The 144179-nt window shown below is 39.7% G+C and overlaps 1 protein-coding gene across 2 annotated transcripts; it reads right to left on the bottom strand.

Moving 5' to 3' along the window:
* Positions 1 to 49139: 49139 nt before the first annotated feature.
* foxo1a (forkhead box O1 a) lies at positions 49140 to 124009 on the bottom strand. Of its 2 annotated transcripts, XM_059964025.1 has the most exons (5): positions 122669 to 124009; positions 114964 to 115026; positions 109611 to 109640; positions 56408 to 57762; positions 49140 to 53923 (listed from the first exon to the last, which is right to left on the bottom strand). In XM_059964025.1, the coding sequence occupies exons 1-4, from the start codon at positions 123224 to 123226 to the stop codon at positions 56422 to 56424; spliced, it is 1992 nt and encodes a 663-aa protein (XP_059820008.1). In that variant the 5' UTR covers positions 123227 to 124009; the 3' UTR covers positions 49140 to 53923; positions 56408 to 56421. The 2 variants fall into 2 exon arrangements, with proteins under 2 accessions (XP_059820008.1, XP_059820010.1); XM_059964027.1 differs by lacking the exons at positions 109611 to 109640; positions 114964 to 115026 and having other exon boundaries at positions 122669 to 124001.
* Between the last annotated feature and the right edge of the window lie 20170 nt (positions 124010 to 144179).

The following is a 144179-nucleotide window of genomic DNA, read 5'->3' as shown; positions in this document are numbered from 1 at the left end:
CAGACCCTTTATTATATCTTCACAACATGGCTCACCTTTCGAGATCCTTACCTCATCATGTCCTCTACCAAGCCCTGAGAGAAGAGGGTTGTTGTAACAGTCAAGTACTACTGCTAGAAGACCAACAGAGACTAGGAACTGAACCTTGGGCCATCCTGCTTTGTGCATGAGGGAACTGATGTTACTAAATAAATCACTACATTTTACGAAGAAAAGGTAACTTCCCCTATTTAAGACACATCATCAATTATAATCAGTGAGAGTCTTTGTTAGTTGCCCTGCCCACTTAGCAAGCTACCTGCTTTGGGTCAGCCCCAAGTGAGCCACCCAGCCTTTAGATTCAGAGAAAATCAGAACACAATTTGAAGTGAACGATGCAATCTTTACCATAAAATTTCTCACAGTCAGCTTATCTGCCACCTTGCAGTTGGGAGCTCAGCTTAACCAGAATGTAATTGTGTATGAAGTCGGTAGCATCTGTGAGGCTGTTAATTAGCCACAGAGAGCCAGAACTTGATGGAATGGCCCAGCTGTCATCACTTTGTTCTAAGGACACTTGCACACCTGGGGCAAGTTAGCATAAAGCTATCTGAATAAATCGCTCAGAAAAGTGAAAATGGAAAGTTAGAATTACACTGGTTTGATTTTTGTCAATTTATCATCATTGTGTCAAGTCATACAAAGAATCTATTCAAAATTAAGCCTTTTTCAAGGATTTTGCAATGCACAGAACCCTATGCAATTTTAAGATGATAAACTATCAAATATTTCACTGAAATGAAGACAGAAAATGTGAAAACACTCAGCCGGTCAATCAGCATCTGTGGGATGCGGACCAGAATTCAGCATTCAACGGTAAAGACTGGTTGTCAGATGTGGACCTTTGACCTGAAATGTTAACTCTTTTTCTCTTTCCATAGATGCTGCTGAAGGTTACAAACACCTTTTACTGCAGATTTCTACATCTGTAGTTTTTTCTCATTTACATGATTAACTGGAGCTAATTTTACTTTCTTATTTTTTACAATAATATGCATTTTATGCAAAAGCAAAACAATTATCAGACAAAAAGAAATAAAGACACTTCAAAGCCTAGTTAATCTCTGTTTCATAGAGTCGTTGATACAACAAATACCTAAATGTTGTAAAGCCATGTGCTCTTTATTAAAATCATGAACAAAACTTACAGACGATATCCAAGGAAACGTTTCTTTATGCAGAGAAGAAGTATGACCTGGAATTTTCAGCCAGTGTAAATGATGGCAAGAGAATAAGCCGGGGATTTCAAAATGAAACAGTAAACTCTGAGGGAATGGGAATAACTGGATTGTTTTCCAGTCAGCAAGCACAGACTCAATGGGCCAAATTGCCTCTTTTTGTGCTGCAGCAAGTCTATGATCTGATTCTAAGTTAGAGAAAAATCTGGCTTGTGAGCGATGTTCTCACTGAGACCATGCTGAGGGAACTCTCCACTGTCTTGTGAATAATGTTCTATGGTATTGGGAATCAAATTAAATTGTCCTTTTAAAGTATGTGTAACATTTCTTTAAATAAAGCCCAATTGCCTTCAATCACTCAGCGATGACTTTATGAATTATTCAATAACCCTCTAACAATAATATATATAGTTGTATTACAAAAATATATATATATATTGCTGTATTAAATTTCTGCTTTGTATTTAATTAATGATGTGACTTTTTCACTTTTTATCTAATTCTATTTGTGGGACCCTTCTGTACACTCATTGGCTGATACATTTGTGCCGGTAACAAGTGGACAGACTACAAAGGTAATTCTTGGGTCTTGGGCTATGATGTGCCTGGGGACAGCTTTCTCACTCACTGGAAACATAATCATTGAAATCATTTCCTTCTGCTTTAACCAATAATTCCTAAATCACCACTTCCTGAGAAGCACTGGCTTCAAAATATTTCAGGAACAGTTTCTATTTATATCAGCAGTTATAGCAGATGCACTAAAAGCTGTTTAATTGTATTTCCAAGCCTGGAACATAAATAAAAGGTAATTTATTAAATAATGTCTTTTTTATTCATCATATTTGTGCAATAGAACAGATTATTAAGGTCTGGTATCCAAAATTAATTTTCATGTTTAGAAATTATTGAAAAAAAACTTTCTGAAATATTTGAACATGTTACCTTTAAACACATTCACCTGTTTTATGTTGTTATGTACAGTATATGGTAACATGGAAATTAAGTTTATTTCAATTTTGAGAAATAATTTTTATCTCACATCAGAATATTCCAGATGTGAGTGGAAAATAAACCAGTTTAGTCTTGTAATCCGCAAAAAGACTCAAATTTATGTAGCACCTTATTGTTTCTTTCATAAACACTTCAAATCCCATCGTGAGTAACCTTGAAGGATATTGGTTTCACAGTGCAGGTAACTACAGTAGACGGTTTGTCACTGCAGCTTCCTGCAAGGAGAAAGCAGCTTGGTGACATGTTTCCTTGGTGGCATGGTGTGAAGGACAAATATTTGCTGGTAGATTGTCAGAACATTCAACTCTACTTCAGATAGTCTCACATGGCCTTCTACATCTCCAAGAGTTGCCAGGTTCCCAGGCTTGGTCCAAGTGTTGGTTTCTCCAATACTTCAGTGTCACTTTAGATTTAGAGATCCACAGCATGGTGATGGGCTCTTCTGGCCTAATTATGCTCATGTGAACCATTACATTACTAACCCTTATGTCTTCAGAATGTGGGAGGAAACTGGAGCATCCAGAGAAACCCATACAGTCACGGGGGAGAACATACAAGCTCCTTACAGGCAGTGGCCAGAATTGAACCCGCGTTGCTGACATTGTAATAGCTTTACGCTAATTACCATGCTACCGTGCCACCCCACTTTACGTAGTCATAGACAGATATGCAAAATAAGGTGGCAATTACAAATCTGAAGATTCATTGCATGAATCTGTCGCAGATTTCTCCCCAGCAAGTGCCCTTCAATAGTTCAACAGACCAATTCATTTTGTAGGAATACTTCACCTTTTCCAGCTGTGTTTTATCATGGTTCAAGTAAATGTAAGTTAAATGCAATTTTCAATAAACATTAGCTATAATAAAGTAAACACAGCTATCAGTACTATAAACCAAATGGCCATATTTTACTTTAGGATATTAGTATCATGCATCTAATTCAGTGGAGTTCCTGCTCTTGGGAAGAATTAAGATCGAGGCAGCCTCAAATATGTTTGGATTATGTGAGTTATCCTGTTTTGCTAGTTTTACTGAGACCACAGATTGTTTTCTGAAGCCAAAAGATTCAGACAGTGAAAAATTCAATAAACAGTTTGAATCCCTTCTATGAAGTCACGTAAATCATAGCCCAGTAGTGCACACTTCTAGGTTTAATCTGAATTAACATAATGAACAAAAAACATCCTTGAGCCTCCCATATGAAAAAAAAATCATGGGAACGTGAAGCTGAAAGTCTCAGTTCAGCTTGAAAATTAAGTTCATTTCTAGTCTGAGTAAACCCAATTCAATAATGTTCTGCATTGAACCTGCTGGTGTCTCTCAGATCCAGCTGCCTCTGCACGTCAATCCCATGAGTCTGTACATTGTCCGGATTCAAATTCATTCTTTACATTTTCTAACTGAAGTTCCTAGGCGAAATCTTTATTCCTTTTGTCAGAGTTATCACATCCGTTGAGACGATGACACTTTTCAGATTTCTGCCAGCAGTACAGAATTAAACATACATAAAAGAATTTTATCCCATCCCCTTGATATAGCTGGACAGAATTGTAAATATGCTTACCTAGTGAATCACATCAACCTGTCATCTTAATCCTTTTGCTTTCATTTCTTATTTCTAATATCTAGTAATTAAGAATTAAGATTATTGCAGATATTGTATGTAAATATTGTTTATATAAATGCCTGCTTCCAAATGCTATTCTTTCACTTAAAAGAGGATTGATCAGGAATTAAGGAGGAACTTTATTCACCATATATGTTTACATGTATTAGGAAGTTGCTGAGGTGTGTTGGTGAGGTTGCAACATACAACAAAAAAAGCATAAGAATAAGGAATTACATTAGAATAAAGTTAGAGGCTAAAGCACAGATATGGAGTAAAATGTGCATAAATACATAAATACCAGCAGGTATTTACAATGTAAACAGTATTAAAAATAGCGGTTTAATGAGTTTACAATGAAGGGCAGTGATGGGGGTAATAGGTGAAGGGTGGGCTGGGGTTCAACTAGAATGGTTGATCAGATTAACTGCCTGGGGTTGGAAACTTTCAAGATGGTGTAAAGGTTTTGTTTTAATAGCCCCGTAGCACTTTCCTGAAGGGGGCTTTTGAAAAAGGTAGTTTGCAGGACGGGTAGTGTCCGCAGTGATTTTTCCTGCCTACTTCATTGTCCTAGACATATACAAATAATGGAGCGAAGGTAAACTGCAGCCAATGACGTTTTCCGCTGACCTGACAGTTTGCTGTAGTTTTAGTACATTGTGAGAGGATACTGCACTAAATCCGGCAGTAATGGCTGATGTGAGGATGCTCTCTGTGACGGAAGAGTAGAATTACACCAGTATGTTCTGGGGAAGATGGAATTTTACCAACTGCCACAAGACGCACATCCTCTGCTGAGCTTTTTTGTTAATGAAGGAGGTGTGGTTCTCCCTCATGAGGTCCTTCAAAATAATGGTGTCCAAGAGCCTGAATTGGTGCTGACTGTAGAATTGTTGATGATGAGTGGGTGGATTAACATTGCTATAGCAGTACACCTTGTAACAGTAACCATTTAGTTTTAATTGTCCCACTGCTACCTTGACATCTGACTTCATTCTATATCCTTCTAAAAATTTAGCCTCCCCAAATTGCTAGTCATTCTGATAGCGGGAACCCTAAGCGCCGAGTGAGTGAGAAATGCAGGTGTAGTTAACATGTTCTTTAGAGGAAATCAGCATGTGTTGTAGAAAGGATATTTCATCTAAATCTCCTGTAATTGCTGGTGCTGGGACCTGCTTTGAGTCTTCTTATCATGATAAAATGGTCAGTGTTTTTGTAGCAGCAGGTAATGTGCTTTTTGAGCTTTAAAATTTTTGAACAATGTGTGTATGTACACTCAGTGGTCACATTATCCGGTACCTTCTGTATCTAATAAACTGGCGGCTGAGTGTACGTTCGTGGACTTCAGCTGCTGTGGCCCCACTCATTTCAAAGTTTGACAGGTTGTGCATTCCGAGATGCTTCTCTGCACACTACTGTTGTAACACACGGTAATTTGAGTTACTGTCACCTTCTGTCAGCTCCTCCTTCCAGTCTGGCCATTCTCAGCTGACCTCTCTCATTTCCAAGGTGTTTTCACTCATAGAACTGCTGCTCACCAGCTTCTTTTTTTCTTTTGCACCATTCTCTGTGAACTCCAGTGGCTGTTGTGTATGAAAATCACAGTTGCTGAGATACTCAAACCACCCTGTCTGGCACCAACAATCACTTAGATCACATTTCTTCCCCCATTCTGATGTTAGGCTTGAACAACAGCTGAACCTCTTGACTGTGCCTGCATGCTTTTATGCACTGAGTTGCTGCCACATGATTGGTCAATTAGATATTTGCATTAACGAGCAGGTGTGCAGGAAGTATCTAATAAAGTGGCCACTGATTATACAAGTGAAGAAGGCCCAATGCATTCTGCAACCTTGATCAAAGCTGCACTAAAATCTGGAAGGACCCGAGCCGAGGAATTTACAGTCCATTCTAAAATACTCATTATTTTCTAATTTGAATTACTATACTTCTGTGCCTAGTTCCAGATCAAAATTGGAGTCTGGATTTGATTACTAATTTCTGCTATTTCTGACAGATGTTGTTTTCTACAAACAAGAGAAATAGCTATGCAAGGATTTGTCAAAAACAATGTTCACATACTTGTTTGTTGTTGAGTTAGGAAGACGGGGTCTGCTGCTCGTTGAGGATGGTTCACTGAAGTTCCAATCAGCAGGGATCTCTGCGGTGTTTTGAAGGAATTTTTGCCACATACAACTGAGTCCATAAAACCTCAAAGGTAACGATAACAATCAACTGGCGAACACTACACTTGATGCATGCTTCTTTTATTCAGTGTTTATGCTGTTTCATGGTCTTGCTGCAGAGCGGACTAGAGAAGGAGAGAGAGAGAGAAATGGATAAGAAATAAAGCAGAAAATGTTGGGAATATCCAGCAATCCAAGCAGCATCTGCAAAGCAGGAAACTGAATTTCCATTACAGTCCCAGTCTGCAATGAGCAACAGTTGAAACAATTGTTATAATTTTGTCTTCTGCTTGCTCTGTCCTGCTCAACAAGGCAAACCATTAAGAATTATTGGTGGCTACCCCCTTACATGATATATTGGATGAATAAACACATGCCATAGTTGCACCTTCATATTCAGCCAGATATTTTCCCTTGCTTGCTATGCAAATTTTGGTAAGCACATTGGCTATAGAATAGCTGAACTAATCACAGGAAGCGCCGAATTATCGAGAAGAGGACCAAGGGTGATTGATGCATTTAGTGATCCAAAAGGAAAAAGAAAAGTACTTTATTTGAACAAATAGTTCTGTTTAAGATATATCTGATCATTTGCATTTATGAAAAGCAGCCATATTTGTGAAACTTCATCAATGAAATTCTTTCCCGTGACTGGCTGTTGAAGTAAAAGGCAAACCGCATACATTAAAGGGACCCGACTGAATCAGAAAATCATCTTCCAGGTGCAATGTTGTTCCAAAGCAAAGTGCCAGATGGCTCAGAGCTGGGGCTCCCAGCCCTCCGAGACTGCCCTGGGTTCCTCAGAGATCAAAAGGTATTCTCCAGGATGTGGCCCCAAGCAACCCAGCAGAACTATCAGGGGAACGTTGAAAGTGGACCGGTATTCTGTGTAAGATTTCCTTTGAACGCTATAGTTGTTCATAATAAAATCATCAACAGAAGGGGGAGAAAATGACTGACCTAGAAGAGAAACCAAGCATTTACCAACTGGCACAACAAGGCAGTGTATTGGAAGCACTGGAAATGTTGGACAACCAGAAACAAGAATGGAGAGATGGGGTTGTGATTTGGAAGCCAGGAGGGGGACCTCATGTGACTACACTTCAAGGAATACATCCGACTACATTTAGCAATGCTTTTCAAAGCACTTACCACACAATATTGTTTGAGATTATAATTCTGGCAGTTAAAATAATAGAAAAGTTGTTTCCTTTGAGAATCATGACTTAATGATTTGACTGACGGTCATTGCTACATCAAGCCCTCAGAATTACAGAAGCCTAGGGTCAGGCTTAGGTTAACTGAAACATAGAACAGTATAGTGTTGTACAGGCACTTCAGCCCATGATGTGGTACCAACATATAAAAATTTACTCTACAATCAATCTATCCATTCCCTTTTACACCTCCATTAACCCTCTTATTTTCTTACATCTCTGTGTCTATCTAAGTGACTCTTAATTGTCACTAATGTATCTGCCTCTATCACAAACCCTGTGTTCCAAGCACCCGCCACTCTTTGTGTACAAACCTATCTCTGACATCTGCCCTATACATTCCTCTAATCGCCTTAATGGTTACCTTTTAGTTTTGGCCATTGCCATCCTGGGAAAAAGACTCTTGCTACCAACTCTGTCTGTGTCTCTCATAATATTATATCCTTCTGTCAAGCCACCCCTCATTCTCTTGCACTCCAAACAGGAAAGCTTTAGCTTGATCAAACTTCCCTCATAATACCTCATAAACAATCAGATATATCTTTCCTCATAATACATAGGAGCACAATTAGAACAACCTTGTTCCAACATTGTTTGCTCTGCCATTTTCATCATGCCTGGTTTATTATCCCCCTCATTCCAATTCTCTTGCCATCTTCCCATAGCTGTTGATGTCCTGACTAATCAAGGACCTATCATGCTCCGCTTTAGACATACACAAAGACATGCCCTCTTCAGCCATCCATGGCAATGAATTCCACAGATTCCCCACACTGACTAAAGAAATTCCTCCACATCTCTGTTCTAAAGGGATGTACTGAGGCTTTGCCTTTTGATTCCAGACTCCCTCACTGCAAGAAACATCCTTTCCACACCCACTCTATCTGGGCCTTTCAATATTCAATAGGTTTCAACGTGATTTCCCCCCTCCCCATTCTTCTAAACTTCTTTGAGTACAGGCTCAGAGTCATCAAATGCTCCTCATATGTTAAATTTTTCATTCCTGGAATGAAAAAGTTCATGCATCTGTTTTGGACCCTCTCCAATCTTTTCTTAAATAAGGGGCCAATAGCTGCTCACAATACTCCAAAAGCAGTCTGATGAATGCCGTATAAAGCCTTGCTCTTGTATTCTAGTCCTCTCAAAACGAATGCCAGCATTGCATTTGCCTTCCTTACCGTTGGCTCAGCCTGCAAGTTAACCTTTAGGGAATCCTGCACAAGGACTCCCAAGTCCCTATGCACCTCTGATTTTTGAACTTTCTCCCTGCTTAGAAAATAGTCTATGGGTTTATTCCTTCTACCAAAGTTCATGACCATAAACCTCTCTACACTATATTCCCTCTGCCACTTCATTGCCTATTCTCCCAATCTGTCTATGTCCTTTATGCAAACTCCCTGCTTCCTCAACACTACCTGCCCCTCCATGTACCTTCATATAATCCACAAATTTAACCATAAAGCAATCAATTCCTTCATCCAAATCATTAGCATTTACTGTGAAAAGAATCGGTCCCAACTCAGACCCTTGGGAACATCAGAAAAGGCTCCCTTTATTCTTACTCTTTGCCTCCTTCCAGTCTGCCAATTCTCTATTCATACCAATATGTCTCCTATAATACCATGGGTTCTTATCTTGTTAAGCAGCTTCATGTGTAGCACCTTGCCAAAGGCCTTCTGCAAATCCAAGTAAACAACATCCAGTCACTCTCTTTTGTCTATCCTGTCTGTCATTTCCTCAAAGAATTCCAACAGATCTGTCAGGCAAGGATTCCCCTTAAGCAAACCATGCTGACTTCTGCCTATTTTATCACGTGCCTCCAAGTACCCAAAACCTCATCCATAATAATAGACTCCAGCATCTTAACAACCACTGAAGTCAGCCTAACTGGCCTATAATTTCCTTTCTTCTTAAAGAGTGGAGTAACATTTGCAATTTTCCAGTCCTCTGGAACCATTCCAGAATCCGCTGATTCTTGAAGGAGCATTACTAATGCCTCCAAAATCTCTTCAGCTACCACTTTCAGAACTCTGGGGTGCTTTCCATCTGGTCCAGGTGACTTACCAACCTTCAGCCCTTTCAGTTGCCCAAGCACCTTCTTCTTAGTAATAGCAACTACACTCACGTCTGCCCCCGACACTCTTGAATTTCTAGCATACTGCTAGTGTCTTCCACAGTAAAAACTGATACAAAATAATTTTTTCTGCCATTTCTTTGTCCCCTATTACTATCTCTCCAGCATCTTTTTTCCAGTAGTGTGATATCGACTCTTGCCTCGGTTTTACCCTTTATCTATCTGAAAATTTTGGTCTCCTCTTTTATATCATTGGGTAGTTTGCCATGGCAACTTTGAGGGATCTATTGACTTCGACCACAAGATCCCTCTGTTGCACCGCATAGCCAAGGATCATGCCATTAACTTTGAAACCTGCCTTCAAGTTTGATCTTCTAAAGCAATTGTCCAGATTTAACTCCATCTGCATTGTATTGGCCCAGTTCTGCATCCTATCCATATCCCTTTGTCAACCTCAAACAATAGTCCACACTATCTGCAACAACACCAATTTTTGTGTCATTTGCCAACTTATTTACCCACCTTTCCACTTCCTTATCCAAGTTATTTCTTTAACAAAAAAATCACAAAGAGTTATGTGGGAGCTATGCATCTATTTTCTATCCATTTGTATTGTATCTAGCGTTGGTTTGATTTTCCAGAAACCATCTCAAGCAGAGCTCCAAGAAAAGATCCCCGCTGAATCCCACTAGTCACCAACCTCCAGGCAGAATCTGTTCAATGTACTACTACCCCCTGCCTTCTGTGGGCAAGCCAATTTCGATTCCACACAGCCCAGTTTCCCTGGATTGCATGTCACACGTCTTTCTGGATGAATTGCAGAAGGAGTCCGCTCAGTCTGCACCAGCTCTGAATACATAATCTCACTGCCTTGCTGTGCCCATATAGTGCAGAAAATATTTTCCTTTCTGTTTCTTAGACTGCTTCCTTTTGAATGCTCCAGTAGCGTCTACCCATACAATAACAGTTAGCAGAGCAATTCGGAGTAGAATCACTCTATTTGTATATTAAAAAAATCCAAATGTCGCTTTTCAAAAATGTAACAGGTGCTGCAGATGCTGGAAATCCAAAGCAACAGACACAAAATGCTGGAGGAATTCAGTAAGTCAGTCTGCATTTTATGCAGAAGAATAATGAAGGTTTCAGCTCGAAAAGTTGACTGTTTACTCCTCTCCACAGAGGCTACCTTACTGCAGAGTTCCTTTATCATTTTGTGTGTTGCTTCAAAAGTAACTTTGGATTTTTTTGCCAGTTTTTTTCATTCTATATCTTCAAGTTCTTGATTCCTCCCAAGTGGGAATGATTTCTTCCTAACAATTCCCTCCATGATGTTAAATACTTCTGTCATTTCTTCTTCCAGTGTTCTCTATTCCAGCGAGAACTGCTCCAGCTTCTCTAATCTTTCGGCAGCCCTGGAACCATTTTGTTAACTCTCTTCCACATTCCTTCCAAAGCCTTCATATCTTTCTTAAAGTGGGGCATCCACAAATGCACCCAGTGCTCTAGCTGTGGCTGAACCAGTGTCAAGTAACTTCCTTAATCTTGTAATCTACAGACAGGATCTTAATCTTCATACCTGTCTGTTAAACAAAATAAACACAACATCAACAGAAATATACAGATGTATTCACAGTTGTCTCTGTTCCTAGAACAGTGCCCTCAGTTTCATGCTGCTTCTTCGTGTTCTTCCTATGAAGGGGTAACACTCCTCAATCCTCAGCAGTGCATTTTACCTGCCACCTCTCCACACAATCCACCAAGCTGCCCCTACCATGCCACTCTCTTCAGCAATGACGTTGTTAAAGGCAGATTGTCTCCAACTATCTGGATTGAGTTCATTGATGAAGTAACAGTGAGGGTTGGTGAGAGAAATCCAGATAATGTGGCATATATGGGTTCTCAAAATATCTGTGATAAGGCGTCACTTGATAGAGTGAAGTTGTAGCTTTCTGAAACCTCTGGGATCGCAAATTCCAAACATTCACTACCCTCTATATTAAGGAATTCCCACTTATCTCAGTACTAAACGGCTCTGACCCCATCTTCTAGACCAGGGAAAAATCATTGCTGCATTCAATCTTTCAAGCCCTATAAAATTGAGAGATCTACCTTCGTTTACTTGAGAATACAGGCTTACTATCTGCTCAGTCAATCTCCATACAGCGAATTTGCCACCCCTGGAAATCAGCCTAGTGAACCTTTGCTCACACCCTCTCTGACAAGCATCTTCATATTTAGGTAAGGAGACCAAAACTGTACTCAATATTTCAAGTGCAAACTTGTCAAGGTCTTCTATAATTAGACATTGTTACTCTTGTATCTGAATTCTCCTAGAATAAAAGGCAACATGCCATTTGCTTTTCTAATCACGTACAGTATTTGCAAGATGCCTTTTGGTGATTTATTTACAAGGCTATCTAGATCCTTTTTTGAATATCATCATTATCCAGTCTCTCACTTAAAAATTACTCTGCTTTCTATTTTGCCCATTAAACGGGATAATTTCATGTATCGTATCTGTTCTTGTCACTCACTTAGTTTGTCTATATTCTTTAAGGCCTCTTTACATCCCCCTCCCTATTCACAATCCCATCTAGATTTGTATTATCAGCAAACATTTGATGATCTCCAACAAATCCTGTTTTTGTTCACTGCAGTATCAAACTAGTCACAGCTTTCCAGCCTGAGAAATGTCTGTTTATTCCCACTCTGCTTTCTGAACGAAAACCATTTCAGAGCATTAGCCCTAGTTGTGTGTGTTTTTCATTTTGTTTATCGGTATTCTGTGTGGGACATCACTGTAAGTGAAATAAAAATTCAAATACATCACATTCACTGGTTTCCCCTTATTGATCTTGCTGGGAGCGTTGTCAAAGAGCTCCAATAGATTAGACAAATATGATATTCCTCTCGTAAATGTGTGGTAAATTACAAGTAATTAAGGCTAGGCTTGGAATTTGAAACATGCCCTGACACCGCTCGTAAAATTGCAAACAATTTTAGGGAACTATTTCTCTTTTTTAATGCAGGCAACATTACAATCCAATCTGATGGTGCTTTTTTTCTCTCTATTTTAGGATTCAAAAACTGTTATGAATACCATGCTGCTGTATAGTGTTGAAATACAGCTTGTAATATTACGCCTGAGGGATGCTATTGCCGAGGGATCGCGTGCCCAGGATTCTCCAGAGAATGCTCCCTGCTTCAGCTGGGGTTCCTTACAGTGATGAAGCACACAGGTGAGGCATCTTTCCCCAAGAGAGAAAGGGAATGAATACTAAAGGCTGACTCAACTGAGCTTCTCTCACGCATCTCTTGACAGCTACGTAGATGGCATTGGCAGAGGCCTCCACGCAGGCTGCAACCTGCCTTACTGATGTAACACTGTAGCAGCCATGCATCAGCACTTTTTAAAATTATCAATTAATAACTCAGCTCCCAAAAGAGATAGAAAAATTACTTCATTTACGGTGAATATAGCCACAGAGGCAACAGATGCTAAGCACATGGATCATTTGCGTCTTCCAAATGGAATCAAATCTGTTGACCTTGCAAAAGATTCTTTTCACTCTAAGTAAGTGTTGCTACATCCATTACTAAGCTAATAGCTCAGCCACACGCACCAAGTATGATTTCAGCACAGCTTTCAATGGACACAGCAGTGCTGTCCATTACCTGTCACGTTCCAGTTATAAATAGTTCTGGAAACCTCTAAACACTACCAATTGTTAGGATAAGATGGATTAGACAATTTGCACATCAGATAACTTTATGTGTCAACATGGACTCTTTTACTGTAGGTCACAGATGTGTCTCGTCATTGATAAGAGGCCTGACTATTTTTACCTGGCTTCATCCTTACCCGTTTGATTGCCATCTGACAACTGCCATTCTCCTGCCCTCATCAATACTCTAGCATCTCCCGGGGAACTGCTGGCCCTTTCTGTTCCTCCTCAATATGCTATTCCTCAGGAAGTTTGAAAACATGGTTGGAGTTTCCACACTAACGTGACAACATCCAGTTTTAACGTAGGACCATTTCTCCCAACACTTTTCTAACTTGTCAGACTGTCTCACTTCCAGTACCTAACAAACAGAATTTTCCCCTTATTAAACATCAAGAAAAGTGAAACCATTGCTTTTATTCTCCATCACAAATTCCATCCTCTTGCTGCCAACTCTTACTCTTTATCTGGCATTAAAATGTGGGTTCATATCAGAAGCAGAATCAGAATCAGGTTTATTATCACTGATGTGTTGATTTCTGGCAGCAGTAGAGGGCAATGCATAAAATATACTATTAATTTCAATACAAAATATGTATTTAACCTCTAGCTTTTTTATATAATTCGTTTTTCTTTACAATTGTTGAACGCTATTGTTTTTTGCTGTATGCTGCAGCCTAACCAACACACCACAGCAAATTACTAATACATGTAAACAGATTTGGAGACTAAATTTGATCCTTGACCCTTAATTTAAAAAAATAAATACTGCAAAAAGTGAGCAAAAATGGTAAGGTAGCGTTTATGGGTTCATGGACAGTTCAGAAATCTGATGGCAGAGGGGAAGAAGCTGTTCTGAAAATGTTAACTGCGTGTCTTCAGGCTCCAGTATCTCCACTGATGGCAGCACATCCTCAGAACAGAAGCACGTACCTTTAGAACAGAGATGAGGAGGCATTTCTTTAGCCAGAGGGTGGTGAATCTGTGGACTTCATTTCCACAGCCAGCGTGGAGGTCAAGTTATTGGGTATATTTAAAGCAGAGGTTGATAGGTTCTTCATTAGTAAGGGAGGCAAAAGTTATGGGAGGAAGGCAGGAGAACAGAGAAGAAAGGGATAATGGGTCAGCCATGATGGAATGGTGGAGCAGATTCAATGTGCCAAATTCTGCTCCTAAGACTTATGGTCAAATGGTCTTATTGAGAAGAGGGCATGCCCTGGGTTCTGGGTGATCTTAATGATGGATGCCACCTTTTTGAGGCACCACCTTTTGAGGATGCTTTGATTCTAGGGAGGCTAGTTTTCATGATGGAGATGGTTGAGTTTACAAACCTCTGTAGCTTTGGTGCCTGCATAACGACAGTGCTGCGACCAGTTAGAATGCCGTACACAGGATATCTGCAGAAATTTGCTCGAGTCTTTGGTAGCATTCCAAATCTCTTCAAACCCATAATGAAAAATAGCCGTTGGTGTGCCTTCTATATAATTGAATCAACATGTTGGGCCCAGGATAGCTCTTCAGAGATGTTGACACCCAGGAACTCCATTTAACAGAATTTTAGATTTGTGCCAGCCTTTTGCTTGCATGTTTCTATCACTCTGTCATTGCCTTCAAACAGAAAGAGAAATGCTGAAGGAATACAGCCGGTCAAGTGGCTCTTGTAGAATGAGAACCAGTCAATCTGTCAAAGCAAGGGCCCTTCCTCAGAACAGAAACAGAAATGGAGGGGAGTCAGTCATCGAAGCAGAGCTAAGGGTGGGCAGCGGGGTGGGGTTGAAGTGTAAAACAAGAAAACAGATCAGGTGATAAGGAATATGAGTGGTGACTTGGTGAAGCATTTTAAAGAAACAGGGTGAAAATGGGGCATAAGTATGATTCAAGATTCAAGATTTAGTTGTGGGAAACCATGAGAGAGCAGTTGGAAAATTTATTCCAAATGCTTGCACAGTGCCTCAAAGGAAGATAATATGTTGTACTTTTAGCAGATGTTGAGCCACACTATGGCAGTGGAGGTGGTCGCTGATAGACAAGCCAGAAGAGGAGTCAGCCTTAGGCAAGCTACACAAAGCTCAAGGACGCCCTGGCTGACAGAATTCAGAGGATCTACAAAGTGAATGCCCAATCTGATTTGGTTTCACCAGCGTAGAGCAAGACAACATTGAAAGCCTGGAATGCAGTACACTCAACTGGAAGCAGTGTAATTGAGTTATTGTTTTATTTAGAATGGTTGGGTGGTTCCAACGTCTGCAGTTGCATTTGCTTTACTAGTTTATCTCACCTCACCCACTGCTGAAATTGGGAAACCTTCATATAATGTTTTTGTAGCTTCTGAAGTTGATTATTCCATCTTAATGCTTGGTCTCCGTTGTTTTACACTCTATGAGACATACAGAACATATCCCTTGATCCATTCATCCTGTCATTACAGCCCAAATTTCTAATTTTCAACAGTTCAGTTTCAAAATTTTCAACTTCCTGGTTAATTCACTCCATGATCTCACTTCTCCATACTTCTGTTATCTCTTCCATCGTATAGCTCCCTGAGACATCTACACTCAGTCACTTCTGACCTCTTGATCTTATTTCATTGTTCAGCCATTTTTGTCCCTCCCTTCAGTCACAAATGCCTCGAGTTCTGGTACTCACTTCATAAATGATTCAAACTCTTTACCTCTATTTTCTTTGCAGGAGATGTTGATTGAATTCTAGCTCTGACCAATTTTTTGAATCTATCCTAACATCTCATTATAATGTTTGCCATCATTCCTTGTTTGTGCTCCAGGAAAGCACAGAACACCCAGTGAAGGGTCTCAAAACCTCGGCTGCTTATTCTTCTTCATTGATTCTGCCTGACCTGCTGAGATCCACCAGTATTTTGTGGGAGCTATCCTGGATTTCCAGCACCTGAAGAATCTCATTTGTGTAGGACACATTTTCTATGTTCAAGGAAACAGTTTTAATTGTAATGTAACCTGCACTGAAACTAGAATTGCAATTTAAAAGAAGGCATTTTTCATGTTGTTTGAAATGCATGTATGAATAGCTTTTGTTATGTCATTGGTTATAAGTCACGGAGGATTATAGTGCGTTGGCATACAATGGACCTCATTGGATATAAATAAATCAAGCACTTACAGACAGATGACATTTGGCCTCACTCGTACCTTCTGTTGAATCTGCAGGTTCTGAGCAGGTTATTGTGCAATGCATCAGCAAGATAAGTGAGATTTACCAACTGGTCGGACATTACATGGATTAATTGATTAGTTCAGTATCCTGTTGTCAATGGAATAGCATACCAAGGGTGTGTTTTAACAACCATTACACTATGTGTGTGATTGGTTCTGGCAATAATTTATGAAGAATCCTGTTTCTATCAGATTATTGGTAAATAAGTCACGGAATTTTGATGGGCTGATAGGTAACGATGAAGTATCCAGCCCTAAGTAAAGTAAACACAGCCTTTTACAGATCTGAAATCTTATTATGCTCCCTGAGAGAAAAAGAATGCACAACAACTGAGAACAGTTGAGCCACAGATAAAAAAAGAGCATTAAATTCCAGAGGCTTGAAGTCAGAAATAAAATCAAATGCTGGAGGTGCAGTGGGATAAAGGTAAATGGATAATGCAGCAGAAGACATACCATTTACCCATTGCCCGCGCAGCATTTATGTTCTATGTCAGCCTCTTCTTGCTTGATTTCATCTCACCCTCTCAGCACCACCTTCCATTTCACTCACACTCACATGCCAGTTTCCTCTTTAGCCTCACAACTTTTACCAGCACAATTTATCCTGCATTCCTTTGGGTTTTTTAGTGACTATCTTTTATAACTAATTCCTATCTTTTAACTTTCTCACAGACAGAAATTCCTCCGCTATAACTCTTTCAATCAAGATCAACCAAGTATCTTTATTATATAATAGAAACATCAATAGTTATTTAGTATGTTTGCAGTCTGAGGTCAGTACACATTTTTTGGCTTATTTTAAGAAATCAGCACTGGGCAAAGGCCCAGTCTTTTTATGCTTGTTTGTGGTACCTGTGGCTTCTACACTCAGTTCCCATTACTGAATTTATGTTGCCTCAGTTTATACTGTATCAAGCATAATAGAAAAATTACTTTAATGAGGTTAGAGACAAAAACATAAACAGTTAAAGATATTCTTTGCTTTCAATTTTTCCCTTTGTTTCTGTTATTTCTACTGGATGCAGTCAAAATACTATTAACTGTTACGGGCCTACTGGTCTATAGCTACGCCAAGTAAATATTTGCATCCCATTTCCAGTAAGAACTCAATTTCATTTCCTAGTTTGGAGCTGAACTGAGCAAAACATTGAAAGCACTTATCATATTAGTAATTGCTGAATCCCCAGAAATGACTTTGTCCATTGTCAGAATTAAGAACACAAGAGCATAACCTTATTCAAAGTAAACCACACTGAAGGAAAACTAAACACACCTTTTAAAATGGGGACATTAAGAATCTGGACTTTGTCAAAAACTGTGGGTGTTAGGATAAGCAGGACTGGGAATCAACATTGTTTGTTAGGTAAGGGACAACTTGGATAGACACACAAATGTACAGAGAATGGAGGGATAATGACATTGTGTGAAAAGGAGGGATTAGTTTAGTTAGTCATTTAATTATTATCTTAATCAATATGGCACAACCTCATGGGCCAAAGAGCCTGTTCTTTGGCTGTACTGCTCTAGGTTCTAGGTAAGAGTGCTGATGAATCTTCAGGCAGGAGAATGGAGGAATGGAATTGTGATGGGAAATGGCCTACTACCATCAATTGTGCCTTATATTATTAATTGTTATTTTACATCTATTAACCTTGTTCTTTGAACATTGTATTTTGATAGTTTTATTTTGAGGGTTGGGCCTGCTGAGAAGTATTTACTACTGATGCACCATCGATAACTCTCCAAGACGTGAGACGAGATATCGGCTTTTATTGACTGGAAGAAAGAACAAGTAGCAATTGACCACCATGCTACATCTGGGAGACTGAGGGCTGGGCTCAGGCCTCAATCGCCTTTATACTGGGGTCTGTGGGAGGAGCCATGGTCAGTGGGAGGGGCCACAGGAGCAGTCCGCCGGTGGGGAGGGGGGGGGCAGGCGTGTCCAGACAGGTATATGCAGTTCACCACAACTACCAAAATCCAAATGTCTTTAAATTAAGATATTACATCACTCTGGGTCAGGAGTCAAATACAGGCCACGTTGACCATCCATTTTGATCTGAGACTTTTCATGACAACCTGATGAAAGGTCTTGGCTGGAAATGCCAACTGCTTATTCCCCTCCATAGATGCTGCCTGACCTGCTGAGTTCCTCCAACACTTTGTGTGTGTTGTTTTGGATTTCTTGCATCTGCAGAATCTCTTGTGTTTCGGAAATGTTGTGTGTGCTGTCAAATCACTCAGAGAGAATGTGCAGAGTATTGAAGGTAGAGGTGGGGACGGGACTGCGAATAAGAAGCAGAAAGTTGTTGGAAGTGCCTGTAATGTGTATCAGTTTCAATCCGTTGATCAAATAAAACTTGACTCTAGAAACAGTAATTTTCAACATAAAGGCAAAGTTGCACACATCCTATAGGACCTGAAAACTCTTACTTTAAATGTCAGCTGTATCCTGCACCACAAACCATCAGCTCAAGACCTGAAGGTAGCTGAAAAAAAAACACTTAATGTGCAAAAAACTAAAACCAGCAAGACTGCCTGTATCCAAAAGGTCATCAAAGGTACATTTGGCATTTTATATGAGTCTGCGTAAAACTGACATTTAAAGTACAAGTTAAAGCAAATGGATTCTCTATATAATGTAATTCAGTTGGATTGTTTCAAGTCAAACTTTTAAGGGTTTTTTTTTAGGAATTTCTAACTGCAAGACAAGTAGAATAGGTGTTCTCAAATTCAGTTTTAGAGTTTGATATTTTCAAATCTTGTCATAAAATGATGGAAAAAAAAGAATGAAAAAGCTTGAGAGAGGACATTCATCATCATTCCACTTCCAACCATCTCACCTGAGTGTTCAGATAGTGTTGGACCTGCCTTGTGCTTTTTTAGTTGAATTATAGGATCTGGGGTTTCTGCTTTTGATCTGGAAATTAATGTTGTGGTCTGTGTTAGGTGTTTAACAGAAATGAATGGTATTCCTGTCTTTACCATTTCAACTTTTTATAAAGTTTATAAATGTTCATGTAACTGTTCAAAATGTATGGATTGCCTGAAGACTAAATTAAAAATATCAGATCCCACAACTTACACTAATTACACCATTGCCAACATGAACCAGATCATTTCAGCATGATATCAACCCAGTGAATTGATTTAGGAGATTAATAGATTTAATACCTCTGCTGCAGTATAAAAAGGTCTGAGCATTATAGAATTCCATATTCAATAAGCATGTTTTGTAAAATAATGGATTTATTATTAAAGGTGAGAATTAAACAGGAGGATTAAGGAAGTGATAATTGTACAACAAGACTGGCTGGGTTTCTGAAAGTGAGGGAAGTGTGCCAGGACATTAGAATAGGATTCCAGTCTCTAGACTGTGATAACTAAATATCTTGCAAAAAAAGAGGAGCAGAGAGAAGGAGATTGAGAAAGGAGCATGAAAAGGCCTGATCGATAAACTGTTGGCAAAGGTAACTGGTCTGATATGCCATTGTTGAATTAGAGGAAGTACAAGTTAATTTATAACTTTAAGCACAATGGAGCTGATGGAGAAAATTACAGTTGGAGAAATGATGGTGTTTCTGTATCAAAAGTACATTTGGAAAATGCCCTCTATTATTAGACAATGGAGACACAAGAAACTTGTAACATAAGAGATTCTGCAGATGCTGAAAATCCAGAGTAATATATACAAAATGCTTGAGGAAATCAGCAAGTCAGGCAGCATCTATGGAAAGGAATAAACAGTTGATGTTTCAGGTTGAGTCCGTTCATCAGGACTAGGACATTTTAGATTGTGGAATCTGGAGCAACAAACATTTTGCTGGAGGAACTAACAAGTCAAGTAGAATCCATGGGAGGAAAGTAATTATTGACATTTCTAGTCAAGACCCTACTTTAGGTCAATTGGGTAATTACTGAGCAATTATGTTGACAGGTAGTATGTAAGCCTAGATCAAGCATCAAAACTGCAATTGTCAGACGTGGGGAAAGAAGTCACTACAAAAAAAATGCACCAGCTTCATTATCTCAGATAAAAATTAAACCATATTTGGAAAACTGGAGGTCAGAAAATACCTGGAGGTCTAGTCCACAACTTCTAGGGAGGAAATGATGAGCGGTTTAGGGGGAGGATGGGGAATGCTGAGTGAGTTAATGATTAAGGAACTTTAAAAGTATTGGCCACATTGAACAACTTACTTCTGAGCATGAAAAGAAAAGAGAGCAGTAGCAGTTCTTTGATGGAGTGCTGTTAAATGTGAGCTGGAAGCTAAGTTCATCCGTAGCACATTGGAGGAGATGTACCATAGGTTTGACTATGCCACTTAATTCTGTAGTTTTATACAGAAATTGCAGAATTAGGTTATTCACATCCTTGAACCTGCTACAGCATTTAACAAGATTGTGTCTTATCTAATCATGGACTCAACATCATTTCCTTTCTGTCCCCCCATATGTCAAGATTTCCTTTACTATTAAACTCTATCTTGAATACATTGAATGACTGCTCTTCCACAGACCTCTGCAGCAGACAATTCCAAAGGTCCATGAACCCACTGAAAGAAGAAATCCCCTCTACTCTCCATCCAAAATGCTTTATTTTGAAACTTCCAGCTTTGTTCTAGATACTCTTTTCAGGGGAAGTATCCTCTTTGTCAATCTTCATTACAATCATTATTTAAGACTAGAGAACCAAGTTTCTCACCCTCAAACTGAATTCAAGATTCTACCAATGCTCTGATCTCTCTTTCCCAGGGGATCCTTTACTGTGACAACGTTAATTAATCCTGTCTTGTTGCACAATGTGAGGTATAAAATAGCCAGCTCCATTTTGATTCCTCAGCATTCTGTTCTAAAAAACCAGCTTTTACTAACCGTGCAGAGGTGATGAAGTGGTTTAACTACCAGACTAGTGATCCAGAGGCCTGGGTTCAAATCCCACCATAGTTAATGACTCTGGCCTGTACTCCCAGGAGTTTAGAAGAACGAGGAGGATCTCATTGATACCTGTTAAATATTGAAAGGACTAGATAGAGTGGATGTGGAGAGGATGTTTCCTGTAATGGGAGAGTCTGAGGCCAGAAGACCCAGCCTCAGAACACAAGGATATCCCTTTAGAACAGAGATAATTAGGAAATTCTTGAGCCAGATGGTGATGAATCTGTGGAATTCATCACTGCAGACAGCTGTGGAGACCAGGTCATTGGGTATATTTAAAGTGGAGGTTGATAGGCTCCTGATTAGTCAGGGTGTCAATGGTTATAGGAAGAAGGCAGAAGAAAGGGAATAAGGGGGATAACAAATCAGCCATGATAAAATGACAGAGCAAACTGAATGGGCCAAATGGCCTAATTCTGTTCCAATGTCTTATGCTCTTGTGGACTAATGTGGAAATTAAACTCAGTTAATAATCTGGAATTCGGTGGGTAAAGATGGGAGAGGGACCCATCTCGACCTAACTGTTCATTTCCCACCATAGATGCCACCTGACCCACTGAGTCCCTTAGATTCTTTTTGTGATTTGCTCCAAATTTGCAAAATCTGCAGTTCCTTGTGACTCCAATGTGTAACAAACACAAAACAAAGAGTCATGTTATGATGAAGAGTCCTGTTGAAGGGTCTCAGCCTGAAATGCTGACTGTTTATTCCTTTCCATAGATGCCACCTGACTTACTGAGATCCTCCAGCATCTTCTGTGTGTTATTCTAGATTTCCATCAACTGCAGAATCTCTTCTGTTCACTTCAAAGTTTAATAATGATTATCGTAAAAGCTTTATAAAACTATCCAGTTCATTTAGGATGAAATCTAGCATCTATATCAGATCTCTCCTTTATGTAATTCTGGGCTCTCAAGTCATTCCTTTCTACAATTATGCCTATGCTCAGGCAGAGAAGGAATAAAACTGGCTGGATCTAGCAAAGTTGCTCCCAGCCCAGTCAACTTTACTCAGTACTTCTCACAAAACCCTGGAAGTACCCGTCCAATAGCACGGCAGGAGCATCATCGCCTCATGGGTTTCAGCGCTTCATGAAGGCAGCTGATCCTCCTCAACTTTGGCAATTCAGGAGGGAAATACTGGTCTAACTGTTGAACATCCTCTCACTTCTGTTCTCACACTCATCTTCCTCCCCCTGCTCTGCCCCTGAGCTACTTACTCATGCCTGTGTTCCTAGCTCTGTTTCACTCCCAGAGGAACCATTATCCTCACCCATATCCAGAAGGGAAAATTTGTTTGTGAGGGAGAAAGACTCATGGGATCTGTGCACTACCTGCCTGATCCTCCTGGTCTGCCTGGCTGTCACCCACGCTTTCTGCACCTGAATACGCTTAAACTAAGATGTAACCACCACACTGGACACGCACTCCATAAAACCCACAGCCTTATGGATGCACCACAGCGACTCCAGCTCCACAATCTGGAGACTGAGCTGCTGCAGCTGGAAACAATTCCTGCACATGTGGTGGCCTAGCTGACTAACAGCATCCGCAGCTTCCACATGGCACTTCCCTACCAGACTTTGTCTGCCCATTCTCCACTGTGGCCTTGTGGACCTCCAAGCTGTCAGCCATCTTAGCTCTTTTCCCATTCTCACACCGACATGTCCGTCCTTGGCCTCTTCTGCCACCAAGGGGAGGCTAAACGCCAATTAGAGGAACAGCACCGTATGTACCATGCGGATTCTCTTCCATTATTCTCCTTCATCTGGTTCCATTTATAATCTACCTGCCTCACCCCTCACTCTCACTTCCTTATCCTGGCTGTTACACCTCAGCACTCTCAGGGTCCTTACCAAAAGCATCCCTTTGCCTTTACAGATGTTGCTTGACTTGGTGAGTTCTGGGCCCAGCTAACCAAGGAACCTCCCGAACACTTTCATTACCAGTCACCTCTTTCCCCACTAGACCTCATCATGGGGTAAGCAGAGAGATTTTTATCTGCGGAAAAGGACCTTACAGAATGGATGAGCCTAAGAAGTCCCAGCAGAGAGGCTTTGCTAAACTGGCCAAAGTGGTAAACAAAAACCAACTGAAAGAAGCAACGGAACACGAGACCAATGATGAATCATCACTATGTGGGACACCTCTCGATGGACGAAGAGCACTTTATGTGGCATCTTTCATGTTGCAAAGTGCTTTAGAAATGCAACTATTATTGAATTGTAAGGTAACCCAGCAATCAATTTGTGCAAGTTAAGGTCCCACAAGCAGCAGAGGTAAAAGATTGGAAGATCCATTTTAGTTATCAAAATTCAAAGTAAGTTTCTTATCAAACTACCCAAATGTCATAACATAATATCCTGAGATTCATTTTCTTGCAGGCATTCTTAGTAGATTCTATAAAATCAATGAATAACTATATGCAAAGATAGACAAAAATCAACGTGCAAAAAAGACCAACTGTGCAAATACAATGTAAAAATAATTATTATGAATAAATAAGTAATAAATAATATTGAGAGCATAAGTTGTAGAGTCCTTGAAAGGGAGTCCATAAGTTGAGGTGAGTGAAGTTATCCACCCAGTTTAGGAGTCTAATGTTTGAAGGTTCATGAACCTGGTGGTGTGGCTCCTGAGACTTTTGTACCTCCTTCCCGATGGCAGTAGTGAGAAGAAAGCTTGGCCTGGCTGTTGAGGGACCTGATGATGAATGCTGCTTTCTTGCAGCAACATTCCTTGTAGATGTGCTCAGTGGTGGGGAAGGCTTTTCTTGTAATGGACTAATTATAGAGCTTAAATGTTGGCCAGAAGAATGTTTTACATTCAGCTGAGTAATCGGCCTCGGATCTTGGATTAAAATCGAAAATTGTGGCACCTCCAGTTACAGTATATCATCTGTAGCCAACAACAGCAGGAAACTTTCTACAGTGAGTCAGCATGATGTCAGGCTGGTATGATCACCACTTCCTTCTTGGGTATACATTGTCATCTTTTATCATCACTCATTAAGAATCCTGGAATGCACTACCGAGCAGACAACAGGAGTAACTTCATCAAACAAACTGCTCTGGTTCAGGAGGACAACTCACTCTAACATTCTCAATGGAAATTGGAAATGAGCATGAGATGCTGGCCTTGTGAACAGCCCCAGTATCCCACAAATCAATGCAGTAAAACCATTCCTAATTAAATTCATAGTATAAACAGTTCACATTGCATATTAAATGAGGAAATGTGGTAACTTGCTTAGTGCATATGGTCAAAACTTTTATTTCCTTTATCAGTGAATACCAGACATTGCGTATGCATTGCCAACAAATGCATTTCCCGAAGCTGAACCAGACACATCAATCCCTCCTATGGGTTCAGCCTGAGTACAACAAAGGGTTCCAATTGTACACTATATCTTGGTGTAACTGAGGTGGAGTCATGTTATGCAGTGAAATTGTTGTTAGGTTGTTTGGAGTCTAGCCAGCACTAGATATTATACATGAAGTGGTTCTATGAAAAACTTGGACAGGTATATGGATGAGAGGGGTTTGGAGGGATATGCCCCAGGTGCAGGTCAGTGGGACTAGGCAGAAAAATGGTTCGGCACAGCCAAGAAGGGCCAAAAGGCCTGTTTCTGTGCTGTAATGTTCTATGGTTCTATGAGTTGATATACTGAGCTTTTTGATATCTAATATCTAAATTTTATATTTTGTTTGCCTCATCTTTCTAGGTTCTGCTAAACCCACAGGCGATATTCAACCTGGTTGCCAATTCCTAATGACTTGCAGTCACCCGAACAGACAAGCCCCCAGCTCATCCAGCGAATTACCACACAAAAAGCTGGAGGAACTCAACAGGGAAGCATGCATCTATGGGCAGAAACATTTAGAACGAAACCATTCACCTAGACTGAAAGAAAGATGGGAGATAGTAGTAGAAAATGTTGGAGGGAAGGAGAGGAACCTGAACCAGCAGGTGAAAGGCTGGTCCATGAGAAACATAAGGTGCTGGTCCTCTAGTCTCTAGTCACCTTGGCAGCAGAGGCACATATCAGTGTGAGAATGAAAGGAGGTACAGACAGCTGACCACCAGGAGATACAGATCTCCATAGACAACAGAAAGAAGGTGCTTAATGAAGTAGTCTCCCAGTTTACATCCAGTCTCACTGAGGTAGAGGAACCACAACAGGAGCCCTGGATGGAATAAACAATGGTGGAGGATATGCATTTGAATGATTGCATTGCCTAACGGGGCTGTTTAGGGCCCTGGACAGTGGTGAGGGAGGAAAATGCCTTGTTAATGTGAGAGGTCAGACTGGTTCAAGCTGTCAGGAAGGTGACAGTAACTCAAAAAACCATGCATTACAACAGTGGTGTGCAGAAGAGCATCTCTGAATGCAGAACCCATCAAACCTTGAAATGGATGGGCTACAAACATACAGAAATACGCTCAGTGACCACTTTAGTAGTTAGCTTCTGTACCTAATAAAATGGCCACTGAGTGGAAGCTGCAATAAAAAATAAAATTGGTGTTGGGTAATGAGCCTGGCCAAGTGACCAACCCTTCAGTGGGTGAGCAGTTAGGGAACAATAACCACAACTCCTTAAGTTTTAAGATATCTATAGATAAGGATAAGTATGAACCTAGCAGGAGAGTATTAAATTGGAGCAGTGCAAATTACAAGAGCATTAAGCAGGAACTAGGGAGAGTTAATTGGGAACGGCTGTTTTTTGGGCCAGTCTACATCCGACATGTGGAGGGTATTTAATAGCCAACTGCATAGTGTACAGGACAGGGATGGCAAAGTAAGAGAACCTTAGATGTCGAGAAAGGTGATGAATTTAGTCAAGAAGAAAAAGGAAAAATATGTGAAGCTTAGCAAGCTAGACTCAAACACTGCCCTTAAGGATTATAAAGAAGCCAGAAAAGAACTCAATAAGGGAATCCGGAAAGCCAGGAGGGGCCACGAAAAAACATTGGCAAGGAGGGTTAAAGAGAATTCTCTAGACATTCTATGCATACATCAAGAGCAAGAGCATGGGACCACTCAAGGATAAAGGGGAGAACATTTGTTTGTATGCAAAGGATGTAGGTGAGTTCCTTAGTGAGAACTTTACACCAGTTATTACCAAGGAGAAGGACATGGAGGATAGGGAGATCAATGCTGGGAGTATTAATATGCCACAGCATTTTGAGGTAGAAGGAGAAATTTGTGTTTGAGTCTCTTAAAGAGCATAAAATTGGATAACTCCCTAAGGCCTGATGGAATATAACTCAGGTTATTGAGAGAGGCAAGTGAAGAGATTGCTGCAGCCTTGAACAAGATCTTCGTGTCCTCTTTAGCCAAAGACGAGGCCCTGAGACCAGTGAGTCTCACATCAGTGGTAGGTAAGTTACTGGAGAGAATTCTTAGGGATAGGACCTATGTAAATTTGGAAAACCATTGCATAATTAGTGGGAGCCAGCAAGGCTTTGTACTGGGCAAGTCATGTCTTGCTAACTTGTTGGAGTTTTTTGACAAGGTGAAGAAGGCGATTGATGAAGGTAGAGCTGTTATTCACGTGGATTAGTAAGGCATTTGACAAGGTCCCTCAAGTGAGGCTCAACCAGAAGATTAAGATGCACGGGGTCCATGGTGAATTGTCTGTTTGGATTCATAACTGACTTGCTCATAGAGGACTAAGTGATTTATTCTAGCCGGAGATCTGTGATTAGTAGTGTTCCACAGGGATCCCGATTGGGACCTCTGCTATTTGTGATGTATATAAATGAACTGAATGAAACTGTAGTAAGTTTGCAGAAGATACAAAGGTTGGTGGTGTTGTGGATAGTGTAGAAGACTGACAAAGAATAGAGTGGGATATAGATCAGTTGTAGATATGGATAGAGAAATGGCAGATGGAGTTTAACCCAAACAAATGTGAAATATTGCACTTTGGTATGTCAATTGTTAAAAGACAGTACACTGTTAGGGGCAAAACCCTTAACAGTGTTGATGAAAAGAGGGTTCTTGGAGTCCAAGATCATAGCTCCCTGAAAATAGCTACATAGATTGATAGGGTGGTTAAGAAGGCCTACAGTTCTGGGTGCCCCAATATAGGAAGGATGTCGGGGCTTTGGAGAGGAAGCAGATGAGGTTTAAGAGGATGCTGCCTGGACTAGAGGGCAAGAGGTTGGATAAGCTTGGGTTGTTTTCTCTGGAGCAGCGGAGGCTGAGGGGAGATCTGTTGGAGGTTTATAAGATTATGAGAGGCATAGCTAAAGAAGACAAACAATATCTTCTTCCCAGGGTTAAAATATCTCATAACAGAGGGCTTGCATTTAAGTTGAGAGGGGTAATTTCAAAGGAGATGTAAGGGGCATGATTTCTTTACACAGGGAGTAGTGGGTGCTGGAATGCATTGCCCAGAGTGATGGTCGAGGCAGATGCATTAGGGACTCTTAAGAGATGATTAGATAGGCACATGAATGTGAGGAAAATTAAAGGATATGGACATTGCGTAGGCAGAGGGCATTAGTGAGATAACCCATTTGATTACTAATTTAATTGGCTCGTTACATTTAATTGGAGTTGTGGAATCAGCCCTCAGTAATTTACAATAATTTTACATTGCCCATAGCAAAATAATTTACTGCAGTTTGAGACCTAAACGGGAATTATTTTTTAATCACTTTTTTCTGTGGTAGATTTTCTAGACTAATTATAGTAATTTTTTTTCTGGAAATTGCAAGATGATAAATTTGTGTAAAATATGCAAAATCACTTCTGTATAAAAAAGTTCATTATCATTTCTTCTGGCTAAAGAGGAATTTCCTTAGCCAGAGGGAGAGGAATCTGTGGAATTCATTGCCACAGATAGCTGTGGAGGCTAAACCATTGGGTATTTTTAAAGTGAAGGTTAATAGATTCTCAATTAGTGCGCACGTCGAAGTTACAGGGAGAAAGCTGGAAAATGGGATTGAGATAGAAATAGTCAGCTATGACTGAACGCAGAGCAGACTTGAAGGGCCAAATGGCCTAATACTGCTCCTATATCTTATGGTCATACTGCTTTATCATGTTTCCTTCCAAAGAGTTGATCTTTCGACTGGTGCCCTAAACTTTCTGGGAATGTAAATGTGAACCTCTGCCAAATATTTTCCTTCCATCTACAAACGAACAGTCATTAAATGAGACTTATATTATATTATGACATGCAGGTGAATGAACAAGGTATTGCAATAATCACAATTTGCACAAATTAGCAGCTATGAACATCTAAAATTAAATGTCACCCCCTTCTTCTGAAACTAGAGCAGTTTGTGATGTGAAGTTTTAAACATTTGAAATCAATGACTATATTTCAGAAACAGGGAACTACAAACCTTTCTTGTCATATAGCTAAGTCAATCTTCAACTCCAAGATTTCTCAGTAAAATTCTTTCCAAGATCATATAACAATCTTTAATTGGCCATTTTGCAGTAGGTCAAAATTTTAAAATCTTGCAACATCTCTTTCTAGACCTTCGGATCTAAATTACAAAGAAAAAAATAAAACCATTAATATATGGTTGTTATGAAAATACAAGGACTGTCATGATTTCTAACAGTTTTGTGCATCAGAAAAGTTAAGATTTTGGGAGGAAGAGGGAGGCTATGAAGATCTCTTTGGAGTTGAAATTGCTCAACGGTTGAAAACGGAAATCCAAAACTAAGTCAGACCTCACTGGCATGATATTTTAATGGCTGAACCAGACAGATCTGTAGTATACCAGTGATGACTGACTGGACAATCACGAAGAAGGTGGAGCTGATGGGTATGTAAGAGAATAGATTACAGATAAAGATGTAGAAATGGGATAGATGGAATTGTTCTGAGAACCAGTGCTTTACAGATACAGCACACAAACAGGCCATTCCGACGCCTCAAGCCCACACCACTCAGTTACACCCATGTGACAAATTAACTTACGAACCTATGTGCCTTTGGAATGTGGGAGGAAACCAGAGCAGCTGAAGGAAACCTACATGGTCACAGGGAGTACGTACAAACTCCTAACTGACACCAGCAGGAACTGAACCCAGGTCACTGGTGCTGCTAATCACTAACTATGCCACCCCCAAAAAAAAGATTCTAGAATGGTCTGCTTGGCTTCAAACCAGGGACCTTCCCTATCTGAGGTGAACATGATGACCACCACACAATAGAAACTTTGTCCAAATGCTGGTTCTCAGACCAGTTCCATCGATCCCTTTTCCTATGGGCTTAAAAACATCCCTTTAGGGAGTAGGACAATGTGACAGAACTCAAATTAGATCTACAATAAGTCATCCTAATAAAGAATATCTAGCCCTTATCTATCGTGTACTCAGCCTGATTGTGAAAGCTATTTTACAATTGGACAAAGAGTATAGGAGCATCAGATATTCTGAGGTTTATAGGAGTGAAGAGCTCCACTGTGTGAGCAACGCCTCTGATAAGTTTGATATTGAGTGATAAAGATGTAGACGTACCACATAGGATCTGCCCCAAGAATCCAGGCCTTGAAGAGAAATGATTCCAAGGTCACTCTTCACAGACTAAAGAGTCAAGACAAAGAGTCAAGAGCTGAGACAAGATCAAAGAAAGAATTCCCCCTACAGAACCAGGAGGTCCCAAGGTTGGTGGCCATAGATATATCTGGAAGCCTCTGAGGCCAGCCACTCTTTTAGAACCTACTCTGCAAGACCCTATGGTGGAACATGCCTTTAGAGGTCTACTATTCACCCCACTCCAGGGCCACATTAAAGAAATAGCTGTGCTCCTGAGCTTGGATCAGTGACTTCATGTGGGTTGTAAATAGGGTGTGTGGGTGAGCTTTGTCGATTGAAACATGTTACGTTTTCTCAGTTAAAAAAAAGCAAAGTACCGCAGGTATTGGACATTAGAGATCGAAAGAGATCTCTCATGAAAAGAGCATTGGTTCAAAATTCTCTTTCTCACTGCACAGATGTGAGAAGATTTGGCACTTTTCTGAATTTATTTCCTATTATGAATTTGTTTTCATATTAGAATGCTTTCAATAAGATTCCGATTAAGAATTAGTCAACATGATACAAGCTAAATCAAGTTACAATTATGCAGTATATCATAAGATATGTGGAAAAGACCATTCGGCCCATTGAGTCTTCTCTGTCATTTGATCATGGCTGATCAAATTTGTGTGGCTTGGCCTCACAGCTGTCTGCGGCAATGAACTCCACAGATTCACCACCCTTAGGCTAAAGAAATTCCTCCCCATTTCAGTCTAAAGGGATATCCTGTTATCCTGAGGCTCTGTTCTTTGGTCCTACAGTCTCCCAATTGCCGAAAACATCCCCTGTACATTCACTCTATTCAGAAACTTTCAATATTCATTAAAAAGTAATATCTTTGCATTTGTTTATAATTCCAACACATATTTTGAAACTACAAATGTTAGATTTAAAATTAGGAACTAAAGCAAAAGTGCAGTGTTGCTTTTAACATAAATGCAAATAGTTACAATAGCTTTAAAACCTGAAAAATTATGACGTCCAACGTTTATTAAGAGCTGATGTATTAAAGAAATCTTTCACTAAAATTTTGATTGAGTTTGTTAATATACTTCAAACTATATCAAGTTACAATTATCCAGCATGCATTAAAAAGTAATAGCATGGCATTTTTTGCCTTTTCAGCTCCCACACAAATTTTTCCATGTATGTTGTTTTCCCGGTTTCCTTGCTAATATTTATTCCATAAAAAATGTGAGGAATGTGGGAAGAATAAAATTAGATTAATGTCAATGAATAAAAACAAGTGCTTGATAGTTGGTGCACACCTGGCAGGCCAAAGAGCCCATTTCTGTGCTGTATGAATCTAAACATTGTTAAAAAGATATTTCCTGTCTTTTAGCTCACAGCTGCTTGTAGGGTCTGCCTGTTTAAAATTGGCTGCCAAATTTCCTTATATTGGAACAGCGTAATGGCACTGTTATAAGTTCATGAAGTTTTCAATAATTTCAAAACTTCATAAACTTTTTCATTTTTAGGATGCCCTGACATCACCATATAAATTCTCCTTTTTAACAATGAAACTTTCAGTACTGGATTTCTTTAAAAATTTGAATAAATTGCTTTAAGTGGGACCTTTGAACAACCTTGAAATCTCCTTGTGTAAAGATTTTTTGGCCACCATTTGCTCCAATCTGAGGAAGAACTTGAACGGTACATCTGGGTTTTAAACGGGATCAGCTTACGGCATCTCAAAAGTGCTTTGAAAACTAAAATTGTGCTCAACCAGCAGTTTGCCCTTTCGCAAGCCTGGTAAACATTGCGTTGATACATTACAGAGAGCCTTCCTAATGTTCCCAAGTACTTCAGAACACATCTGCTGAAAACGCGAACAGTGACCTTTCACCATCATCTTCATAGAAATGCCCTTGGATACTGGCAGTGTACTTTTGTTCTCGATTAATATGCGTGAAGCACTGTATTAGCTGAGACAGCTCCATGCTGCACAGCTCAATTCAAAGGAGAGTGATAAAGCAAACAGCATTGCACAAGGGAGCTCTATAAATGGAACAGAATTAAGCAGGACAAGTAAACTACCATTAGGCCCACAGTCCCTGCAGAGTATGATGACCTACTAACTTCCATCAATGTCAGTGTCATTGCTGACACCTGGACCGTATGGATTACAGCCAGCAACCAAGTTAACACAGTGACCAAGTTAACAATATATTGCAAGAAGCTATTGATTTTCAGTGCCAAGTACTGGAGGAGGTCCAGTGGGAGTTTTCCGGACAGAAAACCCGCCTTGCCAGTATATTGCACATAACAATGAGTTTTCCAGTTACTGCTAACGAAAATCTACATCGGCAGATGAGAAACACTAAAGTTTCTGCAGATGCTGGAAATCCTGAGCAACATGCACAGAAAGCTGAAGGAACTCAGCAAGTCAGGCAGCGTCTGTGGAGCTCAACCCCCACTTCTCCCTCACCCTTCCAGCATGTACCCCTTCTTATTCTGTCTTCTGAGCCCTTCCTTTTCAGTCCTGATGAAGGGCCTTGGTCTTATACATCGACTATTTATTCCTCTCCATAGATGTTGCCTGATCTGCTGAGCTCTTCAAGCACCTTCAGGAAAAATTTGCAAAAGGGTATCCATTTCTTAGTTAATTATTTCCCACGTTATCTACCACCACTAGTTCTGCAGACAAGATTTCTATTAGCCTTCAGTTTTGTCCCTTTGCCCTAGCAATCTTGCAGTTTCCATCACTCCACCACTGGCACTTACGACCATGGCAATCTCAATAACGTCTGGCTCTCCTTCTCTAAACCATTCCTTTTCTTTAAACCCCAACTTTTCCCAAATATTCAGAAAAAGGAACACCTCCTTTTTCCTTATTAGGGGGGAGAGAGAGAAAGAGAGAGCCTGTGGAATGTCAAGTTACCGGGTGAGCAAGTAGCTTTTGGGGTACTGCAAGTCTGTGTCTTTGCTGCATGCTTGGGTGCTCAGTGGAGGGTGCTGACGCTTTTTTGCTGGGGGTGGGGCTGCAGTCATTGCCTTACTGCTGCCAGTGCGTGGCAGGGGGGATTTAGGGGGTTTGGGGGTTCTAACAATTTAACCATCATTCATTCTTTGGGGCACTCCTCAGTTTTCATGGATGTCTAACAAAGAAAAAAGAATTTCAGGATGTGCATTGTATACATTTCTTTGCCATTAAATGCACCTATTGAAACATCATGTGGCCTGATATCATCTTTCATTTTTTAAAGAAGCATGTATTAGAATATTTTATCATATTAAGGAAATTAAAAATAGTTGCTGTTAAAAAGACTTTTTATAAGAACTATAGCTGAAACACCTTTTTTTCTAAGTTTACATCTGCATCTTCAGAAATGTGAAAATATCAAAGATATTTTCAGAATTTAATTGATCCTATCCCTCGTGAACCTAAAATAATTTTAGGTCAACTGCTTCCCCTCTGAAACTTTTCTCTCTCATCCTGGTTTACCCAGTTCCTTCCACTCTCATCCCAGCCCCCTGTTATCCTGTTTTATTCTGCATTCTCAACCTATTCCATCTGCCCATCACCCACACATACATCTCACGGTGTTGCTTTCTCCCACCGGTTCCCCTTCCCCTCTGATCTTCCCACCTCCCTTATTTGGTTCCGGGTTTACTTTCCTCTCCTATCAGATTCCATATCTCCAGCCCTTTGTCACCTCTACCTACCTCTCCTGATCTCTGTCACAATTTCCACACTCCCCTCCCCTTTTCCATTTGCCTACCAGCTCTCCTCACCCTGGAACCATCTAGAGCTTGCAGGCTCCAGCTCCTCCTGCACCCTTCACTCTTTCATGCTGACTATCTACCCTCCATGTTTCAGTCCTGATGAAGGGGCTCGAACCAAAACATTGAGTGCCCATCTCCTTCCACAGATGCTGCCTGACCCATTGAGTTCTTCCAGTATTGTGTTTGTTTCTTCACATAATCTAAATGGTTTATGCTATGAAACAGATTGCTTTTGCATTACTATGAGCACCTGTATGGCATTTTCAATTACAGTAATTAAAGTTGTACCAAATATTGCAGGCACTAATGCTTAGTGCCAAGTTATTATGACCAAAGGTGATGACAAATCAGTACATAGAAGGAAGACTGAAAATCTGTTTGGAAAGTACCACAAGAAAAGCCTCTCACTCAACGCCAGCAAAACCAAAGAGCTAATTATTGACAACAGGGGGAAGAAGCTGGAGGTCTGTGAGCCATTCCTCACTAGCGGAACAGAGGGGAGAGGGATAGTAACTTTAAATGGCTTGATGTTATCACATCAGTGAACCAGCACATAAATGCCATCACAAAGAGGCCATAACAGCACCTCTACTTTCTTAGAAGGTTGCATTGATTTGGCATGCCATCTAAAACTTTGACAAACTTCTATAGATACAAAGTGGAGAGTATCCTGACTGGTTGCATCATGACCTGGTATGGAAACACCAATGCTCAGGAATGGAATTAGTCTTCAGAAAGTGGTAGATGCAACCGAATCCATCACAGACAAAGTCCTCCCCAGCATCCATCGTCAAGGAATCCTACCATCTAGACCATGCTCTCTTCTTGCTACTATCATTGGGTAGGATGTACAGCAGCCTTAGGTACCACACCTCCAGGTTCAGAAATAGTAATTACCCTACAATCAACAGCCTCCTGAACCAGCACGGATAACTTCACTCACTTCGACTTTGAACTCACTCCATTTCAATGATTCAACATCTCAGGTTCTCGGTATCATTTATTTTGGTATATTTTTATTTGCACAGTTTGTCTTTTGCACATTGTCTGTTTGCCCATCTTTATGTACCTTTGTCATTGTTTCTGTCTTTATTTTCCTGTTAATGCCTGTAAAAAAAAATGAATCTCAAGCTAGTATATGGTGACATATATAGTGCCTATTAAAAGTATTCACCCACCCCCACCCTGGAAGTTTTCATGTTTTATTGTTTTACAACATTGAATCACTATGGATTTAATTTGGCTTTTTTGACACTGATCAACAGAAAAAAAGTGAAAGTCAAAGTGAAAACAGATCTCTACAAAGTGATCTAAATCAATTACAGATATAAAATGCAAAATAACTGCTGGTGAGTCAGTTAATAATAGGCATCCCATTAGTCTCATGAGACCATAGATTTGCAACTTGGAAGGTTTCCAGGGTGCAGGTTGTATGGGAGACCGGCAGTTGCCCATGCTGCAAGCCTACCCCTCTTGTGGTGAACTACATATACCTGTCTGGACATGCCCCCCTGCTGACTGCTCCTGTGGCTCCTCCCACAGACCCCTGTATAAAGGCGGTTGGAGGCATTGCTCCTCCCTCAGTCTCCAGGATGTTGTGTGATGGTCTCTTGCTACTAATCGTGGTTTCTTGCAGCTAATAAAAGCCTATCATTCACCTCCCGTCTCCGAGAGTTATTGATGGTGCATCACCTCTCCACGCCACTGATGTTGTCCAAGGGAAGGGCACTAGGACCCAAGCAGCCTGGCACCGGTGTCATCACAGAGCAATATGTTGTTAAGTGCCTTGCTCAAGGACACAACACATTGCCTCAGCTGAGGCTCGAGCCAGTGACCTTCAGATCACTAGACCAATGCCTTATCCACTAGGCCACACGCCAACACACAAGTGAGTCAGTATCCTGGCAAAAACTACATCATGAAGTCCAAAGAACACTCCAAGCTACTCCGTGAAAAGGTTATTGAAAAGCACAGATCAGGAGATGGATAAAGAAAATTTACAGATTACTGAATATCCCTTGGAGTACAGTTAAGTTAATCATCAAGAAATGGAAAGAATATGGCACAGCTGTAAATCTGCCCAGAGCATGCTGTCCTCAAAAACTGAGTCGAGCAAGAAGGGGACTAGTGAGGGAGGCTAGCTAGGGACCAATGGCAACTCTGGAGGAGTTACGAACTTCAATGACTGAGATAGGAGAGACTGCGCATATAACAACTGTTGCCCAGAGGCTTCACCAGTTACGGCTTTATGGGAGGGTGGCAAATAGAAAACCACTATTGAAAAAATGTCACGTGGAATCTTGGTTAGAGTTTGTCAGAAGGCATGTGGGAGACTCTGAAGTCAGCTGGAAAAAGGTCCTCTGCTCTGAAGAAACCAAAATTGAGCTTTTTGGCCACAAGATGCTATGTTTGGTATAAGCCAAATACCGCGCATCATCAAAAACACCATCCCCACCATGAAGCATGGTGGTGGCTCCATCATGCTCTGAGGATGCTTCACTGTAGCAGGCCCTGGAAGGATTGTGAAGGTAGAGGGTTAAATGAACACAGCAAAATACTGGGTAATCCTAGAGGAAAACCCAATGCAGCCTGCAAAAGAACTGCAACTTGGGAGAAGATTTGTTTTCCAGCATGACAACGAGCCCAAGCATAAAGCCAAACCTACACAGGGATGGCTCAAAGACAACTAACTTAACGTCCTGGAGTGGCAAAATCAGAGTTCAGACCTCAATCCATTTGAGAATTTGTGGCCAGACTTGAAAAGGGGTATTAGTCACGATCCCCTTGCAATCTGACAGAGCTTGAGCAGTTTTGTAAAGAAGAATGGGGAAAAATTGCAGTATCCCGATATGCAAAGCTGATAGAGACCTATCTACACAGACTCGAGGCTGTAATTGCTGCCAAAGGGGCATCTACTAAAGACTGACTTGAAGGGGGTGAACACTTATGCAATCAATTATTTTGCATTTTATATTTGTAATTAATTTAGATCACTTTGTAGAGATTTGTTTTCACTTTGACATGAAAGTGTCTTTTTTTCTGATGATCAGTGTCAAAAAAGCCAAATTAAATCCACAGTGATACAATGTCGTAAAACAATAAAACATGAAAACTTCCAGGGTGGGGGTGGGTGAATACTTTTAATAGGCACTATATATGACACCATATACTAGCTTGAGATTCATTTTTTACGGGCATTAACAGGAAAATAAAAACAGAAACAATGACAAAGATACATAAAGATGGGCAAACAGCCAATGTGCAAAAGACAAACTGTGCAAATAAAAATATACCAAAATAAATGATACCGAGAACCTGAGATGTTGAATCATTGAAATAGAGTCAGTTCAAAGTTGAAGTGAGTGAAGTTATCCGCGCTGGTTCAGGAGGCTGTAGATTGTAGGATAATTACTATTTCTGGTAGGCAAATGGAAGAGGGGAGGGGAGTGTGGAAATTGTGACAGAGACCAGGAGAGATAGGTGGAGGTGACAAAGGGCTGGAGATATAGAATCTGATAGCAGAGGAAAGTAAACCCGGAACCAAATAAGGGAGGTGGGGAGAGCAGAGGGGAAGGGGAACCAGGGGGAGAAAGCAACACCGTGAGATGTATGTGTGGGTGATGTGCAAATGGAATAGTTTGAGAATGCAGAATAAAACAGGATAACAGGGGACTGGGATGAGTGTGGAAGGAACTGGGTAAACCAGGATGAGAGAAAAAAGTTTCAGAGGGGAAGCAGTTTACCTAAAATTATTTTAGGTTCACGAGGGATAGGATCAATTAAATTCTGAAAATACCTTTGATGTTTTCACATTTCTGAAGATGCAGATGTAAACTTAGAACAGGTGTTTCAGCTACAGTTCTTACAAAAATTCTTTTTAATAGCAACTATTTATAGCTTCCTTAATATAATAAAATATTCTAATATATGCTTCTATATAAAATGAAAGATGATAGCAAGCCACATAAGGTTTCAATAGGTGCATTTAATGTCAGAGAAATGTATACAATATATATCTGGGAGAGATAGGTGGAAAAAGCCAACAAATCCATTGTGATTCAATGTTGTAAAACAATAAAACCTGAAAACTTCCATGAGGGGGTGGGGGGGAATACTTTTTATAGGCACTCTATGTGCTTTGATAATAAATTTACTTTGACTACTTTGCTAAGGCTACTGAACCAGTTATATAAATCCAGGTCTAACCTGGGATTTGTTTCTACCTATTGTTTTATCTTGTGTGGTATTTTAAGCTGAGCAGATTCTGTTGTGCCCCTTTGTTCATAATAATTAAGTTTATTTTTCTATTGAATCTTTCCTTTATTTTACTGAGAGAGAAAGTCGAATGATCCCAATCTGAAATACTGGTACAAGGATTCTTATGTTTTTGTTAGAGATATCTGGGACAGGCAAACTGAACTTTGCAAAGAACCAGGAAGTTTTACACAGGTAGCTGAATCAGTGGGCAGGAGAGTCTTCTACACTGATATCAGGGGAATATATGACCAAGTGTGGCATTAAAAATCCACAGTAAAATTGAAGACAAAAGACATCAAAGGAAAAACTTCATAAAGACTTGTGCAACTAAATATGGTCATGGTTGCAGGATGCTAAACATCCTGGTCCCAGGATGTCACTACAGTTTGGGGATGTTTGCTAAACCCATTCATTTTCAACTACTTCATCTACTGCCTTCCTTGCACCATATGGTCAGGAATGTTGATAACTAAACAATGTTCAATTCTGTTCACAATTCTTCAGCAAACGAATCATTCCATGCTTGCATACATCAGGATCTGGCAAGGGCTGAATTGTAGCAGATGATGTTCACACCACAAAAGTGTCAGTTAAGAACAACCTCCAACAGTCTACCATGTCATAACCATCACTGACTCTACCACCATCAACATTCTGGAGATGACTAATGGCTAGAAACTCGAACAGACAAAGCACACAAATCCTAAAGGAGGTTGGAAGTTGGGTTTCCTGTGGTGAAGCCTATCGCTGTGAGAGGTAGGTAGGCCTCTCTGCCTTATGTGATGTCCTTCTTTTTCAATGAATTTTGGGGATATTGCAGGAATGGTGCCGTGGTTCTGCGTTAATGGATTGGACTACTGTGTTTAAGGACTGTGGACTTTTTCAGACTTATGGTTTCTATATTCTGTTTTTTTTTATTGCTCATTCCTTTTCCATTTTGTTGTACAAGGGGAGGCTGTTTCGGGGTTGATGTTCTGTTAGGTTTTTTTTTGCAGGGGAAGGGTTGCTTTTTGTGGTCGATGTTCCTGTTCCATTTTTGTGCAGGGGAGGGGGTTTTGAGGGTTGATGATGCTGTTCCTTTTATTGTGGGGTGGAGGGATTGATGTTCCTCTCTGAACTACTTTCATGTTCTTTGTTTCATGGCAATCTAGAGAAGACAAATTTGAGAGTTGTATGTGGACACATGCTTTGATAATAAATTAACCTTTGATATTTAAAGGACTCTCTGTTGGAGTTTTACCACCGCTGATGAGGAACAAGTCAGAGGTGAGATGAAACCCCTTCAGCATTCACCATTGGTGCACAGGGCTTGTGATGTGTACCTCTTACACAAGGCAACACAGACAAGAATGCTGGAGGAACTCAGAAGGTCGGGCAGCACCTATAGAGAGGGATAGTCGACATTGCAGTCTGAGACTCCATAAAGCATATCAGCCTGAAACTTTGTCTGTTTAATCCCCTCTGTAGATGCTACCTGACCTGCTGAGCTCCTCCAGAATTTTGTGTGTGTCGCTCAAGGTTTCCAGCTTCTTTTGTGCTCCTATAAAAGGCATTAACTGATCTAACTGCTTCAACAAAACTACACCCTCTACCACCAGGAAGAATAACGATTTCAGACATATGGGAATGCCACCCCACAAGTTATATTCCCTCCGACTCGGAAAATAAATCATCCTCTATCCAGTCTAAATGTTCTGCATAGCAGCACTAACTTACACCATCTAACTGAGCATTCGTTACCACCAGTAGGCCAGTAGGGATAGAAAATAAATGTATTGAATTATATTGACTGTATTTGGGGAAGAAAACAAAGAATGCTAACTTGATGGATGCACATGGAAAGAGGAAAGTATTCAAATACCAAATTCTCTAAAATATAAATTCAGCTAGCTAAAGGAATAAAAGATTGGTAATAAAAGAACAAGGAATGCCAGAGCAATAAAGTAAAATACAAGTTGCTAAGCTACAATTAAGGGAATTGTGTGTAAATTTTGGTATCTTAAGTAAATTAAATTTTTTTTAAAAAATCACAAAACAAAAAGAGAATGAAAGTTAATTGTAAAACTATCATTAGGAGGTATTGATACTATTTCATTGAAGCAGAGGAGAAATAAAGTTTTAAACACAAGAGATTTTGCAGATGCTGGAAATCTACAGTAACACACACAAAATCCTAGAGGTACTCAACAGGTCAGGCAACAGCTATGGAAAGGAATGAGGAGTAGGAAGGGGGAAGAGGCTAGAAGAAGATGGTGTTTGGGGGGGAGGGGACAGAGGACTAGATAGGAGGTGATAGGTGAAGCAGGTGAGGGGAAGGTGGGTGGGTAGCGAGTATAAAGCAAGAAACTGAGAAGTGATAAGTGGAAAAGGTAACAGACTGAAGGAGGATCTGAAAGGAGAGGAGAGTGGACCATGGGAGAAAGGGAAGGTGAGGGGTGGGGGTGCTGCAGGTGGAGTTGATAGGCAAGTGAGAAGAAAAGAGGTAAGAGGGGAGACAGAGTGAATTTTAAGAATATTTTTAAATCTATTGAGTTGCGAAAAAGTGAAAAAGGAAAATGTTTTTTAAAGTCATTAAAGATGTTAGCAATTGAACACAGCACTATTTCCTGCAGCAGAGAAACCTCTGATGTATTGAATGATTCAGACAAACAGGTCCTTCAGCCCCCTGAAGAATCAGCTACTCATTGATAATAATCCTACATTAATCCCATTTGTATTCTGTCCATTCCTCCTGAACCACAACTCCCCCCACCCTCAGATTCTGGCAACTACAAACTAAAAAAAATAACAGCCCAAGCGGCACATGCCTGAGATGTGAGACAAAATTGGAGAATCCACAGGAAACCCACACAGTCAGTGGGGGAATGTGGCTTGTTGGAACTGCAATACAGCAACACTACCAGCTGTGCCACTGCACCCCCTAGAAAAGGTAGGACAAGACAAATAGTCCTGAAATACTTTAGAGCCAGTGCAATGTATTATACTACATCTGAGCTTTTTCTTCGTATTGCTTATACCTGACTAAACTCGGAGAAGCTAAACATGCACATGGATTCAACACTACAGCACAGAAATAGACCCTTCAGCCCATCTAGTTCCTGCTGAACTGTTATTCTGCCTATTTCCATTGCACCTGCACCTGAGCCAAAGCCCTCCATACCCCTGATATCCATGTACATCTCTTTTAATCTTATACTTACAATGACTATTTCTAACCCTTTAAAGAAGGGTCTGCATGGCTCATTTTCATTTTATGTCTGGTATTTTGATACATATTAAGTTTAATCTGCCGTTGCTATGCCTATTTCCATATGTTGTCTTTGATGACTATTTCCTGGTTGCTATTTAACATATATAGGTTCTTTAAGGTTGCTATAGCCAGGGAAGGTAAGGGGGACAAGCTCCCACTACCGTTAAATGCTAGTGCCTCAAGTAGCCTCTGACAACCAAGTCCAGCTCCTGGCCTTCACGTGTGGCTTCACTACTAAGCCTAGCAGAACCATTTTTACTGACAGGAAAAGGGGTAAAGGCAGTCCACTGGCACATTAAAACCAGCCACTTCGGGCAGATGAGGCTCTTCCAGGAGGAAAAAAACCTCTAATCTCAAACCTCCGCTGCCTTGCAACTATACCCACTCACAGGGAAGGCGTCGGGAGTAATTCCTGAGGGAATAATCCAGAGCTGGTGTTCCTAAGGCAGTCGTAGATTGAGTTCCATGCTGACCGGCATCTCCTGCGATGCTGTTGGTACAAAACTGAATCAGTCTCTGCTGTTCCTTTGGGTTCATCAGATGCATGGAGAGGGGGAGCTTACTACAGGGGCAACAGCTTGTTCTCCATATCACACTGCCCAGGCTTGCATATCTAGACAGATAGGATGCAATATCCATGGTCAACTCTGACCAGCGGAGGCCTCACACACTCATTTAATATATTATCCAATATTTTTACCCATATTGCTTCATGCAGCAGTCTAATATCTACCCAGAATTATATTTGTATCCTTTAGATACATTCAAGTTTTTCCTCTGGTAAATGGAAATGAATTCCCAGAATGGACAACAAAATTCCTGATCCCTTTGTATATGGTCCCTCTGTAGCTGGTAGTTAGTTTAGTTATCCTCAATGGTTCTCATCTTAACCACAACTGGACCAGATTGTTCCATATTCATTATGATCAAATTAGCTTCCCCATAAAGTCTGCACCCCCTGTATCTCTACCGCCACTTCAACTTGTCTTCTCTGATTCTGTGGAATCTCAGTGATGTCCACAGTCTATTCTACAGTTCCAGCAGGGATAAACAGGGCTTTCTAGCAATCATGAAAATAATATTAAATGATCTGTTATCAACAAGATACAGATAGATCCATGTTACTGATATATTTTCCCTCAAAATTGAGGGTTACTCATCAAATTTCATGACCCACCACACTGATCTTACCCTTACTAAGTGGGGTCAGCTTTACCTCACTTTCCAGTTAGAAGATACTACTGCTGGCACAGAAAAGAATCAGACATTCATTACCATTCATCTAAGAGTTCAACTAATGTCCCTTTTCACCATATAGTGAAAGCAAGTACATATAGTACATAGCAAGTACATAACTGCAGAATTGTTTTTAAAGTTTGTGGATTTTACTATGCTTTGCACTGGCATGCTGACATTTTGAAACCAGGACATTACAAGCCATTATATTGCAGTGTCAGGTTGGGAATAAGTATTTATTTTTATGTTTATGGACTATAAGGACAAAATGCAAGCACAATAATCCACTATTAATTCTTTAATGTATTGGACAGAACTAAGAGAATGAGATTCAAAATCACAGATCTTCATTGCAAGTGGAAATTTATATTGGTATTGTTAATTTTCTTCTAAGTTGATGGGTATGAAATGTTTTTGAGATATATGAAATTAATGGTAATTGATAGAAATAATGAATAATAAGCAAATTATCCTAAATAAAAGTGGCAGAAGCTCATAATTACCTCCTAATTGTTTGTCAGTGTCAGTTACAAGGGAGCTATTCAAAAGTACCAAGCAAGAGCTGAATAATTAATACTATAAATCATTTATTCCATAATTTATCTTTCTTTCGTGTCAAAGGCCCTCTTATTTAAATTCACTATATACGAGAAAATATAGTTATCGTCTATGAGTTGCCATCAAAATGCAGACCAGCGGTACTTCCTTTGATAAACAAAAGCTACAGCAGTTTATGGCAATGGATGGCTGCCCATTTAACCACTTAAATGCAAAGCTCTGAGGTAATATTCCACCAACAGTTTTGCCAAATCAGCATCTGGTTCTTTGTTTCAAGTGAAAACTTGAAGAATGCAGACATGTAAGCATTTTTTTTTAAAGCAGTGCCAGCACAGTTTCCATCATTTTAGAGGGAAGTTATATGACATTATGATTCCACGAACAGTGTAGCTGCTGTATTTGTAGATACAAATTAAATTGCTGCCTTATCCATTTACCCATGTGATAACTGTAAAATTGTCAGAATCAATTTCTGTGACATTGTAAATTGCTTATTGCTAGTGCAAAGACTTATTTCTTCACATTTTAATTGATAGGTTTTAAAATCATTTTAAAGCAATTATTTTTTTCTCTCCATCCATATTTCTCTAAATCATGTCATTTACTTTTCCATTAACTGAACTAGCATTGAACTCAATCATTTAAATTTCAGCTTCCCCTTTAGCGTAGGGGTTCCCAAACTTTTTAATGCCACGGGCCATTAACATTAACCAAAGGGTCTGTGGACCCCAAGCTGGGAACCCCTGCTTTAGTGTTTGTTTATGAAGTCAACAGCATAATCTATTCAAGGAGATATACAGTTTCTTTTTCTCAAGTCACAGTTGTCCATTTTCCCTCACCTCACTCTTTCCCCAGGTTGCACACACACACACTTTTCTTTTCCTTTTTTCCCACCTCGCCTATCTCCCAGCTCCATTCCATCTGCCATCATCTCCTCCTTACCCAGTTCCACCTCACCCATTCCTCCATCCTCCTCCAACCCACTTTTCCTCTTCCCTTTCAGTCTTAATGCAGTCTACACCCAGCAAGGAAGTCCCACAGAAATATCACCCAGGTTGCTAACCTAATGCATCATCATGCCACAGTCTGAAATCATTTGGCTAACCTAGGTTTCTTTTCTAACTCATATTATCACTGCTTGCTGCCTCAAATATATTTCATCACTTGCTTCCCTGTAATATTATCCATAATGCCATTGGCACTTACATCAGCTAACTAGATAGTGTGGAACAATAAAGCAGCAAGTTTTTCAAGCATATGGTCAAGGAATCATTTGAGACCAAGCTCTAAAGGATTTTCTGAAATGTGATAACTACAATATGGATTTGAAATAACAAAAGGAAAACGGAGAAAAAAATTATTTTTAGGAGTTTAAAATGTCACCTTGCCTCTGGGTGTGAATGTCCATTAACCTATTTGTCATTTTATTTTTCCATAGTACTGCTTTCCCTGTCATATCCAGATTGTCATAATGATAGGCCGTGATATCCTCACCTCATTCGATGTTCAGACAATTAGTGGTCACTTAAAGCCTCACTCCTCCAGCCAAACAGAACTGTGGCATCCCAGTGTCTACTGCAGTTGACATTAACTAATGTAGCCCAAGACAAAGATTCAACTATGGAAGCCTGGTATTCCTCATCAGCTAGTGTTACTGTACAAGTATGCCTGAAAATCTTAAAAGTGTATGTTGGGAGACTGTCATCTACTGTCTGAAGTGCAAAGTAGCTTTAAGTAGTGTTGGTTAAATGGTGCTAGACAATGAGCAAAGAGGTTAGCTGCACACAACAATCTTCCTCAGGCTTTCTAACTTCATTAGAAGCAACAAGGACAAGTGCACGTTCCAGTGACCATCCAAATGTACCCTAACACCCTTTAAGTGTACAGAGCATTGCTGATTTCTCTTCTTCAGATGACTTTCCTTCATGAGGCAGTTTTCAGTGACAAAGTCCCCAAGTTCTATTTTCAACAGATGCATGTGAAATTTTAAGCATCATAATATTCCAAAAGTCTATTTAACAGCTCAGGCACATCTTAAAATAATTTGTTAGGATATATATGAAATATGAAGGACAAAGTCATCTATTTCAGGCACCTGTACAGTTTCCACATACATATATCATGTACTTGGGCATTTTGACTAGCAAGGAACTTGCTATAACGTAAAGTCTCATTCACTCTTTTGTAACTGGTGTTAGGAACAACAAAGCAGATGAATTAAACACTGTAAATCCTTCACAAGTTTACGCACACATACTTCAAGCAAAGGGTGAGATCAAGCTTAGCTGTGCTCCTCGAAACTAAATGACTTACTACGAATTGAGCATTTCGCAGTGGTAGGCTGGTGTATCATGGTGTTGATCATCTCATGCGTGGATGAGAGGAAGTCTGGGGGTGGGGGAGGAAAGAACAAAAGAGAGGAGGAATTTGACTCAGATATATTTGTGGTTATATTTAATTCACAACTCATCCGTTGCAGAAACCTTCAACTCCACTCACTTTTTCCAGATCAAAACTGGGATAGACCATAAGACATAGGAGCATAATTAAGCCATCTGCCCCATCAAGTCTGTTCTACCATTCCATCATGGCTGATTTATACTTTCCCTCAACCCCATTCTCCTGCCTTCTCCCCATAATCTTTGGTGCCGACTAATCAAGAACCTACCTCTTCTCAATGACTTGTCCTCCACAGCCATCTGTGGCAATGAATTCCACACCATCCTCTGGTTAAAGAGATTCCACCTCATCTCTGTATTAAATGAACACCCCTCTATTCTGAGGTCATACCCTCTGGTCTTAGACTCACCCACTATAGGAAAAATCCTCTGCACATCCACTCTATCTAGGCCTTTCAATATTTGATAGGTTTCAGTAAGATTTTGAACCCACCCCCACTCCATTCTTCTAAACTCCAGCAAGTACAGGTCCAGAGCAATCAAATGCTACTCATGTAATAACCATTTGATGCCCAGAATCATTCTCACGAAACTCCTCTGGACCCTCTCCAATGCCAGCACATCATTTCTTAGGAAAGGGCACAAAACTGCTCACATGAAGGTCTGACCAATACCTTGTACGCCTCAGCATCACATCTTTGCTCTTATATTCAAATCCACTTGAAATGAATGCTAATTGTCTGCATTTGCCTTTGTTACCACCAACTCAACCCACAAGTTAACCTTAAAGGAATACTGCACAAAGCCTGCCAAATCCCTCTGCACTCCTAATTTTTGAATTTTCTTCACATTTAGAGAATAGTCTATGCCCTTATTCCTTCTACAAATGTGCATGACTATACACTTCCCTACACTGCATTTCATCTGCCACTTCTTTGCCCGTTCTCTCAAACCGTCCAAGTCCTTCTGCCGACTCCCTGCTTCATCAACACTACCTGCTCCTCCATCTATCTTTGCATCATCTGCAAACTTGGCCACAAAGCCATTAATTCCATCATCTAAATCACTGATACATAATGTGAAAAGTAGCAGTTGCAATACCAACCCCTGCACACGACCACTTGTCACCAGCAGCCAACCAGAATAGGCCCCTTCCTTCCAGTGAGCCAATGCTCTCTCTCGGCAGCTATCTTTTCTGTAATACCATTGGCTCTAATCTTGTTAAGCAGCCTCCTGTGTGGCACCTTGTCAAACACCTTCTGAAAATCCAAGTACACAATATCCACTGACTGTCTATCCCGTCATTTTCTCAAAGAATTCCAACAGATTTGTCAGGCAAGATTTCCCCTCAGGGAAATCATGCTGACATTGGCCTCTTTTATCCTGCGCCTCCAAGTACCCTGAAACCTTATCCTTAATAATGCACTCCAACATCTTTCCAACCACTGAAGTCAGGCTAACTGGCCTATAGTTTCCTTTCTTCTGCCTCCTTCCCTTCTTGAAGATTGGGTTGATGTTCACAATTTTCCCGTCCTTCAGAGCAATTCCAAATCTGGAGGTTCTTGAAAGATCATTACTAATGCCTCCACTATTTCCAGCTACTTTGTTCAGAATCCTGGGGTGTAGTACCTCTGGTCCACGTGATTTATCTCCCATCAGACCTTTCAGCTTACCAAGTACATCTCCTTAGAAAACAGCAACTATGCTCAGCTCTGCCCCTGACAGTCTCAAATTGGATAAGTGGAACAGTCACAGATGTAACACTACAGCACAGAAACAGGCCGTGTAGTCCATGTAGAGCTGTTATATTGCCCAATTCCCATTGAACTTCACCTGGACTATATCCCTCCATAGCCCTTCCATCCGTGTACCCATCCAAATTACTCTTAAATGTTGAAATCAAACCTGCGTGCACCACTTCCACTGGCTGCTCAATCCACACTCTCACCACCCTCTGAATGAAGAAAATCTTGGTATTTGTTAATGATTTTCACATGCATCCAGATTGAGTGAAAATCTCTTCTTGCATACTGTTCATTTGGAACAAATCAATGCAGAATAACATGTAAAAGCTTCTGAAAAAGTGAAGTGCAGATAAACAACAAAATGCAAGATCATAAGGTGATGGCTGTGAGGTCAAGAGCCCATTTTATCATAGTAGGAGGTCAGTTCAAGAATCTGCTAACAGCAGGAGGGAACCTGGTGGTATGTGCTTTCAGGCTTTTGTATCTTCTGCCCAATTGTAGAAAGAAGAGAGAATGTCCAGTGAGGGAGGGCTTTTTGATTATGCTGGCACTTTATGGAGGTAGCAAGAAGTAGACTCCATGGAGGGGAGGCTGGATTCCATGATGTGCTGTGCTCACAATTCTCTGCAGTTTCTTACAGTACAACAGTTGCCATACCAAGCCATTATGCATCCAGTCAGAATGCTTTCTATGGCCCATCAATAAAAATTGGTAAGAGTCAATGGGGCATGGCAAATTGCTTTAGCCTCCTGAAGAAGCAGAGGTGTTGGTAAGCCTTCATGGCTGTGACATCAGCACTGTTGGACCAGGATGGTCTACTGGTAATGTTCACACTTACTGTAGGAACTTGTCCTTACTCTCTAAAGGTTTCTTCCTGTATATCAGCAACTGCATTGGTGCTGCTCTCTGCACCCCTGCAGTAGTTGAAAGATTTTATCACTCTGGATAAACCTCTTGCAGCCTGCAACCACCCTAATCTCACCTTCACATAGTACAATTCAAACTCTTTTGTTATGATTATTGTTAATGTTTTGTTAGCTCAGTTTTTCTTACCTGCTTATACAAGCCAGGTGTTGGGCATCCCACATCTTACCCTTGAAACATAAATTTTCAATTTTGTTTCCCCCACCTACTTTCCTACTAAATTGTATTTTTCTTATTTCCAGTTCCGAGAAGTGTTGCAGACTTGAAGCATTGCCCATTTTCCCCCCACAGATGCTTCCTGACCTGCTGAGTTTTTCCATGAGTTTCCAATTCCTCTTTATGTAAATCTCTGCAGCTTTGACAAAAAAAATTAGGCAGTAAGGCATTTAGTATCAAAAAGTACACTGGCGACACTTATAATGGAGAACAAATGTAAACTTGTTGTGAGAAGGAATACCTCTCACCAAAGCCACCTTAGATGGAAAGAGACAATGCCTCAATGTGCCAGAAATAAATTGAAGTTTTGTTAAAGTGCACCACAAGCTGTTTCTCCAGCAATCACACAGGATCAAGTACAACTTGCTTTCTTTCTGGTCTTTGGGTTTCATGGTAGCAGAAGAAGCCAAGTGGGAATCACAACACTGCCGAGGGGACACATGTTGGCTTCAGGACAGTATGCTCCTTCTGCTAACTATACAGGGCTTCCATATGCTCCTAATACATGACTACATAGTTCTCAATACCATCCCAAAGCTCCTTCTCAATTTTGCACTCTTATGGGGCAAAAATTCCCATGAATCTGTAGAGATGTGGTAGTTCAAGTCGCCAGTGCTTCTATAAATATTTTTGCCTGCTAAATTATCTTCTCCCACAACAGGGCTTAAAATAGAGTCTGGTTCAGGAATCTCATGTCAGGAATGTGGCCTGACCAACATAGTGGACTTAAAGAGTAGCTAGGCCTTCAAAATTGGGGCTAGTAATCTGATGTTCGTGCACTCATCCTTCTAAGGATTACGATTTTGCAGAGACAACATTGGAGATATTTTTCCCTGTTGTCTCATGACACTTACTATAGGTAGTGGCACATTTTCAGTATATACCGAAATTAGGTGGTTAACAGATAGCAGAAATTGAGATCCAGTCTCACATGAGGAATCTGCCACAATTACGGTCTTTCACTAGTTTGAAGATTGGATTTCTATTTTAGCCCCTTTTTATAGCCACAGGGAAGTCAGAAAGATTTCACCCCACCTCCACAATCCCATTTCAAGGGGAAAGAGTACCATTGCATAAATGAACAAAAGCAGCCACACATTCCATATTTTGTAGCAGAATTTATATACATTTATTATGGCTCCATACAATAACAGCAAAGGATTGTTCTGGTGTCCTTAAATGTACACTATCAGGCACTTGTCTATGAAACAATATATTTAGATACAGTCTACATTATTCAAAGGATATAAAGCTGTGAAAGCTTTCAAGTACTGCTACAGTTTGCAGAATGGACAAAGCATTATTTACACGCCAGTTTTGGGTTATGGTTGGTCTATGGAACATCCATCAAAATGAGGGTCAGTTTTGTGCAAATTGGTTAAGTTTTTGTTTGTTGTTTTTTTTGAAACCTACTCCTACTGAAACTTTTACTTATAAACTGGATCCAATAGATAAGTCACATTTGCATCGAGTATAAGTTATTAAATGTAAGTACTTAGATTTCATTAATGATTCATAAAAGTATGTTTAATAAAACAGTTAAAGTTTAAGTGCAATTAATTTTCTATATTAAAAACAATTGGTCCAATGTTTTTTTTCTTCCCTCTTCCTTAGGGATGTTCTGCTGAATCTGATTAGCTACTTACATTAGGCAGTCATCGCAATCATCAGTTATACTGAAGTATACAAGTTTATCAAAAGAATAAGAGTTTCATTGCTAACTTCTAAATAAACTTTATATGACACATTTGGTTACACTTAACTATATCTGGAACAATAAGTCTTTCTGTTACAGTTAAAATATCTTGTGCTCTAATATATTTTTAACAGTACAAATTTGCAAGAATGTTCAAAGTAAGACTTTGTATGCATAGGTAAATCTGCACATTTCACAGAGCAATTAATCATTTAGAATTAAGGTAGACCTACTTAAAGCTTTGAGTTTCTGTTGTAAAATGGCCAATAAAATACAGTTATGAACCTATTTGAACATCTAGCTGAGAATCTGTAACACTTTGTGGTACTTTAAACTTAGTATAATCTGAAGCTGAATGAAAACTTGTAAAAGGAATCTGATTGTTAAATAATTGTTCAAAAAAATTAAAAAAAACTTACAGCTTTACACAAGTCCCTGCGCAAAAAAAAATCCACAACAGCAATCTAACTCAGAAAACTCATATGCTTTTGAGTATTTACAAAAACAAACACCATCACTTAATAGCACCCCCTACGATGTAAAAATCTAACATACTACATACAAAAACCTCACTTAATCCAGTTTAATATAAAATTCTGAAGGTGCAAGATGCCCCTTTTTGTGTGATTCTGTAAACTCAAAACGGGAGGAGAAAAAAGTCAAGACCATTTATGACCCGCAGAACTTGCCTTTAAATAAAGGGATAAAGTTTTTTTTTAATCACATTAACAATGTCAATGTAAATGCGAATCTCTTCAATTTTTCATTCTTAAGCTACTTTTCAAACATGTCAGTTTATGGTCAAATAAAATGCTGCTATAACACTGAATGTCATCTGATCTGGCCATCAATAATGTGCTGTAACAAAGTTAATGAGTTAAGCAGACTTTATGACTTTTGTTTGTTGACATTGCCAAAACCCTATGCAAACAACCACAGACTTTAATATTAAAGTGTGACTGTATTGTTAAAAGTCTCTAGTAATTGTGCCAATAAAGATAACAATTATTATGTTTCTACAAATACAGTGATGAAAGTAAGCTACTGGGGTGAGCGAAAGGGAGGGGGAAAATGCTGGAGAACACATGTAGCCACAACTATGGCAAGTATCCAAAATGTGATCGGTCTTTGCTGTAAACCAGAAGTTTAGCTAAGACTGAGAACTCAGGCATATGGATCACGCTGTTCCTTTTGTGTATATAATGGAGGTCTGTGCAGTGATAGAGACAAGCACCATTTGTGTTATGTAGGCAGTCATGGTGGTTGTTGTCCATTTAACAGTTCCCAAAAGTAGATAATAAAATAAATGACAATATTATCTTGTTTTATGGTTCTAGCTGTTTGAATAAGATGTGGCACAATAACATAACAGTTGGCGCATCGCTTTACAGTGTCAACTGGAAAAATTATAAAATAAAAACAGGGTTCGATTCCCACAGCTGTCTGTAAGAAGTTTGTACATTCACCCTGTGACCGTTAGGGGGTTTCCTCCTCCACCACCCCAACCCCCTAGGTGCTCCAGTTTCCTCCCACACTCTAAAGACGTGCGGTTAAGGTTGAGTTCAGAGCATGCTATAATGGCGCGAGACACATGGCAACACTTGCAGGCAGTTCAGCACAATCGTCACTAATTTGATTTGATGCAAACAATGCATTTCACTGTATGGTTCAATGTACTTGCAACCAATAAAGCTAATCTTTATCTTCACATATGATATAATCTCTGTAATGCATAGGGCCTCTTACAGTAGTCTAATCTAATATCTTAAAAACCATATTCAATAGTACACATTGCCCTGATTACACTGAGATTTTAATCTAAATCATTTTCTTGTATCCACAGAGGCAGAACAACCCAGAATCACCTGGCTCAGATGGTGGGTACAGGGGAACTTGACAGGACATGGATAAAATGGAAATCTAGATAGAGAAATGGCAACTGGAATTTAATCTGGTTTTGCGAGAGGCAATACATTTTGGGAGGTCAAATGTAAGAGGAAAATATACAGTAAATGGCAGAATCTGTAGGAGCATTCATTTATAGAGGAATCTTGGCATGCAAGTGCATGAAAGTGGCAACCCAAGTTGAAAGGGTGATAAAAAGCATACAGCATGCTTACCTTCACTGGTCAGAATGCTGAGTACAAGTGTTAGATAAAATACTTTGAATGTGGGTGTAGTTCTGATCGCCACACAATAGGAAACAAGTGGAGGATTTGAAAGGGATGTGGAAGAGATTCACCAGGATACTGAACGGACTGGAGTGTATCAGCTGCAAGGGAAGTTTGGACACATTTAGGTATTCTTCTCTGGAGTGCCAGAGGCTGTGGGGGTGACCTGGTAGAAGTATATAAAGTTGTGAGTCACAGAGCTAGAGTACACCCTCCCCCCTGAGGGTGCAAATGCCAAATACTGGAGGGAAGAGTTTAAAGTAAGAGGGTGAAGTTTAAAATATTTTGGTGTCTGGAATGCACTGCCAAGAGACAAATCGATACAACTGTTTCAGCATCACCATTCTACTCAATACCATTAAGGTGGTATGACTTTGAAAGGCAGAATAGAAGGCTCTGATATATCACAATTAAACAGGGATAAATTCTAGGCATGGCCAAAAACATTGTTGCCTCGGCTTTTAAGATCAACTACCTTAATGACAATTCACATTTCTCAAAAGCTAGGCAGACTGGATATTGTAAAAGAAAAGTTCATATCCAAAATTAAAGAGCTATGTGGAAATCTACTGTCAATATCAAAAAGCAATATTGTTCTGTTTTAGAAATATAAGCCATTTCCTTTTCATTGAGGTGGTTAAGTGCAATCTTAAGTGCAGACAGTTTAAGTAGAAAATTCCTCCATTGGCTGTTACCCAGACAGCAGACACAACAGTTGTGGTCATCACTCACTGGGTCCTTGTACCAATGACAAGTTGCCAGTTATCATAAAATTATTTTACATAACGTAGAAGTCAGTCTTGTGATACAAAATAAAACCCTTTCAGAATTAAAAAACAAGTCAAAAATAGTCAAAGGAAACAAAAAGGCTTAGATTACTCTGAAATAATCTTGCAACTTAAAAGGTGACTGCATGTCAACAGTGATTGGATGGTATGCAAGTCGTATGGGAAGCATAGGATACTCCACCTTCCCATGTGGACAGCACACCCAAGCAAAGGATAGCAAAGCCATAGAAATTCTATGGAGAATGTAAAAGCTCACTGCAAATATCACACTGCATTTCAAGAGCATAACAATATTGATACTGTAAACAATATTTTACAAGATATTTTACTGGTCTCCTTAAATATGTAATTATTGGGAAAGAGGGGTTAATTTTTAATTGACATTTGATATTGGAAACTACTGGGTTCAAATTAGGAACCCCTATTTTTACTGTTCAATCATTATTTCAAGATGAGCATGTTAAGTGAGCCAATTCAATTTCCTGAGTTCAGATAAAGTACAGTCTCCCCCTTCCGCATTCTTTAAAATAAGATTTAAAATCTAGGTTGACAAAATCTTTTTAAGAATTGATTTAAAAGATCTTCATTTTTCTTCATTAGCATGTGAACATTGTTGGATTAATTTCTAAAAAGAGGCACAGCAAAAACAAACAGCATCAAAAACATTGAATGTGCAAGCAGTCTGTTTTATGGCTCAAATTATTTAAAATAACTAGTGCAATTAAATGTCACAATTCCACAGACTTGAAAACCAACCTCAAGCTTAGCTGCAGACAAGCCTGAGAGGCGAGTGATGACGATGCTTTAAAACAAATGGCAAATGTGTTACTTGCTAAGTTTTTCCACAATACACCACTAGAATTTGTTAGAGATCTAGGATTTTGGAACCAGAGTTTGTTACAGCCACAGTTAACAACCAGATCAGGCCCATGTAATGCTCATAGTTAGAAAAAGAATTGTTAATTAAGCACACAACACATCTATGTTTTGGAAATGACATTCTGTAGTGAGTTTGGCACTTTTTAACCAAACAGCTCCAAATTCCAAAGGCCTTATCTACAGCAGCACATAACCTGCAAACATTGGGCAAACATCCTGTGCAGGAAAATGTTCTGTGTTGCCAAGTATGATGAAAGGGAAAAGGGAATATGTTTCAAGAGAATTCAACTAGGGTGAAGGACATCTTTGGATTGCTTTTCCCAACTCCTGATGTCAATCCAGTCATGGTATCTTCAGATAAACCTGGTTTAATGAGAAAAAGGCAGCGTCAAACACAAAACAAAACAAACATGAACTACTCAACTATTGCAAATTATCCCGGGTGAGGCCAATACTTGTAACAATTCAGCAAAAGGGCATTAGCCTTTTGATTTTAAAATTTTGAACCACAATTCAAATTACATTTTCCAAATTCAGAGAATCTGGCATGTCCCTGAATGTTTAAATAATACGCAATTCGAATTTCATGAATACTAATCATATCCCTGCCACAGTAATATGAAAATTACTGGAAAAAAAACCTCAATTAATCTCAAGAACACAAAACTAAAATTCTTCATTAGGTTACAACTTAGTAAAAGCTCCTGACAGGGACCTGACTTCGGGTCTCGGTTTCTTATTTAATAAATCTTGAACCTTAACTATTCTGGCAATGTTACACTTAGATACAAGTTATGCAGACATATATATGCACGTATTTGACTGGAACTGTTGGTGGAAAACTGAATTTTAACAGGTATAAATTAGTGTTCAGTATAGTAAGGTATAAATATTAGGACATATATTTATATAAATGTAGAATGTCACAATAGACTAACATGGCACAAAATTCATTTTTATTGAAAATTTACTCTATTCCACTTAAACAAGCTTCCAGCTTATTACTGAATTCACAGCACTAGCGCATATTACAGTAAAAATCAAATTAAGTATGGCTATGCAATTTAAATAAAGACCAGCCTTCATTAGTTACAAACTTCAGTCTCTGCATTCTGCGGTTGTACAATCCAAATAAATGTGGTATTACTGTCTGAGTTAGACAAATTTTACAGATGAGGAAAGAAATAAAATCATATTTTGCATTTATTCTGGTGCATTACATATAAGATATCCAAAAATGCTCTCAGCCCAAACGAATTACTTTTGAGATGGTTTATTTTTGTAGCCAATATGCTGACAAATTTGAATATTAACAAGGGCCAAGACAAATAACTGGGTTTGTCTCAAGACAAGCGATCTGGGAGGTGCCAAACGTCACAGGAATGCACGAACTCCTTAGTCTTCTAACAATATCATAAGGTTATTCACATCAGGATAAAACCTCCAATTTAATATTTTACCCACGGACACCAAGAATAAGTACGCATATTCCCAGTAATCATAAATACCAACTCAGGTTTGTTTACTAGAGCTTGACCTCTCAGGCTTCTGAACCAATTTATCACCAGCACTGAAAATGGGGCAGCTTGCTTACAGAAATGAAAAGCCAATTTCCATCTTCATAATAGGAACTCTTGTATGATATTCAATTATTTTTCACAGAAGTGTGGAAAGCCCTACTCTTACTTGACAGGTACATTTTCAAACAAAGATGCAAAGCATTATTGGAGCACCCACTCAAAGATACCAAGACAAATTCTTTATCTAGTGGTATGCAGGGATACTAGTACCTTATTTGGTTTGCAACAAAGAATTACCAATTCAGAAAGCCGGGTAAGTGCACTTCAAAAATAGTTGGAGGATGGAAGGTGAGGGAAGAGGCAAGTTAAACTATTTATCCTGAGAGGTATCCAGTTAAAAAGAGGATGTATGCCATTGTCTCATTCTGATGGATTACCGGTAGTTCTTCTGAGCTGGTTGTAAACAACGGAGATCTTCTATAAATATGCAAACTAACATCTAATGAAATCCTCAATCACCGACTTCTAATTTCTACTATAGTAGGAGTGCAGATAACCTCATAACAATGGCAGATTTAATCTAAAAGAATCATTTTGAGATCATTTTGATTTGCAACACAAAGCTTCTCCAGGCTTCATAAATCTGGAGTTCCCATTATGTTAGTCCCAAGTGGCAGACAGAACATTTCCCCAGTTTTTAAAGAATGGCAAACAGCCCAGTCACCCCGCTGGGACACGAAGGCAACAAACAGCAGATGTATCTCACCGTAACCTGTTGGAATATTGAAAGGCCAGGATAGAGTGAATGCGGAGAGGATGTTTTCTATGGGGGGGGGGGTATCTAAAACCAGAGGGCACAGCCTCAGAAAAGAGGGACATCCATTTAGAATGTTTTTTTTAGCCAGAGGGTTGTGAGTCTGAAGTTCATTGCCACAGACAGCTGTGGAGGCAAAGTCATTGGATATATTTAAATCATTGTAGGTCCTTATTTAGTAAAGGACTCAAAGGTTATGAAGAGAATACAGGAGAATGGGGTTGCGTGAGATAATAAATCAGTAATGATGGAATGATGGAGCAGACTCAATGGGCTGAATGGCCTCATTCTGCTCCTATGTCTTATTGTCTTAATTAAATTTCTTTTCCTTAAAATTACACTTCCTCATTTTCATAGGAGAGCATATCCTTGTTCAACTCCATAATATATTAGTGCAAGGGATAGCATTACTATACCACTTAATTTACTTCGTTATTAACATCGCCAAACTGAGGTAGTGTTAACAGACACAAAGCAAGAGCATGCAATTTTAGTACAAAATCTAATACTTACCTCTTAGTAAAAATTTAGCCAGATACCCAGCTGTGTGTGGGTGCTTTTGAACTGTTTGAATAGCAGTCTAAATTAAAGTCTAAAGTATCACCATCCATAAGGTCATTACGAATAATGGACTCAACATCACAATCCAGGCTTTCAATGAACATATCGTCCAAATCACTAGGGAGTTTCTCTTGATTCACAGCAGCAATATTCATTCTTCCATAGCCTCCGTTGCTATTAATATGGTATGGATCCATTGTATTAAGTTGCAAAGACATAGGCACGTGTATCTGGTTTTTTGGGGCTGTAAGATGTCGGACATTTGAAGGGTGAGTCATGATGCTCACGGTACGAGGTATGACGCAGCCATTCATTGCAACTGAATGCTGGCCATGTACTGGATGTTGCTGGATGTTGGGGTTCATCAACTTGGTGTGAACTCCCTGGTTAGCAAATGAGGACATTGTGGTGGGATTCATCATATTCTGACTGCTCATTCTACTGTTAGCTTGTGATACCACAGTATCCACTTGTGGTAACATATCGCTGTGTGGAGGTGAGTCAGAAGTTAGTAACTCTTTAAGCAGCCCCTTTGGGCAGTTATATTGGGTGAGCGGCCCAAAGTTCTGCTTTTTCTCTGGAAAGGTCTGCATAGGCATTTGCTGCAGAGAATTCATACTGCTCTGAGCGTAGAGGCATTTTCTGTAATCTGGGGTCTGTGAACCAATGGCTGTGTTCTGGGGTGCAAATGAGTAGCCAGTGCTTTGCTGCATTAGTGACACTGACGAAGGCTGAGTGGATGCTACCAGAGATGAGTTTGGGGACAAAAGATTCAGATTGTCCAAGAGATCTTCCATTACATTTTCAGTCATAGAATTGTTCATAGAACCAGTCATCTCACTTAGACTTGGTAGTGTTGATGCCATTTTACTGGAGCTACCCGGGTAGACTAAGGGTGACATTTGATGAACCTCACCATCGCCAATATCTTCCTGTTCTGTCATAATAGGAGAGAGCCTTCCACTTAATGTGCTAGCATTTGAACCAGTTCTTGTTCTGAAAGTGGTCCAGGCGTCAAAATCATCGTTACCATGGGAGTTCGGACTTCCAGGCCATTTTGAGAACTGTGTTCCAGGGCTATCAGCACTGCCATCTTGACCTGCCTGAAGAGCTGCCTTTTTCTTAGCTGCCCTTCCTCTGCTTTTTGCAAACTTGCTGTTGTTATCCATAGATGCTGCTCTTCTCCTTGGAGATTTTCCACTCTTTCCCCCTTCGGGATTTAGCATCCACCAAGAACTCTTGCCAGTTCCCTCATTCTGAACTCGTACAAACTTGCTGTGCAGTGACAAGTTATGACGGATTGAGTTCTGCAAAAAGAAAATACATATTGCTAAGTCAGAAACTCTGCTTCAGTGCACTGCCACATAAACACTCAACATTCTAAGCATTTCATTCCTAAGCAAGTTAAAGTTGTAGGGCATCGGGGGAAGAGTAGATGGAACTGAGTGATGAGATATTTGCAACTGAAACAAAACTACAAGATATCATCAAGTATAGCTTTGTTTATTCAGTTTTTACAGATAGCTAAGCAAGAATATTTAGAAACAAAATCTAGAGACTAGTCTCCAAATACACTAAGGACCACAGGCGTGCACAATTATCTCATTTGATCACAACACAAGTTCATGATTTCAAGACAATGAAGATTTAGGACAAGACTTGTATGGCAGGAGGTATTTTGGAAACAAAACTATTGTATTAAGTATTTAATTAAAAAGAAACACTGCCTGTTATACTCAAATAGACTGCTAAAAATTTCAACTACAACAAATCTTCTTCTAGTTCAGAGTAACCCAACGTTCTTCAGCAAATCTATGTAAAAAGCTACTAATAAACTGTTAAAACTATTGGAAAAATAAAAGATGTTCTGGCTCAATCTTTATAATTGGTAACATCAGATGTGCCATCTGCTGAACATCCCTTGCTCACTAGAAATAGAAGTTTCTAGCAACATACTACCCATCTCTGGAATGGAGATCAACACAATCATCAGGCGAGGGAATGTTAGAAGAGGAGGAGTAGGAAGATGAGTGCTGGGGGGAGGTTGTGTATGGAGAAATACAGAAGGGCTGGTGACAAGCGAGCATCAGTCATAATCAAAGCTAATTAAATCAAAAATGTTCATTGCCATATGATTATTTATGCATTTCAGCATCTATATATGCATACACTACAAGATGTGCCATTTGGACTACTGGTACATTATCCTTAAAAATAAGATATAATCCAGCAGAAAAAAAACTTCAAGTATAGTAAAAATAATGTAGTTTGAGCTTTGGGTTCTATTTTATCAGCCCAAACTAGAGAAAAATTCTGTGACCAATAAGGGGCTTTAAAATGGGTATCAGGGTCTAGAACCAAGAATAGAAAAGAAATTGCATTTTGTATTTAAAAATTTGAAATTTGCTCAAATCTACAGAGTCTTGAACGCAACAGTGGGACAGCAAGTTGGTTTTGAAAAAAAATCTGAAAATCAAATTGCTGGTCAGTGCAGAAACTCAATAATATCCATTAAATTTGCTTGAAATAGAACTGATCACACATCCAGTCATTTCTGGCACACCTACAAAAAAAATCTTTTGGCAATACCTCAGTTAGTTTGTCTAATGCTGCCAGATACAGAATTTAAGTTTCTGCTAAATGCTTTTTATCACAACTGATGTACATTACCATCTTGTGGAACATCTATTGCATCATCTTCCCCTTCTTACTGATAAGTTATACCCAACTACTGAAAACTCAGGTCAGGACATTTTTCAAAAAGGCTGTTATTTTGAATAGAACATCTCACCCAGCTCTAATCATATTTTTTGTTCTATTGTTCATGTAAACATTTAGCAGCAGAAACAAGGACATTAAATTAATCACTTGCAGAATTAAATTGGTGGAGGTCAAAACATCATTGCTTTATCTACATGCAGTTGGATGTTGATAGTATATATGGGCCTCCTTTCACTTTTTAAATGAAAACAATTAGACACCTACAGAGATCCTGTAACAGTAGATCAATGGGCGAGTTTTCAGGTCATGTTTCCAACTAACAGCGCTGCCTCCCGGAGCTGCCAAACAATAAAGTCTTTTTTTCCTTAACAGGAAACGGGCTGCAGGGTTGCTACACAAATTCCTATTTCTCGTGCAAAGCTCAAGCCATAAATGAAGCACTAATTTACCAGCCAGGGAGGAAAGAATGATTACCTCTTAATCTTATGAAAGTATGTCCTGCTGTTAATGATGTTGTGTCTGCTAGCAACTCCAGACACAAATACAAACTGAAAAGGAATATTGGCATGAGGGTTAAACGCAATGACAAATCATTGTACTCTTCCTCATCTCTCTAGGCACTAAACAACTTTTGGGGCACCACAGTAGTGTAGAAGTTAGTATGATGCTATTACAGCTCGGGGCTTTCAGAGTTCAGGGTTCAATTCCAATGTCGTCGGTACATCGTTCCCATGGAACGTGTGGGTTTTCTCCAGTTTCCTTCCACAGTGCAAAGACGTACTGGCTAGCAGGTTAATTGATCATTGTAAACTGTCGCGTGATTAGTGTCGGGGTAAATCTGGGGTTGCTGGGAGGTGCAGGTCGAAGGGCAGATTGCCGCTGTATCTCTAAATAATAAAATAAATAATTTTTCCCATGCTGTATTATGTCACACATACACAGCTCATTGTGAACTTCCACACAGGGTAGTTCGGACTTACAATAAGATTCCCAGGTTTATACATTATTCAGGATTAAGGTGCTACACTTTAACTCGACCGGCTGCATCAATTAATTGTATGGGAAATACCAAAATGTCCTTGGCGGACACCAAGGATTTAAAGCCACATTAGAGAACAACAGACCCATAAAAGACCACATCTACAGGAAAATGCTGGATGTTCTGCACAAAATAAATATTCTTCTCCACATTAGCTCTGTAATTTAGGATTTTTCTTCAAATATAGATCTCTCATACGTACTGGTCTTTCTTTGACAACAGTTTCCTGACTTCACTCTGAAATCAGACTCCTTATGAAGTCTGAGCACGAAGATGCAGCAATTTCACCATACTTGCATACAAAAGATAAATGGATTAATGGATGGTTAAATCCGGGGGTAAAGATGATCCTCCCCCTCCCTCCATCAGTTATTTAATAAACAGGGATTGTTATAGCTTCAATCTGATGCAAAGGCATCGATTCACACAAAGGATTAGGTTAGCTTGGGAGCACAAGGTAACTAGAGTTGATTTACAAAATTATCAAGTTCAGCAACAACCATGGACTACTCACTGGTATAAAGTTCTGAGCCAAAATGATTCCAGACCAGTGTTCTTTAATAATTAAAATGTTAGAATGTAAAAAAGACAAGCATTTTCATAATATTTAGTAGTGTATTAGACAAAAGTAGCAATTCTTATAATTATGGTACTGGAATAGCGACTGGTAACCTCATCTCAGGGCCATATTTTTAGTGCATTCCATTGAATTTTGTAGTTCAGACAATCTACACTATGAGGACAAAATTAAATCTCTGCTGGATGCTGTAAAGGCACAATTAATAATCCTTCAGTGAGTCAGGATCTTTTCAGGGGAAAAAAAAAGAAATCTTGATACCAAATAGAATGGCAAGTATGTGATCAGCTAGCATCAATTCTGATATCCTTACACAAATGCTTGCTCGTACTGTGTGTCAGCTCACATGTATTTAACAGAGTATCAAGGTCAGAAATGCCTGCGCAGGTTAAGTGTGAATGCGCTGTTGACAAGTTTATCACTTCAATGGTGTCAAGGATCACCCAGGCCTCAGCTTTCCTGGTAAGTGATCAAAATTGCACACTGCTAAATCACAAGAGTAATGAGCCAGCTACTATGAAAGGAGCACAGACATCAGTCTCAACTCCCAAAATCAGACCCGCCCATGTTAATGAATGAATATACTGTATATCACAGGGAAACTAAGCCAGTCAGAGCATTCTAAGTTTCATCAACAGAATTCCACTGTGTTCCTTTAAAGCAAAAGGAAAAGCTGAAATTATTTTCAGTGATCAATCCAGTGGTTATTATCCATCACCCCTAATATTAGCTTATTGCAGGTAATGGAAGCAATTGACAGAGTTCAACTCACTGGTGAACTAGCAATCTATCTCTAATGTAGGAAAGTGGTAGAAGTCAATTGAAAGGCCAGAAGAAAATTATTGCAAAATGGTTTTATTTTGGAAAAGCGGAGCAAAAGCAGTTTTGCTTACAACTTCAGAATAAGGAAATTAAGAGGCCTTAATACGGCTGAGGTATTTTTCTAACTAAACAGGGTACAAAATACCACAAGCGAAAATTATCACTAAGCATTTTAAGTGCTTGCAATTTCGAACCTTCAGAACAGATCAAAAAGTCACAAAGGCTGTTGTTATGGCAACTTCACCGCTCCCCCTTGGTTTCCTATATATACCTCACACATTTCATTACCAAATAATTCTATCTGCCATTTTCCTATAAATAGTGGAATATTAGATGGACTCTTCAGTTTGACATTTATTAATTGTACTACTTTATTTTTACTTCTTGTATTTGATTGGTAATATTTTAGCAGCCGAACAACTACTTTATTAGAGTCCATCAGCAATAATCCTTATAGTAATCCAGCTCAGCAAAACTGTAGGTTTACACTGTTCTTAATAAATGGTACCCATCAATCGTTATAATTAGCAGATTTCTTTGTAATTTGCACTATATGCTGACTTTTAGACCTGGCACATCAATCGAGTAAATTGGAATGGAGACACTAAGGCAACAATCACCATTATCAAGATACAGTTCAATCAACTGGTGTTTAATGTTAAAAATCAACCCGACTGATATGGAAACAAATTTAGATAAAAGTTCTAGCACTTGCATTCTGCTTCGTAAACTGAAATTCTGTACATAAAAAGAAGTCCAAATACCGAACTGAACGGAATGAGCCCTTACTGCAACAACCATTACTCTAATCGGACATTGCTATCACCCAAGTGGACACAGTTCAGCATTCACTGACCTGGGCAGTGGCAATTCTCCACAGCCAAGAAAATAGTAAGCTTTCAAAATCCAAGACTCAAATGGTCAACCTGTCGGATACAAAGTGCTGAAAACACCAAAAGTGCTGATCAGCCAAGAAGTGGGAGGTTGGTTTTAATGTGCAGACTTTTCCACAAGATAACAAAATGACAACGTACATTTCTGGGTAGGACCAATACGGAGGAAACGTGACCCAATGTCACATTAAGCCAAAAATAGATAAAACAAAAAAAAATGCTGTTTTACCATCCTTGCCATTAGTGTGTGTGCAGTAAAAGAGCATCACATATTGCTGGAGGGTAGGACTGTGCTATTATTAACTAAAAGGGAAAGAACCCATCACTGCCAGCTTATACTCCTTCCTCTCCCCCCCCCACCCCCCACCACCTTATTCTGGCTTCTTCCCCTGTCCTTTCCAGTCCTGTTGAAGGGCTGCAGCCAGAAACCTCAACTGTTCATTCATTTCCATAAGCACTGCCTGACCTGTGTGTGCGTGCTGCTCTGGACTTCTGGAATTCCTTCTGTTTGTGGAGGGCTGCTAAAGGATGGCACTAACAAGCAGGTGTCCCTAATAAAGTGGCCACTGAGTGTATGTTATGAAGTGTGTTGCTTGTGGCAGCAGGAAATGAAAAATTTCTGCAAGTTACAATAAAAATCAAAAAGCTCATGTAAGCTCACGTGTGAACATAATGCTCGAATGCATAGAAACAGAAAACCTACAGCACAATACAGGCTCTTTGGCCCACAATGCTGTGTCAAACACGTACTTACTTTAGAAATGACCTAGGGTTACCCAATGCAGCACCTCAAACTGATTGATAGATTGGTCCGTTTTTCATACTTACATAGACTACCTCATTGGAATCATGTGAAATTAGAAAACTACAACTGCAGAAGTTACAGCTCATTATGCTTGTGCTTCAAAACTACCAAATGTGAAAAGTGCACTCATTCTTAATGGTAGTTCACAGAATTCATTGAGTTGCTGCATTGACGTTTTTATTCACAGAATATCGATACACCTGCAATTAAGAAATTTGAAATAAACAATAAATAGGAAAAACAAGAGATATGCAGATGCTGGAAACACAAACACACGCACACACACACAGTGCTGAACAAGCTCAGCCAATCTGGCAGCATCTATGGAGAGAAATAAAGAATCAAAAGGTTTCAAAGACTGATAAAGGGTCTCTACCCAAAAAATCAGCTCTTTATTCCCATCCACAGACACTGTCTGACCTGATGAGATGGCCTACAGGATGGCCTACAGATAGAAGAGCTTGAAGTCCAGAGCCAGACAACAAACCCCTTCCTTAATGTCAACAAGACAAAGGAGATGGTTATCAACTTCTGGAGAACTAGCACCACTCACCCTTTACACCAACAGCACAGCAGTGGAAACTGCAAGCAGTTTCAAGCTCCTACGAATGCACATATAACAACCTCTCATGGTCCCAACACAACAACAAACATATAATCAATGTATACAAGCTATCCTATGTATTTATGTGTATTGTGTTTTTTTAAAAGTATTATTGTGTCCTGTATCTTTTGTGCTGTGTCTGATCAGGAATAACAATTATTTAATTCTCCTTACACTTGTGTGCAAGAAATTATACTAAGCAATCTTGAGTTCCTCAAGCATTTTGTGTGCGTTACTAAGAAACTTGGGGCTTGTGAAATTATTGGATTAATGCTATTTAAACACCAACTGCAAGCATTACCACCAAGGCCAGCAGTTTAGTATCCATCTCAACTACCCCACAGGTTGTGCAGGTAAGCTGCCACTTTGAACTGAGGCAATAGTTCTGGCAACATCCCTCCTCGGTGCTCCGAGATGAAATGCTTAAACATTGGATACGAGCAGTGATTAAGAAACAGCAATACATCTCCAAATATGGATTGCACGCAACTTGGAAGGGAACTGAACAACTCTTAATGCTCCCCATGCATCTGCTGTACTTGGCTGTCCAGTTGGTTAGTTGTTACAGGTTTGGGAAGCTGCAATGCACAATATAAGCACGGATGACACGTTGTGGTGCAGAAAGCAAATTGTTAATGTGGTGGCTAAAATCCCAGTTAAGGGGCTGCATTACAGAAATGAAAAGCACACAACATTTATTCCATCATATTTCTGACCCATAACTTATAGTTTTCAGGTGGTAGAAATAATTAAGGGAAATCGGGAGAATCACTGATCACAGAGTACCCAAGCTTTCGATAGGCTCACATGTAAGGGCTGCTCCAAGTATCCCAATAGCCAAAAGTTGATGATGGTAGATTCAATTAATATAAACTCAAGTGGTTAGACATGTCCATGTTGGATAAGGATCACTTCCTGGCACACGTGGCCTGTGTACCTTTGCACATTTCAGTCCATCTAAATGCTCTGCACCTTAATGTTGGAGGGAAGTGAAGCAGCTCCAAGATGCTCTAGAAGTTTGGTTCGGTGGTCGGAATGACAAGCCTCCAAGGATTACAAACACAATCCTCTGAGAAGCACCGCTCTAATTTCTGGAGGTTTAATACTTAATTAGCAGCACCTTCACTGTTCCTGGGGCTGCTTGATGGGCCACAGACAAAAGATGCATCGGTATCAAGAGCATCAATTCTCACCACATGGAACTAACCTCTTGCTCTTTGAGATTTTGGACCAGGCAGTAATGAGCTGAGTGATCCTTGCAGAACACAAAAGGAGTACGAGTGAGCACATTACTGGCAAGTGTTGCTTGAAAACATGATTGACAAATCCCATCATAAACTGAGGAATTGAGCCCTGCTTAAACCAGTCACGTTTTGACCAAGGTGCTTGGTTGGGTAATTTTTTTTAAAAAAAATATGCTTTGATGATAGATGCAAGGATTGAAAAGCTCGGTATAAAAAGGCACACTTACAAGTGCAGCACAAGATCTCTGTACGGAAATTTTGCAGGATCCCAATTGCCTAATGCTGCACTTAGTACCATCAATTGCTTCTTGATTTCATGTTATTCTGGTCACAGCCAGTTAAGGCTGGTAAAACTATGTAAATGATGTAATTTATAGTACAGATATCTGATCCAACCTTGGATACCCAGAAAAGGAACAATGAAGCTTTAGAGTGTCTTTCCCATTAATAGCTCAAGGTTTGTTTACAATTTTGTTTTCTCTTATTTATACCTTTCGTCTTTTTCCTCTCTCCATTACTTCACTTTATTTTCCACCTGTTTCTAAGCCTACTCCAATTTACCCAGTTTTTTTCACAACCATTCACTTCATTTCTTTAAAAATAACCTTGCTTGGTTCAAACAACTGAGAACTGTATTAGATGTCCACGAAGTCCCAAATCTCCTGCAGCTCAGTGCTTACAGCTGGCAGAGGTTAGAGTCAGATAGTGGGAGGGAGAAGTGGTCATGAGGGGATTTAAACTTGATTATGAGGGTTTTGAATTACAGGAGCAGAGTATCAGATTATGAACAGTGAAGTTTCCATTGAGCTGAAGCTTACCAAGGGCAAGATATGGGAGCCCAACCTGATCAGGTTGTTTTTTTTTATATAAATAAAAACCAAGTGGTGGGTGTAAGGGACTCACTGCTGGAGATGGTGATAGAGGCAGATATATTAGGGACATTGGAAATATTGGTAGCTTGGGTTTGCTGTTTGAAAATTTGGTTGGTGCCCAGCTTGGCAAAGTGTTTGCAGATGTTTTGGCTCAAATTGAGAAGCCATCCAGTGCGCAGCTGAGGGTGTTGTCTCCTCAGAGTTGAGACTTACATAACATCAGCAGTCAACAAATCACCAGCAATCTCGGGACCTGGACAGTGAAGCAAACACTTCCAACAAACCTCCCTCGAAGATAGCCAATCAGAATCTTCTACTACCAACTGTCCACATGGACAGTCTAATCAATATCCATTCAGACTCTGGAGGTGTATATAGGCAGGCATTCTGAGGGGGCAACACTCAACTACACACTGATTATTTCTCAATTGGAGCCAAAACATATGCCAACATTTTGCCAAGCTGGGTGGTCAACCAAATTTCCATATTAGGGATGTTTTAAGAGACTCTTACATTGAGACATGGATGAAAGAAAGATGTGGGGCAACATAGGAGGGAAGGGTTAGAATCATTTTGGAGTAGATTAACAGGTCAGCACAACTTCATGGGTCGAGGGTCTGTACTCTAATGAACACTTCCATGTTCTGAACACTATCTAGGTTGTCAATGGAGGTAGTGACAAAACTAGCATCCAATACAGGGGGCAAAGTCACGAGACACTCCAGAACTCATGGTGCCCAGTGTTTGAGTCATATGGCTATTTGACCTAATTAGACCATGCTAACCAAGATGCCCCATGCAAGCTTGTTAGTGTTTGGTCCTTTGGTGTCCTAATGTTGGAGAAAATTCCATCTTATGCAAGATGAAACTTCAAAGTGACAGCAGTACAGATGCAGCGGAAAGATCAAAAGGCCTGGCTCTCGTTAAAGCCGTTTACCAAGTAGGATAAACATGGCAGCTGACCATGTCTGCCTACTGAGAGCGTCAGCAGGAACAGGGAACACAGAAGGAAAGTCTCTGGTACTGGTTGTCTGAGGGTAGGGGGAAAAAGAAGATTCTTTCATATAATCAGATTAATAAACAGCAAAATTATTTTGTACTTCAAAGCAAATCTGCCAAACCAAACAAGAAAGCTTTTGAGGAAGAATTCATGGACAACTAGGGCAGAAGTCAGGGGAAGGCCACAGAGACACAAAAAAAAAGTGGATTCCAGTTAATTGGGTCATCAGAGATTCAGGACAGCTGCTTATTTGCGACAATGCTTAAAGAACAAAAACTATTTGAGAAATTAGCCTGGATTCCCTTTACTTATTAGGGCCACTATGCCGCTTAATTGGGGTGGGAGACTGTTTCCGAACATTTTCTAACTAGCATCACTGCACAGTACTTAGAGCGAACAGTTTTCAAAATGGTGTCACTTGCATGTTTGCGTTCAAAAAGCAGTGATTTTTGTCACTGATAATTGGCCAGTAGTAAACAGTAAGGTAATTCAGAACCGTTTTGCTCAGTGTGGTTTCAAGCATTCAAGCTTGGAGATGCCAGAAACAGCCAGGAGTGAAAATGAAACAATATCACTACTTGAACAAGTTAGGAACTACGAAGAATTTGAAACTTTCAATAATCATCTTGAATGCTACAATTAAAGTGAAGATTTAAAGGCAGTCCACTATCTGCACTAGGTGTCTGCAATTACTTTGTTCATTTACAGATGATCAAAGGAACACATCAGCATATGCTGAATGAATTCCTGTCAATAACTATTAGGAACTAACAGTGTAGTATTCTAATTTATTCTGTATTTCATTTAAATACAAAAATTCTTACTCAGTTAAATGGTAGCTTGTCATTTTGTTTTAAAATATACCTTTTTAACCATTTCCATGCAACTTCAGCTAACTGGAGCAGCCACTTAATTGGGCCAAAATGTACTGGTTCCGATGTGCCCCAATGAACCAAAATCCACTATATTTCAAAGTAGAATGGGGAACAGCTTCTCACTCCAGGCTGCAAGGCTACTGAACTCCCTGCCACAACTTGGGTCTCATCCCTTATGAAGCACCAGCAGCATTATGCTGTTTACTTTTTATCTTGCATTATAAATGCACCTTATACTAAATGTCATCTTCTTGAATATACCCAGAATCAAGTTTAATATCACTGGCCTATGTTGTGAAATCTGAGGACTGGTGAGTGCTCTCTTGACTTCCCCTTCCTGAAGTCCACAAGTTGTTCCTTGGTCTTGTTACAACACCACTCAACAAGCTGATCTATCTTGCTCTTGTATGTCTCCTTGTCACCATCTGAAATTCTGGCAACAGTAGTTGCGTCATTGGCAAATTTATAGGTATGCCTAGACACACTGTTGTGGTTGTAGAGAGAGAAGCACAGTGGACTAAACATGGATCCTTGAGGTGTGTCCGTGTTACCAATGAAGAAGTCAAGGTTCCAATTGCAGAGAGATTTACGGAGGCCCAGGTTTAGAAGCTTACCAATTAGTACTGAGGGTATGAAGGTGTTGAGTGCTGGGCTGTAATCAACAGACAGCAGCCTGACGCAGATATTGCTGTTATCCAGGTGATCCATGGCTGAGTGGAGAGCTGGTGAAATCGCATCCACTATAGACCTATTGTGGCGAAAGGCAAACTGAAGCAGGCCCAGGTCCTTGCTAAGGCAGGAGTTGATTCTGGCCATGACCAACCTCTCAAAGCTCTTCATCACAGTAGATGCAAGTGCAACTGGGTATTGGTCACTGAGCAGCTTATCCGGCTCTTCTTGGGGTCGGGCATGATTGTCATCCTTTTGAAATTGGTGGGAACCTTCAACTGCAGCAGTGAGAGATTAAAGATGTCCTTGAACAGTCCCACCAGTTGGTTGGCACAGGTTTGCAGAACCATCAGGGCCTGGCACCTTTGAGGGCTCACCCTCTTGAAAGATGTTACGACGTCAGCCTCCGAGACAGAGATTACAGGGTCACCAGTTGCTGCAGGCATTCACACAAGTGCAATTTTATTCTCCCTTTCATAGCATGCATAAAAGGTGTTGAACTCATCTGGGAATGAAGAATCACAGCCATTCATGTCAGATTTTACCTTGTAGGAAGTAAATTGCCTGCAAGCCCTGCCAGAGCAGATGTACATCCGATTGCATCCCTAGCTTGTTTCTTCACACTTGAAAGAGTCTTCAGTAGGCTATTGTTAATTTATAGGTGATAATATTATTTTTTTCTGTGTGCCTTGGTCTGGAGGAATATTTGGCAGTATACATGTACTTGAATAACAATAAACTTCACCTTGAACTCACTAAGTTAGCATTGATTGTCAAGCACCCGCTTACACTAATCCCATTTTCTTTATTTCTTCATATTCTCATTCAACTCTCTGAAGCTCCCCTGCCATTAATATGCGCTTAGGAGGAACTGACACTGTCATTTGATAGTGTGGTTAAGATGGTCAAAGATGTGTGGGACTTCATTAATCCATCTGGTTCCACCACACTTGCAGTATTGCATTCAGTGCTGGATACCTCTTATGCAGAAAGGTTGAGTGAGCTAGGGTTTTCTGCATGGAGCGAAGGAGGATGAAAGCAGACTTGATAGAGGTATACAAGATATTAAAAAGGCATAGACAGAATAGACAGAGACTTTTCCCCAGGAAAGAAATAGCAGGAGGAGGCTTAATTTTAAGCTCATTTGAAGGAAGTAGTCAGAGGCAGAATTTTTTTTTTAAAGAACAGAGTGATAAATGCATGCTATGCCCTCCCAGGGGTGGTGGTAGAGACAGACACATTGGGGACATTTAAGAGATTCTCAGATAGGCACATGGGTGAAAGAAGAATGGAGGAGGACTATATGGGAGGACAGGGTTAGATTGATCTTGGAGTCAGTTAAAAGATCAGCACAACATCATGGGCCAAGGGTCTGCGTCGGAGCTGAATCTATAACGAACCCAACAATCCACACATCTTTGGGGCACAGGAAGAAGCCAGAAAACCTGAAGGAAATCCATGAGGTCATGGACAATGAGTAAACACCAGAGAATGCTAAAGGTCGGGATTGAATTCTGGTCACTGGACATGTGAGGCTGCAGCTCTACTAGATAGACTGTGCTGACCAATTCCCCAGTCCACAGGATTACACTGAGATGCTCTTGTCTGCAGAGACACTTAATAGTGCATGGACTAAGGGCCAGGCAAGATGCTGAGAAGTATTCTAAAAGACTTCTATAATCTCAACTTTATTTTTGTACTGTCCCACTTGGTCCACATCACACAAACTGCTATTCAATGCAGGTTAAAGCTTTGGAAAGTGGGTACAATTTTAACCATGCACAACAACAAGCCTAGTTTCATGCACAAGTTGACATTGGCATGAGAAATCATTATTCAAATACGACAATTCAATTGGAAGTTTGGTTGATCGCCGAGCTTGGCAAAATACTTGCAGACATTTCGGCTCCAATCGAGAAACCATCATCAGTGCACAGTTGAAAGGGTTGTCTCCTCAGAATGCCTGCGTATATAGTCCACCGTGGATATTGAATAGATGACATCAACAAATCATCTGTAATCTCGCAATCTGGACAGCAAAGCAAACACTTCCAATGCACTTCCCTTGAAGTTAGCCAATCAGAATCTTCTACTGCTAGACTGATCACAGTATTTTGAACCAGACAACCAGATCTTGGTTGGTAAGGTTGTCAAAGGTTACAGGGAGAAGGCAGAAGAATGGGGTTGAGAGAGAAAATAAATCAGCCATGATCGAAAAGCGGAGTAGACTCGATGGCCCAAATGGCCTAATTCCACTACACTTTACAATTTGTATTTCAGTTAATGTTAGTGAGATGAAGAAATAGCCACTAGAAAAGGAAATGACAAAATTCTTTGGCACTGGGAAGAGACACCAGTCATGTGGAGTTTGTTGTTCAGTCTGTGCAGATGATTGGATGCTGTCAGGGTGGCAATCCACCAGACATCAGCATGAACAGTCCACCCCACACTCTTGCCATTGACCCATCTTTTCCATCGTTCCTACAGGTTCAATCACTGGGAACATTCAGTCAATCTTGAAGGAACAGCCAACCCACGCTCATTAATTCACATATCTTTCCAATCTGTCCTTTCAAATTTCCTCCAGTTATTTGAATGCCATGCCCAGCTTTTGAGGGTGGGTGGAGGTGTGGTTGTTTCAAATCAATCTTAGGCCATTGGGAATTGCACGCTGTCATGACACTATTTGTTTTGTTTGTTCTTTGGCTGTCTTTACAAGGTGAGTGAAAGATTATACAAAATATATTACCGAACTAGATTAGAAAAATAATATTTTTGTAGGAACAAGCAACCTACTTTCATGCTTCAGGTAAGTGAAAATTATTGAAACAATGTGGAAATTAGGTATTGATTATGGACAATTCAGTAAACTGCAGAGGGGAAAAGATAATGCAGTATAAGAAAGTGTGAGATTTTACAGAAGCTTTTATTTAAAAAAAAATGTTCCTAGAAGTCACTAAACTTGTAGGTTGCAGAACTATTCCCGACATCGCTCATTTTTGAATGCTTTCTTTAGAGTAGTAACTGTCATATTTTAGAATGCTAATTGCAAGGTTTACTGATCTGGCCAAAAGTTACCCAATAGCTGTATCAAATGCATTATATTTGTAATTAAAATATTAACTTGTATCCTATAATTACAAACTGGAATAACTTGAAAAAAGATGAAACTGCTGTACATGGAGTTTAAGGAACAAGTCTTAATGGAATGAAAGGCCTAGTCCAGCACGGATCAGATGGCCCATTCACAACAGACTTCACCCAGTCTGCTGCTGAAGAAAATCATGGATGGTTCTAATATCCACTGCATCACAGGCAGAACTCTTCCAGTATCTGGAGAAGGTGATGGGATTTGATGGGGTGGGGTGGTGAGAAGTAACCATTCAAGCAATGCCACAAATAGTCACCTCTGACAGAATACCATCTGAGATTCTTGATTTTTCTGTTCCATCTCTCACTCAGCACTTGCCTCTGATTGCCTCGGAAGCAACTGTTCTCATTCAAAATGCACTTTTAAAGGTTCCCATTATGGATGATCATCAAACTTTAAAGTTGATGAGATTACAGCATATGAAGATTTAAGTTGCATGTTGTATATCAAATGAGCATGCAAGACAACCAGTCCAATGTGGACTCATGGAAAGTCAACATAGGTCTCTTGCACATTGCCATTCCAGCACATATTTTATGGGATTTCTGGGCAATTGTTCTCAAATTTCATCTGGATCCAGCTTTGCCAAGCTACTGAAATGGAATCATCTTCCAAATAAAAAAAATTCCCTCATCACTCACATATCAGCAACTGCCTGTGTGCATCCTTCAATCCTAATGCAGTGCAATATGCTACCAAATTAAAAAAATACAGTGACCTGTTATGTCAAATAGTGGGTGGCCTTTTGAAATTCAGCTATAACATCCATTGTCTGACTCTCATTCACTACATCATTGAACCCTTTAGAAAGGATAAATAACTTAGACAAGCATGACCATGAAAAGTCATATTGACGACTTTTAACTCCAATCCCTCAATGATTCCCTTAACCATTCCTCAGAATTTAAAATTGAGTTTGTGTCAATTTTAGTAAATATCAAATCTACACATCACAAAACAGGCAAAGGTCACTTCTTAGTTTCCCAATCTCATTTTGGATTGTGTACCATCAGGCTACTCAACAATGTTAAACTGAAAATACTGTGTTTTCATATTTAAAACAGGCAAATTTCAGCAAGGAAACCCTACTACAACAGCTGGCCGTTGCTCTGATACAAAAACAAACACAAACTAGCAATGATGACCACAGAACTACCAGATTGCTGCAAAAAAAAATTCTAAACCAACAGGTTCACCAATGCCCAGAGAAAATGTGTCATCCTCACCCAATCATTCATATGGGTGACTACCAACCCAACATGATTGGTTCATAATTGCCTTCAAATAACTAAGCAATCAATGCAGCTAATCACAAACAGTGTTGAAGCAAAATAAAATTAGATTTAACACAGCAGCATTGCCTTATACACCGAATCTGAACTCCATTTTCAAGCCCAGTCAACTTCAGAAAAATCCTAATCTCAAACACCTGGAACTAGAGTCTTGCTGTTGTTCCTTTCCACGCCTTGTGTTGCATTGGGCGGCTACCTTGCTATTTCTTTAGCATTTGTCTTTTTTTTTTACAAGGCTAGCTCGACGCTCAACTTGACGCAGATGGAAGGCGTGCAAGGGAGCCGGTTGATTCAAACCTGGGACCACTGCTTCGATGTCCAGTGCAGGTGCCTAAATTGGGAGAACAGTCCCACAGACGAGAAAAGCAACCTCCCAGTTCTTTACAGGCAATATGTCAGATCTGTCCAGTGTCATCCCAGGGTACATATTATCACATCAGCAGGTCAGACCCACGAGATTCCGCAACACCATGGTACAAGAGGAATTAATCCTAGAAGTCATCCACGTTTACTGCAAGCCCCCAGGTACATAGTACAGTACAGCCTTTCGGCCCACAATGTTGTGCCGACCCTCAAACCTTGCCTCCCATATAACCCCCTACCTTAAATTCCTCCATATAACTCCTATGGTTTCAGATCAAATGATCAAAGAAACATTTCTACTGCCATCAGCTGATGAAACAATACTCTACGCAAACATGTGGAAGTAGTACAATGCAGCAAGAACACAGAATGAAGTTCCCATGATCCATCCCAATGCTGATTTGATTGCCCTACTACTAACCAGACAGGTCAGATCCAGAAAGGCATACCTGTCGGATTTGGGTATGCAGAAGATGGTGATCAGACCAGCTGAAGTGTAAATCTATCCAACTTTTCCTTTGACAACTTACCCATCTATGTCAGCACTGGGAGAAGTGACTGTTAGAGTTTCTATGGCTAAAAAATCCTATCTTTATATCAAGGACAACTTTCAGTATGCTTTCTGGCATTGCAGGCATTCTAAAATGGGAATACACAACTGGCATTACAGTTCCACACTGGGTATCCACGAGATGCTACATATCACTAACAGAGGCAGAAATTTGCCACAATGTGTAATATCACGTCCTGGGAGATCCATCACAACTAAACAATGATATCAAGGCAGGGCAGGCATGACAGGCACTAACCAGTGAAGCTAAGCAGCAATCATTGGACAGAGTTAAACAATCTCACAGCAGTTCAAGTTTCCAGCCACATTAAGACAAGAGTGGGAGTAGAATTATCTCCATCCTTGATGTACCCCACTATGAGTTCTAACGACGAAAACATTGGGAACCATATTCTGCCAGAAGCACCAAATGGATGAATCACCTCAGTTCTCAAGTTCCTCATCATCAGTTTCCAGTCTTGAACTAATTCAGTTCACTTTAAGTGTTTACAAGAAACAACCTGGGGCTCTAGATACAACAAAGACAATGACTCCAGAAAATAAAACAGAACCAATAACCTGCATTCTAGAACAATGCATTTAACCAAGCTGTTCTGGTATAATACAATATTAGCATTTACCTGACAATGTGATAAACAACTTCTCTGTGCAAAAAAAAAGTCTGACACATTAAATCAGGTTAATTAATGCCCAGTCTACCTTAGCTATCTATTTTTTGTGATGTGTTGAACTATGTCCACGACCCTCTGCTGTTTCTTATAGTCCTGGGCAGAGCAATTGCCAAGGCAAACCAGATAGGATGTTTTTCGTGGTGAAAATTGGCAAGAGTCAAAGGGGACATGCCAAACTTCCTTAGCCTTTTGAAGATGTTGAGGAAATAGCAATCATACTTGGTTTTAGTATCTACATGGTTAGACCAGGACAGACTATGATGTTCGCTCTTAAGAACTTAAAGCCCTCAACCTCATCACCATTGATGCAAATAGTAGCATATGCACTACACCCTTCCTGAAGTCAATGGCCACACTTGTTCTTCTGATACTGAGGGAAATATCATGGCATCATGTCACTAGGCTCTATCACCTTCCTGTACACCAATTTGTTATTTGAGATACAGCCTATATGGTAGCATTATCCGCAAATTTGTAGATAGAGTTAGAGCAACTCTGTATAGGATTCAGAATTGTGCGGCACCAGAGTTGAGAATGATCATGGCAGAGGTGTCACTACCCATCCTTATTGATTGGAGCTTGCTGGTCCAAAAGTCAAGGATCCAGTTGCAAAAGACGGGTTGTTGAGTCTCAGGTCTAGGAGCTTGAAGAGAGTGTTCTTAGAATTCTAGTATTGAAGCTGGAGATGTAGTCAATAAACAATAGTCCAACATAAGTGTCTTTAATATCCAGATGCTCCAGAGATCAATATAGGGCCAGGAAAATGATGTCTACAACAGATGTGTTTCAGTGATAGGTGAATTACGCTGGGTTGATGGTGTGGGAGGAAGGAGTTAATGTGTTTCTTGACCAACCTCTCATTATGGATGTTAGCTTGTTTTTTTCTTAGGTAGTACTTGATAGACTACGAAGAGCCTTGGTAAAAATGTGTATTATTTAGCACAAATTTAGAGGATGATGATTACCCTTTGTTGAGGTCAATCCCTGAGCCAGGACATCAGTCAGTGCAGTGTCCTTGGACCAACCATCCTCAGCTGCTGAAATAAATGTTCCTTTCATCAGGTCATAATGGAGGAGTATTTACTGGTGTCTGATTACATTCACAGCTAACCATCAAATAAAACTACCTATGCCCATACAAAAGACTTGGACAACTTTCAGGCAAGGGATGACATTTGGTAGTAATATTCATGCCCCCAAGTAGTAAAATAGCTTCAGCTCTAGAGGGCAACTATTTACTCTATACATTCTATGGCATAACATTGCAGACAGTGCTCATCCAGCTAACTAAAACTTCCCTTCTGGAAAGTGCTATAGTGCTATTAATACAAACTTCATGGCATCATAAAGTTTCTTCTCCCAGGCAGTTAAGCTGATCAACCATTCCAGTTGGTCCCCACCACAACCCCCTCTCCCCTTTATTTCAGTCTCTGCACTGCAAAAACTTTAAACCACTGTTTTTAATGCTGCTTACATTGTAAATATATGGTATTTATGCACATTTTATTCCATATCTGTTCTTTAACCTTCAAGTTTATTTTAGTTAATTCTTTATTCTTAGATTTGTGGAATGTTGTTGTTTTTGGTTGCATGTCGTGTCAAAACACCACAGCCAGTTCCTAATATGTGTAAGTATACATGGTGAATAAAACTGATCCTTGGTGCCCAAGCTTTTCCATCATCTTGGGAGAGGTGAAGCCATTACTAACCATTACACTCAACTAGTGTAGCCACAAACATTCTGGCTACAGGTGCAGATTAGAGGCTGAATATCCTGCAGCAAAGTACTCAATTCCTGGCCCAGGTTGTTTTTTTTAAAAAAAAAATGGGGGAGCAAATTAAAAGAACAGGCAAGCAGAATCTCAGAAACACTTCTGCAGACTGAGAACAGGTGCTCTGCAAACCATCACCCCATCTGCTTCTGGTTTCACCAATGTATCTATTTATTTAGAGACACACCCCGGAACAGGCCCTTCCAGCCCACTGAGCTGTGGAGCCCTGCAGCCTACCAAGTCATCTCTAGCCCAATGCCACATGTGTATAGTGAACAGTGCAAATGGTCCTCAGCCAAAACACACAGAGGAACAAATCAAATCTTCTCACGTGGAGCTTTGATGGGTAATCTCACTACCCACACTTCCTGGTACTCAAACAGTGACAGTCGACAGTCACCACTCTGTCTAGAGACAATGCTGGTGTTTTAAAGGCTACTGTGATTACAAAACACCATCACTTTGCAGGCAACTCCAGCTGAGCTCCTGTTCATTTTTTGTTTTAAATGCAATTTCTTCTCCCTGCTTGCCCCTTCCTCCTTTACACAAGATCCATTCCTCCTGTTAGACACTGGTGATGTAGACATGAATGTTGACTCCAATGCGGATCAATATAATTAATAGAAGATAACTACTAGAACTAGTATTATTTATTCTACACTAAATGCACCAAACAAGCACATAATCATATCCAAGTATACAGCAAGACTGTAAAATGCCCTCCCACACATATTCTTCAGAAATGTGTTCAGTTTTAAAATAGAATTTATACAAATTCTAATTTTACTGTTATGTTAAAATATTTTGAATTAAACATAATAAATGATAAAGTCCTCATTGAGGAGTTAGCCATTGATGTTGAGGAAGTACAACTATGTTGATTTCACAACTCACAACCCTTCGAGCAAATCTCTTTGAAACACAGATTTTACTTCATAGGTTAATCTTACACTGGAAGCCTGTAGAAATTTGCTGGTGAAATACACCACTTGATACGTTCCATTTATGACTTAATCAGACACAGCCTTGTGTTTATGTCATTTCTCTGGGATTTCCTTGCATCATGTGCCAAAATTACAGCAGAATCAGGACAATTCTGGCAGAAAATCTGCCTTAATAGGTTTATCAGCCATAATTGCACAGGAAATTCATAGGCCAAATTTGTTACTCACAGAAACCTGTGTGTTCGCATATTTTGATAAGAAAGATGGTTGCATTAAGCTCTCAATCTAGCAGAAACTCTAACTTCGAGGCTCTGCAGAAGACCCATGCTCATTTATTCAAGACAGATTTACACTGAATTAATTCATTGGCTAGAATCCCGTAAGTACTCACTAACTAGTTTAATTAGCAAACTGTTCTGCAAACTGAAAAGAGAAAAAAAAAACACATTGGAACATGGTTTTTATTATGGTTGGAGATGCAGCTGAAAAGATCTGGGAAAGAAAAGCTGGTCTGAAGACCTCTACTGAGTAGCATGCAGCTAACTAAAGTGCAACACATTTCCTTTACAGTAGGGCTTAACTACATTTCACAGGAAACCCCTACAAAGTAGGAAGCTGTCATCCTGTGTAAGGAAGGGCAAAGCCCTCTATTACTACAGAACTACAAAAACAATGCCCAATGGAAGAGTCTGGCATGCTTTGTTCGTAATTATGGAGAATTAGAAGTAATATATTGTGGGGGAAAAAAATGCTCCAAATGCTTTCCCTCCCCTGGGGTTTATGCTATTTATCTTTAAAACAAGACCTGTAAAGAGTCTAAATCTGGCTGCATACTTAATTCAAAATTATCATAATAATGGTCAATATAGACTAGTGCAAATATTTCCATTAAGCTGTTCAGTCAGCGAGGCTCCAGTTGTAATCTGTGTGTGGCAGAGTATTTAACGGAATTGTATCATTGCAGTTGTATTTAGTGATATACCTTCAGCAAACAGAGGAATGAGATAATATTTATCTGATAATTTCTATCAAAACTAAACTGAAAATGGTCAGTATTCTTCTGTGCAGAAGCCCTGCCCCGATTGTTTTTTTTAAAAGAGAGCCATTAACTTCTGATTGAAGTTAAAAACAAGTCACAAGAAACGATGGGTGGAAGAGTTGGATCTCTTGCAAATTGCCACACAACCTTGCCATGAGCAACAGCAGATCTGGAGCAGAAGTGAACAGCCATTCACTGAGGTTGACCAGGTTTAGTCCAGTTAAAGAACGAGGGTTCATTCATTCATTCAGCACCCATTAACAACCCAGGATATAACCAGGGGGTGAGCCACAAGTATTTCAGTAACAAAGGGCAATGCAATCTGGCCATAAGAGCACCCTACAACACTAGGACAAAACTGTACAGAGCAAAATGCTTGTAGTAGGAAGATAGGCAATCACTGAGTACTTCTCTTTCATCCATTAAGTCTGGTGAGCTGCTGTAAGTCACCAAGAGAAATTTTATTATAATTTAGCTATAAATATCTTCCACATTTTTGCTGCAGAGAAGACTTTGTTTTTAATCAATCCAAACACATTTTATTTGCTCACAAACACGAGAAAAGTTTCACCCATCACCCCATACTTTTTCCTCCCATCCCCCCCCCCCCCCCCCACTTTACTCTGACTTCCTTTCCAGTCCTGATGAAGGAACTCAGCCTGAAATGTCAACTGTACTCTTTTCCATAGATGCTGTCTGGTCTGCTGAGTTCCTCCAGCTTTGTGTGTGTATTGTCTTGATGTTTTAATTGCTGTAATGATAGATGATTTGCTACAAGATTCAAGCTTTAGTCCATATCCAACTCAATTAGCTGAAGCAGTGAAGTCAGAACTACTCTGTTGGGAAATCTAATAAGAAAACTGATTTTTGTTGGTGGACAACTATAGATTAAGGCAGATGGAGTTCTCTCCATTCTCAAAAAGCATCATAGGAGAAGATGGAACTTCCCAAGAAGAGGAAAATTAGATTTCACACCAACACAGCCCTCCCAGGATGGAGCAATGAAGTTTCAACCTTGATTATGCACTCAAGTCTTTCAATTGTGACTTGAATATTTGAACTGTTTACTCAGAATAGGAGATTCTATTAACAAGTCAAATCAACCCACCAAGGAATGAGTAATTCAGTCACAAACCCCAAGGTACTTATTCAAGTAGACCTCAACAGAGAAGAGTTATGAGATCAGTAAGAAACATCAGAATTACGAAGCAGTGGCAATAGGTCACAGTTAGGTAGTAGAAGTAGGGGAGTGCCCAAAAAAAAAAGACAATTACAGATCAGACCTTCAGATATGGTGAGGCCACATTTGGAAGTGTTCAGTTTTGGTCACTCTCCTTTAGGATAGATGCCATTATGTTGGAAAGAGTGCAAAGGGAATTTACAAGGATGTTGCTGGGATTCAAGGGACTGAGTTATGGAGAAAGGTTAAGCAGGTTGAGATTTTTTTCTGTTGGAGTAAAGGAGAAAGATCTCATGGAAGGTTCCCAAACAGGATGAATGTATCCATTTTCCCCAGGGCTGTGGAAATCAAAAACTACAGGGTATAGGTTTATGGTGAGAGGTGAGAGATATAATTGGATCCCAACTTTTTGCTGTCCAGAGGCATGTGGAATGAGCTGCCAGAGAAAGTGGTTGAAGAGTGTACATGGGCAGGAAGGGTTCAGAGGAATATGGGCCAAATGGGACTAGTTCAGATGGGAAACCTGGTCAGCCTAGTTCAGATGGGCCAAATAGCTTGTTTCCATCTGTATAATGGAGATGACTTTTCAATGCTTTTCAGCACTGGTGGGTAACATGGAAGGGTGGACTTGGGAAATGACTGAGAAAAGAAAAAAGAAAGTTCTTGATAACTAGGAGGACTACACAGGGCCAACCACTTATGTTCATGAAGCAAAAGCCAGCATACATTCATCTATTGGCAGCAGACCGAAAAGGATAGTTTAAATTTTGCCAAAATGGAACTGATGGAAATTTCCATTCATCCAGGGGTTGCGAAAGGACCACCTAGGAAGACACCAACACATAGTCTCTTATAAATAAGGCACACATATTTCATGTACCAGCAGCAAGAGAAAGGAGAGCATCCAAAACAATTCCCACCTATAATTCAACACTCCAAAGCAAAAAGGGATTAATGAGTCCATCTTTTGGTCATAGACTCATTTTCACAACTATTTCTTACCACCATAGTCATACTTTTACTAGTTGGTATGATAATCTGACAGGAAAAATGTTGCAATTAATTATTCCTATTGAACTATAAAGCAACTTTATGGTGGAATATGCAAGCCTTAATTCTATTTCCAGATGAAACATAGGACCAAGATCACTAGCATCAAGATTTAGCATTCTTGTGTTCCTAGAAGTTGTTAAGTGAAAGGATACAGTCCAAGATTCTCAGTATAAATGAATGAACATATCCCCTGAAATGTAGGAAAGAGTTGTAGTAAACCAAGCCTTCCATAAAAATATTACTTTCCATAAAAATATTACTTTCATTATCAACATGAGAACAAGAAAGGGAGAATGTTTTCAGAGCTTTTATAAATGATACAGGTACATCAATCAACTATAAAGAATTTTCCTAAACAACAAATGGTGCGATAACAAATGAAACTGGCTGACAAAAGTGTCTCAAAAGTGGAACCAGGTAGGTAAAAGTTAACATGAGGAAATCTGCAGATGCTGGAAATTCAAGCAGCACACACAAAATGCTGGCAGAATGCAGCAGGCCAGGTAGCATCTATAGGAAGAAGTACAGTCAATGTTCAGGCCGAGACCCTTCATCAGGACTAACCGAAAAAGATAGTAAGATATTTGAACGTAGGAGGGGGGAGGGAGAAATCCAAAATGATAAAACAGGAGGGGGAGGGGTGAAGCCAAGAGCTGGAAAGCTGATTGGCATAAGGGATACAGAGCTGGAGAAGGAAAAGGATCATGGGACGGGGCCTAGGGAGAAAGAAAGGGGGAGAGGAGCTACCACATCTGACACTGTAACATTGCATTTCCTAATCTCCCAGGCCTTTATGTAATCTCAGAATAACCTTGCAACCTGACCTAAGCAATTATTCATTCAAGGCTAAAACCCAGCCTCAGGACTGAGCTCTTGGCCTAATCATCTTCAGCACTTTTTTCAATGACCTTCATCCCATCACAAGGTTAGAAGTGAGAATGTTTGGTGACAATTGCTCAAAGTTCTGCTTGCAATTTTCTGCAGTTGATGAACTCCACAGACTTACAGTAGGACACAAACAAGGTACAGTTGTGGATTAATAAATAGGAAGCATCTTTAGTGCAAAAAAAAAGTACCAATGACCAACTCCAAATGGATGTAACCACTTAGCATTAGTAAGAGAGTGTTGAATGCCAGAGACGCGTGCTACACCAATGTCCTGAAGGTTCCCATGGACAACAAACTCACCTGAATCTCCAAGAGCAGAGACTGGTTATTCAACAATGAGCAACTCTTATCGTAGTGCCTTTCCACCATCCACAAGGTGCACATCAACAGCCTAAATGAAGACGCTTTGGTTGTCTGAATTAGTAGAACTCCAATGCAGGGAGAGGTTACCTGATTGACAATCATCTACCACATTAAACACTTATCCCCTCTATCAATACCTTGAAGTTCAAAGTAAATTTATTATCAAAGTACATGTGTCACCGTATATCAGCCTGAGATTCATTTTTTCAGACATTCACAGTATATACAAAGAAACAATAGAATCAATGAAAGACTCCATACAAAGACAAATAACCAAAAGACAAACTGTGCAAATACAAAAAGTGATAAACAAATATAATATTAAATCATTAAGCAATAAGCAATGAGAACATGAGTTGTAGAGTCCTTGAAAGTGAATCCATAGGTTGTGGAATCAGTTCAGTGATGGGGTGAGTAAAGTTGAGTGAAGGTATCCCCTCTGGTTCAAGAGCCTGATGGTTGAGGGGAAATCTTGTTTTGTTAACTACAAGATCCACTACAGTTATTTACCTGAAACATTACAACTTTGAAGCCATACTCACAACTTCTACCACCAAGAATATGCTCCGCTGAAATTGACATTCCCACCTTCCCTTGGAAGTATCCCCATTCTTTCATTGTCACTGGCCAAATCCTGGAGCTCCCTGCCCAGCAGCACTGTGACAGCACAGTCTGAAGTAGTTCAAGAAAGCAGCTCACTACCACCCACATTGGCAATTAGGAATGGGCCATAATTGCTCATCTTGTCCTTAATAACCAGATCCCAGAAAATGATGAAATAATTGAATGACAGATCTACACTGTGCAGCATCGAATTTATTCCATGTACATTGCTGGATATTTTAAGGCTCAATCAAACATCTTCCAAGCTACAAATCATCTTTAAAAAACTAAGGAATGGATGAGAGGTTTGATTGTTGGTATTAAGTGAAGAATTAAGAAAATGTCAATAGCTATTAATCTTGTAGGCTTATTATAGTGAACAGTGAAGCCCAATCTCTTTGGAAAGACAACGTGTAAAGATTGTGTGGAAGAAATGTCAATGCAAACTAAATGGCCAATTTACAGGTCGGGATTTTAATTAAATTATATCCAAAGTAGTTTCAAAATTGTCTGGAAGTTCAATTTATAAATGTCTTTATGTCTTTTGGGACTGTGTGGAAGGTTTCACAAAAATGATTGAGAGAATAAAAAAAGTCTCAGAAGAAAAAAGAAATTCAATCAGTATGATTAGAAAGGACAGAGAAAAAGGAACATTTCAGGCTTTGGGAGTACAAGGGGATGTTAAAAAGTATCAGAAAGCAAACAGAAGTCTGTCTTGGTCAGGGTCAAGCAAGCTCCACTTCTAAATATCTCCTTGACTTTTTACAAACAGGAGAATCTACAGTAAAATTTCCCCACCATAAAATCCCTTTACTTCCGGAAACACCAACTGATGGATATGAGAGATTGATCAGAAAGAACCGCTAGTGTTAATCTAACTTGGCCATCACTACATGACCAAGAATGTCTTTGTTGATGTGCCCTGCTTCCAATGCAGGTCCAACAAAAACACTCCTTCTTCCCCAGGGCACCAATTCTATATAATTCAATCAATCACAAGCAGCATAGGATCACATTGTATTAGCAGCTAGTCAGCCAGCAGTTTCCTTCAATGCTACAGGTTGGCAAACACAGGCCAGTTCTCCAGAAGCTGCTAATCACTGCCATCTGAAGAGTTCCTTTGAAAAGTTGATCTTCCTCAATATAAAACTCTTTCAAAAGTGAAGTAAATATTTAAAGATTGAATTGAAGAACAGAACATACTGACTGATGGTTGCAATTTGAATCTCTCCCAGAAAAATTAAGCTTAATTAGTTAAGAGTGAAAGTTTAAGGTGCCAAATAGATCCTTACATTGTAAAACAGATCATCTTGCAGTTTTTTCATTATGATTGGCCAGGTAAATGCAGTTTTTCCTTGAAAATTGGGCTTGGCCAACAAGATGCACAGCGCAAAAGTCTGACTGTAAAGAAATTTTAATAATCAGCTGTAAATCTTCTCCAGTTTCAGAAAAGGGGGAACCTGTTTCAGTTCTGAGGAAAAGGATGATAATTTCAGGCAGCATCTTAATATACCAAATACCACCACTGTGCACCATCATTACAGAGTGTAGCATTGAGTGTGGATTCAGTTCAACACAAACCGCTCCCTTGTGATACCACAAGACAACAGTAAAGGACTCTCAAAAATCTCTGATTGTCTGCCTTTACAAACTGCCATCCCTTTTCTAAAGATTTTTTAATCTTTAGAAAAGGCTGATGATCGAAGTTTTAAGAAGAAAATTATTTAAGAAAACCTTGAGAAATAACAAAAAATAGCAACAGTTCAACAGATAATCTCAATCCATGAAAAAAATCTATTAGCTTCATGTCCCTTTTGCTGGGGGGGTGGGGGGAGGGAGGGAAATAATGAGCTCAGGAGACAGCTGACAGTGAATTGAATTTTGAATTGAATTGACTTTATTTCTTACATCTTTCACATACATGAGGAGTAAAAATCTTTGCATTACGTCTCCATCTAAATGTGCAATCATAGTAATTTATAATAAATAGAACAGTCAATGTAATATACAGTACACTCAAATTAATGTGAGTTCATCAGTCTGATGGCCTGGTGGAAGAAGCTGTCCCAGATCCTGTTGGACCTGGCTTCTATGCTGCTGTACCACTTCCTAGATGGTAGCAACTGGAATAGATTGTGGTTGGGGTGACTTGGGTCCCCAATGATCCTATGGGTCTTTTTTTTTAAAAAAACACACCTGTCCTTGTAAACGTCCTGAATCATGGGGAGTTCACAACTACAGATGTGCTGGGCTGTTTGCCACACTCTCTGCAGAGTCCTGCGATTAAGGGAGGCACAGTTCCCATACCAGGCAGTGATGCAGCCAGTCAGGATGCTCTCAATTGTGCCCCTGTAAAAAGTTCTTAGGATTTGGGGGCCCATACCAAACTTCTTCAACCATCTGAGGTGAGAGAGGAGCTGTTGTGCCTTTTTCACCACACAGCTGGTGTGTACAGACCATGTGAGGTCCTTGGTGATGTGGATGCCAAGGAACTTGAAGCTGTTTGCCCTCTCAACCCCAGATCCATTGATGTCAATAGGGATTAGCCCAGCTCCATCCCTCCGGTAGCATTAAACCTAGGATTATATATACTTTCTAGGACAGTAACAAACATTGGATATCTATGGCAGAAGAATAAGGCTCTCCAAAACTTGATGTGGTTAATCTGGGTTATGGTCATGAATAATAGGAGTTGCGACCTGGATAAACTCACCTCTGCACTTCCCCAAATACTGATGGAGGCTTTAACAGGGCAGTAACTGATTCAATTCACTATACAAACAACTCCCATCTTAAGGATGCTGTTGTAACAGAAATAACAGATGGAGGGGGAAAACAAAGTAGCACCATGCTGGGTGCTTAATTTCCATTAATTTAGTGGAGCCTAATGTTCCATTTCCACACTATACAACTCCATTACATTGTATCCAACAGCATAAATAAGCCATTTCTCATACGCTATATTGATCTATTTAAGGATGAAATAGTAATTGTACCTGAAACTCTCAACATCCTGAAAATTACTTTCTTGGAAGCAAAACCCTCTGACTTGAAATGGGCTGGTACTGCAGAATCCAACTTATCCCGATTCCACATGCTATGTCAGATTACAAACCCAATTTACAGAACAAATTCCAGGCAGTGAAATAACTGACAGCAATTTAACTCAAGTGGAGTGACATATTAGACACATCAAAAAACAGACAAACTCAAGAGCATCAATTGCATTGATGTAGGACCACAGTTAAAGACCAAGATGGCAGTTTTCCTGCTGTGAGCAGCATGATCCATATGGTTTTTTAAAAAAAATACCCTCTCAACAGCTTCATGGTCACTTACCAATGCCAGAACTCAGCCTTCCCCACACCCCCCCCCCCAACTTTTAAAACCTAAATTTAAAGTGCTCACTTTGCAAGATGGGATTTAAATTCGCATTAAAATTTTTATTAATTAGATCAGAGAACATTACAGCAAGGTACAGCCCCTTCAGACTACAATGTTGTGTAACCTTCTCCAAGCTCAATCAAACCCTTCCCTCCTACATAATCTTCCATTGTTCCATCATCCATGTACCCATCCAAGAGTCTCTTAAATGTTCCCAATGTATCTGCCTCTATCACTACCCCGATAGAACTTTCCACTCACCCACCACTCTGTATAGAAAACTTACCCCGAATCCTCTCCAATCACTTTAAAATTATGTCCCCTTGTATTAGCCATTAAATCATGCTTCTTGATTGCTAAAACTATTACTGTGGCTTAAACAATGTTACTTTATTTATAATATACAACATATACAGAAAAATATTGGTGGCTATTTCAAAGTCTAGCTTGACCTATCAAAGCAAGTGGAAACTACAGGTGCTATGGCAAATTACAAAATTTCATGTCTTTTTAAAAAGCATAAGTAGCACAAGGCAAATCAGTGATACAGATCTCAGCAGATTCGCAGTAACACCAATCCGCAACTGCATTTCTTTGATCATCCAGCGAACCCATTTTGTATATTATGGCAGAAGCGCTACATAAAGCTGAACATAGAAGAGTACACAACAGTACAGGCCATTCAGCCTATGATTTATGCTGACTTCTAACTTACTCCAACATCAATCTAACCCTACCCTCCCATATAGCCCTCCATTTTTCCTTCATCCATATGCCTAAGGGCATCTTCAATGTCCCTAATGTATCTGGCTCTACCACCACACTGGCAGTGTCCCCATTCATCCTGTAAAAACCTACCTCTGCCATTCCCGATACTTTGAGAATGTTACAGTGGATGACCTTGACTTCTATGCCTCGTCATGCACTTCACTCTTCACAGTGCATTGAAGAACTGCCTCACTGGCCACTGGATCTCACCATAGGTGTTATCTGCTCAGACCACAGAGCTGACTTTACATGCTAGGATAAACACGTCCCTATTGCACTGGGATAAGAGATCCGCCAGCTACCCTTGGCAGGTATAGCTTGCCTGTCGAAGCGGTGGATTAGGGTGTGGCCACTGTTGCATGCAAACGGCTACTTGGAGCCACAGGTGAGAGCGGAGGATCCAGTGGGGAACAAAGGCGACATTCAAGATGATTGCCGATACCTTCAATTCTCATAGTTTCTAACTTGCTGAGGTACCGAAATTGTTTCATTTCCACTACCACCCATTTCTGGCATCTCCAAACCTGAATGCTTGAAACCGCGGTGAGCAAAATGGTTCCGAATTGTCCTGCTGCTCATTTATCGCCAACTATCAGTGACATAAATCACTGCTTTTGAACAGAAACACACACAACTCATTAAAAACTTATTGGTCTAAGCACAGCCATACAACTGAAGCTAGTTAGAAGCTGTTCAGCAATGGTCTCCTGGCCCAATCAAGTTGCATAGTGTCCCAACTAAACAAAGGGAATACTGGCTATTTTCTTTAATTAGTTTTGTTCTTTAAGAGTGGTCCCAAATAAGTGGCTGCCCCAATTAACCAGAATTCACTGTCATAATAAAAGGGTTTTTTTTTACTCACCAGACAAGACCACACCCTGAACTGAGGTTATGATCTGTACATTTCATCTACCCACTAAAGCACAACAAATGATTACACAAAGCTGAACCACACCCTTGAATTTGAAAACCTGCCTTGACATCCACCCATTTACAATCGGTAAAAGTGAGTATGCTGTGGCTAATAAAATGAACTTGGACCACACCCCAAACTCAAGTTTATAATAGTTTAACCTCAGTCACAGGTGCTTTCAAAATCTGTATCAGCAGAATAAAAGTCATCTCTCTCATCCATGTTTTATTTTTCTTGCTCATCTATCTTCACTGTTTTCATTCTCCTCCAAAAATATATACTTTTAAACTTACTTCTCTGACCACTATGCTTTGTTTTCCCTGGCCTAGAGTGTGTTTCTTCTCTTTCAGTGCGATCATCCTCATACAGCAGCTCTCGCAATGCAAAATATATACATATATATTTTCCTCCCAGCATCTCCCACATGCCACAATATTGAACATTCAAATACTTACAAGGACTGCACAAAGCAAGCATTCTCATTATTTCCTTTGTCTTGCCCATAATGTGTGCTTCTCTCTCCCCCCTCCCCCAATTTAAGCTGCTGACCTGCGGCAATACTTTGGGGAAGTAATAACAGACATTCTTCATGCAGGGGACAGTTTAAGATGGTCTGGTGTGGTCTGAGTTCCAAGGAAACCTCTATAGACTAGAAATTACATTTTACAGGAAACCTCAACAGGTCAAATACAAGTTTCATCTATGAGACACAGAAGGTTTGTGGTTTTACAATAGGTGGAGAAACAAAGGATTCTATTACTAAGGAAACAAAATGCTCCTCATGAATATGTTTTCTCCCAGGAACTTGGAGCTATCTGGACAGTGTTAGACTGTTCTGCACGCTAACTTATTTAAGGAGGTTCTATAGTCAAGCTATTGTACTAATATTTAACTGGAATGTCATCTAACAGGCAAATTAGACACTTATGAGATTCTTTGCCACAGAGTTCTCTCTCTTGCCCCCAGCACTATGTCATTAATCGAAATCCATCATGTTAATTGTTGGTAAAAGACAGAATCGTTGAAGGGCCAGACAAGCTGTATTTTGTCCAACGTCATGAATGGGGGCAGGAGAAATGTACCTTGTTTTAGCTGAATGCAGGGCAGCAGCTTTGAAGGTGGCACACATACAGCCAAAGAACTGAGTAATCAAACTGCTGGAGTTTATTTGTTACAGCATGAAAGCTGGATGCCAGGGTAATTATCAGCTTAAAGCATGAATGGCCAAACCCACCAGGCAACTGTCAATTATATCTAACAGCACATTACACTCCATTAGTCATTTCTAGAGATGAGGGAAGATTTTTCAGATCACAAGATGACTAAACCTTTTACCCAAGCTGTTAAAGTTCACATAATGGATTTCTGTAGGGGAAACTTCTGTTTGAGACACATTTGAGAGCAGGCAATAAAACTCTACCTTCCTTTTAAGGCCTCCACTCTTCAAATTGATAAAAATGAGACGTGCAATTTGGGGATTCTAATCTGAAGATCCACCGAAGAGCTGTTCAGTGTTTCAATGTGACTCATCCTCCGAAGCCTATTGTACAATATTAACGATGTATCGTCAGCCAAAACTGTGTGTGTGTGTGTGTGTGGGGGGGGGGGGGGGGGAGAGAGGGCGAGAGGAAGAAGAACTACTGCACAGGATCAAAGTAAGCTGCATAGAGTTGTGAAATTAGTCAGCTTCATCATGGGTACTAGCCTCCACAGTATCAAAGACCCCTTCCTCGAGGCTTGTGCCTCAAGAAGGCAGCGTCCGTCATTGAGGTGGTACAGAAGCCTGATGGGACACACTCAGCGATTCAGGAACAGCTTCTTCCCCTCGGCCATCCGTTATCGAAATCGACATTGAACCCATGACCACTACCTCAGTACTTTTGCTTTAATTTGTTGTTGCACGATACATTAAAAACAGGTTTCAACTGCATTGCTAGTTGTTCAAATGATTAGTTAATGCACCTCCTATTATCTGCCATTAAACCAAGTCCCAGCTTTTAACACGATGCTTGCTGTACAAGTTACCTTTTACACTGTCCTTATTTGAAATCTGATTCATTGAACATTTAAGATCACGCCAAATGAAATTCTGAAACAGAACGATTCAATATTATGAAGGACAAAGTGTTATTCCCACAAGAAGTCATCAAAAATGGGAACCAACGTTATACTGAATACAGGATGGAAGGGAACAAATTGCTCAGGAATCTAGCAATTTCACCCCAAGAGTTTGGACAAAGTTGTTGGGAATGAGAGGCCTCAAGCCCTACAGCCAATAATTGTATCATTGTCAGTAAAACAAAGTTTTATAAATGACATTTTAATGCTACTGTGAAAATCAGGCAGCACCTGCAATAACATGTAGTGGAAAGAAACAAATTCTCCAAACCTGAAATGGATTACAGATGTAATTTTTAAGTAACCGGTTCAACTCTTCATCTTGTCCAGCATATTTGCCTTGCAGTTCTGCATAGAGTTAAAATTACAGGCTGTATAGGACAACCACATCCCGCCACAGATTTCCTGTTCTGCTTTTTCCTCATTCATCACTCCATTTCTCAATAAAGAGAACTTCTTGGCAATGTTTGGGGGGTGATAACACCGCAAGAGCAAAATTAAAATTGAGATTTACTGTTTTGTGAAAGACACACAAAACAGGCAGACACTGCAAATCTGTCACTGGCTAAAAAGGCCTTTTGGTTCAATACTAAAATTTCAGAGGGGAAAAAAAAAATCACAAAAACAAACAGGATAACATTACCTCAGATGTCAACCCCACTGTGTTTGAAATCAATTTAAAACTGAAAAAACAAAATATTCAAATCAATCCCAAAAGAACTGGAACTCAGAAATGTTGATCCACCTTCAGAAGCTTCCAGCATCAAATACTCAAATTATAGCCTTGAATTTTACAGATTCTAAATTACATCTAATTCATCTATAGTAACTGTTAAGGAGAGTTAAATAAAGTCATCTCCTTGCTCATTGTTACAAATTGCATACGTTGATTAATGCACACAATTTCAAATGTCAAGCAACAAATCCAAAAATGGAGTTACAACTTTTCCCTCACAAAACTCCACAAAAAATTTATACAGATATATTAAATAAATAGCTATGTATTAATGTTTAGCTTGCAAGAATAAGATAATCCAGTTTCAGTGAGTCGATAATGTCAAAATTTGTGAAGTTTAAATGTTGCACTCAAGTAGACAATACAAGCATCTCAGACTCTGGATCAATATTACTTTCAAATGATTTCACCCAAATGTTTCCATTGCTTACAGAAAATTAAATACAATTTTAAAATTGAAAACAAATTCTTCTGTTGGTAGTTAAAATGTTAATTTGAATATTTAGACCAAATTGCTTAACCAATCTCCATATTTAAAAGTAAATGATAGCAAAATGGGGAAAAAAAAACACACATTTTGGCCTCACTAAAGGGCTCCTAAACCTTTAGCTCCAAGTCTCATACACGTTATAACCAAAAGGTCATGCTGAAGGCATGAAAAATCTGTTAAAGCATGTACCACTGTGATTTTAAAATAAATTAAGCACTTAAGGATGGAGTTTTTAAAAAAAAAGTATATTAGGTCATAAGACCATGAGATATAGGAGCAAAATTAGGCCATTTGGCTGATCAAGTCTGCTCTGCCATTTCATCATGGCTGATCCAGTTTCTCTCTCAACCCCAATTTCCTGCCTTCTCCCCCATATTCTTTCATGGCCTGACTAATCAAGAATCTATCAACCCCTGCTTTAAAAATACCCATTGATTTTGCCTCCACCACCGCCTATTGCAACAAATTCCATAGATTCACCACTCTCTGGCTTTAAAAAATTCTCTCATCTCCACTCTTATAGGATGCCCTACTATTCTGAGGCTGTGCCCTCTGGTCATAGACTTCCCTACCATAGTAAACTACATTTATTGTTTGCAATAAATACAGCACTATTTCTAAAATATTATGTATATTGTGCATGTTATTGTATGCAGCAAAACCTGAACAAACAGAACATTTAACCTAATCACACCTCATGTATTAGTCTGTACACCCTGTGATAAACTCTATTTGAGGTCAAGGACATAGAGAATATATTACAGTAGTAATGAGAATGAACTGGTGAAAAATAACACCCAACTAACGCAGATAAATCGTTAAGGATGTCAATTGACTGCCTTGGTAGGGTGTGTCTGAGAAGATCATGTTTAAAACGCAAGTCTGAGGTTCAGACTTGAGCAGGAAGGAAATAAAGTTCATTGCAAATGAAACTGAAGTCTGGTAACTATCAACCTTGAAGACAATACAAAATAGTAATCCACTCCCCAAGCAATTACGTTAAAAATCTCAACAAATATGACAAACTACAAACGCTCTTCTACTGAAAAAGCAAAGTGATGAAAATTCTTTCAAGGACAAAGAAGGAAATGTCTAGAATGAGGGTCTATGCAAACAAGATGATCTTATTGGTGGAAACACTGCCAGATATCTGTGACATTGTCAGGCTTACAGAACACCCAATGTCTCATTTGACAGTGTTTTACAGCTTTACTATCACTGCTTCAAGACTGCACTAAAGATTGAAGCCTGGAAAGTACAGGCAAAAGGACCAAGAAAACTGTTTAACAATTACATTGTCATTCTCCAAAAAAAAAAGCATTCCTCCAAAAAGGGAGGAGAAGCGAGGCAAGGCTACTGATTTTGCTTACTAATTATGGGACACTGACACGGACACAAAAAAATGCTGGAGGAACTCAGCAGGCCAGGCAGCATCTATGAAAAAGAATAAACAGTCATCATTTCAGGCCAAGTCTTGATGAAGGGTCTCAGCCCAATATGATTATTTATAGAGGGATGGATGGTGAACAATCCCCTCTACCCACATATCAAATGGTGGGGGCAGAAGTATTTACCAGATTAGATGCATTTTACACCCTCGCCCAGTTTAATGTTGAAGATGTTACTTGACCCACTGATACACTGAGCCATTAAATGAAATAAAATAATCACTACAGTATTTCCAGGTGGCTCTGGGCAAATCCAGCAGTTTACACAGCCAAGATGCACCCATCATGACTGCACAAGAGGGAAATATCTGGATACTCGAGGAAGTGCTCAGAAGGCTTGATCATGATCAAATTCCAAAAATGCCTTTGTTAAGCAAGAAACTACATATTTGGGCTGTAGCCGGTTAAAGAGATGGTTCAGAGGTGGCCACCCTTTTACACTCCATGTGTCAATTTTTTTCACGCACAAGTTCAATATTGACATTTTTCCAAGAATTGAATGGGGGTACAAGAGTTGTATGGCGCACCTGAACTCGTGCGTGAAAAAAATTGATGCATGGACTGTAAAGGTTTGACCACCTCTGGAGGTCATCATCAGGGTCAGAAAGCCCAAAATTATCACTGGGTTCTGTTTTCCCTTTTGAAAAGGCCTGATCCCATGCTGCCTTACACTGACCTTGCCAATGTTGACACCTCTTTATCTGCTATTAAGTAAAACAAACTTCGGTACTGGGAAAAGAATCAGCAAAATGCCTGCAACAGACCCTTAGCACTAAATCCATTAGGGCAATGGCAACATGCTAATAATTGATCCTGCTGGTTATGATCTCATGAAATATCAACTGCACTTTCCATTCCATATATACTGCTTGACTGGCTGAGCATTTCCACCATTTTCTCATTTTATTCCAGATGCCAACACAACTTTTAAAGAGTCCAAATGGGGTAATTGCATCAAGTGTAAAAGACGCATGCCACTCTGACAGCAGCTGGCAAATCTGTGGGTCCCACCAATGCAACGACCTTGAAGATTTTTATTAAAACTGATATTGGGTTAAATTTATAAAATGAACTTAATCAGTTCAAGCAAGTTAGTATGGCTCATGTAAAAGTGTAATATCATTGCTGTAATCATTGATTACATGTTTACTACTGTATACAGAACAGTCCAAGTACAACATTTTAACAGGCTGGACAATCTTGAGCTTGTCTATATTTTACTTTGCAATGTTAACCCTTAACAATAAGAGTATACTTCCATTTGTGCATGTGTGATGCAATGTGCAAATCTTTGAATAACTCCTGAATCAAATAGTAGCTTATTTTTTTTTCTAACCATTTAGTGAAGGGACAGGGTTTTTGAAGGATAGTCTCTGCCATATTGTACAGAATGTACCACTCTACAAATCAATCCCTGCTTCTGTTCCAGTTTAAAATTTGTCATCCTCCTTTGTATATTTAAAAATAATTGTCACTTTCACAGCACTTGTCATTTGTATTAGAGGTCAAGCCATATAATACACTCAAAACCCTTTATTATGGTTACAAAAAAAGACTTTTACGTACCACAATTTACACAGATTATATAATCAAGATCAATATGCTGTGACCAAGCCCAGAAACAAAACACAGGAAGCTAATGTATGGTAATGTGGTGTATTTTGCTATGATGTCAGTTGCAAAGTTGGCATCATCTGGCACTCTAGAGCATTTAAGGCTCAACTTATATATGTGGATTACATCTCGAAGAAAGATTAAGACTGAACAACAGAACTGGCAGAGCAGATTACATTGGATGCACATGTCCCATGGGTACTGTACAACAGAATCCAGAATGGCTGCCAAGTTTCATTACCCAGCAGGGGAAGAGATTTGATCGATGTCCTATATGAAAAGGTAATGAAGGTTCTTATCTACTCCCTTTGGAAGTAATTAACTTTGAGAGACTGCCACACTTGTGCCATTATTCTCTTTTCAATGGTACGATTATTGAGTTGCTGTCAATGCAACACGCTTCCCTTCCAGGTAATATATCTGCAAACTAAGGGCTGAACTAAAAAAAAACAGGTGCAGGAGATGAATCATTTAACTGTATTTATAAACCGACCAAGTTTCTGACATTGGTTTTTCAGCTTGTCAAATGAATTGAGTTTAACTGCTGTGATGGAGCTCAAAGAACACTCCCCAAAACTGTCCAACAAGGAGCTCAGAGGCCTGGAAGGTCCTAGATCCAATCATAATTTAACAGTATTTGATAATAATGTTGCTCATAATCCCTTTCACACCGAGTGTCAAAAAGGTAAGTGTGTCTGTGTTAATATTTATTAATGCAAATAACAGACTGAATTGGATTACGGCTGTCTTGACTCTTTGAAGCATTTCGCAAAATTCAGAGCTAGGTGCAGCAGATAAATAACTGGATAAGTTAAAAAAAGAGTAACAGAAGACAATGGTAATAGTGGGGGGGGGTGGAGGATGGGGAGAGAAACTATTTCTACAACTCATGGAGCTTTAGTGTCTCACGATTCTGTGCACATACCTCCAGTGCTGTAGAGTTATGTTTTAAGGTCATACATTGTTACTGTAAATCTCAAGATTAACAGCTCAAACCAACTGCAAATGAACACGAACAAATGCGAACAAATGAACAAGAATCCACAACCTCTAAGATCAAAAACACGAGCTTTAAAACAGGAGAATACTGCTACTCCCAATTCCCCTGGCTTTGATGTAAATTGCTCTTTAATTGTTACCCAGGTTAAATTTTAGTTGTATGATGCATTAAAAGCAGCACCAGCCACATATATTGCAACAGTTCACTAAGACAGCTGATCAAGTCTTTCAGGACATGAAGGACAGCAAGGTCCCAGTCACTCACATCTCATGCATCCACTGAGAAATTGGTAAATATCATGATGTTTAAAAGAATCAACCTCAGTCTATTTATTTCACCGGATATAAAATGTTGAGAGAAACAATGGATTATTCCACAAAAATAAAAATCCCTAAACCCAGCATCAATTGATTAGCTGTTTGGAAAAAAGTTAAAAAGGGATCTGGTAACTGTTCAAGTCATTTCTCAGTCTAGTGTTCTCCAAGGAAATGCACAAAGGCCTCAATACTTTTTAATATAAAAGCACACTTGTAAAGAAACAGAATCCTCCATACCAATGTCAAATATATATTAATCATAAAGTTTCAAGTGATTCATGAAATCAATATGGGTACAAGACAATGTCACAGATTACTACATGTAAAAATACAGGTTTCATTATATTAGTCATATGAGGGTATGTAACTTCTCCCTGTGAGTGAAGTATGCTGAACATCAAAACCCCAAATGCCATAATCACTTCTGATAGCCAATGGAGGTTTTTTTTTTAAAAAAGGTGTCCAATAATTTATTAGAATTCCAAACAATCTATACAAATCACAGAAGCAAGAAAGAACTACCACTGTGTACTAAAAATAGTATTCTTCAACCGAATAAATGTACCATTTGAAGAGGAGACTACCTGGTAATGAGTGATGACCTCATTAGAGAAGAATTGTGAGACATGTTATAAATGGAGTTTAACACTTTTTTAAAAATTTACTTGCTGATCCAATCCAATAAGTGAATTTGAACAATTATGACTGATGGAGCTGCTCCAATCTGTTCCCTTGTGTCCTTGACTTCATGTGTTTATTAATGCTAACATTAGAAAACTTAGTAAAATTAACTTTAGAAAAGTGAACAGCGGATAAACACCATCCTAGCTCAAAAGCAAAATAGAGTAGATTCCTGTTAATTAGGACACTTTGGGACCAGGACATTTTGACCAAGTGGCTACCCCAATTAGCTGAAGTTTCATGGTATAAAATGGACAAATTACTATTTAACAGAACTAATTATTTAAATGAAATAGAGAAAATTAGAACACTACCAATACTACTACAGTATTACAAATTCTATATTCGTTCACAATATTTATTGGAGGAATTCATCCAGTACATGCTGCCACGTTCTTTTGATTGACTGTAATGCCCAAAATTAGTGTAGACACCTAGTACAGATAATGGATGGCTTTCATACAATGCTTGCAATGACTGCATTCCCCAAATCTTCAATTTCATTGTAGCATTCAATATGACTGTATATACCTCCAAATTCTTCATAGTTCCTAATTTGTTGAAGTAGGAAAATAGTTTGATTTTCACTCCCAGCTATTTCTGGCATCTTGAACTCCCAATGCTTGAAACCACAGTGAGCAAAACAGTTCTGAGTTGTCTTGATGCTTATTTCTCAGCAAATATCAGTGACAAAATCCCTGCTTTTTGAACACAAGCACATGCAACTGACACCATTCAAGAACAGTTCGCTCTAAGCACAGTGTCATGTCTAACAGCCACAGAAGTGCGCACGACTGATCTTAGAAACTGCTTATTTGGGACACTGTGCTGTTTAATTTGTATAGGAGACTTGCTGAACAAAGGGATTCCCAGATATTTTCTTCATTTCTTTTGTTCTTTAAGTTGCTGCTTCAATAATCTGAAGGGCCAATTAACCAGAATCCACAGTACTATAAAGTTTAAAGTTTGAAACATTCAGCCTATCCTGCATTGGCTGTGGAGAGAGTCTGTTAACCATTCAGGTTAATGGACCTTCATCAACTCTCAAATGTTAATAAACAACACTCTTATTTTTGCAAGGATAAAGCCACCTGCAAATATGTATTTTGCCTCATTCATATTTCTCCCAAATTTATGATGACTATCAGCATTTACAATAATAGACCATCACATTTTCTCTCTGTGCTTTGTTTAAAGCTCTAAACATTGGACATTTTTAGAGATAATGTGATAGTGATCCCACATAAACACTGCAGCTGTGAAAGAAGTTAAGGACTAGAATCCTGTGGTGACTGACTCACCAAAGCCTCTACATCATTAACAAGGAACAAGTATGGAAATTAACAGAATATTCTTCGTGTCTGAAAACTGCACCTCCAGTAACACTCATAACGTGACATTGCCCAGTTAAGAAGTAACCCATTTAACTCATTTGGCTGACTATAGTCAAAATAATCATTCCCACCATCACCACATCATAGTCTGCATTACTCAGAAATGCACTGCAACAATTCATCAAGGCTTCCTGCACTGGACTTCCCAACTCTCGAGTTCTAAGCCTGCCTGAGCACAAGCACCTGAAAATTCCCCCAGATCATATGCTCTCCACTGGAAACAGATCAAATTCTTTGTTGCTCTTGAGTCAACATCCTGGATCTCCACCCCTCTCCCACACTCTCCAATAACACACTATGGAAGCACCTTCGCATGACTTACAAATGTTTTTTTAAAGTACAAAAATTTTGGGTGACCAATCAGAACTTTTAAGCCCAATGTCAATATAAAGTCTTCAATGAGTACTCCTTAGTTAAAATTCTTCTTTCTGAAGAAGCTTACTAAGCTGCTATCAAGTTTTGTCAATTAAACTTCTGACAAAGTTAATGCCCTGGTAATCCTCACTAAAGGTTCAACATGTACAACCAGTGAACAACAGAGCCACGTAATTGGCCAATCCAGAGACTTGAAGTCTCTCATGCAGGAGGAATTCTGTTGGCTTCAACAGCCCTGGGTCTGAAAAACAAAAATAGGTTCTCGTTGATGCTACATATCCAGTCTCTGCTACAGGTACATGTGTTTGAGGATAAGAGAAAGAAAAGGGTCTTCTACAAACTCTCCACCTCAACTACTCACCCTGATTAAATAGCACACTACAGCTGTGAATACACTACATCGGAATGCAATGTTTTAGCAAAACGCACAAATCATACAACAGCCATTGGCTACAGAGACTGAAAATTGGTGAGCAAGGTTTTACATGGCTGGGGGGGGGGGGGGGGCAGGGAGGGAGAGAGTTAAGAGAAGAAACAAGGACAGAGCAATCAAGAGAACAGTACAAAACACCGCAAAAAAGCAGATCTTCATCCGCTGTAGGAAAATGACAAGATTGTATCTTTGCTTGTCTGCCACTCTAGAGAAAGCAACATCTGAAAGACCATGGGCACAAATTCATAACCCATCATACCATGACTTTAATGCAACCAGCTGTTACAATATCCCATCACTATGCAAGGCAATTTTCACTTCTCTCCAGATCTATTTTAGCACATGTTGGAAATCCCCAAATGAGGAAAGAGCATAATAATCATCACATTGCTTTACTAACTAGAACTTTTAAAAAAGTGTTGACAAAGCAAGTTATTTGACCCTTCACCGTGAGATTACATGGTAAAGATTTGTCGCAGGTTAACGCAGTATTTAACTGTGTAGAAGGAGAACAGAGATAGAGGATATTTAGACTTCACAGTTGAATGGGTTATGCAAATAAGAAACCGTTGAAGTATATTCAACTGCTTTTCACAAGTATGGAGCACAGATAGGTAAAAAAAACAGTAAAATCTAGAATGAACAAATCTGACAAAAAAAATTGCTCTGAAAATGCTGTTTTAAAAATTGTGGAAGAATTAATACCCATGGACAAACTGTTTTCAACACCAATCAATAATTCTAAAATAGTTAATTAGGAACACAATAAAAACACACAATGTTTAAAAATGTATATCCCTCATTACTTTATAATTTACTAGCCTAGAACCCCCTTAAAATGACTGGTGTATCAAATCCTACAACTAGCACAAGATCAAAGATATTCTTCAGTATAACATTAGCAGATCCAAGAACAGGCTCAACTGTGGATCTTAGTGTGGAGTTCAATAATGGAGGAGTGCCATGTACAACAAAGAAGCTATCATACTTCCATGCACATGTTGTCGAACATGGAAGATTCACTTCAATTTTGTCAAGTGAAAGCCGCTAGTTCTGCATGGATCTGCTACATCCACCTAGAAAGGTTCAACGATACCATCCAGTTTCATGCCTGACATGTTTTTGTGTTCAATCCATCTCCAAACATTCCCTCCCCCCTTGCATAGTTTCTCATTTCCAGCTGAAACACGTCTAGCAAAAGAATTTCCACCTTCAATTCCCCTTTCCTGCTCCCATCTTTTCTTTCCCCTCACTTGCCCATGACCTCCTTCTGCCCCAATCTTCTTATTCTGGTTTCTTTCTCCTATCTTTTCAATACTGATGAAGGGTCTTGGTCCAAATATCAACTGTTTATACCTCTTCATACATGCTCCCTCACCTGTTGAGTTCCTCCTGCGTTTTTTTGCATGTTGGATTTCCAGCATCGGTAGAATCTCGGGTTTAAGAGAACTTTTCTTCTCTCTCAAACCTACCGTGCTGAAGGAGGAGCCTAGGTTATTCCCTTCAGATATCATTGACTACTACTTGTTCTTAACTGCCAATGCACAGGTAGGCAAGTGCACATGTTTAACGGCCTCCTGTATGGCTTCATAATGAAACTCTTTCATTTCATACAGAATAATGTATTTTCCTCTTTGGAGAAGTTTAAAATACTTAACTTCTAAGCAAACAAAATGGACAAACCTCAAGTCTTAATGCACGCAACAAAGCTCAAGGGCTTACAATCCACAAGCCAAAGTCAATTTAAATTACTGTCCATATAAAGGTTTAAGAAATAAACAACAAGCTCTACTCCGATAAACCACAACTACCCTCAAATAACTACAAAAGCCGCTTAAAAACTCAAGCAAAATAGAGATTTTCCCATCACCAAACTAAATAGCTTCCTATCTGTGGCTGTCTTCTTTGGATTCAACCAATTCAGAAAGCTGTTCAACCACAATAAGAGTCATCAAATATTTGAATTACACATCATCAACACATTTTCCAGATGTGCACAGTGAAGAACTCCACATCAGATTTCAGTACTGTTCAGCCACAAGGGAATAATCTGTATAATTCAACTTTAGAAAACAGTAACAACCATAAAATCTAATATGCCACAAAGTTACTGGAGAACCCTTACTACATAAATTTACCTTCAGTTTCTAGCTTTCCAACTCCTGATGCAGCAAGATATTTCATGAACAATAATGAACAAGGTGCCAAGTTGGGTTTTAATCTTACTGGGAACTACCTGCCATTCCAGTTTTTATTCTTTGTGCCTGTAATGGTCCTTTATCGAATCAGAAACTACCCACCCATTCTAAACGTACAGCATTGTGCACATTCTTGCACCCGCACATGTTCCTGCAACATCACCATTCATTTCAGTCTACTGTATTCATTTCCAGTAAAAATTGGGGAATTGGGGGCGGGGGGGGGGGAACTTGTGGATACACTTTCGAAGCACTGAAACAAACTTCTTCCAACTGTCAGAGGAAAAATAATCATGCCTCGCTATTTTGCCACTGTCAATAAAAAATGGAAAAGACAGCAATATATACTGGAAAGCACAATTTCAACATTCATTTTAAGCATACTAGAACCTCTGCTGGGAAACAGTAATGAGGAAGAACCTAATAGAGCATCCCAACTAGCTTTAGTATTATACACATGGGGAAGAATAACTTCTCTGAAAAAAAGACATTTGTGAGGTGCACCCCAATCTTACTACTATATAGCGAATAATTTAAGGCCTATTGTCTTTCAGAGTGCCTACATTTAGTGTAAATTAGTAAAAGCTGTTGTGCTAGACCCCACCCACTTTCTTGTATTCAATTGAAGATGTGCAATCCAAATTTAAGTGCATCCCAGTATTTCTTCTACAGAACTGAGAAAAAGAAAAATAAAGTGTGTAAAAAAATTAATGCTGTCTATGCAATACCACAATCACCATCAGGGCAGATGCACTACAAAGCTGTGTGCTTCACTTTATACTTAAGCAAAGTTAAGCACAGCTCCAATGCCATATTCAAGTTTGCTGACAACACCACTGTCGTAATCCGAATCAAAGGTGGTGATGAATCAGCATATGGGAAGGAGATTAAAAATCTGGCGGAGTGGTGTCGTAACAACAACCTCTTACACAATTTCAGCAAGACCAAAAAGCTGATTGTAGACTTCAGAAGGAAACCAGGGGTCCATCAACCAGTCCTTAGAGAGTCAGAGGTGGAAAGGGTTAGCAACTTTAAACTCTTAGGTGTTACTTCAGAGAACCTGTCCTGGGCCCAGCACACAGGTGCAATTATGAAGAAAGCATGGTAGCAACTCTACTTTCTTAGGAGTTTGTGAAGATTCAGTATGACATCTAAAACTTTTGACAAAATTTCTATAGATGTGCAGTGGAGAGTATATTGACTGGTTACATCACAGCCTGGTATGGAAACACCAATGCCCTTGTACGAAAAATCCTACAAGAAGTAGTGGGTACAGTCCAGGCCATCACAGATTAAGCCCTCCCAACCATTGAGCAGACCTACATGAAATGCTGTCACAGGAAAGCAGTATTAATCATCGGGGACATCAAAGGGACATGCTCTCTTCTCACTGCTGCAATAAGGAAAGTGGTACAAGAACCTCAGGACTCACACCACAAGGTTCAGGAACAGCTACTGTTCCTCAACCATCAGGGAACTGCTTCACTTGCCCCATCACTGAAATCTTCCCACAACCGATGGACTCACTATCTCATGTTCTTTATATTTATTGCCCATTTATTATTATTTTTTCTTTTTTTGTTTGCATAGTTTGACGTTTTTTGGCATTCTGGTTAAACACCATCATAGCTGGGCAGATTTCATTGCTTCTATTATGGTTACATTCTTTAGATTTATTCAGTATGCCCACAAGAAAGTGAATCTCATGGTTGTATATGGTGACACATGTACTTTGATAATAAATTTAGTTTGAACTTTAAAACTTCCAAACTTCCACTGGCATGCATCACCAAGATTAGCATTTTAGGAGGAATAATAAGTATCAACATGTTAACAATACTGTTTGGGTACAGATAACTCCCAAGTAAAAAGTTTCACACATTTTCTGAACAGAGGTACAAGCCATCTAGCTTACCTGCCAAGATGAAGTCAATCATAATAGCAACATTAAACCATAAGTAATGTCATCAGAGTCATGAACAGAGGAACCAATGTTGTTACACAACTATCATTACATGTATCACCTTGGCCCTTGAAACTTAGAACTGCAAAAAGATAGATTTAATTGTCAATCCACAGGCATTACCTAATGCATCCATCCATGCAGTGCAGTAGAATAATCACTTTGGACAGCTCATTTCATTGATAGCAGGTACAGAGGAGAAAACACAATGGGCCTCCACCTGATGGAAAAAATGAAGCTGCTGGCCAACTCCAGTTAAACGCTCTGTACATGCATAACTCACTGGTGGTTTATTTTTCCATATGCCAAAAAATTCCACTGTGCACCTTGTAAAATTAGAAGAGGAATAGTACAAACAAGATCTTGTCAAGCACAAAATGCTATTATAATTTATCAATTCAAGAGTCAGGATGCATAAAATTTGTACAATTGTGCCTACTAGTCAAGTTGCAAACTTTTAAAAGATGCTAGAAGATAATAATTACTTTCACTAAAATCAGATATCAAACGGAAGACACTTGAAGTAAGAATCTATACTGGAAGCCATGTAGATTAACACGGGGGCATTAAGAATAAGACACAGAAGCAGAATTAGGCCATTCAGTCCATCAAGACTGTCGCCACATTGGGAATGGAATCAAAATTGGGTCATTCAGACCATATTGACCACCATTCAGCCCATCAATTCTGCTTCATATAAAGAATGGAATGAGGGATTCAAATTTGATTCTAATCATTGAACCACTAAGATCCACTATTATTCACTTGTTGGCCTTTTGGAATGGGTGACATAGGCACGTCACTATTTCCTAAAATTCACAATAAATAGAGTTAAAAATATTTCAGTGATGCTGGGAAAAGTTTACCAGCCTAGAGTAGTCCTCTTTTTTTAAATTATTATCTTGTCAGCAGAGATATGGGCAAGCTTGCCCTCCAGCAATCTTATTTTTTCCAAAAAAACGATTCCCAACAGAAGTGCTTAAATGGCCAGAAATGCACTTTTTGCTTTCGGCAAACTGCACATGCTAGGTCTCAAGCACCACTGAGACTGTGCTAAACAAGAAAGGGGAAAAAAAATATCAAAATATGGTACAAAAATCAAACCACATTAACCTGGTTTTTCTGCAGCAGTAATGTTTCTTTAATCACATTTGATACACAAAATAGGATTATGTTATCTATCACAAGGCAAATATAATGAATTAATGAAGAGACCTAGATTTTGACATTATTAAGTTGGACAAAGACAATGAAACAGCTCAGCACAATGAAGTACTAAACAAGAGTAAGTTGTTAGGGGATGTGGTGGTTGGCGGTGGGGTTGGTGGTTGTGGAAGTGAAGTGGAGTGTAAATCTGCACATGCACAGAAGCCAGTGCATTCTCACATTTAAGAAAGAGAGGAATCTTTAGTGTATGTAAGGAGCAGCACAGCGAATATACTTGGGAAATAAAATGAAGATTTACAAAAGAGTATTTTAATGCCTGTCCTTTTGATGGCAATATTGAAAGCAACATTGCATTTTTAAATAAAATCTGGAGCTCAAAATACAGATATTTGAAAACAGCACCCATCAGCCTAAAGTTTTCCTAATCAAGCTCAGCAAACTTCCCTGAAAATTAAATAACAGATGTTTTTCAGTAGTTCAAGGCTGAACAAGAGATGCATACACATAGCTGGCAATGTTAAATACTCTTTACTATACAAGCTTGCTTTCAACACTGAAGACATGGTCTTAAGACCATTCAGCCTGAGTTTGCTCTGCCATTTAATCATAGTTAATTTGTTATCCCTTTCAAACCCATCTTCCTGCCTTCTCCCCATAACCTTTGACACCCTCATTAATTTAGAATATAATCAAACTCTGCTTTAAATATATCAATGATTTGGCCTTCACAGCCATCTGTGGTAATGAATTCCACACATTCACCACCCTCTGGCTAAAGAAATTACTCCTCATCTCTGCTCTAAAGGGATTTCCTTGTTTTCTGAGGTTGTGCCCTCTGGTCCTAGACTCCACCCACTATAGGAAACATTCTCTCCGCGTCCTTCTCTTTCTGTGTACCTGTGTTCTTCCCCTACTTAATTAAATAATTTTATTGTGCTTTTACTTTTAAAAATATAAACAATTTACAAGAAAATTTTTTAAAGTTTATTTTTCCATGGAGAAGTCACTGGCAAGACCAATATCTATGAATCTTCTCTAAGCATTTAAGAGGACAATTAACTATCAATAAATCTTGGATACAGAATCAAACATAAACCAGACTGGGCAGAACTGATAGACTTCCCTTCCTAAAGAACTTGGAGGGAAGAAAAAAATCAAATATCTTTTGTGTTAATCCAAGATACTTTCCAACACTGCAACAAAATCCAAACATTCAAGAGGCATTTAATCAATGCTATGTAGATATGGTTTAGTTAACATTATTTAAAAATCTCTAAATGTCCTTTTATAAATTAGAATAAGGTGCCATGAAGTTTGTTCAGAGGACACATACTAGAATAATTCCAGGAATAAAAGTTACATGCAAAACTTAGAGAACCTAGAGTGCTTTCTTGTTGCAGACAGGAAGGAGAGGAAATCTAACGGAGATGTGGAAGTTTATGAAAAGGTTTTGATAAGGGTTAGTAAGTTAGAACAGCTTATTTGCTGCTCTGTTTGACACTGGTAACCACCGCCATTTTTGTGGAAAGGAATAAATCATGCTGTCTGATAGATTTTTTTTAAAAAAGCTAACAATGTACTTTGTGTACACCATATATATTTACAATTTAGTGACTTACAACTGGAAAGTTGGGAATGAAACAATATTACAGTAAAAGTATAATTATGAGAAATACCATCTAATCTTACAGCACTGAAAACAAGTCTGGCCTTCAGCAATGAGAACCACATAACTGTATCTCACAGCCAGTAATTAAGGTTCTGCCCTGACATCACAACCTGATAGCATATCCCAAAATAGTTAGTGAAAAAATGTTTCAAAGTTAAGTTTGCCACCAAATGAAACCTTTATAAGTGTGTACTTACTCATAAGTATGGTTACTTCTTATAAAAAGTTCCATTCCTAAAAAAAAAACTCAGAAAATTCACGACTGGAGGAATAAATGGCAGAACTTAAAAGGGCGATTCCGTCATCAGCGGATCTGAACTGGAAGTTGGATGGTACACCGAAATAACTGCCAACACTTTGACAAAGCCTTCAATTTAAATGTACATTCAGCTGGTATAAAAAGGGATTAAAGAATTTCAACTGAACTGCATTGTTAACCTGCGCAAAGCCTCCCGGATATTACTTCCAATGTGCACATTTCCCCCAAAAGGTTACTGGCGAGCCAAGGACTGACTCTTTTCTCCCCACACTCCAGTAAGCTCAACTAGAATCATAACCATTACATGGTTAAGTTATTCAAAATTACCTTTACCAATGATAGAATGGCAATTTGAAATATTACTTCTCCGTTTCGTTTCATTAACATAAAGTGTCATGTTAGTTATAGAAGTATGACCAAAAATACAATTTGCAGTGTGCAGCAAAAATTTGATTGTGCTCAACTTTACAACCATTTATGAATACGATTTTATTCAGATATGAATACAATTTTAGAAGCAGATACATTGGGAACATTCAAGAATCTCTCAGATTGGAATATGGATGAAAGAAAATTAGAGGGATATGCAAGGGAGGAGGGTGGGAAAAGAGAAAAGGTTTGACTGATCTTATAGAGCACTTTATAAGGTCAGCATGCCTTTGTGGGCCAAAAGGCCTTACAGTGCTGTAGTGTTTGATGTTATATTAAATTTAGTAAGGTTATTTTAAAAATAATGGTCATAACACTTACCAAATACAATTAATACTCTAAAGTTTTCTAGCGTAGCCTTACTTCAGAAAAAGAACAGGGTATTGTATTTGGTTTCAGTTGATTTGCCTCCCCTGCAACAGTATTCTTATAAAGATTACATCATGCTGACACAAACAAATAACTTAAAGAGTAATACTTTTAAAATTAATTCCAAAACTAAGATCTATTTATCTTTTAAAGTATCTATCACAAGCTAGGGATATACTGTACTCCACAACCAATGAAGTTCTTTGCAGTGTTGTGGTACAGGAGAATTCAATTCACACTTGGGCCTTAATCACAACAGCGTAACAAATGGCCAGGTATTCGACCGCAATTGCCTTTATAGAGAAATGACTATATGATAGAAGAATTTGTTCAAAGCTCAGGAGTTCAGGGCAAATTTATTATCAAAGTACATGTATGTCACCATACACAACCCTGAGATTCATTTTCTTACAGGCATTCTCAGTAAATACAAGAAACACAATAGAATTAATGGAAGTACACACCCAACAGGACAAACAACCAATGTGAAAAAGTCAAAAAATGCAAATATAAAAAAGAAATTAATAATAATAAGCAATAAATCGAGAATGAGATGAAGAATCCTTGAAAGTGAGTCCATGTGTTGTGGAAACAGTTCAGTGATGGGATGGGTGAAGTTGCATGAAGTTATCCCCTCTGGTTCAAGAGCCTAATGGTTGAGAGGAATAACTGCTCCAAACCCTGGTGGTGTGGGTCCTGAGGCAGCAGCAAGAAGAGAGCATGACCTGGATGGTGGGGTCCTTGAGGATGGATGCTGTTGTGCTACTTTCCTATGACAGCACAGCATGTAGATGTGCTCAGTGGTCGGGAGGGCTTTACCTATGATGTGCTCAGCTATATCCACTACTTTTTGTAGGCTTTTCTGTTCAAGGCACTAGAGTTTCTGAACAAGGCCATAATGCAACCAGTCAATATACTTGCCACTGCACACTTATAGAAGCTTATCAAAGTTTTAGATGATAAGCCAAATCTTCACAATCTTCTAAGAAAGTAGAGGTGCTGCTCTGCTTTTCTTGAAATGGCATGTATACTGGACTCAATAGATTCTCTGAAATGATAACACTGAGAAATTTAAAGTTTCTCACTCCCTAGCCACAACATCCAGGAGTGGAAAGCCGACACTTCTGTTTAACAGAGCACAGTACAGTACAGTACAGGCCCCTCAGCCCTCAATGCTGTGCCAGTACACATTTCAAAAGTTCTAGACAGAACATTCCTCCAGTAACAATCAGCTAATTAGGATTGTTAGAGTTTCTGCACTGGGATTTTAACCCAACTTTACAAATCCGATGCTACCACTGAGCTAAACCTTGCAATTAATATGTTGTGGTCATCGTTTATGGCTACTATATTGTATTATCCAGCAGTCACTTTTGAGTGGGGAATATGGCATTAGCTGACAATGAGGCATGATGTGCACAAGAAAGTGACATTTCATTAGCAAAGATAAGAGAACTGAAACAAAAAAAGTGTAAAATGCTCCCAGAGGAAATACTGTCACAAATCAGCAAACACTTTTACCAAGTTATCCAATTTAATTAAATATTAAGTGTGCAACACCCACATTTCTCTTTTATCACATAATGCTTCAACAACTGCATTGGACTTGTAAATGGCTGGCTGACTGAATACAAACAAGTACTGTGGCCAGAAACTTTGGATTCTACATTCTAACACCATGTGGTTAGGTAACTAAAGCTGAAACCCATAAAACAAGATAATCATTTTAAATGTATTCATGCAGATCTAGCAAGTCCCCACCTTCTTATTTACAGCTGGCACTGTTACCATATTACACACTTTAGATGAACATTTGGATATTCACAGCTCAGTTGATTTCCCTTGGTCTTCACAGGCCATTGTGTTTATGCTTTGAATTTAAGAATAATTTATTGCAGTTGGAGAAGTCAGGAAAAACATAGGCTCAGCTAATTTTATATATATTCCAACTGTAACCAGGGTGGTGATCACAAATCTACAATTTTTTCTACTTCCAAGGCTCTAGAAGGGGTATGGAGCTTGATACACAAACTAGGCTTCAAGTTCCCGAATAGATTAGGCAGAAAAAGTATCAAGGTTGGCTGGGACAACCCTAACCCTCTCCTAAAGTCCAAACTCAAAAAGCAAAAACAAAAGAATCCAAAATTGAACAAGAGACATGCCAATTTACAGAATCATGCTCCACAAGAAAGCAGGCAGAATAATATGAGGAAACATGGACAGGAGAGTCTTCAGTTTAGGGTGATATTTTCTGAAAGTGAAAAGCAGAGTCAAATTGTACAGTCTTTTGCATCTCTTTCAAATTTCAGTAGGGATGTACAGAACACAATATCAAGAAAATGGATGTACAAAAGAAACACTAACTGAGATCTGCCTTCAAGACCAGTCATAAAATGAGACAAGAAACTGCACCAATTAGAAGAATTTACAGGTAGTGTTCTCCCTCCAGTGTTAAAATGGATTAAAAGCCATCTGTGCCCTTTGAGAGACTGCATTCCTATGTCAGTTTATAATCCCAAGAGATAAGCAGTTGGATTTTAAAGTTCTGCATAATCTCTGTTTATGAAAAAAAAATCATATACCATATTACAGCTTTATAGACAGCAAGACATGGACAATTAGTGAATACCAGCGAAGTTGATTAACTTAGATATTCTCTCATAATGCACAGCCAGGAGAAACATTAGCATTCAGATTCTAGGACATAAGCAGCCATCCCTCTTAGATGCTTCAGTAAATGGACTGCAGGCACATTAGGCCTGCTTGCACCTAGTAAATCTATTCTGGATTTTTTTTTGTAATGAAGACGTGATTAGAAAAGAGGAGTTAGAATACACGGTAATCATGGGAAAGATTGTTGTGAAGAAAGCAAGAGAAAGGCAAAGACAAATGATGATGGAGACAGCAGCCAGAGAACTGGAAATGAATACCAATGGATTGATCCACTTGACCTTGAAATAGGAGTGTGTGGGCCATGGCAGTCAAACTGGGCATGGCACCTGATGATGATGAATGAAGAAATTGTGTCACCTTGTGTACAGTAATCATGACCTATCAACCATAGATTATTATTCCCACACAAAATAAGCTGAAATAAATTATAAACATGGCATTTAGATGTGTTGCTCATTCAATTTTTATTTAAGAATAAAAAAGGTACTTGTTATCTGGACAATATTTCTGTGCTTTCTCCATTTAAATATAGGAATTTAGATACAGGAATACAGCTAAATTCCTATATCATTACTCCAGCATTAATTTCACTATTTATGCCAATTCCCTAATCAGGGTTACAATAATCACCACTAAATTCTATTTAAAAAGGTAAATCTTATCAACAACAGTTCTACATTTAGTAATTTTGCTAATCTAGTAATACACTAGATCTGTGGTTTTCCATAGATGAATATTAAACTTACTTCCATGGTTTTTCTTTGCTTCATGGCTATCTGGAGAAGAAGAATCTCAGAGTTACACACTTTGATAACAAATGAACTTTTTAAAAAACAATTTTATTCACCAAGTTAGTTTTTTTTGGACTCAAATTGGCAGACAGACTAAAGCTTTTCATTTGTCAGCCACTGAAGGTCACACAAGTGTATTGTGAGCCCTTCATTCTCAGAGAAAGTCAGCACAGGTGTCGGCAATACTGTGGGTAGAGTTGCTGGGAACATAGCCCTCATACAATAAATGGTTATCATGAGCCCTTTGACAATAAGGGGACTTCTCAACAAGACACACATCAAAGGTGAAATTCACTACTGCCTTCCACACACTGATGTAGCATTTGGTCAACTGAGGAAAAGGATTACCTCAGGCCTGGCAGAAAATTTAAGAGTTTACAAAGCAGTAGCAATTTCTTCCCTTCTATACATGCTCTCGCAATCTGCACTACAGCAACTAAAGCATCCCATGACAAAAAAAAACACTAATGCTGTCATCACAAAGTCCTCCAAATCCACCAGTTAGTGTCATTCCCCAGCAGAGGGGCTCCAGTAACACAATAAACTATGCTGAACAAAAAAACATGTGCACACCCCTGAACAAATTCCCAAAATAGATGTGAACACCACATTAGGAAGAGGTCACCAGGTGAATGGGGGGGGGGGGGCGGGGGGGGGGGGGAAGAGAGGCGGAGAACCTCATTTTTAAAAATTGCAGCAACGCCTCTTGGGAATGCCTAGTGCATACTGGCCTTGAGCCACGGCATTAGAAATAATAGTGAGAAGCTCAAGTCATGAAGAGCAGAAGAAGTTCTGCATAATGTGTACACCACGTCACAAACTGCTCACCTCAAGTATCTGTGAAAGAGTACAGTGCCAACACTGGCCTCCCACAAACTCCATGAAGCAAGTCATTCTTGACCTGGAGGAACTAAATAGTCAAAGGCAATTTAAATTGGGCAAACAAAGCTACCGACAAATTAATCCCCAGCTAATGACAATAAATACTGTCACAATACTAACTGAAAATCTCCAAATGTCACTATGCAGTCAATATGATGAATTACTGATGTGGGGTACATGCACCGATGCTAATGGCTGCCTACTTCTATCCAGAAATTCATTCCTGATCGCAGGTGATGCTTTTAATATTCTAGAACTCCTCTGTAAAGGCACAGTTATATTAATGTGGCAAGTAATTTAATGAACGAGAGAAGTGTTGCAACTCCAAGTAGGCACACAGGATGCCCAATTTCACCTGCAAACTGCTAGCGGCCTGTTGCAGCATCTAACATAGAAAATAGGTGCAGGAGTAGGCCATTCGGCCCTTTGAGCCTGCACCGCCATTCAGTATGATCATGGCTGATCATCCAACTCAGAACCCTGTACCTGCTTTCTCTCCACACACCCCGATCCCTTTAGCTACAAGGGCCATATCTAACTTCCTCTTAAATATAGCCAATGAACCGGCCTCAACTGTTTCCTGTGGCAGAGAATTCCACAGATTCACCACTCTCTGTGTGAAGAAGTTTTTCCTCATCTCGGTCCTAAAAGGCTTCCCCTTTATCCTTAAACTGTGACCCCTCATTCTGGACTTCCCCCAACATCAGAAGCAATCTTCCTGCATCTAGCCTGTCCAATCCCTTTAGAATTTTATACGTTTCAATAAGATCCCTCTCAATCTTCTAAATTCCAGTGAGTATAAGCCTAGTCGATCCAGTCTTTCTTCATATGAAAGTCCTGCCATCCCAGGAATCAATCTGGTGAACCTTCTCTGTACTCCCTCTTTGGCAAGAATGTCTTTCCTCCGATTAGGGTACCAAAACCGCACACAATATTCTAGGTGCGGTCTCAACAAGGCCTTGTACAACTGCAGTAGAACCTCCCTGCTCCTGTACTCAAATCCTTTTGCTATGAATGCCAACATACCATTTGCCTTTTTCACCGCCTGCTGTACCTGCATGCCCACCTTCAAAGACTGGTGTACAATGACACCCAGGTCTTGTTGCATCTCCCCTTTTCCTAATCAGCCACCGTTCAGATAATAATCTGTTTTCCTGAGAATATACAGCATGACCGCCAAGTTTAAAACCCAGCACAATATCAGCATAGAAATGTAAATAATGCCTTTAAATCTGTATTTCTATCCGGCATAACAAAATTTTGTGAACTCTTGTCTTAGCTGTAATACTGAGGGCATTTCCAAGTTATTCTAATTAGTGCTCAACCTACATTTGTGGATACAGATTTCCAGTGCTGCATCTCAATTCTATCTCAAAATTTAACCAAGGTCATTTTTCTCCATAACTAGGTACATTGCATAAAAATCTGGCCCAATTAGCTCCATGGCCTATTTGCTAAACATACAAGGCACTGGGCATCAACTTTTCTTAAGGTCCTAAGGCAAGCTTTGTACCTCTGAGACAATATCGTGACCATAAAGGATACTACAAAGAAATGTTACGAAGAGACAAGTATAAGGAAATAACATCCACTTCCCATTCCATGCATGGATCAATAAAGCCTTCACTGTCCTTATTTCAGAACACAGAGGAAGAGGATTTCCAGTAAACATAATGGGAATCCCATCTTACAGCATTCATACATCTTTCCAAGACATCTCAAGCAATACACAGTGCTTATATTATGCTTCATGCCGAGGGGTTGGGGAGTGAAGAAAAGCTGCTGCTGAGGACACATCCTTAAAACTGAATTTGTAACAGAAAGGCATTTGGTCAGACAACATACAAAGTGTTCTTCAGTTATCCTCAATTGCAATTCCGTAAACGGGTATTCAAATGAATATCAGAACTCCTCTCACCAAATCACCATCTACATGACCATAGGCAATTTACATCCAACACCCAGAAAGCTTCATCTGATAGAAAGGGTATGCTTCAGTTCACAGAATGAGTTGTATTTAAAAAATGCAGATTGCGTTCACTATACCTTTTACAAACTGAACCTAATAAAAATCATTCCTGAAACATCTAGTCACCACTGCAATGTAGGAAATGTATCAGCCAATTTGTATACAGCACGCAGCATGGGTGAATCTCTTTCAGGGATATTGGAGAGATAAATACATGTCTGGAGTCAGAGCACAAGAATGAGCTTCTAGGTCTTCTTCAGAAGTGTTGCCTCAAAACCTTTCTACATCCAATAGATGCTACATGGAGTCTCAAATTTAACACTGCTGCAAATGGCAACATCTCCAATAACATAGTATTCAAGAACCAAGGTTCGCATAAATTTTAGTAGTCTATAATGGATTTGTGCCTAAATTTTCCGATGATACAAAGATAGATGGAGAAGCAGCTGGTGTTGAGGAAATGGAGAGCCTGCAGAGAGACTTAGATAATTTAGGGGAATGAGCAAATAAGTGGCAAATGAAATACAATGTTGGAAAGTGTATGGTCATGCACTTCAGTGGAAGTAGTAAATGGGCAGACTATTTAGATGGGGAGAAAATTCAAAATGCAGAGATGCAAAGGGACTTGGGAGTCCTTGTGCAGGATATCCTAAAGCTTAACCTCCAGGTTGAGTTGGTTGTGATGAAGGCAAATGCAATGCTGGCATTCATTTCTAAAGGTATAGAATACAAGAGCAGGGATGTGATGTTGAGGCTCTATAAGGCACTCGTGAGACCACTTGGAGTATTGTGTGTAGTTTTAGGCTCCTTATTTTAGAAAGGATATACTGACTTTGGAAAGGGTTCAGAGAAGATTCACAAGAATGATTCCAAGAAATGAAAGGGTTACCGTATGAAGAGCATCTGGCAGCTTTTCAGCTGTATTCCCTGTAGTTCAGGAGAATGAGGGGGGCTTCTCACTGAAACATTCTGAATGTTAAACAGCGTAAACAGATTGGATATGGCAAAGTTATTTCCCATGGTAGGGGATTCTAGGACAAGAGGGCACAGCTTCATGAGCAAAGGACGTCCTTTTAGAACAGATATGCAGAGAAATTACTTTAGTCAGAGGGTGGTAGATCTGTGGAATTTGTTGCCACGAATGGCTGTGCAGGCCAAGTCATTGGGTGCATTTAAGGCAGAGATAGATAGGTTCTTGATTAGCCAGGGCATCAAAGGGTATGGAGAGATGGCAGGAGAGTGGGGATGACTGGAAGAACTGGATCAGCCCATGATTGAATGGAGCAGATCTGATAGGCCAACGGCCTACTTCTGCTTCTCTATCTTATGGTCTTATAATGTCTGCATTTTTGAAGGAGAAGAAATCTTTAGGGAAATGCTTCCTCCCCCCCCACCATTAAAAAATTATAAACAGGCGCATCTCAGACTCTCCTTATTTGCCAAAAGATGTGTGTTTCTCATCTTTGCAGAGGTTAAAGATTATTAAAAATATTTTAGTAGTATCAAAATAGTGTTTAGCTTAACAGAGATATCCCCTTCCCTACAGCATATTTCTTTTCTCTTTCCCAGACCTTTTGATCTGAAGTATCCACTTTTTTTCCTCTTCTCATAAATGCAGCATGCCCTGCAGACTATCACCAACATTTTTCATTTTTACGTTAGATTCCCAACATCTGCATTTTTGCTTTCTTTGTGTAAATGGAATAGCCATCTTGGGTTAACACCACAGCTGAAGCGGGGATCCAAAAAGAAATGCACTCACATCCATTCCTGCGAACAGAAAGCTGGTTCCTCATTTATAGTCAGACATAAGGGTTCTACATTGAACCATTGTCACCTCCCTCCATGCAGCTGATCTATTTTACCAGCAAAAGAATTTCAGCTCCAAATAGGATTACACTCTTTTTGCTACGAGGCAAGCCTTGAAAACTTTACACAAGGCTCCACTGTTCTCCATAATGGCAAGCTCTGCTGCCTGGCTGAATTTTATGATTCTATGTGAACTGCATTATAAGCCAAGCTCTGTAAGCAGAGAACCTCAAATAAGAAAATTTGGCATAGTATCCTCTTCAATGACAGCTTAGATCAACTGCACCATTAGCCAGACAACACCATTTCCATTTTTGCCACTGCTTTGAAATCAATTATCATGATGCCAAATATGCTGTTGCCAAAAACACACCTCCCCTCCCACCGCTTAAAATATACAAATAGTGGGTGTTAAGTGTCAAATGCTTCCATCTTTTATTGTATAAAAAAAGAGAAAGATTTATATTGCCAAATGTGATATTTATGTGGTTACTCAAGAGGTTGGGTCTTCAATTATTAGTGTACACAAACAGTACTACTTTATAGTCCAAAATTGTATATTTTTTAAAAATCCCTGACAGTGAATGCATTACTTTAAAGCCATCTGTAAAGTTGATGATACAGTATAAATTTGAAAGATATACATACATTTTGCATTATTGGCAACATTCCTTCTGAAGATTTGCCTGGCCCCACCATCATTATGGTAACCTTGACACACAAATATTGCATAAAAATTACAAATAATAATTGCAATGCAGGGACATCCATATCATTAATATTGCTCATACAGTGCACTACATTCAGAACAATTGCATGCAAATTAACTTGCAAGTACTGGCATCATATACTGTTCATGAATAGTAAACACAGCCAGAAGCAATACCGAATCACACTGCTTTTTGACTAACTCATTGTAACAGAAAATGAACATAACACAACCTGAACCAAAATTGTGCTGAACATCAGAGGGCTTCCTGACAGTTTTTGCATATCTAGACTTTTGGGAAGCTGGCTCATTATTGACTGTGCCTGTAACTATAGGGATGCATGGAACCTAAATACATACAATGTTCTATAACCATCAAGGTAAATAACCAATTTTAAAGGCATGACCATTTTTCAAATAGTATCACAGGATCTTTAACACCTACCTGTGGAGAGTATTAGAGAGTCAGAAAGACTAGATGCCTCCGACAGATTTGCACCATGTCAGTCAAGAACTTAAAATCGTCGGCATAGAACTAGAATTTAAATCCATCTTACCAGAAGGACTGGTATCATTATACACTTATCAAGTGGCATTAGATCCTATTGGTTCATTATTCTTTTCATATTTATCTGAAAACTCATCAAGATGCTCTCCTTTGCAAACATACATCCCAAAATCGACCTATGATTGCAGGAATTTAATCAAAGCAGGTAGTATGAAGGATTAACCAGAGGCTCCCAAGAGAAGCAAATTGAATACATAACCTATAACTGAAGTCCTCAGCTTGTCATATGAATGTCATTACTAAAAGTATGATCTGAATTAATTAATCTCCCATGCACATAATGAGTCAATTATCCTTAGGTATGGTACTCTTAAGGACAAGTGGGTGGAATTTCCTAAGAATGAAACCAGTTTGTATCAGATCACCTCATTTTATTATAGATAAAAAAAAATCAGAAATCCTAGCTTTGGACAAGCCAAATCACTTTGGCCATTTTTTTAATTAAACCTGTGTGACTGATAAAGATCCAGTGGCAAGACAGTGAATTAGAAAGATATTAGAATGGTTACAAAACATTAATGAAGTGACATTCATTTGTAACTCTGACCTATAGCTGCTCAGTAATTGAACTGGTGGTTTATGCATTACCAAACCACAGGCTGCTGTTAGACTGAAAAATAATATTAATGCTATTGTTATCCAACTGTGTGATATACTGTAGATTAGAAATAGGAATTGCATCATAAAGGTATCAAGATTTTTTTCCTCTTCTGGCTCATCTTGAACAGCAATTGTATTATTTGCATTTGAAGGAGAATCCCAAACCAGCTTCCCAATTCTTTGGATGTAAACAGTGCAAAGTATTTGATGTATTAATATCAATCAGCATGTAAATAGTGAAAATAGTGGGCTGAAAGGCTTGTTCCTGTGCAGTGTTATACTGTTTTGTATTTAACTTATAAATAGGAAAATAGATCTCCAGACTGCAAAAGTGCTTCATCTTGCTCAGAAGAGGGACAATCTATGCTGGCTTTTGAAGACAATCCGGTGGGGACAGCATAAAATTATGTAAGGATAAAGAAAGTGGGTTCCTGGCTAAATAGTTCAACTCACATCCCACAAAGTAACTAAGTTATCATATTATTTCATTCATAACTTCATGCAGACAGTAATCTTGGAAAGTTCACTGTAGCTCCAGAGTATTCGAGAGACAGAGACACAGTGAGAGAGAAAAGAAACAAGATCATTTAAAGCTGAAATTACAAAAAGGTTAATCATGTATCTGGGACAAGAAACACAAAACTACCTGAATAACTGAACAATTGCTCATCAGTTCAGAGAAGGTACTTTTGTGCTCAATTAAACCGCTAGAACTAAAACGTGTAGGTACAATGACTCATTGCAGCTAACACTCTTCTTCCCACCCACATGACTGCTAGTAGCATTTCCCTCATTATGAATGATACAATACAGCAAATTTGGTTCCTTATTGGTTTTCCACCAATAGTTACCTTCATCTAGTACTTGTAAGCAACAATAGTTTAGGTTAAAGGGCCTTGTGGCAAACTATATTCCATTTGGGTCCCACTGTTGAGGTAGATTGTTAAAGTAACAGAACATTTTCTTCAGGAGAAGAACATTGTTAATTTGAGCGTACCAACATTCAGTATCATTTATCACCTCGTCCTGGTGCCCCTCCTCCTTTCCTTCCTCCCATGGTCCACCCTCCTATCAGATTCCTTCTTTTCCAGCCCCTTGCCTTTTCCACCTATCACCTCCCAGCTTCTTACTTCATCCACACTCCCCCACACACCTAGCATCTTCTAGCTTGTCCTCCTTCCCCCCCCCCCCCCCCCGGCTTATTATTCTAGTGTCTTTGCCCTTCCTCATCAGTCCTAAGGGTCTCGGCCAAAATGTTGACTCTTTATTGATTTCCATAGGTGTTGCCTGACCTGAGTTCCTCCACCATTTTCTGAGTTGCTTTGAATTTCCAGCATCGGCAGAATTGCTTGTGTTTAATATTCAATAACAAATGCTTAATGATTTGATATCCAATGTGTCCAGCTTTACTTCCAGCAACATCGGTACAGGATCCTGTTGCTACACACAAAACAACTGGCATGGAGGCTTTCCTTTAACAACAAAAAAAAAACTTCTAGTTCTCTTAGTACCCCTTAAATTTATGGGTTAAGAGCTAGACAGGGCTCTAAGCAGCCCCTGCCAGTTTCAAGCATTGGTTCTTTGATCAAACAGCACCAATGTATTGCTTTATCATAAGTAACAATACAAAGGTTGGACACAAAGATAGGACCTGAAGGTGAAAACACCATATTGCACCAATTATATAAAATTAACAAACATTACCAATAATTATCTTTAATTCTTAAACATTTAAAAGCCATGTGTGTTATGTTGAGCACATCAACCAATACATGACCCATCACATGCTAATTTTCTTGTTGGCCAGCTGCCAACAAACTGGAATTAATTGCATTTCCCCATACAAAAAATAACACTGGAAGTACAACCAAATAAATATTTCATACTCTAACTAGACTTTAAAAAAAAACATCATTAAATGCGATCCAAATGCAATCAAAGTTTGTGTGACTAAAATTGTTATCCTGGTCAGCCAAGACATCATGGAGCAAAGGGCTGGGGGATATGTAGAACTTATTCCCAAGTTTCACCACGTTGTGTGAAGCAATCTCTCCTTATTCCAGTCCCAAAAGGCCTACTCCTTATGTTGAGAGCTTCAATTCTACATTCCTTAACCAACGAAAATGTTTTCTATGTCAATCTTATCAAGCCCTCTAAGAACTTTCAATGAGGTCACTTCTCATTCTTTGCAGAAGGCAAATATTGTATACCTGTGACACTTTCCACCATGTGCGAGTGGAACACTTATCGCTGCACTACTCACACAACTTGCTTCACGTTGGTTTCATCTATTTGTTGGTACTTCCATGATAATTTGTTTCCATTCATCTACAGACACCATTCCAGTGTTCACTGGCAACTAAACAACCAATGAAGGCCTATTCCACTCAATCTTCCCACATGACAGATCTGCCATTCTAGAATATGCATGGCAAATATTCACAAAATATGAACATTGCTTTTTAGGCAAGGGGGCTAAGTTGTGTACAAAACCTTGGGCATGATTTCATCAATGTCCTATATCATTGTGCCAAGACATCTTTATTCTCGTGCACAAATCCTCAATAATAAAGGCCAGTACAACATTTGCCTTCCTGATTGTCTGCCACACCTGCATGTTACTTTGAGCTACTTCTTTACATCTTTTAGCACTTGTTCACTCAATTCCAGAAGTGAAACAACATAGCATGGTGGTATGCAACTTGTATAGCAAACTTTGAATTTACATACCATTTAGACAGTCTTACATTTAAAATAGGAACCCATGCATTATTTCTGAATTTATTTCTGCACTTCATAACCAATAAATTACTCATTAATGTAACATTGGGAAAAAAATCATAGCCAATCCACAATGTGATCTGTTTAACTCTTAAATATAATGTTGAAGAATGGATAAATATTGCCTAATAAATACATTACTCCTTTATCTTTCTCTGAAATAGTGCAATGGGACATTTTTGCACAGGGACCTTCACAACTAACATTACCTTCCAGTTGTAATTGGTCCTCTTAAATGGTATTCTAGAGACAACCAAATTCAGGAGGCAAAATATAAAATTAAGCCATACTTTTTTGAACAGTTTGTTTTCTTCTTAAAATGCAGTTGACTAATCTAACTTCACTCAGTCTAAGGTTGGATCTTCAGTGGTTTGAATCCAAGATACTTAAACTGATACAAGTAATGCTATTTTGAGTTTGAAATATACAGGCAAGAGATTATATTCTCTCCCAAGTATCCTCAAGGCCAGCAGGAAACAAAATCAGCATACCAAACAGAGACACTATCAGAAGGGGAAAATAATTCAGTGAATTGTACAGTAAACTAACAAATTCCCCTCTCATACACCATAGGAATACTTAACATCTGCAAATGCATAGCATCAACTCAAGACATCTTAAACACCACCCCACAAATACATACCACCTAAGAGGAAAAGTGCACCCACTAGTTTACCCCAGTCAAAATAGAAGTGCTAACTTGGAAAGTCATCAGTGAAATCTTCAATAACAGAAAGTCAAAATCTTGAGACTGTGGAAGCATCTTCACCACCCCTTCCCCAACTCTAACCCCCTCCCACCCCAAAAGGAAGAGGAGCTCAGAACCAGAGGGGTAAAGGTTTAAAATGAGAGGTGGTGGAAATTTTGAGAGATTTGAGCAGCAAGTCCCGCCCCCCCCCCCCCCCCCCCCGAGATGAACTGCATCTGTGGAGACAGATACAACTACAGAGTTTAAAAGACAGTTGATGGGTACTTGGATCTGAAAGGCACGAAGGAAACTGGGCAGGTGTAATTTATTCTAGTTAGGAATGTTTGGCATGGACAAGATGAGCTGAAAGGGCCCGTGTCTGTGCTGTACGTTTCCACCAACGAAAAAGACTGCAGCTAAAGCCGGGAGGAGTGCTCACTGCTATGCGAGGACAATTCGGGATGGGCACTAAACTCCCAGTGTCACCCGCACCCAGTAATCACTGTCATCTGCCATCAGTCAGCATTTGTATTATAACCTAGTGAGTTTTTTAAAAAATAATATTTATTTCCATGACCAGACTATGAAAGTGACATAAAATTGTATTATAACAAAATGCCATTGCCACAGTAAGGGATTGTTAAGTAATACCTTTAAAAATGAGTTTGAAAGAAGAGTACAAAAGTGTTCCACAAGTGTAATACAACCACAGCTGGAGCCACCCAACCTCTGCATCTAGCATAGTTCCAAAACAACAAGTGGAGGAATATTCTACAAAAAGTCCCAGGTATAAGACTGTAATCAAGACAGGTAATGTTATTCTGTGCCTTACGATTCCAATATGACACTAACGTAAATATTCGAACAGTTCAAGCAGGTTCAAATGAGTCAATTCTGAAAAATGTGTTATTTTCCAACCTATAAGGAAATGCATCACGGCTTATTGTGGCTGTTTTGCCGGAAGATGTAAAAATAACGAACCGTTCCGCTAGCTGCCTCTGTGTGTGTATGTGTGTGTTTTTCGCTCAACAAAGGGTATCGCACAATTCATTTGATAAAAAAAAACGTCAAATCCATTTCCATTCTGATATCAAAAACAACAGTGCGACATATTCATACAAAATGAAACGACAAAAACACATGAAACTGGTCCAAGTTGCTGCTAAGTCACAGGAGAAAACGGAAAGCCGACAAAGGAGCAGGTCACAATCTGATTCGGACTTCATATTTATCAAAGCCTTTCAGGTCACTCAAACAATACCCTCTAACACACGTGTAAAAGGATTCAACGTCGCCTGTTTTTAGATGACGGCCAATTAATAAATTACAAGTTTCAACTAATTCGGATCTTTACGTTACTTTCAGTCGATGAGTCACTTCATGCCCGTCACTCGCACTCCCTAAAATCAAGTTTGGCTTCCCAGTATGATCGACAGCAAGTACTGTCCAATCGAAGACTTCAGTAACGCCTTCCACTGGTGTACGCTGAGGCCAGACCAATCCGAACACGGGATAGGCGGAACAAGCGACGACAGCAAGTTGAGGTGCGGTGAGTGACTCTTGCGCCCAGCAGTGAGGGTAGCAAAACCACAGGGACGGGCAGGCTCGCAACTGCACAGGTGTGTGATTCAGCGGGCAGCTATGAACTCCATTATCGACAGTGACTCAAAAACCCCAAACAGGGCGGATAAAACAGACTATTTCCGCTTAAATCAAAATAATGAATGCTCTACATGACTACTGTATGACCCTCACTGATGTCTGCCCCTGATACGGGACTGGCAGTTGGCACAGTTCAACAAGACGCAACTGCAACACGATGCCACTTACAAGCTTTAACCTAGTCTATTTAAAATAATGACCAGTGAAATGTGGGACAATTGCGCCTTTTAGACGTAGTTTACTTTAGGCAGCTTTTTTTTAAATGTTAAAGGTCAAAATTGTAGGCTCTCTTCTAAATAGTCCAGCTGTACGTTAGACTGCCTTTCTTTCTAGTAGATACTGATTAATTCTGTTTTACTGGAAATATGCTAGACTCATAATTCTTTACTAGTGTTTTAATTGTGGTATAGAGGGCCATGCTGATTAGCGTTGAATAACACTTCACAGGACAGCCAACTGTGATTGAACAATTGAGATTTACTCCATGCAGCCCATGTTTTCAAACACATTCTTCACATAAACGGATATTGCACTGTGGCGAAATACGCTCATTGCCAATCCATAATATTACGGCCCTCTCAAAGCATACTTTCTCCAAGAAAATGCCTTGACAGTAATGCAAAATATTTACCGCTAACCCATCTAATGGCACAAAAATTCTGCATTTTTTTTCCGCGAGCTTGGGTCGTACGTCAGTCAGTATTGATTTATTTACAAAACACTTGTTCTCCCAAGGCTGAATAAATCTTGTTAATACGTTATACAACGACAGTTTAATATTATACTATAAAAAGTGGGATTAATAGTTGTTTTCGAAGATGAATTGGAAATCTGATGTGAAACTTTCGAAAGTCCTACATCCGTTTGTGCAAGAGGCAATTCCTTGATTACTTAAGCAGCGTCCACTGGAACTGTTTGGTCGCACGAGTTATTGCAGAGATCAAAGTACTGGGCTATCGTAATGGCATGGTGAAAGTTAAAGGGGAAACCTCTAATGTTTTATTAAATAATCTATGATCAACACTGGACCGATTTACAAGTAGAGTTTAAAAAATAAATAAAATTTACTTTAAAAAAAAGCGGAATATTTAAACACCGAGTCGCTCATATCATTCCCATCACATTTCCTTCCTCCGGGACAACATTTGGCGCTAAGTGAACGTGCACGAATACGGACACACGAGAGCATGGACGTGTTACAAAACATTTGATTTTTTTGTGGAAAAGTTAGTTAAACACAACCAATTCAATCACAAGTTCATGCGAACACTCCCCCTGGCACTGATTTAATGGAGACAACATTTGGGGCAATGTGAGGTGAAAATAAATAGTATTTTGCTCCCACCTTCCATCCAGCAGAGCTGTTACTGTCTCCCTTATCCTTGAAGTAGGGCACGCTCCTGACCATCCAGTCGTAAATCTGGGACAGGGTAAGTCTCTTTTCAGGAGAGCTCTCGATGGCTTTTGTGATGAGGTCGGCGTATGACAGGTTGCCCCAAGCGTTTCTCCGGGACGAACTGCTCTTCCTCTGGGCTGCCGACGCGGCTCCAGCCGGCGACGGCTGCTGCTGCAGCTGCTGGTGCTGATGTTGATGGTGACAACCATCCTGGTGCTGGCAGTGGAAGTCGCCGCAGCACTCGGGCGCCAGAACAACCGGCTTCTGGTCGAAGTCCTCGTCCTGCTCCTCCAACACCAGAGCCGGCGAGACCGAAGCGCTCACACGGCCGGCTCCTTCCGGGGTCAGGTTGAACTCGCTCGCTCCTTCTTGCTTGACCGAAGCCGGCGAGGAAGCGCAGCTGAAATCAGGTCGGGGTAGCGGCCAGGTGCACGACCGCGGCCGGGACTGGGGCTCGAAATCGGGGTCGATCTCCACGACCTGTTGCAGCGGCGGTGCCTCAGCCATGACACCAGGCAGGACTCGCTTCAATCTATTCTCGAAGAAGTTATTTTCCCCCCTCCCCACCCTTCCGCCTCCCCTCTTGCAGGGCTGCGCGAGGGGAAAAACAAAGTCGAGAGAAAAGTTGCTCCGTCACTTCAGAAATCGGCAGCCAAAGAAGAAAAAGAGACCGACAAGTCACTTCGGGCCAAACGAGAACGGTCACAAGTCGTCGAAGCTCCAAAAGGAAGCTGTGATTTCCAAACAAAAGCACCAAGCGAGCGAAGAGCTGCGTCGCGTCCGCAGATCGCTGCTAACAACACTCATAAACCTTCATGACCCTGCCTTACCATTTGTCCCACTTTCCTCCCCTCGCGCACACAACCAGGGTATTGTACTACGCCGAACTCCGGCACTTCCACCTAACCTGCTGCCCGCACGTCATAGAACGGGGCGGGGACAACCCTGACGAGAAGGCGCTTGTTCCAACCACCATCGCGGCTTACCGGCAAGCCCGGGCGCCGCGGCCAATGGCGCCGCGGCAAAGGCGGGCGGCTGTCTCTCGTACCCCCCCCCCCTTCCCCGTTTCAAGTTAGGTTGATGAGGAGGAGCTTGTTCATGACAAGTCCGCCCACCAACACGAGAGTTACATTGAGTAAACACATGGCGCTGAGCTTACTCACACATTAAAAACAAACATATACACACTGCCATTTTGACAGCTAAATAGGATTTTATTCCGCAGAAATACAGAGGAGGGGTGGAGATGTTTCAAGCACCCATTAAGTGGGGGAATGGTGTTTACACCCGTAACTCGTGTGGAAAGCGAAAAAACCTAGAGTTGAAAACAGCTAACGCTGACGCCGTCATGGAATTAAAATCGCCAACCACAAGCAATGCAACTTGTTTTTGATTTCTATATAGTATTTGGTGATCTGCAAAGTAAATCTAATGTTTATTGGAAAGTGCGTGATAGTTCTCCAGGCTGGACGCCCTGTTCTTTTGCAGACCTGTTGTATTTCTGGATATGTGGTTAACCGACTTCAAATATTGACAGATTTCCTTTTTATCCCTCAAATCTGAGTCATTTCCACACTAATAAACGAGCTAGACACTCGACTGCAGCTCTCAAATTAATTCAATCTGGAGTTTGTTTTCTGTACTTGGAATATATTCTGCTTTTGTAGATTGTAATTGGATCTATGAGTTCAAACCGAGTTCACGCTAAATTTGTCACCCATATCAATATGTTCTGTGGTGCGCCCGTTCGCTAGGTCCCATTGAAAGCAGAGATGTGTACTGTTACCTGTAAGCGAGAGATTTGGATTTGATTTTTTTAATTACTGAGTTATTTAATTTAGAATTTTTGACGCTGTTCTGGCAATTCACAAGAAGTTGCTAGAACCACAGTTTGCGAATTCTGGCTTTGCTTCGGAATTTGCTTTAAAACGTGCTGAAATTCAACACCGCACAGTAATTGTTTAAATGCTTTAGCTTTTCAAAAGCTTTTACATAGTAAAACGACTTCCCAGTGCTAATACGTCGGTTTTAACAGTCTATTACAAATATTATCAATGTCATTACTGTATTGTATGCGGGAATCTGTAATTCCACCTGGGTTCAGTGAACATCTACCGCTGTACCTAGACCTCTGCAAAGGTCAGAATTGAGGTGGCATATTTTAAAAGGTGATGAAGGCAGCTGAAACAACCGCAAGTGGAACCAATTGGATGCGAGTCATATAATCATGTGATCATGATGTTAAATGATCAGAGTGTTTATTTTGATGAGAGGATTAACCAATTGAAAACGGAGGAAAACACTATCTTACACATCTGGTCTGTGGGTCTGTGGGTAGCAAGCTGAATTCCAGAGCTGGAGAGAATGGGGGTCATGGTGGTGTGAAGTTGATAGTGGTGACTGGTAGAGAATCGGAGACAGTGAGAAAGAAAGTGATCATTGAGCGATATTCCTCCTTTTGGGGGACCAGTTTTGTGCAGAATTCCCGTAGACAGTTTACATGTTAATGCTATTATTTTTTTTAAATGATTGAAATTTAATTGAGAATTTATGACCGTGAATAAACAATTGTGCTCACAAAAGAGTACACCACTGTTGCTGCGCAGAGCGCAGGGCGGGTATGTTCCAGTAAGAAGGAGGAACAGGAATAGCAGGGCAGGGGAACATTGGATGCAGAGAGAGGAGGTGAAATGAGTCAAGAAGAGAGGTTCGGGAAGCTAAAATTAAACAGAGCCCTTGAGGATTATAAGGAATCCAGAGAAGAACGCAAAAAGGGAAGTAGGAACACCAGGTGGGATCATGAGAAGTCTTTCGCAAGTAGGATTAAAGAGAGTTCCAATGCATTCTATGCATGTATCAAAAGCAAACGGCTATCTAGGGAGTGGGTAAGGTCTCTCTAAGGAGGGAACATGTACCTGGGGTAAAACAATATGGTTGAGGTCCTAAATGAATATGTTGCAGCAGTATTTACCCAGGAGAAGGATATGGAGGATAGAGAGTTCAGAGTGGAGCATGCTATTTTGCTAGGGCATTTTGAGATAAAGAAAGAGGTAGTGTTGGATCCCCTAAAGAACATTAAGGTGGATAAGTCTCCAGGCCTGAAGGGATATATCCTAGGTTATTGAGAGAGGCAAGAGGTGAGACTGCTGGTGCCTTGACCATTATCTTCATGTGTTCTCTAGTCACAGGCAAGGTCTTGGAGGATTGGCGAGTAGCTAATATTGTTCCGTTATTCAAGAAGGGAAACATGGATAATCTGGAAACTATACAGCTTGAGTCTCACATCAGTGGTAGAGGAATTACTGGAGATGATTTCCAGGGATAGGATTTATGAGCAATTGGAAAATCATGGCATAATTAGCTACTGCCAGCAAGTTATGTGTGGGGCAAGTCCTGTCTTAGTAACTTGATTGAGTGTTTCGAGGAGGTGATGAATATGATTGATAAAGGCAGAGCTGCAAATCCTGTCTAGAAACATATTTGACAAGGTCTGTTGTACAAAAGATTAAGATGCATGCAATTTATGGTGAATTAGGTGTGAATGGGATTTATTCTGGCTGAAGGTCTGCAACTAGTGGTGCTCCATAGGGATCCACGCTGGGATCCCTTCTGTTTGAGATATGTAGTTAGTAAGTTTGCAGATGATGCAAAGGTTAGCAATGTTGCAGACAGCATAGAAGACTGGCAAACATAGGACAGTTGCAGATATGGGTGAAGAATTGACAGATGAAGTTTAACCCATCCAAGTTGAAAACGTTGCACTATAGAGATCAAATGTAAAGGGACAGTACACCTTTACCATTGTTTAATTGGCAAAAGCTTCAACAGTGTTAATGTGCAGAGGGATCTTGAGATCCAATACATAGTTCCCTGGAAGTAGCTACACAGGTAGATGAAGCAGTAATGAAAACTTATAGCATGCTTGCCTTTAGTAGTTGAGGAACTGAGTTCAAAAGTCAGGAAGTTATGTTGTATCTTTATAAATCCTCCAGTTAGGCCACAGATGGAGTGTTGCATTCACTTCTGGTTGCCCCATTTTAGGAAGGAAATAGAGACTTTGGAAAGGGAACAGAAAAGGTTTATAAGGATCCTGCATGGATTAGAGGGCATGTGCTACAAGGAGAAATTGGACAAACTTGGGCTGTTTTCTCTGGAGCAGCAGAAGCTGAGGGAAGATCTGGTAAAAGTTTATAAGATGATGAAAGGCATAGATAGAGTACCTTTGATAGATAGAGATAGATAACCAGTATCTTTTTCTCTGAGTTAAAATGCCCAGTACAGGAAGGTATGCATTTAAGGTGAAAGGGAATAAGTTCAAAGAAGATGTGCTGGGCAACATTTGTACACAGAAAGTGGTGAACGTCTGGTCTGTCCTGCTTGGGGGGGATGATGGAGGTAACCCAACACAGGCATTCAAGAAGTTCTTAGACAAGCACATGAATGAGCAGGAAACAGAAGGATATGGAGGGGGTTAGTTTAGTTGGGCCTTGATTACTAATTTAATTAGGTTGATTCAATATTGTGGACTGAAAGGCCCGTTCCTGTGCTCTATTGGAAGATACAGAATTCAGAGCTAATGTTAAAAGCAATTTGTTACTCGTTTCCTATAATTAATTCCTAGTTTTTTGTTCGCTGGTGAACTTCATACTTCATGGCTTTCAGCACAGAGTATGCAGTGAAAACTAATTTTCTCACCTAAGTGATTTTACTCCTGATCGCCCATTTCCCTTCTGTAGGCCATGGCTCTTTGCACCGTTGTAAGCAACATTCTGACAATCTTTCCAAGTAGCCATGCTGCTTCAACCTAATAATAAAAGTTGTTAGCTCCTCAACAAACTTCTGAACTGATCTTGCAAAATGCAGTGTATATCTTCCTATTTTCCCAGCAGGAATCAATGAAATAGACAAATGCCATTCTTCTGAGCAAGGTCACAGCAGAGTCTATTGAAGTGTACATGACCCATCTCCACTGGCGTTCTTGCTGACATGGCCTACCTCTGAGAAGAATGCACGAGTAATGTTCTAATCTTTGTGAGCATCAACATTAGCAGCATGAGTTTGTGCAAAGTTTGAACCCTCTCCAGTTTGAGCACATCCTTTCCAGTTTCAACACATCAAGCACATAAGGAGCCTAAATGGCTCACAATACCAGTGAGGCCTCACCAGTGCTTTATAAAGTCTCGACATTACATCCTTGCTTTGATATTCTAGTCTTCTTGAAATGAACGCTAACATCACATTTGCTTTCCTCACCACAGACTTTAGCTGCAAATTAACATTCAGGGAATCCTGCACAAGCACTCCCAAGTCCCTTTGCGCCTCAGTTTGTTGTATTTTCACTCTATTTGGAAAATATTCATGCCTTTCAGTTCTTCTACAAAAGTATCAGTACATGGAATTATGATGCTGCAATTACAGAGACCTGGTTGAAAGATAGATAGGACTGGCAGCTCAATGTTCCTGGGCTTTGTTGTTTTAGGCATGATGGGAGGAGGTGGTGAGGAAAGTGATGCACCATCAATAGCTCACTCTGAGACGTAAAGGCGAGATATCGGCTTTTATTGACTGGAAGAAGGAACAAGCAATGAGTGACCACCATACTACATCCTGGAGACTGAGAGGCCGGGCTCAGGCCTTGATCGCCTTTATACAGGGGTCTGTGGGAGGAGCCACAGGAGCAGTCAGCAGGGGGCGTGTCCGGACAGGTATATGTAGTTCACCACAGAAAGCCATGCAGGGGTTGCACTACCAATAAGGGAGAATGTCACAGTAACACCCAGGGACACACAGGATCACTCATCCACAGAGAAAATTTGAGTGGAGCTCTGAAATAAGTAAGGTGCACATACGCTCATGAGATTAGGCTAAGCGACAGGCCTGATGGCGGTTGAAGATTTTGGGAATACTGACCACATTTCATTATGTTTTAAGATATTTATGAATAAGATCAAATCTTGCGGGAAAGTTGGAGGAGGGCGAATTATGATAGGATGAATTATGGGGGATTTATTAGCAGCAGCTGCTGCTGGGCAAGTCAACATCTGACATGTAGAAGTTGATTAATGATCAGCTGATCAGAACTCAGGATCAGCATGTTCTTGGATGGAGTAAGGACAAGGATTGTAAGGCTAGGGAACCCGAGAGGTCCTAAATTTAGTCAGGAAGGAAAAGGAAGTCTACATAAAGTTTAGGAAGCTAAAATCAGTCCAGTAAAATATACGGATAGCAGTAAAGTGCTTAAGCACGCGATTAGAAAGGCCAAAAGTAGCTGTGAAATGTACTTGGCAAGGAGGATCAAGAAGAAACCCAAGGTATTTTATACTTGTTTTAAGCAAAAGAAAATGGCTGTTAAGAGGATGTCCAGTCAAGGATAAGAAAGGAATTTGTGCTTAGAGTCCAGAGCAAGTGGATGAGGCACTAAATGAGTATTTTGTGTCAGTATTTACTAAGGAGAAAACATACTAGGCCACATTCCCAGCATTTCCTTTTTCATTTTTAATCATTGGCAGTTCTTAGTTTTGGGGAGCAAACAGATTCTTCCTCAGCTTTATATTTATATAGTGATACAGTACTTTTCTATTGCAGATTCAGAGAATGTTCAAATACATAGTTTTCTATAAAGCTATTGGAACAATATAAGCAAAATCTTTATCCTTAAGCATTTAAAGTTTCTCTAAGACTGACAGAAGTAGCACACTGCCTTAGCAGGTTGAGCTCCTGCCTCACACTTCAATTCAATCCTAATCTGTGTGGGATTTGCACGTTCTCCGTGACCATGTGAGTTTCCTCTGTTTTTCTTCCACAGACCTAAGATGTCGGAGCTAGTAGGTTAGTTCTAAATTGGCCAATGTAAGTCGTCCCTAGTGCCAAGGTGAGATGCAGAATCTGGTGTAAATTGTTGGGAACGAAGAGAGAATTGCAGGCCGTTAGTGTAGGATTAAGGTAGATGGATACCTGATAGTTGGAGTGGACTAGGTGGGCCAAGGGCCTGTTTCTCTGCTGTATGACCCTATAACTCAAAGATAAATTAGTTTTGTTCTATTATAAAGTAATGGTTTGTGGTCCCTAAACCTTTCCACCAGTGGAATTTACCTCATATCATGTTGGGAGCTGTTGTAAATCAACTGATAAAAATTGTTGATAAGACTTTGTCACGATCTCAGTAATGTCATATGACAACCAATATAGCTGGTCAAAATGCACGGACTTTCTTGGTTTATCACATTTTTAATAATTTTGATATTGTAATATATTTGGTCTGAAATGGTTAGCATGCCTCATAGTATTCTTGCAATGTGCAAAGCCATGAGATATCAATATTTCCTTTTAGTTCAGATGGTAAATGCATTGAAAGTAGCCATATGATTACAGAATATTCCAATCCTTCCATGTTTGGAAGAGGAATTCAAACTAGTTTATTATTGCCACATGTACTGAGATACAGCAAAAGTTTGTCTTGCTTCCTGTTCATACAGATAAGTGCATTGAGGTAGAACAAGGTAAAACAATAACAATGTTGAATAAAGTGTAACAGCTACTGAGAAAATGCAGTGCAGGTAAATAATAAGGTGCAAAATCATAACGAGGCAGATAGTGAGGTCAAGAATCCAACTTATCATACTAGGGAACTATTTAATATTCTTATTACAGTTGGGTAAATCTTGTCCTTGAGCCTGCTGAAACATACTTTCAAGCTTTTGTATCTCCTGCTCTATGGAAAAGAATGCCCAGAGTGGTGGGGTCTTTCATTACGCTGGCTACTTTACGGAGGCAGCAAGAAGTATAGACAAAATCCATAGAGGTTTCTGTGATGTGCTGAGCTGTGTCCACAACTCTCTGTGGTTTCTCTCAGTCACGTGTTGAGCAGTTGCCATACCAAGGACAGACAGACAGACAGACATACTTTATTGATCCCGAGGGAAGCTGGGTTTCGTTATAGTCGCACCAACCAAGAATAGTGTAGAAATATAGCAATATAAACCCATAAATAATTAAATAATAATAAGTTAATCATGCCAAGTGGAAATAAGTCCAGGACCAGCCTATTGGCTCAGGGTGTCTGACACTCTGAGGGAGGAGTTGTAAAGTTTGATGGCCACAGGCAGGAATGACTTCCTATGATGCTCAGTGTTGCATCTCGGTGGAATGAGTCTCTGGCTGAATGTATTCCTGTGCCTAACCAATACATTATGGAGTGGATGGGAGTCATTGTCCAAGATGGCATGCAACTTGGACAGCATCCTCTTTTCAGACACCACTGTCAGAGAGTCCAGTTCCACCCCAACAACATCACTGGCTTTACGAATGAGTTTGTGATTCTGTTGGTGTCTGCTACCCTCAGCCTGCTGCCCCAGGCAACAGCAAACATGATAGCACTGGCCACCACAGCCTCATAGAACATCTTCAGCATCGTCTGGCAGGCATTATCAGGCATTATATATCCAGATAGGATGCTTTCTATGGTTAATGGAAATAAACTGGGAAGGGTCAATGGGAATGTGCCAGAAATTTGCTCTTCTTGGCTAAGGTAGTGGCAGAGGAGTCCGTAATACTGAAGCATATGGAGTGTGGGGAGAAGGTAGAAGGGTGTACATGAGACTGGACACAGAATCAACATCACTAGGCTGATAAGATAAGGGGAAATCTGTATTGTTAATCTCAGGAGGGTGCTACCTTGTCAAGTAGCTACTGGGTGGTGCTGATGGAACTGGGCCCAGAGAATCGCTGCCTCAGGAAAGGTGAAAATATTAGGGACAATTTATTAGTGTGTAATTCCTTTACGTGAAGTGTTTCTAATTTCAGTTTAAAAGATAGAAAAGTAGAACATTAAGCTTAATCCAAATTCTTTGTGGACAGCTATGTTTTCAATCAAGGAACATTCCAATATTCAATAAAAGACAAAAGTAAAGAAATGATTATTTTTAAACATTCATTTCATTCATGTGTTCAGTGAAAATAAACTGACATCTGAATATAATGTGATAACAGTGTGAGATTTCCAGCATGGTCAAGCCTCCAGACACAAAGTGTTCTTGTCCTTGGCTCTTGCTCAGCACAACTGAATTTGGAAATGAGCATTTTGTTTATGGAGGAAGCAGCATTTTTTGCCTCTTGATCTGCTGCTAAATGGCCTGTGAGCATGTTTTCTCCATGGATTCATAACAACTGATGAAGTCTTTGTGAGTTGTGGGCATGCTACTGCATGTTCATGCAGGAAGCGTAGAAACAATTGCGGGCTGTCCCCCATCACAATCCTCAGACTGCATTGGTCCTCGACACAAAACGTCACGTTTCACTGTATGTTTCGATATACATGTGACAAATACAGCTGATCTTTTAAGTACAGAGAATGCAGACAAGCCCAGGAAACTTAAACAGCTCAAAACAACCATCCCCTTTATTCAAGGAGTCTTCACTGACTGCCTCTCTGGAACTTTCTAAAAAACATCGTAGCAGTTCAGAGAGCAGATACTCATTCTTCACTACTCCAGAAGTCTCTCAACTATACACAATCAATATTCTTTCCCTGTTTCCAAAAACACCAATTTAACATATTAAAAATATTACATTCTAAGCAATTTCCATGATTTGCTCGTTGATTTGGTGTCTCAAAGTCAGATTTATTGTTATACTCTCTTATTGTCATGCGCGCTTCTTGCTGTTGCAAGGAGGTACAGGAGCCTTAGGTCCCGCACCACCAAGTTCAGGAACCATCAGGCTCCTGAACTAGTGTGGATAACCTCACCCACCTCAACACCGAACTGATTCCACAACCTATGTTCTCACTTTCAAGGTCTCTACGACCCTAAGTTCTCAGTACTATTTATTTATTTGTTTTTTTTTTGTATTTTCACGGTTTGTCTTCTTTTGCACATTGGTTTCTGTGTTTAGTTTTGCATTGAATCTACTGTATTTCGTTGTGGAATCATTTCAATGATGGGACAAGTGAAGTTGAGTGAAGTTATACCCTGTGGTTCAAGAGTCTGATAGTTGAGGGTTAGTAACTAAACTTGGTGGTGGCGCCTGAATGAAAATGAATCTCAGGGGAGTACATGGTGACATATGCGTACTTTGATAATAAATTTACTTTGAACTTTGATATGCACAAGTACATGTATGCACAGGTGCAATGAAAAATTAACTTGCAGCAGCATTAGAGGCATAAAAATAAATTATGCACAGTTTTTACAAGAAAGAGCACATTTAGAACAGAATAACAAAGTTCATGGTAGTGCTAAGTGGTCAAAATGGTCACAGTTTGCCATACTGAGTGAGTGACTAGAGCTGTGCAGGTTGGTTTGGAAACCAGATTGTTGAAGGAAAGTAGCTATGGTGATCCTGGGACTCCCTCCAAAGCAGTGCCATGTGAGCACCTATCAGGAGAGTAGCTAACCACCAGGTAACTGGGAATGTACAGTAACTGTTAGCCTTGTTGGCAACATCCAAATCTTATGAGAAGCAAACTAAAATAGTGGATTAATTGCAATCAATGGGTGAAAGGAAACTGGTTAAATTTCTATTTAGAAATTAGAATATAGAACGGTAAAGCAGACCCTTCAGCCTATAATGTTCATTCTGTCCACAATGCCAATTTAAACAAGCCCTATCTGCCTGCACATTTCTATCCTGCCTATTTATGTGTGTCTAAATCTCTCTTAAGTGGCTCTGTTGTATCTGGCTTGACCACATCTCCTGGCAGCACATCTAAGCACCCACTACTCTCTGTGTAAAATAAGAAATTTGCCTTGTAAATCTTTACATTTTCATCCTCTTTCCTTAAGGCTATGCGCTGTAGTATATGACATTTCCATCCTGGGAAAAAAGTTCAACTTCCCTATCTACACCCCTCATAATTTTTAGAAACTTCTATCAGGCAGGTCTCCACTCTGTAATTAGTTCTTCAGTCCTGTGCAGGATGCCAGAAAACATTGGGCTCTGAGGTTTTTAGAGCACCTGGATTGGTGAATAGTTGTCTAAGAATAGTCATTAATTGTTTAGATTTCATCTGTTTTTCTCTCTCTTTGTAATGTGGTCTCCTGGTGCCTTCTGTTTAAGCTTGTTAAGTTTATTTTGATAGGCACAGGGATTCCGTGTTATTTGTATTGTTTGAGTGAATGCCCAGTTAGCAGTTATCACAGGGTCCTAGTTTTCAGAATGTTACTTCTTGCAGTGTCACTCGGCCAAGTCACCGATATTCTTTTGGAATTATTATGAATAAACTCTTGTCACCTTCTCTACATCAGAGTCTGTCTTTCCTCTGCATTTAGGTTCCAATATTGCCAGCGCACATTGTGACACCTTCAGCCTCTGAAACTCCAGAGAAAACAATCCAGCCTCTCCTTATAGCGAATCCTCTCTAATCCCTGCAAGATTCTAGTTATCCTATTCTTCTTGGCCATTGAGGGAGTCTTTCAGGAACATTGCTGAACTGACAGTACTTTTTGCAATGTTCCTAATGATAATGGGCTACGTCAGTGGTCACTGTGCATTTTGCACACCTATTGTCAATTCTCACTAAACATTCTGAATTCCAAAGAACTCCTGTATCTCTCCATCCTCCGACTCCACATCTCTTATTTGGCTAGAAATCTGAGGGCTTGAACTCTAAGGTGCACTAGGAACTACTTTTACAACTTGAGTCATGACGTTTACTCGTTCCATTTCCTCTCCTCTACTTTCCCCTCCAATTGGGTTGCACATACTCAATATTACTATGGCATACAATATAAAGACCATAAGGTCATAAGAGATGGGAGCAGAATTAGACCATTCAGCCCATTGAATCTGTTCTACCATTCCATAATGGTTGATTTATTATTCCTCTCAACCAGCCTTCCTCCAGCCTTCTCCCCATAATCTTTGATGCTCTTGCTAATCAAGAACCTATCAACTTCCACTTGAAATATATCCAATGACTTGGTCTCCTCAGTTGTATGTGGCTATGAATTCCACTGGTCTCCATCCCCTGACTAAAGAAATTCCTCCCCATCTCTATCCGAAGGGATGTCTTTCCATTCTGAGGCTGTGTCCCCTGGTCCTAGAATTCACCTAGAAAATTACTTCTCAATGTCCATTCTATCTATGCTTTTTAATATTTCATAGGTTTCAATGAGATGCCACCTCATACTTCTAGACTCCAGTGAGTACAGGCCTTGACCCATCAAAAGCTCCTCATATGTTAACACTTTCATTCCAGGGATCATCCTCTAGATCCTCTCCTAAACCAGCACAATATTTCTTAGATATGGAATTCAAAACTGCTCACAATACCCCAAGTGCAGACTGACCAATGCCTTATATAAAGCCTCATCATTACATCCTTGCTTTTATATTCTACTCCTCTTAAAATTCAACCTGCAAGTTCATCTTTAGGAAATCCTGCTTTAGGGCTCCCAAGTCCCTTTGCACCTCTGATTTCTGAATTTTCTTTCCATTTAGAAAATAGATTATGTTTTCAGTCCTTCTACCAAAATGCATGATCATACAATTCACACATTGTGCTCCATCTGTCACTTCTTTGCCCATTCTTCTAATCTGTGTAAGTCCTTCTGCAGCCTCTCTGCTTCCTCAACACTACCTGCCCTTCACCTAACTTTGTATCATCAACAAACTTAGCGCAATACCATCAACTCCATCAACCAGATCATTGATATATATATAAAACATGAAAAGAAGCGATCCCAACACTGACCCCTGCAGAACACCAATAGCAAAAAAAATGACACATCAGTTATTTTGTCATGAGATCACAATAAGCCAAAAATATAATTTTTATTGAATAGTTTGGAATCTCCATTGGAGTTGAATATCTGTTAACATCTCAACAGAAAAAGACCTGTGTGTTGTGCAAGCCAATAGTCCCTGCTATCTCTTCAATCCCTCCTTTACTGTGTAACCTGCCCTTCAGAAGCTAGGTGGCGGAGAGGACTGAAATCCTGCTTTATTCCATTACCCATTGTAAATTGTTCAAATAGAAAGGATCTTCTCATTTGCAGACTATTGTCTGAATGGACCTCTTGAGACAGGCCAAGTAAGGCAAAGACAACTTCTTTATAATTCCTTCATTCATCATTAATGGATACAATTAACATAACAAATGAGGTCCACTTCTTTCTCACAATAGTCAATTTGGTGTTCCATATCTTAAATATGAGAAAGTCTGCAGAGGCTGGAAATCCAAAGCTTTAGAAGTTGTGTTTTATAATCCTGACATATGAATAGCACATCCACGAGGCTGGGTTCTATAATTATAGTCAAAGTCAGAACAACAGACAATTCCTCCACCACTGCCTTCATTTCACTGTTCCTGAGAGTTGTGTCTGAAAATTATCCGTTATTTTTCTCTTCCATTCTTTTGGAATCACAAGCAATACACACAATATTGACACACAATGTGAGGAACTCAGCAGGTCAGGCAACATCTACGAATGGGAACAAACAGTCGATGTTTCGGGCGGAGATGCTTCATCAGTCCTGATGAAGGATTTTGGCCTGAAACGTCGACTGTTTATCACCAATATAGATACTCCCTGACCTGCTGAGCTCCTCCAGCACATTTGTGTATTGCTCTAAATTTCCAGCATCTGCAGTACCTCTGCTGTCCACGTTTTGGAATCACTATTGTGTATCTCCATTTTATACATTAGTTGGTAGATAACTCATGTGGTCTGTAATGAAATTGCTTCTTTTCTCATAGAGACATAAGTCTGGGTTTGTCCATCCATTGAATGTGTACTCGTATGTTTCCGCAATCATGAGAATTTTTTTATGTACCTTTTACCTCTAAAATGAAAACCGTTATCTCCCATTTATTGAGGAACTTGTTTCTTGTTTGTTGTGACCGCAGTGGAAAATATTGACAAAATATTTGCTGTCACATTTTGCTTTGCAGTCTATACTCAAGTCATGGTCCCACCAGAATCAGTAGTATGGCCCGGAGGCCAGACCCAGAGTCAAAGCCTCTAGGCCGGTGAGTCCAGAGGACCAAGGCACAATATCTGCCAGACTGGGGCGTGGTCTGGAGGTCAGAGATCCAGAAGCAGCCTGATTTGGAGGTGGAAACTCATCTGTGTGTGGGGTGGAGGGGTATGGGAAAGAGGGTTTTTTTGCTATTGCTTGTTACATGTTGGCTGCATGTTGTTCTGCTGAATGACATAGCCATACCATATTGGCACAAGAATGTGTGGCAATACTCACAGTCTTCCCCAGCACATCTTCAGAGTGTTTTGGTTATTAATACAAGCAACACGTTTCACTGTATGTCTAATCTAATCTAGTCTAATCCATTCTGACCTAGGCTGCAATATTGGGACAGCCATAGATGGAATGACTGATTTGGAATTCAATATGAAAGCAAAGATTTGTGGACAGCAACTAATGCAACCAGTCTTCCCAGCAAACATTAGTGAAATGTTGTCACTGTAAATATAATTGTCACTGTGCTAGACTGAAGTGTTTGCAACATTTCTATTACATTGGTCATCAACTGTCCCACGGAGGCCTGAGTAGGTTTGCCAGCACTGCAGAAGTATAAGACCATAAGATATAGGAACAGAATTAGGCTATTTGGCACAACGAGTCTGCTGCACCATTTCATCTTAGCTAAACCATTTTTCCTCTCAGCCCCAATCTCCTGCCTTTCCCCCATATCCCTTCATGCCCGACCAATCAAGGATCTATCAACCCCTGCCTGAAGTATACAGAAAGACTTGACTTCCACAGCTGTCTGTGGCAACAAATTCCACTGATTTAATACTCTCTGGATAAAGAAATTTTTCATCACCTCTGTTCTAAAAGGCTGTCCCTCGACTTGGAGGCTGTGGTCTCAGACTCCCCCACCACAGGAAACATCCTCTGCACATCCACTCTATCAAGACAGATAAGTTCAAATTTGATAAGTTCCATTGAAATAACCCTAATTCTAAATTCTAGTGAATAAAGGCCCAGAGCCATCAAATACTCTTCTTATGACAAGCTGTCCGATCTTGGAATAATTTTTGTGAACCTCCTTTGAACTCTCTCCAGTTTTAGCACATCCTTTCCAAGGTAAACTGCTTACAATACTCCAAGTAAGGTCTCCTCGGTGCTTTATAAAATCTCCATTATATCCTTGCTTTTATATTCTAGTCCTCTTCAAGTTAATGTTAGCATTGTATGTGCCTTTCACACCACAGACTCTACCTCCAAATTAACCTTTAGGTGAATCCTACACAAGAACTCCCAAGTCCCTTTGTACCTGAGTTTTTGTATTTTCTCTCCATTTAGACAATAGTCAACCCTTTCATTTCTTCTACCAAAGTGCATGACCATACACTTCCTGACACTATATTTCATCTGCCACTTCATTGTCCATTCTCCTAATCTGTCCAAGTCCTTCTGTAGTCTCACTACTTCCTCAATCTACCTGCCACTCCACCTATCTTCGTATCGTCTGCAAACTTTGCAACAAAGCCATCAATTCTGTCATCCAAATCATTAACATATAATGTGAACAGAAGCAATACCAACACAGATCCCTGTGGAACAGCACTAGTCACCAGCAGCCAACCAGAAAATGCTCCCTTTATTCCCACTCTTTGCCTCCTGCCAATCAGCCACTGCCTGATCCATGCTAGAATCCTTCCTGTAATACCATGGGCTTGTGGCTTGTTAAGCAGCCTCATGTGTGGCATCTTGTCAAAGGCCTTCTGAAAGTCCAAGTACACAACATCAACTGATTCTCCTTTATCTATTTTGTTTGTTATTTCTTCAAAGAATTCCAACCAATTTCTCAGGCAAGATTTTCCCTCAAGGAAACTATGCTGACTACAGCATATTTTATCATGTGCCTCCAACTACTCTGAGACCACATACTTAATAATTAACTCCAACATCTTCCCAGCCACCGAAGTCAGACTAACTGGCCTATAATTTTGTTTCTTCTTTCTCTCCCACTTCTTGAAGAGTGGGGTGACATTTGCAATTTTCCAGCCTTCCGGAACCATCCTAGAATCCAATGATTCATGAAAGATCATTACTATTGCTTCCAAAATCTCTGCAGCCACCTCTTTCAAAACCCTGGGATGTGCTACATCTGATCCAGGTTAATTATCTACATACCTTCAGACCTTTCAGTTTCCCAAAAAAATTTCTCCCTCGTAATGGTAACTTGGCACACTTCTGTCCATTGACACTCTCAAACTTCTGGCATACTGTGAAAACTTATGCAAAATGCTTATTCAGTTCATCCGCCATTTCCTTGTCTCCCATTACTACTTCTCCAACACCATTTTCTAGCAGTCGGATATCTACTCTTGCCTGTCTTTTACACTTTATGTATCTGAAGAAACTTTTGGTACCTTCTTTAATATTATTGGCTAGCTTACTTTTGTATTCCATCTTTACCTTCTTAATAACTTTTTGAGTTGCCTTCTGTTGGTCTTTAGAAGCTTCCCAATCCTTGAACTTCCCACTGGTTTTTGCTCAATTATATGCTCGCTCTTTGGCTTTTATGTTGGCTTTCACTTCTCTTGTTAGCCACGGTTGTGTCATCTTGCCTTTAGAATACTTTTTCCTCTTTGGGATGTATGTATCCTGTGCTTTCCAGATTTCAGCCATCGCTGTTCTGCCACATCTCTGCCAGTGTTTGTCTCCAGTCAATTTTGGCCAAATCCTCTATCATGCCTCTGTAATTCCCTTTGCTCCATTTTTACCTAAGGGCTCTTTACCTTAAGCCCTCTAATCAACTCTGGTTCATTGCACATGCCCAATCTAGAATAGTTGATCCCTTAGTGGCGCAACCATGAGTTGTTCTAAAAAGTCATCTTATAGGCATAGTAGAAATTTCCCCTCTTAGGATCCAGAAGCAAGATAATTTTCCCAATCAACCCACTTATTGAAATCCCCCATGACTATTGTAACATTGTCCTCTTGGCATGCATTTTCCATCTCCCATTGTAATTTGAAGACCACATCCTTAAAACTATTTGGGGGTTTGTATACAACTCCCATCGGAGTCTATTTACCCTTGCTGGTCCTTAGCTCTATCCACAATGATTCAACACCTTCTGACCTTATGTCACCTCTTTCTAATGATTTTACATAGAACATAGAAACATAGAAAACCTACAGCACAATACAGGCCCTTTGGCCCACAAAGTTGTGCCGAACATGTCCCTACCTTGGAAATTACTAGGCTTACCTATAGCCCTCTATTTTTCTAAGCTCCATGTACCTATCCAAAAGTCTCTTAAAAGACCTTATCATATCTGCCTCCACCACCGTTGCAAGCAACCGTTCCACGCACTCGCCACTTTCTGAGTAAAAAACTTACCCCTGACATCTCCTCTGTACCTACTCCCCAGCACCTTAAACCTCAGTCCCCTTGTGGCAACCATTTCAGCCCTGGGAATAAGCCCCTGACTATCCACATGATGTTATTTAACATTTTTTTTAACAAACAGAGCAATGCCACCCCCTCTGCCTTTCCTTTCGATGCAATGTGCATCCTTGGACATTAAGCTCCTAGCTATAATCTTCTTTCCACCATGATTCGGTGATGCCTCCAACATCATACACACCAATCTGTAACCGTGCTGCAAGTTCATCTACCTTATTCCGTATGCTGCACACATTCAAATATAACACCGTCAGTCCTGTATTCAACCTTTTGATTTTGTGTGCCTTTTACATTGCAATCCATCCTGTTGACTGCAATTTTGCCCTATCATCAGTCTCTTCTTGTTATAAGTCTCACTACACATTGCCTCTGTTTGTAAACCATCTGGCCCTTTTTCTACTAACATGGTTGCCTTCTAACATTCACAAATACTCTCATTATTATCTCCACTCATTTCTTCCATTTCATTCATACAATAAATGGGCAGAAGATATAAAAACTTGAAAACAAGCACTGTTGGCGCAAAGACAGCTTCTTTCCCTCTGCTAAAAGACTCTTGTAAAGACCTCTTGTACAATAAAGGTTTACACTTGATCTCTTATTTACCTCATCATTCTGCTTGTACTTTGTCTACCTGCAGTGCACTTTCACTGCAACTGTAACACTACACCCAGTGGCCACTTTATTAGGAATGTTGATTCATTTGGTTGTATATATGTAGTCAGATGACAATAAGCTTGAAAGAACCTTTAGAAACACAGGGATGAAAGAAATTGGAGGGATATGTGAGAGGGAAGTGTTAGGTTGATGGGTTGGCGCAACATTGTGGGCCAAGTGGACTGTATAGTGCTGTACTGTTCAATGTTCTATGAAGAGCTCCTTTAATTTGATCACCATCTCTGAGATTTCTACTATACCTGATCTGCATCCAGCCAAGCCTTTTGCATGGTTTACCTCTCTAGCAATCAAAGGACTGCCTTTGACTTGCGACCTAGTTTTAGAGCATGCTTACCTTTACTGTATTCAGGTCTGTACCTCAACTCCTTGCAGCTGACCTGAAGGTTTTTGGATTCACCTTACTGACCAAGCTCATTATTTCTGATGCTTGTGAATCTCTTTTGCATTTCTGTAGAGTCCCAATTTCCAATTAAGTATACTTTCAGAGTATGGCCACTAACACACAACACTGGAGCTCAGAACCAAGGGTCTTTCGAGCATTGCCACAACCTGGGTTACGAAATCCTTAAGGAAATAGAGCTTGAAGAATGTAGACTCTCAGATCTTTGGCTTTGAGTCTGGCTCTGTGGCTCAGAAGGGAAAGTGGGAGAAGAGGTGAGCTGTAGTGATGGGGAATAGAACAGAATCTGTGGATGAAAGTGAGATTCCCAGATGGTATATTGACTCTTAGATGCCAGCGTCAGGGACATCTTAGATCAAGATGAGGTTGCTCTAGTGGACAAGGCGAAGGAGAATTCTAAGGACTTCTATAGATATATTAAGAGCAAGAGTATATTAAAGGTCAAAATTGGTCCTTTGGAAGGTCAGAGTGGTAACCTATGCATGGAGACAAAAGAGATAGGGAAATGCTAAATGGATTTTTATTTTCATCTGTATTTACTTGGGAGATGGACACAGAGTTTATAGAAGCAACAATAATGTTGTGAACCCTATACAGATGACAGAGGAGGAAGTGTTTGATAACTTCGGACAAATTAGGGTGGATAAAACCCTGGGGCCTGACAAGGTGATTCCTCTGACCCTGTGGGAGACAAGTGAAGAAATTGCAAGAGTCCTAGCAGAGATATTTAAAACATTCTTAGTCATGAGCGAGGTGCCAGAGAATTGGAGGATAACTAATGTTGTTCTGTTGTTTAAGAAAGGCTCTAAGAATAAGACAAGAAATCCTGACATCAGTAATGGGAAAGTTATTGGAAAATATTCTAAGGTACCAAATATATAAGTATTTGGATAGATGGGGACTAATTAGGCATCGTCAACATGGTGTTGTTCATGGTAGGTCATATCTAACCAATTTTATTGAGATTTTCGAGGAAGTTACAAGCAAAATTGTTGAGGGCAAGGCAATGGATCATTGACATTGTCTATATGGACTTTAGGAAGACTTTTGACAAGGCCCCACATGGCGTGTTGGTCAAGAAGGTTCAGTCACTTGGTGTTCAAGATGAGGTAGTAAACTGATTTGACATGAGGTTTGCAGAAGAAGCTGGAGAGTGCTAGATGGGTGCCCATGATTAATAGTGTGCTACAAGGATCGGTGATGGATCCGTCGTTGATTGTCATTTATATCAATGATCTGGATGATAATGTGGTAAACTGGATCAGCAAATTTGCAGATGGTGGTATAGCAGACAGCAAGGAAGACTATCAAAGTTTGCAGTGGGATCTGGACCAGCTGGAAAAATGGCAGATGGAATTTAATGCACACCAGTGTGAAGCGTTGCGGTTTGCGAGGATCAACCAGGGTAAGTCTTACATGGTGAGCGGGGTAAGGCACTGAGGTGTATGATATCTGAGGTATCTGGAAAGCTGCTTCACAGGTAGACAGGGTCATAAAGAAAGCTGTTGGCACATTGGCCTTCATAAATCCATGTATTGAGACAGGAGTAGGGATGATATATTGAAATTATTAGTGAGGCCTAATTTTGAGAATTGGCTTTCCGTATAGGAAAGATGTAAATAAGATTGAAAGAATACAGAGAAAATTTACAAGAATATTGCTGGAATCTGAGTTATAGAGAAAGGTTGAGTAGGTTAGGATTTTGTGCCCTAGAACATAAAAGATTGAGGAGAGATTCGATAGTGGTTATACAAAATTATGAGGCATTTAGAAAGAGTAAATGCAGGCAGGCTTTTTCCACCGACGTTGGGTGAGACAACAACTAGAGGTCATGTGTTAAGGGTGAAGGGTGAAAGGTGAAATGTTTCATGCTTAAGGGGAATATGAGGGGGATCTTCTTCACTCAGAAAGTGGTGAAAGTGTGGAACAAGCTGCCAGCACAAGTGGTGGATGCGGTTTTGATTTCAACATTTAGGAGAATTTGGATAGGTACATGATTGGAGGGGTATGGAGGACTATGGTCCAAGTGCAGGTCAAAGGGTCTAGGCAGATTAATGGCTCAGCACAAACTAGATGGGCCAAAGGGTTTGTTTCTGTGCAGTAGTCTTCTATGACTCTAAAGTCTTAAAGCAATAATTAGTATGCACAGCCTGTAGACGCACCTTCAAGAGCTCTACAACTTATGTTCTCAGTATTATTTATTATTTTTGTATTTAGTCTTCTTTTGCACATTGGTTGTTTGTCAGAATTTGTTTGTGTATAGCTTTTTAATGATTCAATTCAATCCCTTTGTCTTACTGTGAATGCCTGCAAGAAAATGAATCTCAGGGTAGTATCTGGTGACAGATACTGTACCTACCTTGATAATAAATTTACCTTGAACCTTATGTAGAATACATCCTTATTACATAGAATACACTGTCTATCTTTATCCTGCTTCAGGTTTGGACATTTTTCCGAAGCCAGGCTGTTGTCCTCTTGGTTTGAGAAAACAAATGAATGAGAATGATAACTATTTTGCAAGTTAAAACTTTTAACCTTATTTTGTAATTTGTATCTTTTGTTACAATTTTTTCCCTTGATCATTTAAATACCACAGATTTGAATTGAACTTCTGCTCAGATTGCAATCCTTTTGAAGTCTTAGAGCTACCAAATCCTACTGACATGATTCTATAGAACAAAATGCCACTGCTATAGCTCAAAGTGAATGTTCAAGTGAACTGACAGTAGAGAAGAAAAGGGGCTACAAACATAATCTCAGATGGCCAAGATGGAGTTAAGAGTCACAATGCAATTTTAATGCATGTTACAAGCAAGCTGCCATGTCGGTCAAGAAAGTGAAGCAGCAGGAATGGGCACCTAAGAATCCTTAAGGATGAGATCAATAATTACACTCAGAGGCTATTATTTTGGATACACCTGTACACATGCTCGTTAATGCTTAATAGTTAGGGGAACGTACAGCAGATTCTGTGGCCACAAAAGAGAAGCCAGGATAATGTG

Source organism: Hypanus sabinus, chromosome 3, assembly GCF_030144855.1.
Source record: "Hypanus sabinus isolate sHypSab1 chromosome 3, sHypSab1.hap1, whole genome shotgun sequence".
Taxonomy (NCBI): domain Eukaryota; kingdom Metazoa; phylum Chordata; class Chondrichthyes; order Myliobatiformes; family Dasyatidae; genus Hypanus; species Hypanus sabinus.
This window is presented reverse-complemented; position numbering and strand designations above follow the sequence as displayed.

Excerpts from the sequence above, each read along its gene's own strand:
- foxo1a (XM_059964025.1), bottom strand. The coding sequence starts at position 123,226 with ATGGCTGAGGCACCGCCGCTGCAACAGGTCGTGGAGATCGACCCCGAT. Across the intron at positions 109,641-114,963 it reads TGTTGCCAATAATGCAAAAT|ATAGCCATGAAGCAAAGAAA; the intron begins GTATGTATATCT and ends CTTCTTCTCCAG. Across the intron at positions 57,763-109,610 it reads AGCAAAGAAAAACCATGGAA|AACTCAATCCGTCATAACTT; the intron begins GTAAGTTTAATA and ends TTCTTTTTGCAG.